The 144179-nt window shown below is 35.4% G+C and overlaps 6 protein-coding genes and 1 pseudogene across 11 annotated transcripts; 5 read left to right on the top strand and 2 right to left on the bottom strand.

Annotated features, from left to right (window-relative positions):
- Window positions 1–4367: 4367 nt before the first annotated feature.
- LOC107846597 (craniofacial development protein 2-like) lies at window positions 4368–4754 on the top strand. The gene has a single exon (XM_016690948.1). It carries the CDS (start codon window positions 4368–4370, stop codon window positions 4752–4754), a length of 387 nt encoding a protein of 128 aa, XP_016546434.1.
- Window positions 4755–82649: 77895 nt separating this feature from the next.
- On the top strand, window positions 82650–87878 carry LOC107848070 (binding partner of ACD11 1). Of its 3 annotated transcripts, XM_016692736.2 has the most exons (6): window positions 82765–82872; window positions 83249–83409; window positions 84767–84898; window positions 85786–85861; window positions 86969–87082; window positions 87171–87878. In XM_016692736.2, the coding sequence occupies exons 3-6, from the start codon at window positions 84783–84785 to the stop codon at window positions 87600–87602; spliced, it is 738 nt and encodes a 245-aa protein (XP_016548222.2). In that variant the 5' UTR covers window positions 82765–82872; window positions 83249–83409; window positions 84767–84782; the 3' UTR covers window positions 87603–87878. The 3 variants fall into 3 exon arrangements, with proteins under 3 accessions (XP_016548221.2, XP_016548222.2, XP_016548224.2); XM_016692735.2 differs by lacking the exon at window positions 83249–83409 and having other exon boundaries at window positions 82650–82872; XM_016692738.2 differs by lacking the exon at window positions 83249–83409 and having other exon boundaries at window positions 82783–82872; window positions 84764–84898.
- Window positions 87879–90683: 2805 nt separating this feature from the next.
- Window positions 90684–111693, bottom strand: LOC107847394 (60S ribosomal protein L24). Its single transcript, XM_016691601.2, has 8 exons — window positions 111529–111693; window positions 101408–101494; window positions 99326–99423; window positions 97294–98455; window positions 96553–96625; window positions 91693–91985; window positions 91266–91405; window positions 90684–91105 (listed from the first exon to the last, which is right to left on the bottom strand). Exons 6-8 carry the CDS (start codon window positions 91879–91881, stop codon window positions 90952–90954), a joined length of 483 nt encoding a protein of 160 aa, XP_016547087.1. The 5' UTR covers window positions 91882–91985; window positions 96553–96625; window positions 97294–98455; window positions 99326–99423; window positions 101408–101494; window positions 111529–111693; the 3' UTR covers window positions 90684–90951.
- LOC124888810 lies at window positions 92196–93391 on the top strand (annotated as a pseudogene).
- Window positions 94539–95987, top strand: LOC107847393. Its single transcript, XM_047398680.1, has 4 exons — window positions 94539–94707; window positions 95096–95139; window positions 95242–95305; window positions 95827–95987. The coding sequence occupies exons 1-4, from the start codon at window positions 94686–94688 to the stop codon at window positions 95934–95936; spliced, it is 240 nt and encodes a 79-aa protein (XP_047254636.1). The 5' UTR covers window positions 94539–94685; the 3' UTR covers window positions 95937–95987.
- Window positions 111694–117051: 5358 nt separating the features above from the next.
- LOC107847391 (sucrose transport protein SUC3) lies at window positions 117052–130023 on the top strand. 4 transcript variants are annotated; one of them, XM_047398678.1, is made up of 15 exons: window positions 117057–117589; window positions 122855–122920; window positions 123376–123474; window positions 123557–123621; window positions 123702–123786; window positions 123868–123901; window positions 124005–124104; window positions 124394–124469; window positions 126257–126313; window positions 127317–127676; window positions 127824–127967; window positions 128133–128366; window positions 128505–128568; window positions 128743–128786; window positions 129670–130023. In XM_047398678.1, exons 1-15 carry the CDS (start codon window positions 117296–117298, stop codon window positions 129838–129840), a joined length of 1893 nt encoding a protein of 630 aa, XP_047254634.1. In that variant the 5' UTR covers window positions 117057–117295; the 3' UTR covers window positions 129841–130023. The 4 variants fall into 4 exon arrangements, with proteins under 4 accessions (XP_016547084.1, XP_047254634.1, XP_047254635.1 ...); XM_016691598.2 differs by lacking the exon at window positions 126257–126313 and having other exon boundaries at window positions 117052–117589; XM_047398679.1 differs by lacking the exon at window positions 117057–117589 and having other exon boundaries at window positions 122851–122920; window positions 123582–123621.
- A 7736-nt stretch (window positions 130024–137759) lies between these two features.
- LOC107847920 (homeobox-leucine zipper protein ATHB-13) lies at window positions 137760–140704 on the bottom strand. The gene is made up of 3 exons (XM_016692526.2): window positions 140229–140704; window positions 139488–139873; window positions 137760–138433 (listed from the first exon to the last, which is right to left on the bottom strand). Exons 1-3 carry the CDS (start codon window positions 140362–140364, stop codon window positions 138020–138022), a joined length of 936 nt encoding a protein of 311 aa, XP_016548012.1. The 5' UTR covers window positions 140365–140704; the 3' UTR covers window positions 137760–138019.
- Window positions 140705–144179: the final 3475 nt, after the last annotated feature.

Genomic DNA, 144179 nt, shown 5'->3' with positions numbered 1-144179 from the left:
GAATGTACTGAGTATACGAGTGAGGTAGGCTAAATGCAAAGGATTATATACATGAACAATGCTGACTAATATGAACATGAGAATACATACATGCATACATAACTGTAACTGAACTCGTGGAGATACTGACTACTGAGTCTAAATACTGATAACATGAGTGTACTGATACTGAGATACTAAATAGATGAACGACTATTTTTGATAGTTTGAATTATGAAAAACTGGTTTGATTGACTATGTCTGACAGTCCTAAAGTTGAATACTGGTATTATAAATTCTAATAACTGATATGACTGATACTTGAGTTCAGAAAACTGATATAACTAATATAACTGTGATGATCGGCCTAATCGATGTAACTAATACTGAGCAACTGTATCTGACAGTCTAAATTTTGATGGAACTATCTGAGTTCTATTCTACTTAGAGTAACTAAATTTGAGATCACTCCTATCTAGCAGGTGATCATGAGTATACTGATAATAAGGATAATTTGACTTAGTCTGAGATCAGTCCTATCTAGCGGGTGATCTTTAAATCTAATGATTCTGATATTGATTAATCATAGTTGAAATCAATCCTAGCTAATGGGTGATCTTGAAGTCTATTTACAATGATAAGAATTGACTGTTTCTAACAGTACTGAATTTGTACTACTAAGCTGAGTTGACTATGTCTAAAAGCCTTGATTCTATAACTGAAACTGTGGGATGTGTTCATCTAACTGACATGCCCCAAGCTAAGCTAACTGGAGTTAAATCTCTACCATGACTAGAAGGGTGTCAGTACCGCACCACCAGTAAAGACATCTGTTATGGAGTCAGTCCTAATCTAGCGGGTGACTCTTGGGATCTGTCCTATACATATAAATGTGAAAATGGGTGAACCCTGAGTATATCAGTTCTATCTAACGGGTGACATCTCATACCTACGATGGCAATATAGTTCTGGAACTTAGAGATTGCTTCTAGAGATCTCAGTCCTATTCTGGCGGGTGAGCCCTCATCCCTAGGTTCGCTTGATGTTGAATCCTACTCCCATCTGAAAGGCAGTGAACTGGATAACTGGGATAAACCAAATAACTTAACTGAACTGATTTGCTAAATTGATACTGATTAACTAAACTAAAAATAGTGGTATTATTTAGCGGAGCTAAAATTGAGTTTACTGGATTCTGACGACGGATGGAATATAATGAGTTCTGAGGACTGATTAAGAGTACTGAAGTTACTAAGATTTACTGTGATTACTGAGGTTACTGAGCACTGAGATTACTGAGAATACTGAACTACTAAGATTACGAAGTTTTCCTGAATCATATGACTGACTGATTTCTATAGATCATGGCTTAACTGAGAGTATCGTGATAACATGACATGGTTCTAGGCACACAACTATATTTTTTGGGTACAAGTACCCCCAGGACTCGATGGAAGGAAACTGACATACATGACTAACTTGATCATAAGAGTAGAGTCTATAATCCACAATATCATAAATAAGGGATTTCATACTAAGCATGGTTCTCAACAATCTATTTCATAGAAGGGAATTTCATAACACGTGTATATACTTGCATAGCTTTCGATATCCTGCTCATTACATATTACAACCACAATCCATAATATCATAACTTAGGGAATTTCATGAATTACATGGGTATTCTACATCTTGTACATGAGTGGGTTTTACAAGTAATAATAGCATAATTCCATAAGACTAGTTCATGAGTAATCCAATAGTGTTCACAAGACACATTATCAACATGGATGACATTGAATCATAGAGGCCTATCATGAATCTTCCCTTAGTCACAATTTAGCTATAATGCATGATTTCTTGTCTCTTAGGTATTTTATCAAACACCTTACATGCATAACTTAGGCATAGGTGTTAATCATATAATTACTCATAAAAAATAATCAAACTTACATGTTTTGTACTCATATTATGTCATAGATTCATAATAACACATAAAGATTCTATCTTGGTATCATTCAACACATAATCATGATCAACAATCCATTCATAACATGAAAACCATAATATATAGTTTTAGAAAAGAGTTCTTGAACTTCATGGATGAAAGGAGTCCATGAATGAACACACGCATACCTTAGAAAGGAAACCTTGATGACTTGCTGGAGAGTTCTTGGATTGCGAAACTTAATTCTTGATTATCTTGGAAAAAATCTTGAATCTTGCTTTTGAGAGATGAGTTTGATGGAAACCCTAATCTTGTAGTTGAGAGTGTAAGAGAGGGTTTTCGAGATGGTTGATTGAAGAAAAATGGGAAAAAATTATGCCTCTTTAGGGTTATAAGTCGTGGGAGGTGAAGGAACTGACCAAATAACCCTTGAGAAAATGCCCTTGAATTTCTAGAAAAATATACTTGACGCCATCCGTGATAGGCTGTCAGGTCCATGATAGGCCGTCACGAATGGTCATCACAAAAGGGGTCCAAATTCTTGATTTTCTACCCAGGGCTGATGATGTCGTTAGAAATATCATCAAAATATGATGAAGTCATCAAAAAGGTCTTCAGAAATGTGATAGTCCGTCAAAAACATCGTCACCATTTTCCAGCTTGACATGCTGGAATAAAATGGGGATAACTCTTTGCTCTGATATCGGATTTAGGAGAAATTGGTATTGTTGGACAGATAATTCAATTATATATCTTTTTATAGGTGATTATATCAAAAATTCCAAGTATAATGAGAGATATTCTTATTTGAAGTTGTCTATACCAATATCCTTCTCAAGAATTCTATCGGTAAGGAATATTTTGATTCGTCTGAGAGCTGGGAGTTATTTGAAGCCTCAATATACATATAACTTACTCATAAAACTATAAAAGAACCATTATTTACTATTCATGAGCTTGGTACATGACTCTAATATTGGTTTGGATTTTTTTGGGGTATTACACAACTCCATGCCCGTAGGCCTAGACATGCTTTCTCCCATTAGTTCTAAATTATGAAACTATGAAATAACATTATATTATACTCATTAAACCTAGATTACCTAGACACCAAACTTTTGAATTAAGTAAGCCATAATAAGAATGTTGTTTCTTTTCCTTTATGCCTTGGAATAATCAACCATCTAAAAATCAAACAATAATAAGAGTAATAAAATAATTAATCTTCAAAAAAATATCTTGGGGATTCAAAATCACTATTTATATCCTTAATTAAAGGTCTATATCATTCCCCAATGTCATTTAGCCATTAATTAGCTCTTTCAAGCTTAACTCATCACCATTACTGGGGTTTTTATGCTAAAGGTCTTATCTTTACGGACTTCAAGGTTCCTAACCATAAAAATTCATAATCTAATTTATGAAATTTATGTTAGGAACTCTCTCCCCCTAAATCTCCCCATCCCCGTCTCTACTTTCTTCTTTCTTCTTTCCCTCCCTGCCTCCTAAACACGGCTATTGCCGGCGACTTTAGGGTTCCACCGACTCAACTTATTTTTGAAGAAGGGTAAGAGTGGAAGTATTGGTAGAGCCAGTTGGTAAGCAGATGAGCCAGCACCCAGTTTCGGCAAGGTCACTCCAGCGACGCATTGGCGGGCTTGTTTCGGTGACCCCTTTACCAGTAACCTAACCAATAGCACATGGGACTATATTGATGACATTTAAACCACTGATTTCTTTTAGTTACTTCATTTAGTTATGTTGTATTGTTTTTGTCTTGTTCCTTCTACCTTTACTGCTTATTTCATCTCTTTGCATCTATTGAATTCTCTTGAATTTTTAATTTATGGGATTGACTTTTTTTTCCTTATCCCATCTGCTTTGTGCGTGCCTTGTTTCCTGTCGTTGCTTTATATTTTCTTTCTGGTGTTTTGTACTTTTTCTACTTTCAATGACTTAATTTCTGTGCATTATCCTGCTCGTCTACTTTCCCTGATTATTTTATCTCCTGAACGCTTTTAATTTGTGGGATTGATTGTTGCTTGTTCATTACATCTATGTCACGTGTGCCTTGTTTTTCCTGTTATTGCTTTCTATTCTCTGTTTTTATTATTACTATTGTGGTTGTTATTTTCTTCGTGTAGTGGTTGTGGTTGTTGATAGTAGAATAGGGTCATGCCCGAAGGGATCGAGGTTAGGGTAGAGGACAGTGTTGAGGGTGGGGGATGAGAGTAGCATAGGTGGGGGAGTAGGTTCTAGGTCTGGCATTAAGGGTGGTAGAGGAGGGCGTGTCGCTAGAGTTAATAGGCTGAGGTTTGGGTCTTGGAATATAGGGACTCTTTAGGGAAAGTCCATAGAGCTGGTAAAGATTCTTAGAAAGAGAAAGATCAATATATCATGTGTCTAGGAGACTAAGTGGGTAGGGTCTAAGGCTAGGGATATGGATGGTTACAAACTTTGGTACTCTGTAAGTGAGAGACATAGGAATGGAGTTGGCATCTTAGTAAATGAAGAGTTTAGAGGGCGAGTAGTGAAGGTGAAGAGGATTAGTGATAGGCTGACGTCCATTAAGTTAGTTTTTGAGGGGTTTACCCTGAACATGTATAGTGTGTATACACCGCAGGTGGGCTTGGGCGGGGAGGAAAAGATACAGTTTTGGGAGGACTTGGATAAGGTTGTTAGAGGCGTGCCTGACTCTGAGAAGATTATGGTAGCAGGGGATTTTAATGGACATATCGAGGCATTTTTGGGAGGCTTTGGCGATGTGCATAGTGGTTTTAGTTTTGGGGAGGGAAATAAAAAGGGAGCTGCTCTGTTGGAATTTTGAGGTTTTTTGGGCTGGTATGATGAATTTTAGTTTTCAAAAGAAGGACAATCACCTTTTGAAGTGCGACAGCCAAGACCTAAATTGACTTTTTGCTTCTTAGGAAAGGGGATAGGGGGTTGTCTAAGGATTTTAAGTTTATTATGAGTAAGAATCTTTCGGCTTAGCATAGGCTCTTGGTGATGGACTTGGGAATAAAGATGGGTAAGAAGAGTAGGGGTGAGAAGTGCTGACCGAGAATTAGGTAGGAAGTCTTAACACTGGTGAATGTATGAGAGACAAGGGAGAAGTTAACTGGTATGGAGGTGTGGGAGCGTAAGGGAGACATAGATGGTAGGTGGGATTTGGTGGCTAGGTGTATCAAGGAGACTGCTAGTAAGGTTTTGGGTGTGTCTAGGGGCCAAGCCGAACACCATAGGGGGGATTGGTGGTGGAATAATGAAGTGAAGAAGAAAGTGGAGACTAATAAGGGGGCGTATGCAAAGTTGGTTAAGAGTTAGAATAATGAAGAGAAATAGGTTTTTAAGGAGGAGTACAAGCTAGCAAGGAAGGAGGATAAGCTTGCCATTACGGCAGCTAAGATGACAATGTTTGAGAGCCTGTATGCGGGGTTAGAAGAGAAAGAAGGGGAAAAATAGCTATTTAGAATGGCTAAGGCTGGGGATAGAAAGGGTCATGACCAAGACTAAGTGAAGTACATTAAGGAAGAGAATGGTAGAATTTTGGTGGAGGATGGTCATATTAAGAAAAGATGGAAGTCGTATTTTCATAGGTTTTTGAATGATGGAGGGGAGGGAGTTATTGAGTTGGGTGAGCTGGAGCATTCGGAGGAGTGTCATGATTTTAGTTATTGTAGATGTTTTAAAGTGGAGGAGGTTAGAGAGACAGTTCGCAGGATGCGAAGGGGTAGGGCGATGGGGCCTGATGAGATCCCCGTTGATTTTTGGAAGTTTTCTAGCGAGGATGGTTTGAGGTGGTTGATGGATTTGTTCAATGACATTTTCAAGTTGGCAAAAATTCCTAAGGCCTGGAGATGGAGTATTATGATCCCTCTGTATAAGAATAAGGGTGCCATTCAGAATTACAACAACTATAGAGATATTAAGTTTTTGTGCCACACGATGAAGATTTGGGAGAGAGTGGTCGAGTGGAGGTTGAGGAGGATTGTATCTATTTCGGAGAAATAGTTTGGATTTATGCTTGGGTGATCAATGATGGAGGTAATTCACCTAGTATGGAGACTACTGGAAAAGTACAGGGAAAGAAAAAAGGACCTGCACATGGTGTTTATCGATTTGGAGAAGGCATATGACAAAGTCCCTAAGGAAGTCCTTTGGAGATGCTTGGAGGTGAGTGGGGTCCCGATGGCATATACTAGAGCGATTAAGAATATATATGATGGAGCAAAGACCCAGGTGAGGACGGCGAGAGGAGATTTAGAACATTTCCCGGTCTTGATAGGGTTGCATCAGGGATCTACTCTTAGCCCATTTTTGGTTTCTTTGGTTATGGATGTGTTGACGCAGCGTATCCAAGGCGAGGTACCCTAGTGTATGCTTTTTGTAGATAATTTAGTTTTGATTGATGTGACTCGGGGGGTGTGAATGATAAATTAAAGGTGTGGAGACAGAACCTTGAGTCTAAAGGGTTCAGGTTAAGTAGGAGCAAGACCAAATATTTAGAATGTAAGTTTAATGTCTCGAGAGAGGTGGATGAGGTGGTAGTAAGGTTGGATTCTCAAGTGGTGTGTAAGAGGGATATTTTTAAGTACTTAGGTGCCACGATTCAAGGGAATGGTTAGGTTGATGAGGATGTCTCTCACCAGATCAGGGCGGGATGGATGAAGTGGAAGCTAGCCTCAGGGGTGTTATGTGAAAAGAAGGTGCCGCCCAATATTAAAGGCAAATTTTATAGGGTGGTAGTCCATACGGCCATGTTGTATGGAGCGAAGTGTTAGTCTATCAAGAACTCTCACATTCAAAAACTAAAGGTGGTGAAAATACAGATGTTGAGCTGGATGTGTGGGTTTACTAGGGGGATAGGGTTCAGAATGAGACTATTCTAGATAAGATTGGTGTGGCTTCGGTGGAGGACAAAATGCGGGAGGTCTATTTGAGATGGTTCGGACATATGATGAGGAAGGGCACAGATGCTCCGGTTCGTAGGTGTGAGAGGCTTGCTTTGGATGGTTTCGGCGGGGTAGGGGTAGGCTGAAGAAATACTGGAGAGATGTGATTAGGCAGACATAGATCAGTTACAGCTTACTGAGGATATGACCCTAAATAGGAAGATCTGGAGGACGTGTATTAGGATAGAAGGCTAGTGACTTTTTGGGTAGGTAGGATAGGGCTTTACTTGGCCGGTGCAGTATTCTTGTTATGCTGCATTACGATTGCTTACTATTCTTTGTTTACTACTCCTTATAGGTGGCGTATTTATGTCATTTTTACATGCTTGTGTATGTTTCTGATGACTTATCTTATCTTGAAGCGGGGGTCTATCAGAAATAGCCTTGCTACTTCGCCGGAGGTAGTGGTATGGACTGCGTACATCTTACCCTCCCCAGACCTCACTGTATGGGAATACACTGGAGTTGTTGTTGTTGTTGTTGTTGTTGAAATTTATGTTAGGAATCTTTAATTTGTAGTATAGAATCAGATCTAGGACATATTAAAACTACCATGGGTATTTCTCAAAAGGATTTTACTATTGAAGGTCTTTCTAAGGATTGTAAGATGTTAAAGGATTAAAAGACGAAGAAAATAATGAAAAAAAACTTACCTCAATGAAGAAATCTCACCTTAAGATTTGGGAAATCACCTCTTAGGGTTGGGGAATGAAATTTGGGGTTTTTTAGGCCTCAAAAACGGCTGAAGTTGATTTAAATACAATCAGAATTTTTGCTACAGCGAAATCCCATTTCAGCCTGGACAGTCCTCAGTAAAATAGTCATAACTTTTTACTCCAAATACGTATTGAGGAACGGATTATTTCATTGGAAAGAGGACTCATAGATATTTGATTTGATAGGTAATGGACTTCGTAACTCCTTATATTCTAAGAGATATGATTGTTTAAATTTAGCCCTAATAGAAACTCATATCAAAACTGTATCGAAAAGAAAGTTTTATACTTAACTTTGTGTTTAGGATATTGTATGACCTTAATTAATAGCTAAAGAATTTCAAACTAAATTATTGATTTTAGAACTCATAAATAATTAAATTCATCGGCTTGAGTCTATCTAGACACATTCGAAGGATAAAATCTTCGTGGAAAAGTTTAAGGTGATACAATAAATAAAATACTGGCTAATTTGGACCCAAATTAATATTGATGAATGAATTTATTACGAATAATTTAGTAACGGCAAAATGGGTCGTTACATCTTTTTCTTTGAGTTACACAATGGGTCGTTGAGGCCCATCCTACAGAAGACTTTGAAAATTAATTACATAGTGCATCAATGCAAGGAGATGAAAGGAGAAGAATGGGTCAAAATCCTATTTTTTTTAAGCAGCTAAGGGAATTTATTCCCCTCAAGTACCTTGAGTTTATGGAATGTTTCCTCCCATGCTAAAATGATTCTTTTTCAAAAAATAGTGGTACCTCAAATTTTCTAAAATGTCAAACTCACTCAACGATTTGATAATCACACAAAAATATTTAGAAGAAGAATGAAATACCCCAGGTTTTGACCCTAATGATTTTTTGGTTTTTGGCTTCTGGATATCATACGAGTTAGAGAACTTTTCGTATGCTGGGGTATGACTTGGATAATTTGGTCGTATGTTGTCTAGTGTTGGGTGGTGTGGGTTTGTTGGATTCTGTCCAAGGTACGGTTGGAACATACAGGTCATATGTTAGGGTATGAATGGTATGATAGTTAGTCGTATGTTGCCCTAAGTTTGCCTAGGTGATTTTATTCTGTCTAGGGTATGATTTCATGGTACTACTCGTATGGTTGGGTATGATTTCTACTTGGAGGTCATATATTGGATAGTGTTGGGGTCCAAGGTGAGGCCTAGGGTACGAGTAAGGTTATCATTCATACCTTAGGGTACGGTTGAGGTAGGGTGGTCGTACCCTTTTGTAGTAGTTATATATAGTTTAAGCTGGGGGTAATAAAGACATTTCCCCTTTTAACCTCTTAAGGACCCACAACTTATAACTCTTTTGGGACATCATTTACCCTAATATTCTAATCTTAAACACTTATAAACTCTCTTAAGCACTCTCTAATTCTATCAATGCTCTTAGGCTAAAGAAGGCTGGGGTTTCTTCAATAGGATCAATTTGGGGCTTGTAAAGGGTGAATTCTCTCCATTATCTTCTTAATCTAAGGTAAGATACTTCTCCCTCATTGTTAGTTCCAACTAAAGTCATGATTTATGAATTGTTTTTCTTAGCATAAATATTGTATGGTTTTGGTTTTCAATTATGTGTTGGGGGTTGTGGTTATAATGGTTGGTTAGGGTTTTCCCATGTCTTTTACTTATAGTTTTCAAATTATAATGGTGGTTTGAACAATTGATTGCATGAGAATGGTTAATTTGGTAATTGGTTTTGGCTTTGGAAACTATATGCCTTCAATATGTTTATAGGAATGTTTTTGGTTAAATTGTTAGACTTTCATTAAATTATTTATGGTATAACTTGGTAATGGAACCCTAAAGGGTATAAATGGTTTGGAATAGTTAAATGGTAAGGTTTTGGTGGTTATGGTTCGTATAATTGAAAGCCTTGTGGGGTACAAGGGAGTCCCCCAAGCAAACTTAATAATGGAACACTTGTGGAGCACATGGGATTCCCCCAAGTCAACTTGATAATGTAATCTATGGGTGCATGAGAATCTCTTTACATAAAAAGGTTTGTCTAAGGACATTGCTTGCAAGCTGTAGTCGATATGACGATACCACTACTTACAGTCTTGGTTAGTAATAAATGTATTAGTGGTTTGGTTATGTGGTAATGGCTTTAATTGTACAATAATAGCGGGGTATGATAGCTAAATGTGAAGGTGTGAGTCCAATGGACTAACACTAGAAACTCATATTTACTGACATGAGGATTGGTTATGAAGACCATATATGATACTTATAGGGTATACTGGAATCCCCTAAGTACACTTGTACATATGTATAATAGATAGCAAAGGGTACTCGAGAATCACCTACTCCTATGATATCTCAGGTTCGTGCGGCTACACGTATTGGGGCCTGTTCAGGGGGTTACATTAGACCCATATAGCCCGTAGGTTGTTCTAGAATGTTTAAGCTACACATACCTAGGTTAATTATTTTAAAGAAATACAAAACTCAGTTTTCTTTCCCGGCATGGATTGTATATATATATATATATACAGATATATATATGTATATATGTATGTATGTATGATTGTGAATGCATATGGTTGGTTTACTTGGTTTTAAAGGTTGGCATTATTTTATCCTTATCCTGAGTGCTTACTAGTGTTCATCCGCTAACTCATCCTCAGGTGGTTGTATCCCCATGCGATGTAGGAATCGGCCATTCTACTCCTCCTGCTTAGTGATTGGATTTGGGATTAGATCGGTTGGATTAAAGTGGTGAGCTTCTATATTCGGGAAGACTCCATTTCATATCATGGATATCTTTACATACTTTGGTTATTTTATGGTTATTATTTTTGGCTATAGTTAGGGGCATATCCCAATTGGATATTGTTTTACTTTAGATTATAGGCTTTGTGGGACTACTATGGGTTGGTATGGGCTATGCAGTAGTGGTGTCAGCCTTAGTATTTGTATTGGGGCTGACATCATTAGTCTATATTGTTAATTGTTCAATCCTTTTATGTTATGGACTCGTACTTGGTTATTGATTTTGGTTTTAGTTTATAGTATAATTATTGGTTGGGTTTTAGATAGTTGGACTCATTTGGGTCGATCACGGTTATGGACCTATCCCAGAGTCTAGAATTAGACTATTACTCTATCTTGTTATATGCTCAGAATTCAGCTAACACAAAGTATATGGTCGGCGCTTGGGTTGGGTATCAGGGGTGGTCTCTAGTACTGGTTAGACTTGGGATACCCATTACAACAAGGCCCTGGTTCTGGTCATGTCAAGTTGGTATCAGATCTTTAGGTTCATGGTCAATTGGGGAGTCCACAAAGCTGTGTCGAGTAAAGGTGCACCACACTCATAAGAGAGAGGCTACAAGGCATTTAAGAAATAGTTGTATTCTTTGTGTTCTATTTTCAAGCTTGGAGTCTAAGGTCTTAGATTTTTTTGATTTCTATTTACTTGTCTTTTAGATCATGCCTCGACGATCTGAAGCTCACGAAAACTCTTCTATCCCAATTGGGGACAATATTGATAGGACACGCTTTACTCAAGGGATCCATAGTTAGTATAGGGGTTCATTCCTTGATATTTCTAGAGTTTCACCGGTTTTTTCTAGTCCTTCTCAAGGTGATATGATGAATGCAGAGTTTCATTAGTTAATTCATATGATTGCTCAGTTGGTAGTTTCTCAGGATGAGCGTGGTGTATCCAGTATTCTATCTTCGAAGGCCATAAGAGTTTCCAATTCATGAGGTTGAATCCTCCAACTTTTACTAGTGTTAAGGTATAGGAGGATCCTCTGGGTTTTCTAGATAAGATGGAAAAGATCATTAGGGTAATGCTGGACACGAATATTGAAGGGGTACATTTTATTATTTATCAGCTAAAGGGTATGAAGTACCAATAGTACGAGAAATGGGATCTGGTAAAGTGTGATGTGGATGAGTATTCTATATAGGAGACGTTCTCTAATGCTTTTCTAGACCGCTTCTTTTCTTAGGAGTTGAGAGAAGCAAAAGTGGACAAATTTATTAATCTGAAATAGGGGAAGATGTTGGTCAAGAAGTATGCCTTAAAATTCCACCAGTTGTCTAGGTCTACTCCAGAATTGGTTTCTGATATGAGGGTTAGGATGAGAAAGTTTGCTTCAAGACTATCTCAGAATTTGATCCTTAAAAGAAAAACCTCCTTGCTAAACAAGGTCATGGATATCTCTAGGTTGGTGGTTCATATACAACAGGTGGAAGAGGAAAAGAGAAAGTAGGCTAAGGTAAGGGAAAGGTAGGGTAACAAGTTCTGGTTCTCTGAGCAGGTTGGACAACCACAAAGTGGTCAGGATTATGGTGAGTGGCTAAAGAAGAAGTGGGGGAGTTTTAGTTCCTTCACCACAGCTAGAGCTCCCTACCTAAAGCCTTTGGGTGACGAGCGTCAGCAAGGTGGAGATAAATTCCGGGCACAGGGTGCCCAATCTTAGGCTAGTTAGGCTTATTCAACCTCATCGTGTCCTCCTTATAGGTTTTGTAGTCGGTTACATCAAGGTTTTTATGATGGTAGAAGGGACTGGTGTTTCAAATGTGATCAGCTAGGCTATATGCTTAGAAATTGTCTGGTTGGTAAGGTTGCTTCAAGGGCGAATAAATTTTTGGTTGCTTAGTCATCTACTTCTGCACCAAAGGGTGATGTTTTTACATTTATTTCTGCTTCTGGTACCGACATAGTCTGGAATCAATTATATACTCTCACTACCCGACAGGAGTTTGAGGTATCACCTGATGTCGTGATTTGTATGTAAACACTCTTTTCTTAGGATGTTTATTGTTTACTTGATCCGGGGTCTTCTCTCTCTTATGTGACCCTATTTGTAGGTTTGTATTTTGGTTTTAATCCAGAGGTTATTTTGGATCCCTTTTTATTTCTACCTCAGTAGGTGACTTTATGGTTGCTAAAAGAGTCTATAGGGGGTGTGTGGTATCTAGTGGTTGTAAGGAGACTTTGGTTGATTTATTTGAATTAGATATGTTAGATTTTGATGTTATTCTGGGATGGATTAGTTACACTCGTGTTACTCGTCCTTAGATTGTCGAACCTGTAAGGTTATCGTTAGGTTCCCTGGTGAATCGGTTATTGAATGGGAGAGTGGTTCCCAAGTTCCTACGGGGAGATTTATATCATATCTTAGATCTCAGAGATTAATCTCCAATGGATGGCTCTATCATTTGGTATGGGTTAGATATTCTAATTTGGAAGGTCCTTCTTTGCATTTGGTTTCGGTGATGAATGAGTTTTTTGAGGCCTTTTTCGATGATCTTCCTAGTGTTTCTTTGGATAAGGAGATTGAGTTTGGGATTGATTTAGTTCCGGACACTCGTCCAATATTTATTTCTCTTTATAAAATGTCTCTGGCTGAGTTGAGGAAACTCAAGGAGCAACTTAAGGATCTTTTGAATAAGGGTTTTATTTATCCTAGTATATCACAGTGGGGTGCACCAATGTTATTCAAGCGTAAGATAAGTGGTACTCTTTGGATATGCATTGACTATCAGCAGTTCACTAAGGTGACAGTTAAGAACAAGTATCCTCTTCTATGAATAGATAACTTATTTGATCAGTTGCAAGGTGCCAAATTTTTTTCTAAGATTTATCTTCGGTCTGGGTATCATCAGCTTAATATTAGGGAGGTAGATATTCCTAAGACATCTTTTCATACTTGGTATAGGCATTTTGAGTTCTTGGTTAAGTCATTTGGTTTGACTAATGCCCCAGCAGTATTCATGGATTTGATGAATAGGGTCTTCCATCAGTTTTTGGATCTTGTTGTCATTGTGTTCATTGATGGCATTTTGGTGTACTCTAAGAGTGAGGTAGATTATCCCAATCATCTCTGTATGATGTTGCAGATCTTGAAAAAGCAACAGTTGTATGCCAAATTCTCAAAATATGAATTGTGGTTGAGTGCCATCACTTTTTTGGGTCATATTATTTCTAGCGAGGGGATCAAACTGGATCCACTAAAAGTGGTGGTGGTTAGGAAGTGGCCTAGACCTATGACTCCAACCGATATTCGAAGCTTCTTGGTTTTGGTTGGGCAGTATAGGAGATTTATGGAAGTCTTTTCGACTATAGCTTCCTTATTGACTAAGTTGACTCAAAAGAAGGTAAAATTCTCTTGGTCGGATACGTGTGAGGGTAGTTTTGAGAAGCTGAAGGATAATCTAACTTCGCCTTTAATTTTGACTTTTTCTTAAGGCAATGAGGGGTTTGTGGTTTACTGTGATGCATCCAGGGTGGGACTTGGTTTTGTTCTGATGTAGCATGGTAAGGTAATTTCCTATGCTTCTAGGTAGTTGAAGGTACATGAGAAAAACTATCCTACTCATGATTTGGAGCTTTTAGCGGTGGTATTTTCAATGAAAATCTAATGGCATTATCTTTATGGAGTGCATGTGGACATTTTTTCTAATCATAAGAGTCTAGAGTATGTGTTCACTCAGAAAGAGCTTAACGTCAGGCAGAGAAAATGGTTTGAGCTTCTCAAGGACTATGATATGAGCCTTCATTACCATCTAGGTAAGGCTAATGTTATTGTTGATGCTCTTAGCAGGTTGTCAATGGGGAGTTTAGTTCATGTGGATAAAGGATATTCACCTCTTGGCTAATCTTGGAGTTTGCCTTTTGGACTTTCAAAATGGTGATGTGTTGGTTCAGGAAATGGTTCGGTCGTCTCTCAGTGTAGAGATCAAGGAAAAGCAAATGCTAGATCATATCTTAATGAAAATCAAGGGTGATATTGGTGGGCAAAAGGTGAAGGTATTTAAGATCAGTGGTGATGGTAACTTGAGGTACCAAGGGAGGTTATGTGTTTTTGACATCGATGGTTTGCCGGAAAGGATATTGGATGAGGCATATGAATTGCGCTATGTTGTGCATCTCGGTTTGACAAAAATATATCATGACCTCAAGGATATATATTGGTGGAATGGCATGAATAGAGATGTGACTGATTTTATGGCCAAGTGTTTAGTGTATTAACAAGTGAAAGTTGAGCACATGAGGCTAGGGGGTTTGTATCAGGAGATTGAATTGCCTGAATAGAAATGGGATGTGGTCAACATTGATTTCCTTATCATTCTACCTCAGTCTCTAAATTAATTTTAGTTGGTTTGGGTCATCATGGATAGGATGACAAAGTTGGCTCACTTTTTGATAGTGAGGACTAACTTTTTTATGGAGGATTATAAGCGGTTGTATCTTCATAAGAATGTGAAGCTGCATGGGGTACCTATTTTAATTATCTCTGATCATGGTACACAATTTTCATCTCACTTCTGGTGGTCATTTTAGAAGGGCTGGGGACTAAGGTTAGTTAAGCACTATTTTCTACTCGAAGATGGATGGACAAGCAAAAACGACTAGTCAGACCTTGAAGGATATGCTTCGTGCATGTGTGATTGACTATGGTGGTAATTCGGTTGAGCATCCATCTCTTTTAGAGTTTGCTTTCAACAATAGCTACCATTCTAGTATTGGCATGGCCCCTTTTGAAGCATTGTGTGGTAGGAGGTATAGATATCCTATTAGGTGGTTTGATCTTGGTGAGGCAGATATGTTTGGCCTGGATTTGGTTTATCAATCTATGGAAAAGGTAAAGGTGATTCGGGATAGGCTTAAGGCTGCCCAAAGTCTCCAAAATTCCTTTGTGGATATAAGGTGTAAGGACTTAGAATTTGAGTTTGGGGATTGGGTGTTACTAAAGATGTCTCCCATGAGTGGAGTAATATAGTTTGGTAAAAAAAAAAAGCTTGGTCCCTAGTATATTGGTCCTTATGTGGTTTTGAGAAGAGTTGGTAATGTGGCAGATGAATTGAAGTTGCCTTCCAGTTTGAGCTCCATTCATCCGGTATTTTATGTCTTTATGTTGATAAAGTGTATAGGTGATCCTTCATCGGTTATTTCTTTGGAAGGATTGGGTATCTTAAATTCATTGTCTTATAAAGAGATCCCGATTGATAGGTTGGATCGGTAGGTTCTTCGCTTACGAACCAAGGATGTGGCCTTAGTTAAGGTTTTATGGAAGAACGATAAGGGGGACACATAGGAGCGGAAGAGGACACGAAGTACAAGTATCCCAATTTGTTTTGGGCTTTGGCTGTTCGTGCGGAAGATATATGTTCTTGATCACATCTTTATTTTTTGAGTTTGTTAAAGGAAGGATTGATTTCTTGGTACTCTATTTTCTGTCTTAAAGGTAAGAGTAGAGACATTTGGAGGTTCAAATCATACTAGTACTTCCTTATCCGACATTCGGGGATGAATGATCCTACTGGGGAGACTGAAATGCCCTGGGTTTTGACCATCAAAAAAAATTCTTGATTTTTCGCTTCTGGACATCATATGAATTAGGATACTTCTAGTATGCTGGGATACAAATCGAATGATTTGGTCGTATGTTGTCAGCGTTGGGTGGTGTGGGTTGATTGGTTTATGTCCAAGGTATAGTTGGAAAATATAGGTCATATGTTAGGGTATGAATGGAATGATAGTTAGTCGTATGTTGCTCTAAGTTTTGCCTAGGTGATTTTATTCTGCCTAGGGTACGATTTCATGGTACTACTCACATGGTTGGGTATGGTTTGGCCTTGGTGTTTGTATGCTGGATGGTGTTGGGGTCCAAGGTTAGGCCTAGGGTACAAGTAAAGGTACCACTCATACCCTAGGGTAGGTTGGGGTGGGGTGGTCGTACTCTCCTGCGGGAATTATATGCAGTTTATGTTGGGGGTAATTTGGATATTTCCCCTCTTAATCTCTTAAGGCCCCATGAATTATAACTCTTTTGGGACATCATTTACCCTAATATTCTAATTTTAAACACTTAGAAACTCTCTTAAGCACTCTCTAATTCTCTCAAGGCTCTTGGGCTAAGGAAGGCTAGGGTTTCTTCAATAGTATCAATTTGGGTCTTGTAAAGGGTGAATTCTCTCCATCATCTTCTTAATACAAGGCAAGATTCTTCTCCCTAGTTATTAGTTCCAACTAAAGGTATATTTTATGAATTGTTTTTCATGGCATAAATATTATATGGTTTTGGGTTTTCAATTATGTGTTGGGGGTTGTGGTTATAATGGTTGGTTATGGTTTTCCATTGTATTTTACATATGGTTTTTATATTATAATGGTGGTTTGAACAATTGATCGCATGGGAATGGTTAATTTGGTAATTGGTTTTGGCTTTGAAAACTATATGACCTCAATATGTTTATAAGAATGTTTTTGGTTAAATTGTTGGACTTTCATTAAACTATTTATGGTATAACTTGGTAATGGAACCCTAAAGGGTATAAATGTTTTGGAATAGTTAAATGGTAAGGTATTGGTAGTTATGGCTGGTCTAATTGAAAGCCTTGTGGGGTACAAGGGATTCCCCCAAGCAATCTTAATAATAGAAAACTTGTGGAGCACATGGGATTCCCCTAAGTCAACTTGATAATGTAATCTATGGGTACATGAGAATCCCTTTACTTAAAAAGGTTTTTCTACGGACATTACTTGCAAACCGTAGTCGATATGACGATACCACTACTTTTAGCCTTGGTTAATAATCAATGGAATGGTGGTTTGGTTGTGTGGTAATGGTTTTAATTGTACAATAATGGCGGGCTGTGATAGCTAAATATAAAGGTGTGAGTCCAATGGACGAACACTGGAAACTCATATTACCAATATGAGGATTGGTCATGAAGCCCATATATGAAACTTATGGGGTACACTAGAATCCCCTAAGTACACTTGTACATATGTATAATAGAGAGCGAAGGGTACTCAAGGATCCCCTACTCCTATGATATCTCGAGTTCATGCATTAACATGCATTGGGGCTCGTTCAGGGGGTTACACTGGACCCATATAGCCCGTGGGTGGTTCTAGGATGGTTAAGATACACATACCTAGGTTAATATTTTTAAAGGCATTCTAAACCTGATTCCCTTTTTCGGCATGGATCATATATATATGTATGGTTATGAATGTATATGTTAGTTTACTTAGTTTTAATAACTGACATTATTTTATTCTTATCCTGAGTACGTGCTAGCATTCACCCGCTTACCCATCCTCGGGCGGCTGTATCCCCATGCGATGCAGGAACCGACCATTCTTGTAATACCCTGTATTAGACTTAGCACAGTTCAGCACATAGTGCATGCATAAGAGGCTTAGAACCTAAAAATTTAGCTGTGTTGGGGACTTATTTTTATATTTGGCCTCTTAACTTTGATGATTGATAAAGTGACCTTCTCGACCCAGATACGTAAGTTTTTGAGTTAATTCATATTCAGGGGCGTAAGTAGCATGATTTGGGAAAGTTTTGGAATTTTTGAATGAGGTTTGAGCTGTGTTTGGATTTCAATTCCAGCAGTCAATGCGATTGCACCGCATCGCGGTGAAATAGCGATGGCACCATTGGCGCATCATGGTGATGGCCTAATTGGCGTCCTAGTTACGAATTTAGATTGCAAAAGGGCAGTCTGGTCTTTTCCCATCGCCCCAATCCATATTAACACGGGATTTGGTTTCAGTTAAGGCATATTATGCCCAAAATTCCCAATTTTACTCTCAAATAAACCCTAAGCTCTTCCCTAGTTTATCAAATTAAACTCTTTTCCTTTCAAGATAAATCAAGAAAACAAGTTCCCAAATTCAAGAATCTCTAAGGATACTTAAGAAATTGTGTTTATTTTCAAGGATTTAAGCTTTTAAGGTAGGTTAGATGTTCATTCATGGGTAGTTTTCACCCATGAAGTCCAAGAACCCATTTTCAAGATTAAAGTTATGATTTTTAATTGTTATCGTGAGTTATTTTCATGAAGCTATTATGAACTTGGATTTCAAATTATGTTTATCATATGTTTTCATTCTAAATAGCCTTGACACGTTTGAAATGGTGCTTATTTGCTTGTTAAATCTTAATCCATGATTTTAGTATTGTAATTATGTTATTATTACATGTTTAAACTTTTCCCATGTTTAAGCCCATGAATTCCAAGTGTTTGATGAAATGCCCAAATGATTGAGTTTGAACAATGACTACTTATTGTGGTTTTCGAAGCTTAGTATGTCCTATTTTTATTGAGTCTTGGAGGGTTATGAACACCCATTACTTAGCAACTTGCATAGTTTTCAGTATCTACAGAATGATTTTAGATAAACCATGAGCCTTATCATTCAGTTAGTATCATGTTTAGTCGTTGGCTTAATTAAGCTCAGTTTAGTCCAGCAGTTAGTATCATTAAGTTTGGAGTAGGATTCAGCATAGAGCGAACCCATGGATGGGACCATTTCTTCCAGGTTAGGGTTTGACCCTTAGTACTAATCCCTAAGTTACAAAACTACATAACCAGCGTAGATTGAGATGTCTTCCTACCAGTTTAAGGTTGACACATATCTCATGAGTACTCCTGCCAGATTAGGGTGACTTTTTAGTCCTTCGGGACACCAGCTTAGTGGATCCAAACAGCCATTGTCAGTACCCGTGGCATGGTACTGACACCCTTCCAACTGGGATCACAGATTGAACCCCAATTAACTCATATTGGGGTATGTTGGTTAGATGATACCTCCCACAGTCTCAGTCCAGTATTTAGTATGATTCAATTTAGGTTTTCAATGACCATGACATACAGCTATCAGTTACCAGGTTCCAGTATTTAAATTTACAGACTATTTTAGAATCATATTATATGCTTGGTCATGTGTTCTTAGATTTTACAACATTCACGCACTCATATCAGTAATTCAGTTACCTTATGATAATCATTTATTCAACTATTACTCATGCACATAACCCATGCATATTAGCCTAAGCTCATCTAGCATGCCAGTACATTCAAAGTACTGACTGCATACTCGTTTTTTGAGCTATGATGTCTTATATCATTGGTTTGGATGCTCAAGTTCCCGACCGTACTTAGATACTCCAATGCATCAGCAGCAGTAGCAGGGGTTAGTCCTCCTACATTGAGGACCGTTTTAGTCTCCTTTAGTATTTCAGTTCAGTAATCAGTTAGAGTTAGTTGGGGCCTGTCCGATCAGCTTTTTTTCAGTCAATTTTAGAGGCTTTCAACTATTTCAGATAGTTAGTTGGTTATCTGATTTTATTATCAATCTTTTCAATACTACTTTCAGACATTTTCAGGATTATGATTTAAATTTCATGTTTCAGTATTTAAAATATTATGGCATTTTTCAGTTAAATTTTGCACATGTTCTTTTGTTATCAGTTTTATTCAGCGCTCATAGCAGGTACCAGTATCATGGGTTAGCTTGTGGTCACTTATGATTGTAAGCACCGTGTGACGTCCAAGGTGTACCTCTGAGGTGTTAAAAACTTGGTATCAGAGCCTAAGATTTTAAAGTATCCTAGGAAGTCTGAAAGCTGCGTTGAGTAGAGTATTGTGCATGGTGTAAAGTGCGCCACACTTATGGACAAGAAGCTACTAGACGTTTTAGGAAAAAGTTTCCCTTCTTTTAATATTCATGTCGTGCGAATGAGCATGACCTCAACTTAAAATCTTTTTCTAATCTAATATTCTTTTCGTTTATAGAACATGTCTCCCAAAAAGAATAACCGAAGAAGAAACAAGAATCAGCTTGCACCTCAGCCAATTCAGGATGATCCCCTAAATAAAAAAATTTCTCATGTTGAGTTTCTAGCTGTATTCACTATGTTAGTTCACTTAGTAGCGGCTCAGAATAATTAGCAGGCTGCTATCCCAGCCAATCTAGTGGCTAATACCACCGCAGCTAGGATTTGGAACTTCACCCAAATGAACCCTCATTTGTTTTGGGGATCCAAGTCTGATGATGATCCACATAATTTTCTTGATATGGTCTAGAAGGTGACTGACATTATGGGTGTCACGTCTAGTAAGAGTGCATACTTGGATACTTACTAGTTGTAGGATATAGCTCATACTTGGTATAAGAAGTGGAAGGGGGATAAAGGCGCAAATGCAGGGCCTATAGAGTGGGAAAAGTTTGCTACAGCCTTTTCAGATAGATTATTTCCCTTAGAGTTGGGTGAAGCTAAGAACCTGAAGTTTATTAATTTGAAGTAGGGCAATGTGAGTGTGAAAGAGTATTCACTTAAGTTTACCTAGCTGCGAGGTATGCTCCCATATGGTGTCTGATAACAGGTCTAGGATGAGTAAGTTTTTCTCTTGTGTAGCTAATTGTGTGGTCAAGGAGTGTAGGGCCGCAATGTTGATTAAGGAGATGGATTTATCTAGGCTTATTGTCCAATCTCAACAGATTGAGAAAGAGAAGGTTAAGGATAAAGAAAGAACAAAAAAGCTAAAATAGGTAGTTTTAAATTTGCTCAGCCAAGGTCGGAGGGTGATAATCATTCTTAGTTCTGCCTAAAATATTCAGCTCCAGCTCCATCTTCAGCTAGGGCACCTGTACCAAAGTTTAGAAATGATAATTGGCATAGGGCGCCAGGCTCTAAATCCCAGGGCAGTATAAATAGTGGTCGTGTGAATCCTTTTTGCTAGAAATATAATGGAGATCAAATAGATGTGTGTAAGAATGTAAATGATGTATGTTTTGGGTGTGGCAAGCTAGGCCACCGAATCAGGTAATATCCTAAGGTGGGTCTGCAAAGTCAGCACAGGCATCCTTCAGCTCCAGCCGATCGCCCGACTCAATAGGGTGCCATATCTAGTGCAACTAATAGAAAGCGTCCAAACTAATTGTATGCACTCCAGTCCCGATAGGATCAGAAAAGTTCTCCTTCTGTGTTTACGGGTACATTACAGGTCTTTCATTTACATATTTATGCTTTGTTAGATCCTAGGGCTTCACTTTCTTTTGTAACCACCTATATAGCTGTTAATTTCAATATAAGTCCTGAGTCTTTAGCAAAACCTTTCACAGTGTCTACCCTAGTAGGTGTCTCTATTATTGCCAGGTAGGTATAATAGAACGTTCCGGTCACAGTATCCCAAAAAATCACTTCAGTAGACCTTGTGAAGTTAGAGATGACTGATATTGATGTCATTCTCGGCATGTATTGGCTCCTCTCATGCTATGCTTTAGTTGATTGTAGAAACAGTGTTGTTCATTTTTAGTTTCTGAATGATCCAGTCCTTGAATAGAGAGGTAGTACTTCAGCGCTTAGGGGTCAGCTTTTTTCATACATTAGAGCGAGAAAAATGATATCCAAGGGGTGTGTTTACCATTTTGTTTGAGTTAAAGACTCTAGTTCAAAGACTCCCAGTCTTGATTCTGTTTCAATAGTGAGGGAATTTCCAGATATATTCCCTGAAGATCTTCATGGAGTTCCTCCCGTTAGGGAAATTGACTTCCGAATAGATCTTCTTCCAGATACCCAGCCTATCTCTATTCTACCCTATAAAATAGCTCCAACTGAGCTTAGGGAGTTGAAAAAGAAGTTGAAAGATCTCTTAGATAAGGGTTTCAGCAGACCCAGTGTTTCCCCATGGAGTGCTCCAGTCTTTTTTATGTGTAACAAAGACGATTCTCTTAGAATGTGCATCGATTACCATCAGTTGAACAAAGTCACAGTCAAGAATAAGTACCCACTCCCTAGAATTAATGACTTTTTCGATCAAATTTAGGGTGCCAATTATTTCTCAAAGATAGACCTCAAATCTGGCTATCACCAGCTCAGAGTTAGAGAATGTGATATTCCAAAAATAGCTTTCAGAACCTGGTATGGTCACTTTAATTTCTTAGTTATGTTCTTTGGTCTAACGAATTCCCCAGTAGCCTAAATGGACTTGATGAACAGTGTTCAAGCAGTACTTGGACATGTTCGTCATAGTCTTCAATGATGATATTCTTGTCTATTCCCGTAGTAAAAATAATCATGTAGACCACCTCAGAATCATATTGCAAACCCTTAGAGCCCATTAATTGTTTGCCAAATTCAGTAAGTGAGAATTTTAGTTAAGATCAGTAGCTTTTCTTGTCCATATAGTTTCCTATAATGGTATTAGAGCTTACCCTCAAAAGACCAAAGCAGTGATAAAATAGACTATACCCATCTCTCTATCAGACATCAGAAGTTTCTTGGGTTTAGTTGGCTATTACCAGTAGTTTATTAAAGGTTTTTTGTCTATTATGTCCCCCATGTCTAGATTGACTCAAAATAAAGTTAAGTTTCAGTGGTCAGACCCTTGTGAGAAGAGTTTTCAAGAGTTGAAGACTCGACTCACTTCAGCCCCAGTTTTAACGCTACCAGATGGTTTAGATAGGTTTGGTTTTTACTGTGGTGCAACTAGAGTTGGTTTGGGTTGTGTTTTGATGTCAAGAGGTAAGTTCATATCCTACGCCTCTAGACAGATTAAACCCTATGAAAAGAATTACCCTACCCATGATCTTGAGTTGGCAGCTATTGTTTTTTACTTGAAAATTTTGAGGCACTATTTGTATGGGGTTCTTTTTGATGTGTTCATGGATCACAAAAGTTTACACTATATATTATCACAGAAGGATTTAAATCTCCATTGGAGAAGGTGGTTGGAATTGTTGAAAGATTAGGATATGAGCTTTTTGTATCATTCGGGCAAGGCCAATATAGTGGCAGTTGCCCTTATTAGATTGTCTATTGGTAGTGTCACTCATGTAGAGGATGATAAGAAGCATTTATTCAGGGAGGTTCATCAGCTTGGTAGATTAGATGTACGATTGGTGGATTCAGCTGAGGGCAGTGTATGGGTTAAGAATAGTTCAAAATCTTCTTTGGTTGCCGAAGTGAAGAAAAAAAGATAAGGATCCCAGCCTAGTTAAGTTGAAGGAGTCAGTCAGAGATCAGAGAGCAGAGATTTTCTCCCAAGAGGGAGATAGTGTGTTGCGATATTAGGGAAGGTTATATGTAACGTACGTTGATGGGTTAAGGCAGCAAATCTTTGCAAGAAGTGCATGGTGTGCACTATTCTATTCGCCCAGTAGCCACTAAGATATACCATGATTTGTGGGAAATCTATTGATGGAGTTGCATGAATAGGGATACTGCTGAATTTGTAGCTAAGTATTCTAATTATCACCTGGTTAAGGTTGAGCACCAAAGGCCTAGTGGCATAATGCAGGAGTTTAGCATTCCCACTTAGAAGTGGGAAGAGGTTAACATGGACTTTGTGACAGGGTTTCCCTATTCATGTCGTGAGCATGATTCGATATGGGTTATTATAGACAAGATGACCAAATCAGCCTATTTCTTGCTATTTCATACTTTCTATACAACCAAGGACTATACCAAGCTCTATATTAGTGAGTTAGTCAAATTGCATGGAGTTTCTTGGTCCATCATTTTAGATAGAGATACGCAGCTTACCTATCACTTTTAGAAAGCTTTTCAGAAGGGTCTTGGTACCCAAGTTCGTCTCAATATAGTCTTTTACCCTCAGATGGATGGTCAGGTAGATAGGACGATTCAGACCCTAGAGGACATATTATGGGCATATGTTATTGACTTTAAGGGTAGTTGAGATGATCACTTTCCTTTGATTGAGTTTGCCTACCAAAATAGTTATCATTCCAGTATTCATATGGCTCTATTTAAGGCTCTTTATGAGAGAAGATGTAGTTATCCTATTGGTTAGTTTGAGGTAGGTAAAACTCCATTGTCTGGGATAGATTCAGTATTTGATGCGATGGAAAAGGTTCAGTCAATCAAGGAGAGTATTAAGACATCCTAAAGTCATTAGAAATCCTACTATGTCCTATTATTATAGTTAACGAGTCTTGGAGGGTTATGGACACTCGTTACTTAGCTGTTTACATAGTTTTTAGTAGTTACAGAATGATTTCATATAAACCATAAGCCTTATCATTCAATGAGTATCATGTTCAGTCGTTGGCTCAGTTCTCCAGTAGTTAGTATCATTCATTTAGGGGTAGGATTCAACATCGAGCGAACCCAGGGATGGGGGCATTCCTGCAAGGTTAGGATTTGACCCTTAGTAGTAATCCCTGAGTTACAGAAATACGTAGCCAGCGTAGGTTGTGATGTTTTCCTTCCAGTTTAGGGTTAACACATATCTCATGAGTACTCCTACCAGATTAGGATGACTCTTTAGTCTTTTGGGACACCAGTTTAGTGGATCCATACAGCCATTGTTAGTACCCATGGTACTGTACTGACACCCTTCCAACTGGGATCACTAGTTGGACCCCAATTAGCTCAAATTGGGGCATGATAGTTAGTTGATACCTCCTACTATCTCACTTCAGTATTTAGTATGATTCAGTTCATGTTTGCATTGATCATAGCTTACAGTTATCAGTTAATTAAATTACCAGGTTCCAGTATTTCGGTTTACAAACTATTTCAAAATCATGTTATATGCTTGGTCATGCGTTCTCAGATTTTACAATATTTATGTATTCATATCACTAATTCAGTTACCTCATGCTATTCATTCAGTCAGTTATTACTCATGCACATAACCCATGCATATTAGCCTAACCTTATCTAGCATGCCAGTACATTACAGTATTGACTGCATACTCGTTTCTTGCACTATGATACCTTATATCATAGGTTTGGACGCTCAGGTTCCCAACCTACTTACATACTTTAGTGCATTAGCAGCAGGAGAAGCAGGGGTGAGTCCTCATACATCAAGGACTATTTCGGTCTCTTTCAGTATTTCAGTTTAGTATTACGTTAGAGTTAGTTAGGGCCTATCCCTTCAACTCTTTTTCAGTCAGTTTGAGAGGCCTTTCAAACTATTTTAAACAATTTGTCAGTTATTAGATATTTTTATTAGTCTTTTCAATACTATTTTTAGAGCTATTATTTAAATTGCATGTTTTTGTATTTAAAACCTTATGGAATTTATTAGTTAAATTCTGCACATGTTCTTTTGTTATCTATTTTATTCAACGCTCATAGAAGGTAGAAGTATCATAGGTTAGATTATGGTCACTAGTGATCGTAAGCACCATGTGACGTCCAGGTGTACTTTTTGGGCGTTTTAATTTACTTCTCCTGCTTAGTGATCGAATTTGGGATCAGCTTGGTTAGATTAAAGTGGTGAGCTTCCATATTCTGGAAGTCTCCATTGTATATCATGGATGTCTTTACATAATTTAGTTATTTTATGGACATTGGTTTTGGCTATGGTTGGGGACATATCCCAATCAAATATTTTTGTACTTTCGATTAGAGGCTTTGTAGGACTATTATGGGTTAGTATAGGCGATGTCAGTAGTGGAGTCAGCTTTAGTATTGGCATTGGTATTGGTATTAGGGTTGACATCATTGCACTATATTATTTATTATTCCATACTTTTATGCTATGAAGATATACTTGGTTATTGATTTTGCTTTTGGCTTATGGTATGGTTATTGGTTGGGTTTTGGATGGTTGGACTCGTTTGGGTCGGTCACGGTTATGGACCTATCCCAGAGTCTGGAATTAGACTATTATGTTATCTTGTTATATGCTCAAAATTCAGCCAAGACAAGGTATGCACTTGGCGGTTGGGTTAGGTATCAAGGGTGGTCCCCAGTCTTAGTTGTACTTGGGATGCCCATTACGATAAGGCTCTGTTTTAGGCTATGTTAAGTTGGTATCAAAGATTTAGGTTCATGATAAATTAGGGAGTCCTCAAAGCCATGTCGAGTAGAGTCTCTTATAAGGGTGTGTAGCGTGCCACACTCATAAGAGAGAGGCTATAAGGCATTTAGGAAATATTTATCTTCTTTGTGTTTAATTTTCAAGATTGGAGTCTAAGGTTTTGGATTCCTTTGAGTTCAATTTGCTTGTTTTTTAGATCATGCCTTGATGATCTGAAGCTCACGAAAACTCTTATGTACCAATTGGGGACAATGTTTATAGGACACGCTTTACTCAGGGGATCCATACTCGGTCTAGGGGTCTAGTCCCTGATATTTCTGGAGTTCTACCTATTCCTTCTAGTCCCCATCAAGGTGATGTGACAAATGCAGAGTTTCGTCAGTTGATTCATATGATTGCTCAGTTGGTAGATCTTAGCCTGAACGTGGAGTAATTGGTATTCCATCTTCAAAGGCTATAAGGGTTGGCTAGTTCATGATTCTGAATCCTATAACTTTTACTAGTGTTAAGGTGGAGGAGGATCCTTGGGGTTTTCTAAATAAGATGGAAAAAGTCTTTAAGGTGATGCAGGCCATGAATGTGGAAGAGGTGAATTTTGTTACTTACCATCAAAAGGGTATGGCATACCAATGGTACATGGAATGAGATCAAGTACAGGGTGATGTGGATGAGTCTTCTCTATGGGAGACTTTCTCTAACTCTTTTCTAAACTGCTTCTTTCCTCGGTAGTTAAGGGAAGCAAAAACGGAGGAATTTGTTAATATAAAATAGGGGAAGGTGTCGGTCAAAAAGTATGCCTTGAAATTCCACTAGTGTCTAGGTATGCTCCAGAATTAGTGTCTGATATGAGGGTCAGCATGAGAAAGTTTGCTTCACGACTATCTCAGGATTTTATCCTTTAAAGTAAGACTGCCTTATAGAATAAGGTCATGGATATCTCTAGGTTGGTGGTTCATATGCAATAGGCGAAGGAGAAAAAAAGAAAATAGCCTGAGGTAGGGGAAAGGCAGTGTAAGAAGTTCAGGTTCTCTGAGAAGGGTAGGCAATAGCTAAGTAGGCAAGAGCAAAGTGGTTGAGATAGTGGTAAGTGGCCAAAGAAGAAGTGGGGGATTTTTGGTTCCTTCTCTACAGCTAGTGCTCTCTACCCAAAGCCTTCGAGTGACGGGTATTAACAGAGTGGCAATAACTTTCGGGCATAGGGTGCCTAATCTCAGGCTAGTAGGGCTTATTCGACCTCATCATGTCCTCCTTGTAGGTTTTATGGTCGGTTACATCGGGATTTTTGTGATGAGGGAAGGGACAAGTGTTTCAAATATGGTCAGCCAGGCCATATGCTTAAAAACTATCCAATTCATAAGGTTGCTTCAGGGGCGATTAAGATTCCAGTTGTTTTTTCATCTACTTTTGTACCAAAGAGTGCTACTTTTTCATTTGTTTCTTCTTATGGTATTGATACAGTCCAGAATCGGTTATATCCTCTCATTATTTGATAGGAGTTTGAGGCATCACCTTATGTCGTGACTGGTATATTGGAACTCTTTTCTTGGGATTTTTATAGTTTACTTGATCTGGGTATTCTCTCCCTTATATAACCTAATTTGTGGGTGTGTATTTTGGTTTTGATCTCAAGGTTATTTCAGATCTTTTTCTGTTTCTACTCCAGCAAGAGACATTGTGGTTTATAAAAGAGTCTATAGGGGATGTGTGGTATCTGTTGGTAGTAAGAAGACTTTAGTGGATTTATTTGTATTAGATATGGTGGATTTTTATGTTATTCTGGGGATGGATTGGTTATACTCGTGCTATGCGTCCTTAGATTGTTGGACCCATAAGGTTATCTTTAGGTTCCTTGGTGAACCGGTTATTGAATGGGAGAGAGGTTCCCTAGCTCTTAAGAGAAGGTTTCTTTTATATCTTAGAGCTCGTAGATTAATCTCCAAAGGGTGTCTCTATTATTGGTCCAGGTTAGAGATTCTAACTCAGAAGGTCCTTCTTTCTATTCGATTCCAGTGGTGAACGAGTTTTATGAGGTCTTTTTGGATGATCTTCTTGGTGTTTCTTCGGATAAATATATTGAGTTTGGGAATGATTTAGTTTCGGATACTCGTCCAATATATATTCCTCCTTATAGAATATCTCTGGATGAGTTGAGAGAACTCAAGGAGAAACTTAAGGATGTTTTGAATAAGGGTTTTATTCATGTTAGTCTATCACCATGATGTGCACTTATGTTTTTCATGAGTAAGATAAATGGTACCCTTAGAAAGTACATTGACTATCGGCAATTCACTAAGGTGACAGTTAAGAACTAGTATTCTCTTCTAACTTGTTTGATCAGTTGCAAGGTACCAAATTCTTTTCTAAGATTGATCTTTGTTCTGGGTATCATCGGTTTAATATTAAGGAGGTAGATATCCCTAAGATAGTTTTTTGTACTCATTATGGGCACTTTGAGTTCTTGGTTATGTCATATGGTTTGACTAATGCCCCGGCGGCATTCGTCGAATTAATGAATAGGGTCTTTTATCAGTTTTTGGATCTTTTTGTCATTATGTTCATTGATGACATTTTGGTGTACTTTAGAGTGAGGTGTACCATGCCAATACCTCCGTGTGGTATTGTAGACCTTGAAAGGGTAGCAGTTGTATGCTAAATTCTCAAAATGAGAATTTTGTTTGAACGCCATAACTTTTTTGGGCCATATTATTTCTAGCAAGGGGATCATGGTGGATCCACAAAAGGTGGTGGTGGTTAGGAATTGGTCTAGACCCTTGACTCCAACCAATATTTAGAGCTTCCTGGGTTTAGCTGGGTATTATAGGAGGTTTGTGGAAAGCTTTTCAACTATAGCTGCCCTATTGACCAGGTTTTCTGGAAAAAAAGAGTAAAGTTCTCTTGGTCGAATGCGTGTGAGGGTAGTTTTGAGAATTTAAAGGATAAGCTAACTTCGGCTCTGATTTTGACATTACCTAAAGGCAATGACGAGTTTGTGGTTTAATGCGATGCATCCAGGGTGGGACTTGGTTGTGTTCTGATGTAGCATGGTAAGATAATTGCCCATGATTCTAGGCAGTTGAAGTTACATAAGAGAAACTATCCTACTCATGATTTGGAGCTTTTAGTTGTGGTGTTTGTGTTGAAAATCTGGCGGCATTATCTTTATAGAGTGCATGTGGACATCTTTTCTGATCATAAAAGTCTACAGTATATGTTCACTCAGAAAGAGCTTGACCTCGGGTAGAGGAGATGGCTTAAGCTTCTTAAGTACTGTGATATAAGCCTTCATTACCATCCAAGAAAGGCTAATATTATTGTTGATGCTCTTAGCAGGTTGCTCATAAGGAGTACAGATCATGTGGATAAGGAAAATCAAGAATTGGTGAAAGATATTCACCACTTGGCTAATCTTAGATTTTGCCTTTTGGATACTGGGTCTTGTCTTGATATAAATCAAGGTGATGTTGGCGAGCAAAAATTGATGGTATTTGATATCAATGGTGATGGTACCTTGAGGTACCAAGGGAGGTTATGAGTTCCCGACATCGATGGTTTGTGGGAAAGGATATTAGCTGAGGCGCATGAATTATGCTATGTTGTGCATCCCAATTTGATAAAAATATATCATGATCTCAAGGAGATGTATTAGTTGAATGGTGTAAAAGGGGTAGTGACTGTTTTATGGCCAAATATTTAGTGTGTCAACAAGTGAAAGTTGAGCACATAAGGCCTGGGGTTTGTATTAAGAGATGGAATTGCCTGAATTGAAATGGGAATGACTATTTTATAAAAGATTTATGGGAAAGTGTATGATTTTCAAGCAAACACTAATTGCATGTGGATAAGTAGGTTTTCTTTTGAACTTTCCATAGTGAACTTAGATCGGATGCACTCGGTCAATCTATAGATGTGATATCTTTGAACCGTCGATCTATAATATACACCTAGATAATACAAGTCACACAACCATCCATTTATTATTTATGGTTCTCACGGTTTTTTCTTTTCGGTCATGAACACGTCCTAGTTTTATGATAGTTTAGATATAGGTCTTTACTATTGAAACATCCTAGTTTCTGGACCTTACAAAATTTCCTAGAATTCCATTCTCTGGACCCAATATGACTCAAGGGTATGATTAGTATGTTGGGATACGAATGGTATGAACCTGCTGTATGCTGACCAGTGTTGATTGGTGGGATATATTTGGTCACTGGAATGGGTACGACTTAGGTGGTACGAGTCGTATGGTTGGATACGGACCGAATGGTTTTGGTTTCTCCTTTACTTAACCTTAGATTTAGTAACTTAAGTTAGAGCTGAGTACAAGTGGCTCACCTTGAGCCGTATAACGGGATATGAGTCATATCGGGGACTCATATAGGGGCCAGTGTTCAATCTTCTTGGTATTCTATTCTTCCAGGGGTACTGGTGGAAGGTACAGATCGTATGTTGTGGATATGACTTGGTTGGATGATTCATATGTCGGACAGTGTTGGGTCCAAAGGTTGACGCTTTGGATATGAGTGGAGGGAACTAATTGTATTGAAGGGTACGACTAGTATGGACCAGTCGTATCCCCGTGAAGGGATTTTGTGCAACTTAAGTAGGGGTATTCTGGATATTTCCCCACTCACCCTAATAGGACCCCACAACTTCTAACCTACTTGGGAGAGTATTTACCCTATTATTCTATTCATAAACACTCTATAATCCTGTCAAGAGCTTTTAGGGCAGAAGATAGGGTTTCATATTAAGTGCTAATTTGGGGATCTTGTTGGTGAATTCTCTTCGTCTACTTTGTCAATTAAGGAATATTCTCTTCCCTTATTGTTAGTTCTAAATAAAGGCATGGTTTTTATTATTGGTTTTCATGTTTTTATTATTATATGCTTTTGATTTTAAAATATGATTTGGAGGTTTTATTTATAAATATTTGGTTATGGTTTCCCATTGTTTTAATTATGCTTTTATATGCACTAATGGTGGTTTTGGATAATTGGATTACATGGTAATGGTTATTGGTAATTGGAATTGGTTTGGATATATATATATTGCCCCCAATGTGTTTGACAAAATGCTTATATAGATATGTTCATTACTTTGATTACTTTTAAATGGAACTCTTGCTTGTTTTAAACTTGGAAAAGAAATTATGCATGGTTTAAATGCTTTAAAATGGTAAAATTCTAAATGGTAATACTTGTGGGGTACATGGTGATCCCCAAGTGGTTTGATATGGTAAATAGAAGGGCACCTAATAGTCCCCTTAACCCATAAATGGTTGGCTATGGATACTTGCAAGTTATTGGTTGGTATAACGATATCACTATTAATAGCCTTGGTTAGTAAATGGATAATGGTTTGGTTGTTTGGAAAAATGGTTTTAATTGGACATTAAAGGGGGAGGTGTAGCAAAGCCATGGATGGTGGAGGTCTGGGGGTGACCAAAACTGGAAACTCATATTTGTCAATATGAGGTTGGTCTTGGTGATCGTGTGCATGATGTCACACTTTATATTGAGGGATGTACTAGTCATCCCAGGTTATTTCCTCCAGTCGTGCCACTTCATGCACTAGGTTCCTTTCAACAAGAGGAGCTGAAACCATATAACCCGTGGGTGGTTTAGGATAGTAATTGCTTCACAGCCCAGGTAATGGTTTTAAATGCATGCTAAACCCAGTTTCCTTTTCCGGCATGGTTATATATATGCATACGTATGGTTGTATGCATTATGGATGGTTTTGCTTGGTTTTATAAATGGAATTAGTTTATCCCTTATACTGATATTATGCTAGCGATAACTCGCTAACCCGTCTACTAGCAGTTGTATACCCACGCTATGTAGGAACCATCTATTCTACCCTTCCTATATAGTGATTAACTCAGGGATCAGTATTTGGAATAAAGTGTTGAGCTTCCATCTTTTTGGAAGGCTCCATTTCAAGATATAGATATTTTTAGACACTTTCGTTATGATTTGGATATTGGTTTTGGCCATGGTTGGGGGCATATCCCAATCGGATATTCTTATTCTTTTGGTTAAAGGCTCTGTGGTACTTCTGAGAGTTAGTGTGGGCAGGATCGATAGTGGTGTCAGCCTTAGTATTTGCGTTAGTATTAGGGCTAACATCATTGGATGATATTGTTGGTTGTTCCATCATATTATATTTTGGGATTGATTATCATTATATGTTTTGGTATGTCTTTGGTTATGCCCTGGTTTATGGCCTTTGGTTCGGTATGGTTGGTATGATTTGGTACGGTTGGACTCAGTTGGGTTGGTCATGGTCGTGATCCTATCCCAGAGTCTTCATGACAGAAATTACACTATCTTTGTATATGCTCAAAATTCAGCCAACTCAAGGCAAACGGTTGGAGGTTGTGTTGGGTAACGGGAGTTGTCTCCGTGTCTCGGTCAAACTTAGAAAGGCCATTACATCTAGGCCATGGTTCAAGTCGTGAAAAGTTGGTATCAGAGCTTTAGGATCATGGCCAATTGGGAGTACACCAAGTTGTGTCAAGTAGAGTCTCTTTTGGGGGGGTGTAGCGTGCCACACTTATAAGAGAAATGCTATAAGGCATTTAGGAATAATTCACTTTCTTGGTATTCTATTTTCAAGCTTGGAGTCTAAAGTCCTGGAATCTTTTCTAATCCTTGTTTGTTCGTCTTTCAGATCATGACTCATAGATCTGAAACACAAGGAAATTCTTCTATCCCATTTGGGGATAATGCTGAGGGGGTACATCCTTCGTCTGGAGTTCATCTTTGATCTCAGGGACCCATTTATGATGGTGTTGGAGTTCCTCCTAATCCCACCAGTTCTCCTCAGATCCCTCGGGTCAATGTCATGAATATGGAATTTCATTAATTTATTCATGTTACTGCTCAGTTAGTTGCTTCTCAGGCTGACCAGAATATATCTGGTGGGTTGTCTACTGATGCCACAAGGGTTGGCTAATTTATGAAGATAGTTTTTTCTACTTTTACTGGAGTGAAGGTAGAGAAGGATCTACAAGGCTTTTTGGATAAAATAGAAAAGAAATTTTAGGTAATACAGGCTACTAATGTAGAGGGGGTAAACTTTGCAGCTTATCAGCTCAAATATATTGCCTATTAGTGGAATGAGAAATGGGACAGGGATAGGGGTGATATGGAAGAATCAAATTTGTGGGAGGCCTTTTCTAATAGCTTCAGGGATTGTTTCTTTCCTCAGGAGTTGAGGAAACCTAAGATTGAGGAGTTCGTGAATCTTAAGTACAGAAGAATAACTATCATAGAATATGCCTTTAAGTTCCATCAGTTATTGAGGTATGCTCCTGATTTGGTGGCTGACATGAGAGCGAGAATGAGAAGGTTCGTTTTTAGGTTGAATCGAGATTTGATATTGGAGAGCAAGACTACTTTGCTTATTAAGGATATGGACATTTATAGGTTGACTGTTCATATGCAGCAAGTGGAGGATGAGAAGAGTAGGCAGGTGAGGTTTGGGTATTGGTAGGGAAAGAGGAGCAGGTTTTCTGATCAGGGAAGCACCCAGTCCCGGAGTGGTTGGGATACAGACAAGTGGCAGAAAAAAAAGTAAGGTAGTTCAGGTTCCTTCTCTACTGCCAGTGCCGCTTACCTGAAGTAGTCAGGAGATAGGCATCGTCAGGGTTGTGAAAATTTTTTAGCACAAGGTACCCAATCTTAAGCAAGCGAAGGTCAGTTAGTTTCTTCTTGCCATTCTTTTTAGTTCTGTGGTCAGCCTTATCAGGGTTATTATAATGAAGGGAGGGACAAATGTTTCAAGTGTGTCCAGCCAGGTTGGCATCCTGATAGGAATCTAAGGCATCACCTAATGTCGTTACTAGTATGTTATAGCTCTTTTCTCGTGACGTATATTGATGACTCCTTATTTGGATGTATCTTTTAGTTTTGATCCAGAAGTGATTTCAGATCTTTTTTCTGTTTCTACCCAGTAGGTGACTCAATTATTGCTACAAGGGTCTATTAGGGGTGTGTGGTATCTGTTGGTGACAAACAGACCCTGGTAGATCTGATTGAATTACAGATGATGGATTTTGATGTTATCTTTGGTATGGATTGGTTACACTCCTGTTACGCGTCCTTAGACTGTCGGACCCGGGAGGTTATCTTTAAGTTTTCTGTTGAACTGGTTGTAAAATGGGAGGGTGGTTCTTTATCTCCTAGGGGGAGATTTATTTCTTATCTAAGAGATCGAAGGTTAATCTCTAAGGGTTGTCTTTACCACCTGGTTTGGGTTAAATATTCTAGCTCGAAAGGTCCTTCTTTGCAATCAGCTCTAGTGGTTAATAAGTTTCCAGAGGTCTTTCTGGATGATCTTCCTGGTGTTCCTCCGGATAGGGAAATAGAGTTTGGTATTGCTTCACTTCTAGATATTTGTCCAATATCTATTCCTCCTTATATAATGGCTCCGAGTGAGTTAAGGAAACTCAAGAAGCAACTAATGAATCTTATGGACAGGGGCATTATTCATCCTAGTGTTTCTCCATGGGGTGCATCGATGTTGTTTGTGCGCAAGAAGGATAGTTCCCTTCGAATGTGCATTGACTTTAGGCATTTGAATAAGATAACAGTCAAGAAAAGTATCCTCTCCCGAGGATAGATGATCTGTTTGACTAGTTGCAAGGTGCCAAGTTCTTTTCTAAGATAGATCTTCGGTCAGGGTATCTTCAGCTCAACATTAGGGAGGTAGATATTCCTAAGATGGATTTTTGTACTTGGTATGGGAATTTTGAGTTCTTGGTGATGTCATTTGGATTGACCAAAGCCCCGATGGTGTTCATGGATATGATGAACAGAGTTTTTAGGCAGTATTTGGATCTCTTTGTCATTTTGTTTATTGATGACATTCTAGTTTATCCAAAGAGTGAGGTGGATCATGCTAATCACCTCTGTGTGGTGTTGCATAACTTAAAAGAACTGTGATTGTATGCCAAGTTCTCTAAGTGTGAGTTTTGGTTGAACGCTTTGACTTTTTTGGGTTATGTTATTTCTAGCGATGGGATTATGGTGGACCCTCAAAAGGTTGTTATGGTTAAAAGGTGACCTACACCCATGACTCCATCCGACATCCAGAGCTTCTTGGGTTTAGCCAAGTATTATAGGCGATTTGTAGAAAGTTTTTCATTAATAGCTGCTCCTTTGACGAAGTTGACACAGAAGAAGGTTAAGTTTTCCTAGTCGAATGCTTGTGAGGGAGTTTTGAAGGCAATTGAAGGTGCATGAAAGGAACTATCCTACTCATGATTTGGAGTTGTTGGCGATTGTCTTTGTTTTGAATATCTGGCGGCATTATCAATATCTTGTTCATGTGGATATCTTTTATGATCATAAGAGTCTACAGTATGTGTTCACTCAGAATGAGCTTAATCTCACGCAGAGGAGATGGCTTGAGCTTCTCAAGTACTATGATTGTCCATGTGGAGTTTGGCTCATATGGATAAAGGGAAGCGGGAATCGGTGGAAGGATATTCACTACTTGGAAAATCTTAGAGTTCACCTCTTGAACTCCAAGGATGGCGGTGTGATGGTGCAAAGAGTGGGTCGATCATCTCTTGGTGCAGAGATTAAGGAAAAACAAGTGTTGGATCCTGTGTTGATGAAAATCAAGAGTGATGTTGGAGCGCAAAATGTGTTTGATATTAGTAGTGATGGTACTTTACATCTAAGGGAGGTTATGCGTTCCTGCTGTCGATGGTTTGCGGCAAAAGATTTTGGCTGAGATGCATGAGTCACACTATGTTGTTCATCCCGGCTCTACAAAGATGTATCATGATCTCAAGGATATCTATTGGTGGAAAGGTATGAAGAGGTACGTAATTAATTTTATGGCTAAGTGCATGGTGTGTCAAAAAGTTAAGGTTGAGCATATGAGGCTTGGTGGGTTGCATCAAGTAATTGATTTTATAGAATGGAAATGGGAGATGATCAATAGGGATTTATTACCGGTATTCCTCGGTCTCAAAACCAATTTGATTTAATTTGGGTCATCGTTGATAGGATAATAAAGTCCACTCACTTTCTGCTAGTGAGGACTATATTTTCAGTGGCTGATTATGCGAAGCTGCATCTTTAGGATATTGTGAAGCTTCATGGAGTGCCAATTTTAATTATTTCTGATTGTGGAATGCAGTTCACATCTCACTTCTGGCGATCTTTCCAAAGAGGGTTGGGGACTAAAGTTATTCTAAGTACTGCTTTTCATCCACAGTTGGATGGGCAAGCAGAGAAAACTATTCAGACATTGGAGGATATGCTATGGGCATGCGTGGTTGATTATGGAAGCCATTGGGTTGAGCATCTACCTTTTGTGGAGTCCGCGTATAATAATAGTTATCATTCTAATATTGGTATGGCCTCTTTTGTGGCATTGTACGGTAGGAGGTCTCCTATTAGTTGGTTTGAGCTTGGTGAGGCAAATATGTTTGGTCTGAATTTAGTTTATCAAGATATGGAGAATGTAAAGGTGATTCGAGATAGGCATAAGGCTGCTTAAAGTCTCAAAAAGTCTTATATCGATGTTAGTCATAAAGACTTAGAGTCTGAGGTTGGGGATAAGGTGTTCCTAAAGGTGTCTCCCATAAAGGGAGTAGTGCGGTTTGACAAGAAGAGAAAGTTCAGTCCCTGCTTTATTGTCCCATATATAATTTTGCGGAGGGTTGTTAATATTGCTTATGAATTAGAGTTGCCTGCTAGTTTGGTCTTGGTTCATCTGGTCCTTTATATTCCCATATTGAGGAAATGCATTGGTGATCGTTTTTTGGTTGTTCCTTAAAAAGGTTGGGAATCTCAAATTCTCTATCTTATAAAGAGGTCCCCAGTTAAGATATTGGATAAGCAAGTTCATCGGTTCCGAACCAAGGAAGTGGATTCGGTTAAGATTCTGTGGCAGAACCACAAGGTGGAAAAGGCTACATGGAAAGCAGGGAAGGACATGAGGTCCAAGTATCCACTCATGTTTTTTGCTCCTGGGATTCGTGCGGAAGGTATGTGTCCTTGAACACATCGTTACTTTCTAAGTTTGTTAAAGGAAAGATTAATATCTTTGCCTCTTTGTTTTCAAACTTTGATAGAGATCGGGAATATGTTTGATAATGCAAATAACTTGTGTTGGTATCTACCCTACCTTATCCATCATTCGGGGATGAATGTTCCTAGTGGGGCAGAATGAAACATTCTGTCTTTTTGACCTTTAAAAATTTTCGAGAATTCCGTTCTTTAGACCTAATATGACTCAGGGGTGTGATTCGTACGTTGGGGTATTAATGTTATGTACCTATCGTATGTGGACTAGTGTTGATTAGTCGGATGGATTTGGTCACCGAAATGGGTACGACTTAGGTGGTACTAATCGTATGGTTGGATACGGATCGTATGGTTTGGGTTTTTCCTTTACTTAACCTTAGATTTGGTAACTTAAGTTGGGGTTGAATATGAGTGGCTCACTTTGAGTCGTATAATGGGGTACGAGTCATATCGGGGACTCGTATAGGTGACAATGTTCAATCCTCTTAGTATTCTATTCTGCTAGGGGTACGGGTTGAGGGTACGAATTATATGCTATGGATAGGACTTGGTTGGATGAGTCATATGTAGGACAGTGTTGGATCCAAAAGTTGAGGCTTTAGATATGAGTAGAGGGTACCAATCGTATCGGAGGGTACGACACATATGAGCCAGTTGTATCCCCGTGGTGGAATTTTGTACAACTTAAGTGGTGGAATTTTATGCAACTTAAGTAGGGGTATTTTGGATATTTCCCTACTCATACTAATAGGACCCCACAACTTCTAACCTACTTGGGTGAGTATTTACCCTATTATTCTATTCATTAACACTTAGAAACTATTCCTAAACACTATATAATCTTCTTGAGAGCTTTTGGGACAAAAGCTAGGGTTTCATCTTAAGAGCTTATTTGGGGATCTTGTTCGTGATTTCTCTCTATCTACTTTGGAAATTAAGGTGTGTTCTCTTCCCTCATTGTTAGTTCCAACTAAAGGCATGGTTTTCATTATTGGTTTTCATGATTTCAATATTGTATGCTTTTGGTTTTCAAATATGATTTAGGAGTTTTGTTTATAAATACTTGGTTATGGTTTCTATGGTTTTAATTATGCTTTTATATGTATTAATGGAGGTTTTGGATAATTGGATTACATGGGAATGGTTATTGGTAATTGGAATTGGTTTGGATATATATTGCCCCTAATGTGTTTCACAAAATGCTTATAAAGATATGTTCATTGCATTGATTACTTTTAAATGGAACTCTTGCTTGTTTTAAACTTGGAAAAGGAATTATGCATGGTTTAAATGCTTTGAAAAGGTAAAAGGCTAAATAGTAATGATTGTGGGGTACATGGTTTTCCCCAAGTGGTTTGATATTGTAAATGGAAAGGCACTTCAAATTCCCCTTAACAGCTTTGAACACTTGCAAGTTATTGGTTGGTATGATGATACCACTGTTAATGGATTTGGTTAGTAAATGGATAATGGTTTGGTTGTTTAGAAAAATGGTTTTAATTGGACATTAAGGGGGGGTGTAGCAAAGTTGTGGAAGGTCGAGGTCCCGAGGGGACCAAAACTAAAAACTCATATTTATCGATATAATGTTGGTCTTGGTGACGGTGTGAATAATGTCACACTTTATATTGGGGGATGTACTAGTTATCTAAGTTTATTTCCTCCGATTGTGCCGCTTCACGCACTAAGGCCCTTTCAGCAGGGGGAGTTGAACCCATATAGCTTTTGGGTGGTTTAGGATGGTAACTGTTGTAACCCAGGTAAAGGTTTTAAATACATGCTAAACCCGGTTCCCTTTTTTGGTATGGTTATATATATATATGTATATATATGGTTGTATGCATTATGGATGGTTTTACTTGGTTTTATAAATGGCATTACTTTATCCCTTATCCTGAGTTTATGCTAGAGATCACTAGCTAACCTATCTACTAGCGGTTGTATACCCATGCTATGTAGAAACCGGTTGTTCTATTCTTCCTACATAGCGATTAACTCGGGGATCAGCACTTGGATCAAAGTGGTGAATTTCCATCTTTCTGGAAAGATCTATTTCAAGTTATGGATATTTTTAGACACTTTGGTTATGATTTGGATATTGGTTTTGGCCATAGTTGGGGGCATATTTCAATCGAATATTCCAATTCTTTTGATTAGAGGCTTTGTGGTACTTTCGAGGGTTGGTATGGGCAGGATCGGTATTGGTGTCAGCCTTAGTATTGGCATTAGTATTGGGGATGACATCATGGGATGATATTGTTCATTGTTCCATCATATTATATTTTAGAATTGATTATCATTATATGTTTTGCTATCTCTTTAGTGATGCCCTGGTTTATGGCCTTTGGTTTGGTACAGTTTGTATGATTTGGTATGGTTGTATTCGATTAGGGTTGTCACGGTTGTGATCCTATCACAGTCTTCATGAGAGAAATTTAAGTATCTTTTTATATGCTCAAAATTCAGCCAACTCAGGGCAAATGGCTGGAGGTTGGGTTGGGTAACAGAAGTGGTCTTCGTGTCTCGATCGAACTTGGGATGCCCATTATGTCTAGGCCCTGATTCTGGTCATGAAAATTTGGTATCAAAGCCTTAGGTTTATGGTCAATTGGGAGTCCACAAAGTCATGTCATGTCGAGTAGAATCTATTTTACCGGTGTGTAGCGCGCCACACTCATAAGAGAGATGCTACAAGGCATTTCGAAATGTTTCACTCTCTTGGTATTCTATTCTCAAGCTTGTAGTCTAAAGTCCTAGAATCTTCTCTAATCCTTTTTTGTTCGTCTTTTAGATAATGCGTCGTAGATCTGGAACACAAAGGAATTCTTCTGTCCCATATGGGGATAATGCTGAGGGGGTACGTCCTTCGTCTGGAGTTCATCTTCGATCTCAGGGACCCATTTTTTATGGTATTAGAGTTCATCCTAATCCTACCAGTTCTCCTCAGGTCCCTCAGGTCAATGTAATTAATGCAGAATTTCATCAATCTATTCATATTATTGCTCAGTTAGTTGCTGCTCAGGCTGAGCGGAATGTATTTGGTGGGTTGTCTACTGATGCCACAAGGGTTAGCCAATTTATGAAGATAGGTCCTCCTACTTTTACTAGAGTGAAGGTAGCGAATAATCTACACGGATTCTTGGATGAAATTAAAAATATATTTCGGGTAATGCAGGCTACGAATGTGGAGTGGGTAAACTTTGCAGCTTATCAGCTCAAAGATATTGCTTATCAGTGGTATGAGAAGTGGGACAGGGATAGGGGTGATGTGGAAAAATCAGATTTGTGGGAGGCCTTTTCTAATGCCTTCTTGGATTGTTTCTTTCCCCAGGAGCTCAGGAAAGCTAAGATGGAAGAGTTTGTGAATCTTAAGTAGAAGAGAGTGACTGTCACGGAATATGCCTTTAAGTTTCATCAGTTATCAAGGTGTGCTCCTTATTTGGTGGATGACATAATAGTGAGAATGAGGAGGTTCGCTTCTAGGTTGAATCGGGACTTGATCTTGGAGATCAAGACTACTTTACTCATTAAGGATATGGCCATTTCTAGGTTGACTGTTCATATGCAGCAAGTGGAGGATGAGAAGAGTAGGCAGGTGAGGTTTGGGGATTGGTAGGGAAAGAGGAGCAGGTTTTCTGATCAGGAAAGCATGCAATCCCGGAGTGGTTGGAATGGCGGCAAATGGCAAAAAAAAGTTGGGCAGTTTGGGTTCCTTCTCTACAGCCAGTGCCCCTTACACGAAGCAGTCGGGAGACAGGCATCATCAGGGTTGTGAAAATTTTTGGGCATAGGGTACCCAATCTCAAGCGAGCAAAGGCCAGTCAGTTTCTTTATGCCCATCTTGTCGGTTCTATAGTCGACCTCATCGGGGTTATTATGATTAAGGTAGGGACAACTCCTTCAAGTGTGGCTAGCTAGGTTATCGAATCAGATATTGTCCAGTTAATAAGATTACTACGGGGATGAATAAGGTTCATGCGGCGTTATCTTCAGCTTGTATACCTGGTGGTGTTTCATCATCTTATGTTATCATTCCTGGTTCTAGTGCTGGTAGAAATTAGTTGTATGCTTTTGCATCTTGACGGGAATCTGAGGCATCACCTGATGTCGTTACTGGTATGTTACAACTCTTTTGTCGTGATGTTTATTATTTGCTTGATCCAGGGTCTACCCTTTATAATATGACTCATTATATGGCTGTATCTTTTGGTTTTGATCCCAAAGTGATTTTGGATTTTTTTCTGTTTCTACCCCAGTAGGTGACGTAGTTATTGCTAAGAAGGTCTATAGGGGTGTGTGGTATCTATTGGTGACAAGAAGACCCTAGTGGATCTGATTGAATTAGGGATGGTGATTTTGATGTTATCTTGGGTATGAATTGGTTACACTCTTTGACGCATCCTTAGACTGTCAGACTCGAAAGGTTATCTTAAAGTTTCCTAGTAAACTGATTATAAAATGGGAGGGTGGTTCTCTGGCTACTAGGGGGAGATTTACTTATTAGCTTAGATATCGGAGGTTAATCTCCAAGGGGTTTCTTTACCACCTGATCCGGGTTAAATATTCTATCTTGGAAGGTCCTTCTTTGTAGTCAGTTTTAGTGGTTAATGAGTTTCTAGAGGTCTTTCTAGATGATCTTCCTGGTGTTCCTCCGGATAGGGAAATAGAGTTTGGTATTGCTTTGCTTTTGGAATTTATCCAATATCTATACCTCCTTATAGAATGGCTCCGGCTGAGTTAAGGGAACTCAAGAAGCAACTAAAGGATCTTCTAGACAATGGTGTTATTCGTCCTTGCATTTTTGGGATGCATTGGTGTTGTTTGTGCACAAGAAGGATGGTTCCCTTTGAATGTGCATTGAATACAGGTAGTTGAATAAGGTATAGATGATTTATTTGACTAGTTCCAAGGTTCCAAGTTCTTTTCTAATATAGATCTTTGGTCGGGGTATCATCAGCTTAACATTAGGGAGGTAGATATCCCTAAGACGGATCTTCATACTCAGTATGGGCATTTTGAGTTCTTGGTGATGTCATTTGGATTGACCAATGCCCCGATAGTGTTCATGGATCTGATGAACAGAGTTTTCAGGCAGTATTTTGAACTCTCTGTCATTGTGTTTATTGATGACATTTTGGTTTATTCAAAGAGTGAGGTGGATTACTCTAATCACCATTGTGTGGTGTTTCATACCTTAAAGGAACGGTGGTTGTATGCCAATTTCTCTAAGTATGATTTTTGGTTGAGTACTTTGACTTTCTTGGGTCATGTAATTTCTAGCAATGGGATTATAGTGGATCCTCAAAAGGTTGTTGTAGTTAAAAGGTGGCCTAGACCCACGACTCCTTCCAACATCCAAAGCTTCTTGGGTTTAGCAGACTATTATAGGCAGTTTATAGAAAGCTTTTCATCGATAGCTGCTCCTTTGACGAAGTTGACTCAGAAAAAGGTCAAGTTTTCCTGGTCAGATGCTTGTGAGGGGATTTTTGAGAAGTTGAAGGATAGGTTAACTTTAGCTCCAATTTTAACCATGTCAAAAGGCAATGATATATTTTTGGTTTATTTTTATGCATCTCAGTAGGTCTTGGTTGTGTTTTAATGCATCATGGGATGGTGATTTCCTATGCTTCAATGTAATTAAAGGTGCATGAGAGAAACTATCCTACTCATGATTTGGAGTGGTTGGCGGCTGTGTTTGCTTTGAAAATTTGGTGGCATTATCTGTATGGAGTTCATGTGGATATCTTTTCTGATCATAAAGTGTACAGTATGTGTTTACTCAGAAGGAGCTTAATCTCAAGTAGAGGAGATAGCTTGAGCTTCTCAAGGACTATGATATGAGTCTTCACTATAGTTGATGATGCTCTTAACAGATTGTCCATAGAGAGTTTGGCTCATGTGGAGAAAGGAAAGTGGGAATTGGTGAAGGATTTTCATCGCTAGGCAAATCTTGCAGTTCACCTCTTAGACTCTAAGAATGGTGGTCTGATGGTGAAAGAAGTGGTTCGATCATCTCTTGGGGTAGAGATTTAAGGAAAAGCAAGTCTTGGATCCTATCTTAATGAAAATCAAGAGTTATATTCGTGCGAAAAAAGTAGTGGTGTTTGAGATTAGTAGTGATGGCACTTTACGGTCAAGGGAAGTTGTGTGTTCCTGATCTCGACGGTTTGTGGCAAAGGATTTTGGCTAAGGAACATGAGTCGCTCTATGTTTTTCATCCCATCTCGACAAAGATACATCATGATCTCAAGAAGATATATTGGTAGAAAGGTGTTAAGAGAGATGTGGTTGATTTTGTAGCCAAGTGGATGGTGTCTCAACAAGTTAAGGTTGAGCACATAAGGCCTGGTGGGTTACGTCAAGTAATTGATTTTCCAAAATGGAAATGGGAGAATATCAATACGGATTTCATTACCGGTCTTTCTCAGTCTCAAAACTAATTTGATTCAATTTGGGTCATCTTTGATAGGATAATGAAGTCCGCTCACTTTCTGCCAATGAGGACTATATTTTTTATGGATGATTATGCAAAGTTGTATCTTTAGGAGATTGTGAAGCTTCATGGGGTGCCTGTTTCAATTCTTTCGGATCGTGGTATGTAATTTACATCTCACTTCTAGCAATCTTTCCAAAGAGGGTTAGCGACTAAGGTTAGTCTAAGTATTGTTTTTCATCCATAGTCATATGGGCAAGAAGAGAGAACTATTCAGACATTGGAGGATATGCTACGGGCATGCGTTGCTGATTATGGTGGCCATTGGGTTGAGTATCTACCTTTGGTGGAGTTTGCATACAATAATAGATATTATTCTGATATTGGTATGGCCCCTTTTGAGGCATGGTATGGTAGGACGTATAGATCTCCTATTGGATGGTTTAAGCTTGGTGAGGCAGATATATTTGATTCGTATTTAGTTTATAAATCTATGGAGAAAGTGAAGGTGATTCGGGATAGGCATAAGGCTGCAAGTCACCAAAAGTCTTATGTTGATGTTAGGCATTGAAACTTAGAGTTTGAGGTTGGGGATAAGGTGTTCCTAAAGGTGTCTTCCATGAGGGAAGTAGTGCGGTTTGTCAAGAAGGGGAAGCTCAGTCCCTGGTTTATAATCCCTTATGTAATTTTGTGGAGAATTGTTAATAACGCTTATGAATTAGAGTTGACTGCTAGTTTGGGCTTGGTTTATCTGGTCTTTCATGTTTCCATGTTGAAAAATGGATTGGTAATCCTTTTTCGGTTGTTCCTTTAGAAGGATTGGGTATCTTGGATTCTCTATCTTATAAAGAGATCCCGTTTGAGATATTAGATAAGCAAATTCATTGATTGTGGACCAAGGATGTGGATTCGATTAAGATTATGTGGTGGAACTACAAGTTGGAAGAGGCTACATGGGAAGTGGATGAGGACATAAGGTCCAAGTATCCGCTCTTGTTTTCTGCTCCTGGGATTCGTGCAGAAGGTATGTGTCCTGAACACATCATTATTTTTTGAGTTTGTTAAAGAAAAGATTAATATCTTTGCCTCTTTGTTTTCGAACTATGATAAAGATTGGAATATGTTTGATAATGCAAATGACTCATGTTGGCATCTACCCTACCTTATCCGTCATTTAGCGACGAAAGTTCCTAGTGGGGGAGAATGAAACATCTTAGTTTCTGGACCTTAGAAAATTTTCTAGAATTCCATTCTCTGAACCTAATATGACTCAGGGGTGCGAGTCGTATGTTGGGATACAAATGGTATGGATCTATCGTATGTAGACTAGTATTGATTGGTAGGATGGATTTGGTTATCGGAATAGGTACGACTTAGGTAGTACGAGTCTAATGGTTGGATACGGATCGTATGGTTTGGGTTTTTCCTTTACTTAACCTTAGATTTGGTAACTTAAGTTGGGTTTAAATACGAGTAGCTCACCTTGAGCCGTATAATGGGGTACGAATCATATTCGGGACTTGTATAGGGGACAATGTTCAATCCTCTTGGTATTCTATTCTGCTAGGGGTACGGGATGAAGGTACAGATCATATACTGTGTATATGACTTGGATGGACGAGTCGTATTCCGGAAAGTGTTGGGTCCAAAGGTGGAGGATTTGGATATGAGTGGAGGGCACCAATCGTATCGGAGGGAACGACTCGTATGGGACAGTCATATACCCGATAGTCGTATACCCGTGATAGTATTTTATGCAACTTAAGTGGGGGTATTCTAGACATTTTCCACTCACCCTAATAGGACCCCACGACTTCTAACCTACTTGGGTGAGTATTTACCCTATTATTCTATTCATTAACACTTAGAAACTATTCGTAAACACTCTATAATCCTCTTGAGAGCTTTTGGGGAAAAAGCTAGGGTTTCATCTTAAGAGATACTATAGGGATCTTGTTGGTGATTTCTCTCCGTCTACTTTGGAAATTAAGGCATATTCTCTTCCCTCATTTTTAGTTCCAACTAAAGGCATGGTTTTCATTATTGGTTTTCATGATTTCATTGTTGTATGCTTTTGGTTTTCAAATATGATTTGGGGGTTTTGTTTATAAATACTTGGTTATGGTTTTCCATGGTTTTAATTATACTTTTATCTGCATTAATAGTTGTTTTGGATAATTGGGCTACATTGGAATTATTATTGGTAATTGGAATTGGTTTGGATATATATTGCCCCCAATGTGTTTGACAAAATACTTATAAAGATATGTTCATTGCATTGATTACTTTTAAAGGGACCTCCTGCTTGTTTTCAACTTGGAAAAGGAATTCTGCATGGTTTAAATGCTTTGAAAAGGTAATAGGTTAAATGGTAATGATTGTAGGGTACATGGTGATCCCCAAGTGGTTTGATTTTGTAATGGATGGACACTTGAAAGTCCCCTTAACCCAAAAATGGTGTGCTATGGATATTTGCAAGTTATTGGTTGGTATGACGATACCACTATTAATGGCCTTGGTTAGTTAATGGATATTGATTTGGTTGTTTGGAAAAATGATTTTAGTTAGACATTAAAAGGGGAGGTGTAGCAAAGTCGAGGAAGGTGGAGGTCCCGGGGGGACCAAAATTAGAAACCCATAGTTGTCGATATGAGGTTGGTCTTGGTGACCGTGTGCATGATGTCACACTTTCTATTGGGGGATGTACTAGTCATCCTGGATTATTTCCTCCGATAGTGCTGCTTAACGCACTGGGGTCCTTTCAGTAGGGGGAGCTGAACCCATATAGCCCATGGGTGGTATAGGACAGCAATTACTACACAACGCAGGTAAAGGTTTTAAATGCATGTTAAATCAGATTCCCTTTTCCGGCATGGTCATATATATGTATACGTATAGTTGTATGCATTATGGATGGTTTTACTTGGTTTTATAAATGGCATTACTTTATCCCTTATCCTAAGTTCATGCTAGTGATCACTCGTTAACCCGTCTACTGGTGATTTTATACCCACGCTATACAGGAACCTGCCATTCTACTATTCCTACATAGTGATTGACTCGGGGATCAGTATTTAGACTGAAGTGGTGAGCTTCCATCTTTCCGAAAGTCTCCATTTCATGTTATGGATATTTTTAGACACTTTGGTTATGTTTTGGATATTGGTTTTGTCCATAGTTGGGGGCATGTCTCAACCAAATATATTTACTCCTTTAGTTAGAGACTTTGTGGTACTTCTGAGGGTTAGTATGGGCGGGATTGGTATTGGTGTCAGCCTTAGTATTGGCATTGGTATTGGGCTGACATCATTGGACGATATTGTTGGTTGTTTCATTGTATTATATTTTGGGATTGATTATCATTATATGTTTTGGTATCTCTTTGGTTATGGCCTGGTTTATGGCCTTTGGTTTGGTATGTGTCACGACCCAAATGGCCATGAGTGGCACCCACACTAATATTCCTATGGGAGAACCATCTAAACCGAACCATTACTCAAATACTTAATCAATATTAGATGATATTATTATAAAATTCAACATAATAACAAATATTCAGGACTAATTATTATTAATGCAAAAATTCAAACAAACTACTTACTAAAATTTCCAAGACCCGAAAGTCCTCGTACAAGAACTACTAACAAAGATCATATCTAAAGAGATATCCAAAAATAAAGTAAATAAAGAATGTTTCATTGCCCAAAAGATGGACCAGAACAAATAAGATGACTCATGGCAGCCTGGAGATGGAGTGCTCACCCTTGGATCAAGATCTGTTATCAAACTCTAGAGTTGAGGTCATGTCTAAGCCTAGAACACTTTCTACACTCAACAAAAGAAGAGTACAGGGTAGTACCAGTACAAACCACTATGTACTGGTAGGTATCATAGGCCAACTCAATTTAATAGCATGTACACAATATAAATTAAATAACAAGTAGACAAGCATCGTCACACAACAAATATTTAATGAATCAACAGTACAGCAACAACAGGTCAAATAGTGCTCACAAACAAGCCACATAACCATCAAGAGTATCAACCATACTGTAAACAACCACAAAAATAACACAAATTTGTACACACATGCTATGGGACTTATTTTTGCCCAAATTATCATGACCTGCAGGGAACAATCTATATTCATGTACCATACCGGCGTGGTACCCAATCAGACATAAATATAAATGTACCGGCGTGGTACCCGATCCAACATAAATATAAATGTACCGGCGTGGTACCTGATCCAACACAAATATAAATGTACCAGCATGGTACCTAATCCAACACAAATATAAACATACCGGCGTGGTACTCGATCCAACACAAATATAGACGTACCGGTGTGGAACCCGATCCAATATAAATATAAACGTACTAGTGTGGTAATCGATCCAACATAAATATAAACGTACCGGCGTGGTACCCGATCCAAAATAAACATAACCAAGTATTATCAATAGCAATTTACACAACCTCACAGTATGTCACAAATGTACCAAGTTTACAAGCACACTTAAATTCATAAGACAATTTCATCAAATCAATTTTCAATAAATATTTATACACAAATCAACAATTTCAAGCATGTCCGAATATCAATCTACAAGTACCCAATTTTTGAGCATACACACAATAAGTCGAGTCTAAACTCCAATTGAACCATAACCTACCTCAACTAAAGAACTCGAATATCACTAGTCCACAAGTGTCTTGTCCTTCCTCAAATTTTTGGAATGTTCAAAACCTGTCCAAACATATAATCCTCTTAAGAAATGAATTTAATAACACCCGTTTATAGATTCTTACTCTAAAAATTTAAATCGAGAACCTAAATTATCCTAAAGTGCTAACTAATTCCGTAAAAAAAATGATTCAATTTAAAGTACGAAGAACAGTGGATGTGCCACATTCCATTTGCTGAAAGCCAGTGAAACTATGGCCAAATTCCATTTATAAAAACATAATCTAATCAATTCCAATCATTAGAGCATGATTCTATTCTCTTGTCCTATTATATCTATATATATGCATATTTATCTTAAGAAAACATTACACTTACACGATTTTTCAAGCCATTCTAAGGTTTGCTGCCAACTTAAATAAATGAATATACTTATGTCATGTATATACCAACAAAATCTCATATGTAGCCTTCGAGCAGCTTTTTCCACGATGGCACAATTGAAACTGTAATTCTCTTAACCCTCTTCCTCTCCCCTTTTATTCTTTACTGATGTTGTTATATTTATTGTCAAACCTCTACTTAATTTATTCTAGTATTGACCCCATAGGAAAATAATTAAGACTTTGACTCATTAAATCACTAACCAAACTAATTATTTAAAATACTCAAAACTTTAAATAACTCATCAAAATTTATTTGAACCCTCGAGAATGATACTAATCATTTCGTGAGTCATAATTCATGCACACAAACTATGGGAAGAACTGAAATAAGGATGATGAGAAAATTTACAAACGATCGGGAGGGTCGTTACATCAGATACCAATTAAACAACCATTCGCACCCGAACGGGCAAACAAACACAAGAAGGGGAAACAAAAAGTTACCTGAATCAACAAAAAGATGTGAATACTTGTTAAGCATGTATACTTCAGTCTCCCAAGAGGCCTCCTCAATCGGACGATTCTTCCACTGGAACTTCACCGATGCAATCTCCTTAGTCCTTAACTTACGGATAACCAAATAGCTAGTCAAGTCTATGTGTACCCCCACTTCCCCAGACTCGGAAGGTCCAATTAGTATACAACAACACAAGGCATATTATTCATCTATATATATGAAATCGTCCTATACTGACTGATAAATATAGGTGCATACTAGTGATAGGTAATGCACATGCAGGAATGAATTCAAAGTACACAATAAATACCACAACTCATCATAACTATCCTCATCAGGACCATCATCATCGTGATCAACCTCAGGACTTGTCGGATATCAACATATCATCAATAGTATCCTCCGGCCTTATCGAATATCAACATATCATCATAATAATCATTACCGAATAACATACACTAAATTACTCATAAAAAAATAGTCATACCACTATAGATTATCTATCTAGTCAATACTTCCCAACTACTCGTTATTAGCTAACCAACACTAATTATAATAGAATTACTAGCTTGTATAGTCATCACATAACCTCTAGTTATTAGCCTAAACATTATCCTTCACATAATCCTTATTCATGGGATAGCAACTAACCATTATTAATTTAATAGCCAACATCTAACATTTAGTCAAGGTTCATCACTAGACCGAAACCGCCATTTATCCACCATTCATTATTATCAACTAATCATCCTATATCTGTTAATCATTACTAGAAAACACATTATTACTTTTCACCTAACCATCTTTTATTAACTGACTTCATTCATTATCTAACCATCGTTTACCAACTAATCCTTACCTAAATATTCATTAGTTAACCATTTAGCAACAATTCAAAGTTATTCACTAGTCACCTCTTATTAACAACATCTCTTATTATCTAGTCTCATTAACACACAACTCCTCATTTATCAACTAATCAACATCACAAACTTAACCACCAATACTAACTTAGTTATCAATACCAACTAGTCTTCACCTATGCTAGACCCAACCTCACCACAAGTCACACATTAACCATCGCTAGCTACCATGTCTCAACTAAGCAAAATTCATTAACTAATACATTAGATTCCTAGCCATCACTAGTATCTAATCAATAAAGTCGTGAGCAACATACCTCATCTTCCTCCATCCCATACCAGAGAGATGTGTATATAAACATATATATATTCATAAACTATAATTGTATCCTTTATACTGATAAACACTCCTCGGATATTCAATCATTATCATAACATAACCCTTGGCCCACTAATTTATCTGGAATAGTCACAACATCATAATCACGGACTTAGGCCCATATACATATCCAAAACTCATATCGGTAATCATATTTATAAGTGACAGCATATCTCTAATTATCTCACACATAGGATGTATCTCACACATTGGAGGCATAATATAGATAGACATGTAATCGTTTATAGGATCTCTTATATCGATAGGTCATACATCATAACTACAAGGAACATCACCTCTCTAGGCCAATTTGCATATCTAAGAGAAAATAGCATCTATATAGGCCAATCATCAAGTCTAAGAGAAAATAGCATCTCTATATACCACATAATATATCTAGGAGGAATATCACCTCTAAATGTCCAATATCACTTCCACAGGAAGTATCATAACTATAACTTAAAAGCCATAATCCAGGAACATCAATACAAGTTACCAAGTTACGAAGTAAACTTATTCTAAGGTTTACTAGCCTCATCTATGTCTAGCATCTACAACTAATTCCACAAAACTTAATCCTCAATTTCCATAAATAGGCACACTATGCCCCAACCCAGGCTAAGATATCTAGTTCATCTTCTAAATGTCAAGTAAGTCATATTCAAGCCTAAGATAGCAACTTCGACTAGAACCAAGGTACTCAAGTCAAATCTACCCACCTTACGATTTCAAGACTACCACACTAGCCCAATAAGGCTAAATATATAAATCATGCTTCAAATACTAAAACCACATCCCAAACATAGGTTTACATTATATCCATGCTACAACTAATCTAAACTAGGAAGGAAAAGTAATAGGATTCAAAAGGGGTATAAACATGCCATTTTACGGGTCCCTTAGAATTAGAGCCTACAACACATTATCCTCCACAACCTTGTTAATATTCATCTAATCATCATACCTTAACCCCTCAACAAGAAATATCCATGAAGTATCTCTCAAGGAAAGATCAATCATTCCATTTAATAATTTATTTATTCTTCCATTCGGGATCATCCTTAATTATTTTATGAATGTAACTAAGCCATTTGATTTTGCGTTGTCATTATCATGGAAATTACTATCCTCTAAAAGTATCATATATCAGCCAACTTTGTGGGATATGTAAATGTTTAATTCAGCCATAAGGTCAAGTCAATAATAATTCATCTCCTCAAATTGTTCCTAATGCATAAATCCACAGCTATAACTTATGTCCTGACAATCACTAACTCAATATTTTTGAATGACAAATACTTCATGGTCAAGCCAAACCTCTATTATATCACTAACACCAATTTAAGATATACAGAGTTATTCTTATTTCTACCTAACAATATTACGGGCTTTACTTAACTCTTAATCACCTCAAGAGTGGTCCTCACACCACTAGCACATAAGTAAGGCCAAACAGAATAAATCGATTATAGGTCATTGACAGTCTAATCACCAATATCACATTCCAGACAAGTCATCGATCAAATTCTTTAGGTATCAATGACCTCTACTAATTTTTGTCAGTTTTATTTAAAACTCATTATTTTGCCAAGCATTAAGAATTCGTTCACATAAGGAACTCAAAGATAATGTCACTTAACTAGTCCTCACAAGGAACTCATTATAGTTTCAATAATAGAACTACACAAAATTTCTAAATATAGTCTCAATGGTCGGACCACACAAGGATCCCCAAACAATATCAAATAATTGAACTACACAAGGGTCTATCCACAACATCATTAAGAAAAACCTCTTATTACAGAAAATACATATCACCTCAATCTTTTATTCATGTCATTTTTTCACTATCTTTTCTCGACATCACATTCTTATATCATCCTCTTAATTTCCATACCATTAATCTCATCAGTAAAATAGTATCAAAAATAAGTAAGCACCATAGAATTTCTAGTTTCATAATAACAAGAAATCAAATAATCCTATCACATTTATCAACAAAAACAACTTAGTCAATTTTCATCACTTAACAAAAATAATTCACAATAATGATAAAAATCTAGCAACACAAGTTTAGCCAAATATCAAACACAATCAATCAATAAGTTCATACCTTTCACAAATCTTTACCAATTATCAAAAACTTTTAGACCTTATTAACAAATACCAATTAAAATCTCCTAAATTTTTATTCAAAATTATTAAGATACCAATTAGAATTGTCTAGATACTAATTGGATTCAATCTAGTAGTCAAATATTAGGACGGCACGATGGAGAGAAAGAAAGAAAAATGACTTCTACATGCCTCATAGCCTTATGAAGATTGGGTGTGGGGCCCTACACACCAATCTATGGAACTCTACTTGACATTGCTCTTATTAATAGATACCAATTGAAATCATCAGATACCAACTAAAATCTAGTAATATCACGTAAGAAAGAAGAATTTGAATTTTTCTAGTGTCCTATAGACTCTCAAAGAAAAGTACAGATGTCTCCGTACCAATCCGCAAGATTGTACTAGACATGTTCTTGTACGGCGAGATTGATGAACCTAGGGATCTAATACAATCTTTGTCACGACAAAATGGCCATGAGTGGCACCCACACTAATCTTTCTATGGGAGAACCATCAAAACCTAACCATTACCCAAACACTTAGTCAATATCAAATGATATTATTATAAAATTCAACATAATAACAAATATCCTGGACTAATTATTATTAATGCAAAAATTCAAACAAACTACTTATAAAATTTCCAAGACCCGAAATTCATCGTACAAGAACTACTACCAAAGATCATATCTAAAGTGATATCCAAAAATAAAGTAAATAAAGAATGTTTCATTGCCCAAAAGATGGACAAGAACAAATAAGATAACCCATGGCAGCCTGGAGACGGAGTGCTCACCCTTGGATTAAGATCTGCTATCAAACTCTAGAGGTGATGTCATGTCTGAGCCTGGAACACTTTTTGCACTCAACAAAAGAAGAGTACAGGGTAGTATCAGTACAAACCACTATGTACTGGTAGGTATCATAGGCTAACTCAATTTAATAGCATGTACACAACATAATCAAATAACAAGTAGACAAGCATCATCACACAACAAATATTTAATGAATCAACAATACTGCAACAACAAGTCAAACAGTGCTCATAAACAAGCCACATAACCATTAAGAGTATTAACCATACTGTAAATATCCACAGAAATAACACAAATATGTACGTACATGCTATGGGACTTATTTTTGCCTAAATAGTTATGACCTGTAAGGAACAATCTATGTTCATGTACCATATCGGCGTGGTACCCGATCCAACATAAATATAAATGTACCAATGTGGTACTCGATCCAACATAATAATAAACGTACCAGCGTGGTACCTGATCCAACGTAAATATAAACGTACCAGCGTGGTACCCAATCCAACATAAATATAAATATACCGACGTGGTACCGGATCCAACACAAATATAAATGTACCGGCGTGGTACTTGATCTAATACAAATATAAATATACTGGCATGGTACCCGATCCAACATAAATATAAACATACCGGCGCGGTACCCGATCTAACATAAACATAACCAAGTATTATCAATATCAATTTACGCAACCTCACAGCATGCCACACAATGTACCAAGTTAACAAGCACACTTAAAGTCATGAGACAATTCCATAAACTCATGTCACGTATATACCAACTAAATCTCACCTGTAACCTTCGAGCAACTTTTTCCATGATGGCACAATTGAAACTGTAATTCTCGTAACCCTCTTCCTCTCTCCTTTTGTTCGTTACTGATGTTGTTATATTTATTGTCAACCCTATACTAAATTTATTCTAGTATTGACCCTATAGGAAAATAAATTAAGACTTTGACTCATTAAATCACTAACCAAACTAATTATTTAAAATACTCAAAACTTTAAATAACTCATAGAAATTTATTTGAACCCTCCAGAATGATACTAATCATTTCGTGAGTCATAATTCATGTACACAACCTATGGGAAGAACTAAAATAAGGATGATGAAAAAAATTTACAAACGATCGGGAGGGTGGTTACAGTATGGTTGATATGGTTTGGTATGGTTGGACTCAGTTGGGTTGGTCACGGTCGTGATCCTATCCCAAAGTCTTTATGAGATAAATTACACTATCTTATGATATACTCGAAATTCAACCAACTCAGGGCAGACGGGTGGAGGTTGGATTGGGTAACCAGGGTGGTCTCCGAGTCTCGGTTGGACTTGGGATGCCCATTACGTCTAGGACTTGGTTCAAATCGTGACAACTATCATTCTTATTGAATCGGTTTACACTTCACTCTCACATAGGTGATTCCTAAATGTTCAATCCTTTATATCAAACTATTTGATCAAATTTACAAAAAAAACTAGAAACTGTTAAAAAGCTACAAATCATAAGTCTTATCCTTGTTTCTAAAACATTGTCTTTATCATGAGAATAGGTTGAGTATATTGACAATGTTGAATCGTCAGTCTTAACTTTGTTTGATCTTCTTGAACCTCGCTCTTGGGATCTCCATTCAGCTTGGAAGAGTTACCGCCATGATAACTTGTCCTAGGCCATAAACCCATTTCTTTCGATATTATCCCAACTCCCTCTCTAGATAGGCCTTTTGTAAGTGGATCTGACATATTATCCTTTAACTTCATATAGTTAACTGTGAGAATTCTACTAGAGTGTAGTTCTCTAACAATATTATGTTTCTGTCTTATATTACAAGATTTACCGTTGTATATTATGCTCGCTGCCCTACTTATCACTGCTTGAATATCACAGTGTATACATAGTGGTGCCAAAGATTTGGGCCAATAAGGAATATATTCAAAGAAATTTTGTAGCCATTCAGCTTCTTCATCGACTTTATCTAATACGATAAACTCGAATTCCATTGTAGAGAGGGAGATACAAGTCTATTTGAATGATTTTCAAGAGACTACTCCACCACCTAAAGTAAATATATATCCACTCATAGATTTTACTTCATTCAATCCGGTGATCCAATTTGCATCACTATATCCTTTGATTACCGCAAGATATTTATTATAGTAAAAAGCATAGTCTTGAGTATGTTTTAGATACCCTAAAACTCTTTTCATTGCCATCCAATGAGTTTGATTGGGATTACTCGTGCACCGACTCAATTTACTAATAGCACATGTTATATATGGTTGCGTATAATTTATGATATACATCAAATTTTCCAACACTCTTGCATAGTACAACTGTGAGTCACTTTCACCTTTATTCTTTTGAAGTAAAAAGCTCTCGTCTAATGGAGTTTTGGTAGTACCAAAATCCAAATACTTGAACTTATCAAGTACCTTTTCATTGTAATGAGTCTATGACAACGCCAACCCTTATGGAGTTTTACGAATTCTTATCCCTAATATAACATCCGCAAATCCAAGATATTTCACATTAAACTTGCTTGCAAGCATTTATTTTGTAGCATTTAAGTCAAAAATGTCTCTACTGATGTTCAACATATCATCCACATACAAACAAAAATGACTTGTTGATTTGGAGTGTCTTTATTATAAACACATTTATCACATTTGTTTATCTTGAAACCGTTGTCAATATAGTTTGGTCAAACTTTGCATGCTACTATTTGGGTGCTTGTTTTAGTTCATAAAATGTCTTAAAAAGTTTGCACACTTTCTTTTCTTTATCAGGAATGATCAAACCCTCAAGTTGTTCCATGTAAATTTCTTCCTCCAATTCTTCATTTAAGAATGTTGTTTTCATATCCATGTGATAGATTTCAAGACATATACCGCTACTAAGGCAACTAACATCCGAATGGATGTTATCCTTGTTACAAATGAGTATGTATCAAAATAATCAAGGCCTTCTTTTTATCTAAAGCTTTTCACAACAAATCTTTTCTTGTATTTGTCAATAGTACCATTAGCTTTTATTTTTCTTTTAAAGATCAATTTGGAACCTAAAAATTATTTTCTGGAGAAAGATCAAATAACTCAAGATCAAATAACTCCCAAGTGTGGTTTCTCAAAATTGAATCAATCTCATTATTGACTGCCTCTTTTTAAAAGGAAGCATCTGAATATGACATCGCTTTTTAAAATATTTGAGGCTCATTTTAAAGAAGAAATGTTACAAAATTTGATCCAAAGAAAGTTGACGTTCTTTGACGTGTATTGTGCCTTGGATTCTCATCATTAAGTACGTTCTCGTTTGGTTAATCTCAATATCGTTTAGACCCTCCATTCGACTGTTCATGTCCAATTTTACATGGATAAACGTATTCAAAGAACTCAATATTATCTGATTCAGATATCAATTTTATTGATATTTGGCTGTTTGAAATTATGAATCAAACATCGATATGCTTTACTGCTTTTGTCATATCCAATGAACACACAGTCCATAGTCTTAGGTTCTATTTTTACCCTTTTAGATACATGAACTTGGAGTTTCGCTAGACCCCCCACACTTTGAAATATTTAAAGTTGGGTTCCCTTTCTTTCCATCTTTTATATGGAATTGAATCTGTTTTACTATGGGGCACTCTATTGAGTATTCGGTTAGTTGTAAGGATAGCTTCCCCGCAAGTTTTATGGTAAACCTAAACTTATGATTAAGATATTCATCATTTTCTTTAGTGTTCAATTTTTCCTTTCAACAATACCATTTGATTGGGGTGAATACGGGGCAGTTGTCTACACATATCTCTGCAAAAAGAGATTTATATTCTCCATCACTATCACTTCTTATCATTTTGATATTTTTATCTAACTAATTTTCAACTTTTATTTTATATTGTCTAAATGGATTTGTTGCTTCATCCTTACCATTTAGCAAATAAACATAACAGTACCTAGTACAATCGTCGATAGTTATAAAATACTTTTTTCCACCACGAGATATTGTTGATTTTATATCACAAATGTTTGTGTGGATTAAGTCTAAGGGATTGGAATTTCTTTCAACAGATTTATATTGATGCTCCATATACTTTTATTCCACACACGTTTGACTGTTTTATTTATTGCACTCAAAGTTAGGCAACAATTAGTTTTTCAAAGTTTTGTAATTGACATGTCCTAAACTTTCATGCCATAATTCATTTAACTCAAGAAAGTAAGAAGAAATAAAACTTTTATTGATATCAACAGTAAATACAGTGATCTTAAATAGGCCCTCGCTGAGGTAACCTTTTCCTATATACACTTCTACTTTGCTAATTAAAACCTTATCGGAAACAAACATCTAAATCCATATTTGGTCAAAAGGGATATAGAAACTAAGTTCTTAAAGGGATATAGAAACTAAGTTTTTTCTCAACTCCAAAACATGAAGGACGTTGTTGAGTGTCAACACCTTACCTTATGTCATTTTCAAGCAAATTTTTCTCATTCCTTCAGTTTCTGATTTTGCGGAGTCAGCCATATAAATATTCTTCTCATCTTGAGCTGAAACATACGATGCAAATAACTCCTTTATTGGCATATACATAGCGGTTGACACCAGAATCAATCCACCAAACTCGAGGATTACCCACCAAGTTGCATTTTGAAAGTATGTTGCACAGATCATTGACTTTATTTTTGGATTCAGCCATGTTGGCTTGATCCTTCTTCTTTATTTCTTAGGGGGCCGATAATCTATAAATTTATGATTAACCTTGCCACAATTAAAGTAATTTCCTTTGAATTTTCCTTTGAAGGATTGCTTTGTTGTCCAGAAGCTTCTTTCATTTCTTTGAGCTGTTGAGGTCATCCTCCACAATATTTACTCCAGTAATTATGGAATCCCCTTTTGACCTCTTCTCAGCTGCTTTGTCATCTTCTTTAAAATGCAACCTTACAATGAGGTCTTCAACAGACATCTTCTTCCTTTTATGCTTCAAATAGTTTTTGAAGTCCTTCCATAAAGGTGACAACTTCTCTATTATAGCCGCTACTTGAAAAGCCTCAGTCATAATCAAACTTGTAACAAAGGTTATGCGATTATCAAGAACAACTTTAATATGTTCAAGTAAGACATTCACTATGTTTATACCTTCTGCCAGGAGATCATAGATGATTACTTACAATTCTTTCACTTGAGAGACGGTAGTCTTACTGTCTATCATCTTAAATTCAAGAAAATTTGCAATAATAAATTTCTTAGTTCTAGCATCCTCGATTTTATATTTTCATTCCAAATCATCCCACAATTCTTTTGAGGTTTGCATACCATTGTACGCATTGTACTAGTCGTCTTGGAGACCACTCAGTATATAATTCTTACATAAGAAGTTTGAGTGTTTCCATGCCTACATTATCATAAAACATTCCTTGTCCGATGTCTCTTTGGGAAATTCTAGAATATTTTCAGAGATGAACCTTTAAAGACTTGGAGTCGTCAAGTAGAAGAACATATTTTGCGGCGAACATTTGAAATCCACTCCCGAAAACTTTTTGGGCTACTCCGTTGGTGTCATAGTGGGTGTAGTACTTGTACGACTTATCGTAGCAATAGTTGTTGCTGCTACAATTAACATTCCATCATTTTCATGACTTTCAACAAACATTTTTTTTCACAAAGAGGCAACCAACTTAGTATGTCAGAATACTAATTAAAATTTAAAAAAAAAAACTTTAAACACCAACTTGTTTCTAATTTACCGAAGAAGTTTTTATGTTCTTCTAATCGTCAACCGAATGAACTTTAACTCATGATGAAGTTTTTATATCTTCAAATCACTATTAAGTTCAAGTAGAGTAGAAAGCCAAAAGCTTTAATCTCCAAAAACACAAAAGTACAGAGAGTTCAATGAATTGATTAATTTTATACGTTCTTCAAATTGAATTCCCACACTGATTTCTCGGTGAAGTTTTTATATTCTTCCAACCAAAGGAGTAGAAAATCACAAGACTTTAATAGCCACAAAATCAGTCTCAATAAAGATTACAGAAGTACTTTCTTTACAAATGGTGATATATCTTTATTTTCACCAAACAAGCACAAGAAATAAATATTTTTTGATAAATTCCATAAGATTGTTATCCTGGGTACAAAATCTGTACATTTTAGTACGAACTTCAATACTAAATTCAAGAACTACAATGAAGTTACAACTTCAAACACAAGTTCAAATAAATAATCAAATGAAATATTAAAATGAAGTGTTTATCAACTTTAAGAAATAAAGATAAAGATGAAAATGTAGATTCAAGTCCACCGACTTCATGGTGTGTCCTTAAGTAATTTATTCCCCTTAAGTACCCTAGGTTATGAAATCTTTAGTCCTGGGATAAAATGATTCTCTTTCAGAAAATAGTGGTACCTCAAATTTTCTGAAGCGATGAACTCACTCAATGATTTGATGATCACACAAGAGTTATTAGACGAAGAAGAAGAAGAAGAAGAAGAAGAAGAAGAAGAAGAAGAAGAAGAAGAAGAAGAAGAAGATTGTTTTTCAACTCAAAATCATGTCTTTACCAGATAAAAAATTAGGAATTTATAGCTATCAAAGTGTTGCTTCATGAAGAGAAGCAATGGTTCAGAAAGGTGCACCCCTTCATAAAGGTGCAGCTCTTTGGAAAAAGGTGCAATTCTTCAGATAAGTCACAACCCATTGAAAAGGTCATAACCATCCAAATCGAAAAGGTGTCTATTCAAATTGCATCCATTCTCTTGGTGTTTTTTTAAAAAAAACACCTATTAATTTTTCATTCACATCTCTTAAAATCCCAACAACTTGTGGTATTACACTAGATATATTATTGTTGTTATTTCATCCTCACAAGAATTTGGAGAGTGACATGATTGTTGAATCTTTTTCTTATTGCATTTATTATAAAAATCATGGAGTTCTAATGAAGATCATTGAATTATGCTGAAATAAAGTTCAATACTTAATTGAATATTTAGTACATAGTATATTCACACGACCCAAATCGGGGCATTGCCATAATGGGCATCCCAAGTCCAACCAGGACCGGGGACCACCCCCATTACCCAACCCAACCGCCAAATGCATACCCTGAGTCAGATGAATTTTGAGCATACAACAAGATAGCATTTTGGAAAATTTCGGACTCTGAAATAGGTCCATAATTGTGACCAACCCAAGCAAGTCCAACTTTCCAATACCCAACTAATAACCATACCAAAACCAAAACAATAACCAAGAACGAGTCTATAACATAATAGGATGGAACAATCATAAATATAGTCAAACAATATCAACCATAATACCAATATCAATACCAAGGTTGGCACCGCCCATACTAACCCATAGTAGTCCTATAAAGCCTCTAACCGAAAGTAAAACAATATCCGATCGGGGCATGCCCCCTACCATAGCCAAAACCATAGTCTATAAGATTACCAAAGTAAACTAATACATCCATGACATGAAATAGAGCCTTCCAGAATATGAAAGCTCACCACTTTAATCCAACTGAGCTGATCCCAAAATCTAATCACTGAACAGGATGAGTAAAATGGTCGGTTCCTACATCGCATGGGCATACAGCTGCTCAAAGATGGATTAGCGGGTGAATGCTAGAATGCACTCAGGATAAGGATAAAATAATGTCAATCTTTAAAACCAAGCAAACAACCATATGCATATACCACCATACATATGTATAATTTATGTTAGGAAAGGGAACCGGGTTTAGTATGCCTTTAGAACCATTGACCAAGGTATGTGTAGATTAACCATCCTAGAACCACCCCCGATCTATATGGTCCAGTGTAACCCCCTGAATGGGCTCCAATACGTGTAGCCACACGAACCAGAGATACCATAGGAGTAGGGGATTCTCGAGTACCCCTCGCACTCTATGATACATATGTCCAAGTGTAATTAGGGGATTCTCGTGTATCCTATAAGTATCATGTATGGTTTCCATGAAAAATCCTTATATCGACAAACTTGAGTTTCCAGTGTTCGTCTATTAAACTCACACCTTCACGGTTAGCTATCACACCCCGCAATTATTGGCCAAACAAACCACCAATTCTATTTATTATTAACTAAGGCTATATGTAGTGGTATCTTCATAACAACAATAGCTTGCAAGCAATGTCCTTAGCCATCCTTTTTAAGGAATACAAGGGATTCCCATATACCCATTGATTACATTATCAAGCTGGCTTGGGGGTATCCCATGTACCCCATAAGTGATTCTTATTATGTTTGCTTGGGGGATTCCCTTGTACCCCTCAAGGTTTTCTATTAGACCAACCATAACCCCCAAGACCTTACCATTTAACCATTCCAAACCATTTATACCATTTAGGTTCCATTACCAACTTATACCATGCATAGTTAATAAAAGTCCAACAATTTAACCAAAAATATTTTCATAGGTAATTTATCAAAAAAGTTGGGGGCATAGTGTTTCCAAAGCCAAAACCAAGACCGGTTAACCATTCCCATGCAATCAAATGTTCATACGACCATAATAATATGAAAACTATAAGTAAAAGACAAGGAAAACCATAACCAACCATTGTAACCAAAACCCCCAACATATATTTGTAAACTCAACACCATATAATATTTATGCCAAATAAACAATTCATAAAACATGCCTCTAGTTGGAACTAACAATGAGGGAGGAGCACATGCCATCGATTACGAAGATAATGGAGATAAATCACCTTTGTAAGCCCCAAATTTATCCTATTGATGAAACCCTAGCCTTCCTTAACCCAAGAGCCTTGAGAGAATTTGAGAGTGTTTAAGAGAGTTTGATTGATTGCAAATAGGTTAAATGATATCTCAAAAGTATTATAAGTTGTGGGGCCTTAAGAGGTTAAGAGGAGAAATGTCCAGAATACCCCCAACTTAAACTGTTTAAAGTTCCTGCAGGATGGTACGACCACCCCACCCCAACTATACCCTAGGGTACGAGTGGTACCCCTATCTCGTACCCTAGGCCTCCTCTTGGACCCCAATATTGTCCAACATACGACCACCAAGTCCAAACTATACCCAACCATATGACTAGTATCATGAAATCATACCCTAGGCAGAATAGAATCACCAAGGCTTAACTAAAGGCAACATACGATTGACACCTTACCATTGGTACCCTAAGGTACGACTAGTATAATCCAACCATACCTTGGGCAGAAACCAACCAACCCACACTAGTTACCATACGACCAAGACTATCCCAATCGTACCCTATCATATGAGAAGTACTCCAAATCGTATGATGTCCAAAAATTGAGAAAATTTCTAAGGGTCAAAACCCAGGGTGTTTCAGTCTCCCCAACTAGGATCGTTCATCCTCGAATGACGGCCAAGGTAGTATAAGAACGAGTTATACCCCAACATAACCATTCCAACCTTTAACTAAGAAAACAAAGATGTGATCAAGAACACATACCTTCTACATGAATATCCAGAGCAAAAAACAAATGCAGATATTTGGACTTCAAGTCCTCTTCCGTTTCCTAGATAGCCTCTTCCACCTTATGGTTCCTCCATAGACCTTAACCAAGGCCACATCCTTGGTCCGTAATCGACGAACCTACCGATCCAAAATCTCAATCGGGATCTCTTCATAAGATAGATAATTTGAGATACCCAATCCTTCCAAAGGAACAACCGATGAAGGATCACCTAAACACTTTCTCAATACAGAGACAAGAAATATCGGATGAATGGAAATTAACCTAGAAGTCAACTCTAATTCATACGCCACACTACCAACCCTCTTCAAAAATGCATAAGGACCAACATACCGAGGACTGAGCTTCACTTTTTTCTTGAACTGCATCACTTCCTTCAGGGAAGAAACCTTTAGGAATACCCTATCCCTAACCTTAAACCCCAAGTCTCTACACTTTACATTCATATGGGACTTTTGGTGACTTTAGACAGCCTTAAGCCTATCCAAAATCACCTCCACCTTCTCTATAGCCTAGTAAACCAAATTCGGGCCAAACATATCGGCCTTACAAAGCTCGAACCACCCAATAGGAGATTTATACCTCTTATCATAAAATGTCTCAAAAGAGGCCATCTCAATACTAGAATGGTGACTATTATTGTAAGCGAACTCTACAAGAAGTAGATGCCCAACCAAATTACCACCATAGTCAATACACATGAATGAAGTATATCCTCCAACATCTGAATAGACCTTTCTGCTTGCCCATCCACCTGTAGGTGAAAAGTAGTACTCAGACTAACCTTAGTACCCAACCCCTTCTTAAATGACTGCCAAAAGTGAGATAAAAACTACATACCACGATCAGAGACAATTAAAATAGGTACCCATGCAGCTTTACAATCTCATGAAGATACAACTTCACATAATCCTTAGCCAAAATGTTAGTCCTCACTGGCAAGAAGTGAGCCGACATATCATCTTATCCACGATGACCTATACCGAATCAAATTGATGTTGTGGTCGAGGAAAATTGGCAATGAAATCCATGTTGATCACCTCCCATTTCCATTCCGAAAATTTAATTTCTTGATAAAATCCTCCAGGCCTCATGTGCTCAACTTTCACCTGTTGACACACTAAACACTTGGCCATAAAATTTGCTGTATCTTTCTTCATACCATTCCACCAATACATCTCCGTAAGGTTATGATACATTTTCGTCGAACTAAGATGAACAACATAGCTCATGATGCACCTCGATCAATATCCTTTCTCGCAAACCATCGATGTCGGGAATATATAACCTCCATTGGTACCTCAATGTACCACACCATTAATCTCAAGCACCATCACATTTTGCCTGCCAACATCACCCTTGATTTTTGTTAAGACAAGATCTAGCATTTTCTTCTCTTGACCTATGCACCAAGAGACGACCGCACCATTTCCTGTACCAGCACATCACCTTTTTCAGAGTTCAAAAGGTGAACTCCAAGATTATCCAAGCAGTGAATATCCTTCACCAACTCCTGTCTCTTTATATCCATATGAGCTAAACTCTCCATGGAAAACCTACTAAGAGCATCAACAACCACGTTAGCTTTACCTAAGTATTAGTGAAGACTCATATCATAATCCTTGAGAAGCTCAAGCCATATCTTTTGCCTGAGGTAAGCTCTTTCTGAGTGAACACATACTATAGACTCTTATGATCAAAAAAATATCCACATGCACTCCATATAAATAGTGCCACCAGATTTTCAATGCAAACACCACCGCTAAAAGCTCCAAATCATGAGTAGGATAGTTATTCTCATGTACCTTCAACTGCCTAGAAGCATAGGCTATCACCTTCCCATGCTGCATCAAAACACAACCAAGTCCCACCCGAGATACATCACAGTAAACCACAAACCCCTCGTTACCTTTAGGAAAAGTTAAAATCAAAGTCAAAGTTAGCTTATCCTTCAGCTTCTCGATACTACCCTCGCACGCATCCAACCAAAAGAACTTTACATTCTTCTGAGTCAACATAGTCAATGGGAAAGCTATAGTCAAAAAACTTTCCATAAACCTCATATAATACCAAGACAAACCTAAAAAGCTATGAATATCAATTGTAGTCGTGGGTCTAGGCCACTTCTTAACCACCGTCACCTTTTGTAGATCCATATGATCCCCTCACTAGAAATAATATGACCCAAAAAAGTGACAGAGTTCAACCAAAATTTACATTTTGATAATTTAGCATACGACCGTTGTACTTTCAAGGTCTGCAATACCACACGAAGGTAATTGGCATAATCCACCTCACTCTTAAAGTACACTAAAATGTCATAAATGAACATAATGACAAACAGATCCAGAAACCGAAGGAATACCCTATTCATCAAATCCATGAATACCGCTGGGGCATTAGTCAAACCATATGACATAACCAAGAACTCAAAGTACCCATGCCGAGTATGAAATATCGTCTTAGTGATATCTATCTCCCTAATCTTAAGTTGATGATACCCAGATAGAAGATCTATCTTTAAAAAGAATTTGGCACCTTACAACTAGTTAAACAAGTCACCAATTCTAGGAAAAGGATATTTGTTCTTAACCGTTACTTTATTCAACTATTGATAGTCAATGCACATCCGAAGGGAACCATCCTTATTATGCACGATTAACACTGGTACACCCCACGAGGATACACTAGGATGGATGAAACCCTTATCTAAAAGAACTTTAAATTGCTCGTTGAGTTCCTTCAACTCAGTCGAAGCCATTGTATAAGGAGGAATAGATATTGGAAGTGTCCGAAACCAAATCAATCCCAAACTCAATCTCCCTATCCAGGGGAACACCAGGAAGTTCATCAGAAAAGACCTCAGGAAACTCATTCACCACCAAAACCGAATGAAACAAAGGACTTCCGAGTTAGAATTTTTAACCCAAACTAGATGATAGAGACACCCCTTGAAGATTAATCTTCGAGCTCTGAGATATGATATAAACCTTCCGATAGGAGATAGGGAACCACCCTCCCACTCAATAACTGGTTCACCAGGGAACTTAAAGACAACCTTATGGGTCCGACAATCTAAGGATGCGTAGCATGAGTATAACTAATCCATCCCTAGAATAATATCAAAATCTACCATATCTAATTCAAACAAATCCACCAAAGTCTCCTTACTACCAACAGATACCACATAACCCCTATAGACTCTTTTAGAAACTACAGAGTCACCTACCATGTAAAAATAAAAAAAGGATCTGAAATAACCTCAAGATCAAAACTAACATACACAGCCACAAATAGGGTCACATAAGAGAGAGTGGACCCCAAATCAAGTAAATAAGACATATTATTAGAAAAAAGTTATAACGTACTAGTCACGACATCAGGCGATGACTCAAACTCATGTCGAGCCGCAAGAGAATATAACTAATTTTGGCGTATGTTGGTACTAGAAGCAGAAACAAATGCAGAAGTAGCACTCCTGGGTGCAGGAGCAGATGAAGAGGCAACTGGAACCTTGTTCACCTCTGAAGCAACCTTACCAACTGGAAAGTTTCTAAGCATATGTCCTGGATGGCCACATTTGAAACACATGTCCCTTTAATGATATGGAACAAACAAGAGAATACAAAATCACACCCCAAAACAGTCCACAAATCACAACAAATCATGGACCAAATGGAAACCTCTCTCGAATTCACTATCTAGAATAAGAAAGAAGATGATACAAGGTGTTAATACACCAAAACAACCATCCAACAACAAGTTTAGCAACACAAGATGAAGCTCCACAATATTACAATAACAACAAGAACAAACGGATTACATTAACAACATAAGAAGCCGAAATTAAAACAAGATACAAGATAGATAGTTAGACAAGTGTTGATGTAGTCTTAACAACCCAAGAGCATATTCCACTCTTGGACCTTTAACACTTCACACAGCATACACCTAACTCTTACAATTGACACAAGAGAGGCGTCCACCACCCAAGCACCAACGTATCAAGCAAAATGCCACACATAAGAGAATCTACCTTTATGTTATGCCCTAGTTTTGATTGTGGACTCTTTCTCTCTAAGAGGAGTGTTCTTTATTTAACATTCATAAAAACTACCAACTAAAACCCTACAATGTTCAATTTATATTACATTACAAAATAAAAGACAAAAGTCTAAAAGACCCTTTAATGAAAAGGGCTCCAAAAATAGCCCATGGAGTGTGCTTGGGACGGTTTTAGGCTTTCTTCACACTTAGACTTGTGCACTCTTTAGGTGGTATTCAAAATACTCAAAAACTGTTCATGATTATGATCGTACTTGTATCATCCTCTCCATCTTAAGAGAAATTTAACAATAAATTCACGGCTTCACCTTATGCAATTGGCCCTCCAAAAGAAACCACCCAAAATGGTCCGTAAAATATCAAGAAAGTGCACAAAATAATCCACAAAAATAAACAAAGGGAACCTGAGGATACAATGAGAACAAGTCTCGGCTAACATCTTTATTTTGAACCTCGGCTTTCTCTCCATCTTGAGCCTTGTCTTCAATCTCATCCGAAATAAGTCTCCTACCATCATACAAGCATTGTCGTAGACCCCTTATCCGTCATGTTCTTTTCTACCATTCACCTCTATATGGACATGTCGGGTTTGGTGTAATGAAGCTTCGGTTGAAAGGCTTGCTTTGGTTAAGTGGGGTTTTGGTTCTGGAGTTTGGATGGGAGGAAATTGGCTTCCAAGTCCTCCTTGTTGGACCTAATCAACTTGCGGGGGAAGTGGTCTATCTTGTTCTCGATTTTGAGGGCTATTTGGAGCTTGGATTGTGGCATTATGTGGTGGTCTTGGAGGATTAGTCATTGGAAGTAAAGTTTCGGGAGTAAAAGCACGAGAGTTCCTTTGACTCTCTATTCGATCCAATCTCTCACTCATAGTTACCACATCCGAGTCAATTTTTCAAGACCCACATTTGCCCTAGAAATGTCTCAGGACAAAGCATCAAGAAGGGCCAAAATGGTTTCCATTATGGCCAAAAGTTACCTACAAAACAACAAACAAGTTAGTTGTACAAGAATGGTCCTCACACTCCCTCTCTATTGTTTTGTCTCTCGGATTTTTCACACTTTGATCTCACAAGTGTTGTAACCTTGCTTGTAATCCATGAAGAATTGAGAGGTGTACCAAGTAATACAACGAGTCAAAAGAATAAGACACACAAAGGAACGTATACACGAAGAACGGTTTCAAAACTAACTTACATTCTAGTACTAGCTTGTAAGTTAGTAATGGAATCAACAAACGAAACTAAAGAAACAATAAAATGAAACTAAGAAATCTAAAATTTGAGCTTAAAAATTATTGATGAACAGTAAAAATATGATGATGTGGCAACCCTCAATTGGTCATGGTTTTATCAAGTTTTATTGTCCAAGGTTCAAGTCTTGACCAATTTTTGATCTGGATTGGTGGAATTGTTTAAGGAGGGAAAGAATAAGTCTTGGAACTCTTTTTCAACTCAAGTTTCAAGACTTGGACTTTTGTAGTATTTTCCCTTAAAACAAGGCCCTCAAAACATGAAAGTTGGTTGGAAAAGGGTTGTATAGTATTTGAGTGGTTGGAAGTGGTGGTAAAAGTCTTTGATGACTAACAAATACTACATCTCCATCCTTCACCCTCTTAGATCTAACATCCACTTTTTTTCAATAAAAGATGAAGATTGGTAAAGAATACCAAGAACACCAAGAACACAAACTTTTAAATCTTGGAGTCTAAGGTTCAAGTTGGTCTCACACTTCAATCAACACTTTGTTAAGTTCCACCTTTCAACAAGAAGTTCTTAAGCAACCAATTCACAACAATAACTCAAGGCCAAGCTCAAGAACTCAACAACAACAACAACAACACTAACCTTCAACAATAAGGATCAACACATGGCTATTTCAAGTTCACAACAACAATGTCAATATTATAAGCTCAACCTTTAGATCTAGACACTTTTAGTGTTGGTGAGAAAGAACCAACACTAGAAACACACTAGACAAAAAAAAGAACTAAAAGATATAGTCAAGAAAAACAAGAAAATCTCGGCCAAGACAACAACACAACACAATTTTTGGCCAAGAACACAAAAATGGACAGATTGCTATTTTCTGGAATTTTTCAGTTTTTATCAACTTTTTTTTTTTGACTAATCAAACCCAAGATTGGCTTTGTGCGAACAAAACCCAGCCTTTATTTGATACCAAATGATATGGAATAAACAAGGGAACACAAAATCACACCTCAAAACAATCCACAAATCACAACAAATCGTGGACCAAATGGGGACCTCTCTCGGATTCACTATCTAGAACAAGAAAGAAAAGAATAGAAGGTGTTAATACACTAAAATAGCCAGACAACAACAAGTTTAGCTACATAAGATGAAACTCCACAACATTACAATAGCAACAAGAACAAACAGGTTACATTAACAATGCAAGAAGCCGAAACTAAAACAAGATACAAGATAGATAGTTAGACAAGTGTTGATGTAGTCTTAACAACCCAAGAGCATATTCCACTCTTGAACCTTTAATACTTCACACAACAAACACCTAACTCTTACAATTGACACAAGAGAGTCGTCCACCACCCAAGCACCAACCTATCAAGTAAAATGCAACACACAAGAGAATTCACCCTTATGTTATACCCTAGTTTCGGTTGTGGACTCTCTCTCTCTAAAAGGAGTGTTCTTTCTTCAACATTCATAAAAACTACCAACCAAAACCCTACAATGTTCAATTTATATTACATTAAAAAATAAAAGATAAAGGAATAAAAGACCCTTTAATGAAAAGGGCTCCAAAAATAGCCCATGGAGTGTGCTTGGGATGTTTTGGGCCTCCTTCACACTTAGAATTGTGCACTCTTTAGGTGGTCTTCAAAATACTCAAAAAGTGTCCATGATCGTGATCGTACTAGTATCACCTCTCCTCATCACAGAAGCCCCAATGTAACCAACCATAGAACCTATAAAAAGGACATGATGAGGCCGAGTGAGCCCCACTAGCCTAAGATTGGGCACCCTGTGCCCTAAAGCTATTGCCCACCCTATTGATGCCTATCACTCGACTACTTCGGTTAGGGAGCACTAGTTGTAGCAAAAGAACTAGAACTTCCCTACTTCTTCTTTGGCCACTTACCACCATCCCGACCACTTTTTTGTTGTTCATCCTGCTTAAAAAAATTAAACTTCTTACCCTGCATTCCCCTACCTTAGCCTACTTTCTCTTTTCCTCCTCTACCTATTACATATGAACGAATAACCTTGAGACATCCATGTCCTTGATCAACAATGCAGTCTTTCTTTCAAGGATCAAATCCTGAGATAGTCCTGAAGCAAACTTTCTTATATTGTCCCTCATATCAAACACCATTTCTGGAGCATACCTAGACAACTGATGGAATTTCAAGGCATACTCTTTAATCGGCATCTTTCCCTACTCTAGATTAATAAATTCCTTTGTTTTTATTTCCCTCAACTCCTATGAAAAGAAGCAATCCAAAAAAGAATTAAGGAAAGTCTCCCACAAAGATGACTCCTTAAGCTCACCCTTTTTTAGATCCCACTCCTTGTACCATTGGTACCCCACATCCTTTAGCTGATAGGAGTTAAAATTCACCCCTTCTACATTTATGGCCTGCATAACCCTAAAGATTTTTTCCATCTCATCTAGAAAACCTTGAGGATCCTCCTCTACCTTAACACCAATAAAAGTTAAAGGATTCAACCTCATGAACTAGCCAGCCCTTGTGGCCTCAGAAAATGGAATACCAGATGCACCACGCTCAGCCTGAGAATGTACCAATTGAGCAATCACATTAGTTAACTAACAAAATTCTACATTCGTCACGTCTACTTATGGAGCTTGAGAAGGACTAGAAGGAATAGATGAAACTACAGAGAAATTAGGGACTGGACCACTAGACCGAGTATGGATCCCATAAGAAGAGTGTGTCCCATCAACATCATCTCTAGTTGAGACAGAGGAGTTTTCATTCGTATTAGATCTTTGAGGCATGATCTGAAAGGAGAACAAATAAGAATTAGAGAAGATTCCTGGACTTAGACTCCAAGCTTGAAAATAGAACATAAAGAAGAGAAATATTTCCTAAATGCCTTATAGCCTCTCTCTTATGAGTATAGCGCACTACATAACCTTAAAAGAGAATCTACTCGACACGGCTTTGTGGACTCCTAATTGACCATGAACCTAAAGCTCTGATACCAACTTGACACGACTCAAATCGGGGTCTTGTTGTAATGGGCATCCCAAGTACAACCAGAATTGGGGACTACCCCCATTACCCAACCCAACCGCCAAACGCATACCCTGAGTTAGGTAAATTTCGAGCATATAACAAGATAGCATTTTGTACAATTTCAGACTCTGGGATAAATCCATAACCATGACCAACCCAAGAAAGTTCAACCATCCAATACCCAACCAATAACCATACCAAAACACAAACAATAATGAAGTACGAGTCCATAACATAATAAGATGGAACAATCATAAATATAGTCAAATGGTATTAGCCATAATACCAATACCAATGCCAAGGCTGACACCACTACCAACACTGCCCATACCATCCCATAGTAATCCCACAAAGCCTCTAACCAAAAGTAAAATAATATCTGATCGGGACATGTCTTTGACCATAGCCAAAACCATAGTTAATAAGATGACCAAAGAAAGTAAAGACATCCAGGACATGAAATAGATCCTTCCAGAATATGCAAGCTCACCACTTCAATCCAACCGAGTTGATCCCGAATTCCAATCACTAAGCAAGAGAAGTAGAATGGTTGGTTCTTGTATTACGTGGCATTGCAGCTGCCTGAAGATGGGTTAGTGGGTGAATTCTAGCATGCACTCAGGATAAGGATAAAATAATGGCAACCTTTAAAACCTAGTAAACAACCATATGCATACCACCATAAATATATATAATCCATGCCGGGAAAAGAAACCGGGTTTAGCTTGCCTTTAAAATCATTAACCTAGGTATGTGTAGCTTAACCGTCCTAGAAACACCCACGGGCTACATGGGTCCAGTGTAACCCCCTGAATAGGCCCTGATGTGTGTAGCCGTACAAACTAGATACCATAGGAGTAGGGGATTCTCGAGTACCCTTCGCTCTCTATGATACATATGTACAAGCGTACTTAGGGGATTTTCGTGTAACCCGTAAGTATCATATATGGTCTCCATGACCAATCCTCATGTCGGCAAACATAAGTTTCTAGAGTCCGTCCATTGGACTCACACCTTTATGGTTAGCTATCATATTTCATCATTATTACCGAATTAAAACCATTACCACATAACCAAACCACCAATTCCATTTATTATTAACCAATGCTATATGTAGTGGTATCGCCATACCGAATATAGCTTGCAAGCAATGTCCTTAGCCATTCTTTTTAAATAATAGGGTTTCCATGTACCCATAGAATATATTATCAAGTTGACTAGGGGGAATCCCATTTTCCCCACAAGTGATCCTTATTATGTTTGCTTGGGGGATTCCCTTGTACTCCACAAGTCTTTCAATTATACCAATCATAATCCCCAAGAACTTACCATTTAACCATTCCAAACCATTTATACCACTTAGGTTTCCATTACCAAGTTATACCATGTATAGTTTAATGAAAGTCCAACAATTTAACCAAAAACATTCTCATAGCAATTTTATCAAACAAGTTGGGGGCATAGTGTCTCCAAAGCCAATACCAAGTATCAATTAACTATTCTCATGCAACCAAATGTTCAAACCACCATAATAACATGAAAACCATAAGTAAAAGACATGGGAAAACCATAACCAACCATTGTAACTGAAACCCCCAACATATATTTGGAAACCCAACACCATACAATATTTATGCAATGAAAACAATTCATAAAACATATATTTAGTTGGAACTAACAATGAGGGAGGAGTACATGCCTTAGATTACAAAGATGGCAGAGAGAAATCACCCTTGTAAGCCCCAAATTGATCCTATTGATGAAACCCTAGCCTTTCATGACCCAAAATCCTTGAGAGAATTTGAGGGTGTTTAAGAGGGTTTGATTGATTGCAAATTCGTTAAATGCCAAGAGTGTTATAAGTCGTGGGGCCTTAAGAGGTTAAGAGGGGAAATATCTAGATTACCCTAAACTTAAACTGCTTAAAGTTCCCATGGGATGGTACGACCACCCCACCCCAATCGTACACTTGTGTACGAGTGGTACCCCTATCTCGTATCATAGGCCTCTCATTGGATCCCAACACTGTCCAACATATGACCACCAAGGCCAAACTATACCCAACCGTACGACTAGTATCATGAAATTGAACCCTAGACAAAATAGAATCACCTAGGCTTAACTTAGGGAAATATACGATTGAAACCTTACCATTGGTACCCTAAGGTACGGCTAGTATGATCTAACCGTACCTTGGACAGAAACTAACCAACCCACACTAGTTACCATACGACCAAGACCATCTAAACCGTACCCTACCATATGAGAAGTACCCCAAATCGTATGATGTCCAGAAGCCAACAACTGAGAAATTTTCTAAGGTTCAAAACCCAAGGTGCTTCATATATGAACTTGAAAAACAATACCAATTCGCAAAGCTAGAATCAAGTAATTTAGAGTTCATAGGAATATGGTTCTGTTGTCAGAGATAAGCTCTTTATCGGTAGCTCTCAAGAAATGAAAAAGAAAAAAGAAAATAAAGAAGAAGATAATGTTGAGCTATACAAATGACACAAAGTGTTTTCAGCTTCAAATAAGTCCATGAATATGCTGAACCACGTGGACCTATCAGATTAAGACAAGTAGTCTCTTTCTACAGTATTCTAGAATAGGATGGAATAAGGACACTTTTGTAATTAGCTACAGAAATACATTTTATTTTAAGATTTATTTTATTTAGTTTGTTAGAATTCGGTTCCAATAGTAGATTCTAATACTTGTATATATAGGGTAATGATTGTACGTAAATTTACAAGGAGCAATACAAAAAAAAATTCCTCATATCATTTTTTTCCTCTGAAGTTTCACAGGTTCTTACAATTCCATAATGTTTTGCTGCTTAGTGAGGTGAATTGCTCCTAAGTTACTCGAACTCTCCAAAAATGTGATCATATCCATGTCAGGCCCTTCAAAAATGCATTACTTTTGAAGGATTAGACATGCACCTGAGACATTTTCAAAGAGTCCGAACAACACAGAATTGTTTAATGTATGGTGCTGCATTTGAAGTTTTTTCAAGCCATTAAACTGTGAATTTCTATTTGATTCTTATAATTCCACAATACTTGAAACTTGCTTTGATGTTTAATTTTTGTCATTCAAATTTATAGTTTAAAATTTTTGTTCGAAAGCATTTTAAATAATCAACAAATGAGTGAAAGTATTTGATATCATAATAATAAATAGTTTTTTGTTAAATATAAATTTAAGGCATGATGCTCCACAAATGATGTCAAAAAATACACAACAAGACATATTGCAGAACTGCCTCCCTTCAAATTTATGCTAAGCGAGAGAAAAATCAATATTAGAACCCACAAGTTATGTCATTATGTTAAGCGAGACAAAAATTCAGTTTCAGAATACAGACTTATAAAATGTATAATTTAATTTCCGCAAAAGTTTTAATAAGCGAATTCAAAGTTCTCTAAACTTATGTTGAGCGAATTAAGTTATAAAAATACTAAACAAACTTATGTTGTCTAATTTAAGTTTGGCCAAACTTATTTCAAGTCAATTTAATCTATATCTATATTTATATCTATAATATATTAAAAGTGTGAAGACCTTAAAAAAGTGATTTGAACTTTTCGCCCTTCATTAAAATACTCCGCTTTAGACTAAATTGTCTTTTCACCTTTTAGACTAAATTGTCTTTTCACCTTTTTTTTTCAATTAAATATCTCAAAATAAATAATTTCAACTTGACTTTTCCCAGTTTCTTCTCCTATTTGATTTGTGAGACAAATTTTCCATACTATGACTTTCCTTATAACAATAATAGACTGATTATTTAAAGAAAAAATAATTTAAAATAATAATTAAATTTCAATGAAAATTGAACATTAAAGTCCAAAATTTTAAAAAGACTACATCAATTTTTAAAAAAATATATATTTTTTGTATTCTAATAAGTTTCAAAAAGAAGTTTTCCCAAAGTTCTAATGAACTACCATCCTTTAAATTTTTATTAGTTTTTATTTTTGAAAAATTTCATTTATCTACATATACATATACATATACATATACATATACATATACATATACATATACATATACAATATATTAAAACTGTAAACACCTTTTTGTCCTTTATTAAAAGTTTATGCTTTATACAAAATCGTCTTTTTACTATTAAATTCATATAATATTTAAAACTAAAAAAGTCTTAAAATACATAGTAAAAGGAGACTATCTATTAAAAATTAATGAGTCTTAGAATATATAATAAGAGAAGAATATATGGTGAAGAGTTATTAGCATAATTATTAATTAAGGAATCCTAAAAAATGGCAAGTAAAAATTACTTTTTTTTTATCAACTAAAACTCCTATATTTTTTAAAAAAACAAAGAAGTTGTCGTGAAAAGTGAAAACTACCATATATGCTAAACTTGAAAAACAATAACCAAACACATATTTAGGTATGCATATTTTTGAAAAAACAAAGATTGTCGTGAAAACTGAAAAGTGAAAACTATAACAAATAATTTCATTAATTTTTTTACTTTTCGCAATAGAAAAATAAAAAAATCCATATTTAGGTAACCTTTTCTTGAAGGAAAAGATTTTGAATTTTTATAAATTAAGACTTCCTTTTTTGTTTCTACAATAATATAATAACATTCATAACGTAAATTTTAGTGGCAGAGATATTCTTATAACTACTTTTTCGATGAATTCGAAGGAATCGTCTATTATAACAAAAGATTAGGTTTAATAGTATTATTTTGTTGTAGTTTCTGTTTTGTACTTAATTGAGGATTCTTTTTCTCTGCAATAATATAATAACATTAATAATATAAATTTTGGTAACAGAGATATTCTTATAACTATTTTTTTATGAGCTCGGAAGTGTCATCTCTAATCACACAAGGTTAGGTTTAAATGTATAGTTCTAATATGTTGATTATCATATTATTTTGTTGTAGTTTATGTTTTGTTCAAGTTTGTATTGTAGATAATGAATGTTCAATGAAGCATGGGTGTGTGTTGGATTCCTTTTTTGCTTTTCTGCTTGATCGTGATGTAGAGTCGGACGGCCTTTTCACCCAGCTTAATATTCACATTTTGTACAATCAAATTATTTGTTTGTGCACTCTTTATCGTTCTCCATTAGCCTTTTAAAGATCGAGAAAATAAATGTAGAAACAAGCTTCGATTATACATACCGACCATCAAACGAATATTTGATGCAATGTCCCAACCCACCCAATAGCCTTTATGTTATAGAAAAACTCATGACCGGAAATAATCCTTATGATTTGTTTTGATATTAATAGAAATAATAAAAAAGAAAGTTCAGGAATTTTGCTTTATTGGAAATTATTGGTTCTAAGTTTGGATATTTTGAAATTTATGTCCAATTTTTTTTTTCACTCAAAGTTGCTTATATGTGATAGTGAGTGTAGATCTCATGTTTTGATGCTTTCATGTTTGATTTTGAATGGTTTTTTGAAAAAACATTCCAGCCTTTTGAGGTGGAGATTTGTGCATGGTTATATATTTATACAATTAGAAGAAAGTTTAGTCAGGCTTTGAATTTTTATTTTTATTTTAAACTTAGATTTTAACCGTATTGTTCTGACATCTTAATTATTATAATATTTTGTTGTACTTTACAGGTGGTAGATGAATGATCAATTGGGCTTTGAAATTTTTTTGTACAGCTATTAGGTTCAATCATATTGTTTTGTTGTAGTTTCTAATCTATGACTAGCTTTTATTTTTGCTATTATCTGTTACGTGATAGTTCACGTTAGACGATCAAGCTACTGATACTTCAAGCATGTCTGGATACATAAAGTTGTCTATCTTTGATTTTCAAATTAATTGTTATTTTTTAATAAATTATTTTTTTATATATTTTTTATATTAATTGATGACTTGATATGAAGCACACGTGCAACGTCCGTACATTTGACTAGTTTAGTTATAAACAAGAATACTTTAATTCATAACTTTTTATTAATTGAACAACGGGAGCCAAAATTAATACTATTATATTTGAGGAAAAGAAATTAAAAACCATCTTAAAATAGAACAAAATGGGGCCAAAACTTCTTGTTATTTTGGTGTCACCTTTATTTATTTATTTGTTTGTTTGTTTATTGGTCATTTTTGTTGGGGTATAGTAATTGCGTATTTTAGGAGCTCTTGATGTTGTTGAATAAGAAAATGCGGTGTAGTTTGTTTGTATTCTACGTGCAATATTGCTAAATGTGATCTTCTTTTTTCTATTCATATTTATATTTAATTAAATTCGTCTTTTCTTATTTATTTTGTTAAAACAATGGAAAAATAAAAAAAGTTAAATTAGTTATTGCATTAAAAATCAATTAGTTTTCAAAATTTATTTAAAAATCAACACTCTTATAAATTGTTACGTACTGATAATACCCACGAAAATACTTAAACTTTAACCAAATTTTCAGTGGAGCATATTGAACTTTGCGGGGGTCCTATTACTCCCCTATACTTTTTTAAGTGGAATTAATTCCACCCGGACTTTTTTAAAATGGAATTAATCCCCCCCCCCCCCCCCCCCCCCAACCCCAAAAAAAATTATACCCAATTTTTTCGGTGGGAAGTGTGGTGCACGTGTTGTTTCTTTTCCGTTTTATCAGTTTTCAATATTTTTTCACCATTACAACCATATTAAAGATTCACAACTCAAACTCCTCCTACAAATCAAATTCCAAATGATTCCATTGAGTCAATTTCAAATTCCAAGTCCATTCTTATCACTCCAAAAGTTTTCAAATTCAATTATGAAGAAAGTTTCTTCATACTTGAATTTCAAATTTCAAGTTTCAATTACGCCAACTCAATGGAATCTTTCATTGAGTTTCAAATTCCAAGTTTTAATTACGCCAACTTAATGGAATGGAATTTCAATTTCGATTTCAAGTTCAATTTCAATTTCAAGTTCCAAGTTCGAAGTTGCAATTACGCCAAATTTCAATTTCAATTGAATGGAATCTTCCATTAATCTTCAAGAATGAAAACTGAAATGGAATCTTTAAGAATTCAATTTCAATTAACAATGGAGCAACCATTGTTGAAGAAAGGAAAGAAAGAAGAAAGAAGATATAAGAGAGAAGAGAGAAGAGAAAGAACGAAAAAAATATAAAATATAAAATATAAAATTTTAAATAATTAAAAATTTTAGGGGCTGTTTGGCAAAAAAAAAAAGTTTTTAACGTTTTTTGACGCCTTCACGCGCTCAATGCGCGTGACTAGCACGCAATGGGCCAAGTGGAAGATATATGTCATTAAAATACGGAAAAAAAAAAAAAGGTTTGGGGGGTAATAGAACCCCCGCAAAGTTCAGTATGCTCAACTGGTAATCCGGTCAAACTTCAGGTATTTTTATAAGTATTCTTCCTAAATTTTAATATATTATATCAATGTAATGACTTCACAAAAAGTCCCATTTTATATGATAATTAAATTAGTGAGATCACATCATTATCTCTTTTTCCTCCTCATTTCACCTTTACTAGTTATTCATTAACTATATTTATTCTTAATTCTGCCTTTTTTTTTTACTAGTCTACTCCGATTCTATTTTTATTTATTGATTTATCCTTCAAATTGTTAATGTATAAGATCACATAACAATAGAAGACGATATTGTAGACATCTAAAATTTGTGGACTCTTTAATAAGAATCCAAATTTTGTTAGAGTTATAGAAGGCTACTTTACCCTAAATCTTGCCTATTTAAAGGGTAACATGTCCCTAAAATAGGCATATCCCATAAGCTGATGGGTATTCGTAAAAAGATCGGGATCTCAAATATCCCAAATATCCCACAAATTAATGAGATATTCATAAATCTCGAATATCTCAAAGGTCAAAGGGATCAAAACCCTCTCTTCTTGATTAATCAAATAAATCAAGAAGATCGACAAATCCTCCTTTCATGGAGATCAAATTCAAATATTCCTATGTTCGAGAAATACGCCACTAACGGCCCTCGAATTATGGAGAAATTCAAATATAAAAATAAACTTCAACCATAAATAAAAATATGAAGAAACAATAATTTTATCGATAAACGATGTGGGTACAAATCTGTTCCTCCTTTGATTCTTCTCTCTTGATTTTCTCCTTAATTCGAGGGCCGTCAGCAGCGTATTTCTCGAATGTAGGAAGATTTAGATATGAATTTCTCGAATGTAGGATTTGATATGGATTTCTCCGTAATTCGAGGGCCGTTAGTGGCTTATTCTCTCTTGATTTTCTCCGTAATTCTAGGGCCGTTAGTGGCTTATTCTCGAACATAGGATGATCTCTTTATGAATATCCCATGATTTTGTGGGATATTGGAGATCCTGATCTTTTTACGAATACCCATCAGCTTATGGGATATTCAAGATGCCTATTTCAAGGACATGTTATCCTTCAAATAGGCAAGATTTAGGGTAAAGTAGCCTTTTAGAACTCTAACAGAATTTGAATTCTTATTAAAGAGTCCACAAATTTTAGATGTCAATAAATGCCCGCTACTTCAAGGCTTGTCGAAGTGTAGATTTGATGATGAGTCTTGAAGTACCAATAGAGCTTCCATCTTTATGCGGTGGCTACAAATTTGCAGATCTGATTTATGAGAGAAGAGATGAAGTGCAAATTTGGTCCCACTAGGCATGCCAATTTGTTTCCAACAAATTTTTACAGTGACAGAAATAAATTGCAATCACAAATAAAAATATAAAGAAATAAGATTTATTATTGATAAACGATGTGGTTATAAATCTGTTTCTCCATTGATTCCTCTCTCTTGTTTTTCTCTATAATTCGAGGGCTAGTTAGTAGCGTATTTCTCAAACGTAGGATTTGATATGGTTTTCTCCATAATTCGAGGGCCGTTAGTGGCATATTTCTCGAACATAGGTTGATCTCTTTATGAATATCCCATGATTTTGTGGTATATTGGAGATCCCGATCTTTTTACGAATACCCATCAGTTTATGGGATATTCAAGATGCCTCTTTCAGAGAATATGTTACCCTTTAAATAAGAAGCATTTAGGGTAAAGTAACCTCCTAGAACTCTAACAGAATTGAATTCTTCTTGAAGAGTCCCACAAATTTTAGGTGTCTACAAATGCCCCCTACTTCAAGGCTTGTCGAAGTGTAGATTTGATGACGAGTCTTGAAGTACCAATAAAGCTTCCATCTTTATACGGCGGCTACAGATTTGTATATTTGATTTATGAGAGAAGAGATGAAGGGCAGATTTGGTCCCACTGAGCGTGTCAATTTGTTTCCAACATAATTTAAATTCATGAAAAATAAATTTTAACCATAAACAAAATTATGAAGAAACAAGAATTTTTTATTGATAAATGATTGTGGTTACAAATCCGTTCCTCTCTTGATTTTCTCCGTAATTCGAGGGCCGTTAGTGGCTTATTCTCGAACATAGGATGATCTCTTTATGAATATCTCATGATTTTGTGGGATATTGGAGATCTCGATCTTTTTACGAATACCCATCATCTTATGGGATATTCAAGATGCCTATTTCAGAGACATGTTACTCTTTAAATAGGCGAGATTTAGGGTAAAGTAGCCTTCTAGAACTCTAACAGAATTTGAATTCTTATTAAAGAGTCCACAAATTTTAGATGTCTATAGACACAATTTTGGCAAACTTCATATTCAAAGAAACAATATAGTTAGATACAATATAATAAAATACGATGCATTATTTCAGCTTTTAGAAATTTGAGGCGAGATTAAAAAAATAGAAAAAAGGACATAAATAGCATTTCGGATGAAACTATTGACACGAAAATGATCATTGAAATTTTAATTTCATTTTTTAGAAATTCGAGGAGAGATTAAAAAAATATGAGAAAAGGATATAAATAGCGTTGCAGGTGAAACTATTGACACGACAATGACCATTGAATTTTAATTTCATTTTCTAGCCATTTGTTGGCATCTTTATACAATACTGATACAAATTTGATACATCTTTTATATAGATATGTATTCTATATAATAAAGATACAATTTCTATATGCATCTTATACATGCATATATTTTATACAACAATAATACAAATTCTATGTACATCATATTAAAACATGCATATTTTCTATAATAATGATGTAAATTTTTACTCATAAATTCACTGCTATATTTTTTTATGAACTGTATTAATATGATATATGAATGGTACTAATATGATATATGAGCTATATCTGAACTATTTAAACTAAAATGATCAAAATTATGAAATCGCCAGAATATGAAATTTTTTTAAGCCGACTGACCATGAGTTTCTAATGAACCAAGCATGGATTAATTATTTTAAATAGGGTTAGGTCATGTCATTTTCTCATGGTATTGCTGTTTTATTAAAGAGAAAAGACATTTCCTCCCCCCTACTTGTCCTCCAAACTCACTTTAACACTTAAACTTAAATTTCGTTTATTTACTTCCCTTAACATTTTTAAAGTGAATTAATTTCACCCCTTAAGCTAAAGAAGACAAAAAAAAGGAGCGAATGAATTTTTTTTTTAAAAGGCCCACTTTATTATTATTATTATTATTTTATATATATATATATATATATATATATATATATATATATATATAATTTTTTAAAAAAAATCAAAAACTCACTTCATCTTCTTCTTTTACCCGCCCTCATTCCCCCCACCCCAACCCACCATCATCATCAATTATCTTACACCACCACTGATACCGGAGTTAGATTCTCTCTGGCTCAGTCGGGTGCTTTAGTTGCTACTTCTCTACTTGTCTTTGTTGTTGCTCTGATGAGGTACTTAATATAAATACTATCAATTTTATGGAGATTTAGTTTTATAGAGAGATGGAGGTTGAGTGATTGATTTGTTAGAGATTTAGAATATTGGCTATGATTATGTTAATTATGCAGCATTGTGGTAATGATTTGTGCAATTCACTTTTAACAAAAATTAAGAAACCAAATAGCTACTCCCTCTTTAGTAATGGAGAAAATGAAAAAGAAAATAGAGGGAGAGGCATTGCAGGGGTGGAAATTGGAAGGGGAGAAAGAGAGGGGCGGGGAAGGGGTTGGAATAGCGCGGGGAAGGGACTGAAAGGGCGGGGGAGGGAGAAAAGGGTTAGAAGAATGTTGGGGGATGTGATCTGAAGAAGGAGGGGGTGGGATGGGGTAGGGTGGGGTGAGGGGTGTGAAGAAGAAAGGAATTTCTTATATTTAAATACATAAAAATCATGTGTGAGATTTTTTCTTTTTTAAATTTTATTTTCTTACTTGGCAAATGACCTGATACTGATGTGACACTGATTTGATACTAATATGACGTGTATATAGTGCATTCTTTATAGTGAAAGTTGGATTGTGATTTTGAGGGTGTAATTAATACATTTTAAACATGTTAAGAGGTTAAATAAATAAAAATTAAGTTTAAGTGATAAAATGAATTTGAAGGATAAATTTGTGAGGAAAATATATCTTTTTATCTTTATTAAAAAATAGATTGCCCATAAAACGTGGCAGTCACCAAAAATAAGGATACTTCACATATACGCTACCACCAAAACGTTAGCAACTTCATTTTTCAGTTTTCACACCGACTCTTTTCTCTCAAAAATTCTCAACCCTCACAAGGTATGTCTCTGATTTATTCATCTACTTTATCAACTTTGATTGTTCCATATGCAAAAATCGCATCATTAAATACATAATTATGTTGTTTAGATCTATAATTGGAAATTGCAGTTTTGAATTGTTAGTAGTTTGCACATTATATATATATTTGATCGCTATTAAGAAAAACATAACATCTATCTAGGCTTTGATAGTTAGGTTCCTGTCAATTATAGTGTTAATTACAACAACAGCAACAAAATAATTAGTGTAGTCCTACAAAGTGGTCTGAGGAGCTTATAGTATAAGAGGTTGTTTCCAATAGACAATTATTATAGTGTTAAATCTGAAAGAAAATGAAAGTGAACTAATAGACAATTATTTTATCTCAAAAAAGAATTAAAAGTTAGGAGTCACCTGTAAAGTTGCTGCCACGAGGTCATCATGGGTTCATGCCGTGGAAATAGCTTCTGACAGAAATGCAAGGTGTCCGGTCCTTCCTTGGAGCGCGTGTATAGTGGAAGCTTCACTAGACCCCACTTTATGGGGTTCCACTGTGTATGTTGTTCACTTGTTGTTAATCTGTTGTATTTTTTTGTGCTACAACACACCCCAACTTCACAGGAATACTATTACTCCCAACTCAATTTTAGCATATTTTTGTCACACCTTTTGTGCTAACGTGACACTTTTTTTTACATAAAATGTGGGGCCACGTCAAAGGTGACATGTCAACTAAAAAGGTTGACAAAAGGTGTCACGTCAGTTAAAAAGGTTGACAAAAGGTGTCACGTCAACTAAAAAGGTTGACAAAAATACATTAAAATTTAGTTCGGGGGTAATAGAACACCTGTGAAGTTGGAGTGTGTTGTAGATAATTCGGTCATATGCTTTGCTCTTTTTTTGTGTTCGGGATTTTTTGACTGCTCAATCCTCAGTACTTATGTTTTCTCTAGCCGGTTGGATATGTTAAAAGCATTGAAGTTGGAGATTTGGTGTTAATGTACTTAATAGGATATCAAAAATGTTTCTTTCGTCCTTTTTCTGATTTCACTGACTCAGTTTTCGATTAAGATTGGGTGTATGTTCAGTACAAAGGAAAATGTTTGCTTAGAAACCAAGTAGGTTTCTTACTTATTTTCTAGTGTTTGATAAGCAAGAAAATATTATTCTATAAGCATTTATATGTGATTTGGGTGTTACTGTGTGGAGGAAGAAATCGTTAGTTTGTTTTTTGAACCTGTTGTATGTCTTATTTATTGATAGCTAGTTTGAGACTCTTTTTATCAGTTAGTCGAAATATATTGTTGAATTGTGATTAATCTGTTGTATTTTCTCTTTGCATTTTTCTGAATGCTTGACCATCAGTAGTTATGTTTCCTTTGGCCAGTTGGATATGTTTAAAAGCATTGAAGTTGGAGATTCGGTGTTAGTTTCCTTGATAGGATCCTTGATCCCAAAATGTTTCTTTCCTCCTTTTTCGGATTTCTCTGACCCGGATTTTGTAACATAGTGTAGCTTTTGTCTTTACAAAATAAGAGTGTGTTTAGTTTGACTGTTTGATGGGCATTTTGTCACATCTTAATATAAGGCATGTCATGAAATTCATTGGCTCTTTGTGGTCCTATGATGAGTACACTTGTTGTAATTAACAAAAACAACTGTCAAGTGTGATTCTTCTTCTGGATGTTACTAGTTTTGCAAGCTTGTTATAGGAGATGACTATATGCAGAAGTTAAATCATTTTCTGTTTTTTCTTGGTGCTTATGGTTATACTCATGTCATGCATATATCACAAATGAATAATCGGGCCTGATAGTTTGGATTCTGGTATAGCTGATGACCTAAACTGTACAAACTTCCCTTTAATCTGATGTCTAATTTATTTGTTCTTGGTAATTTGTCCATAAAACAGAGTTAAATCAGCGGATATGAATCCAGGGGGTTATACAGCAGAAGTTACAGGTCTTTCTCCTAATGCTACTGAGAAGGATGTTCAGGAGTTCTTTGGTTTCTGTGGGGCAATTGAACATGTTGAGATTGTCAGGTGGGTTTAATATCTGAGATTACATTACAGTTTTATTAATCATACCTTATATTTTTATGTTGGTGATTTTGGACAAAAAAGAAACAAATGGAAGTGTAATTATGAGTACAGCAATATATTTGAAACCTGAGAATTGTATCTATCTCTGTTATTCTTTTTCAATTCTTTTAAGTTCTAACCCACCCCTCGATATTGTTGTACATATAATATTATCATTTGTAATATACTTATGTACTTGAGAGTGATATGTGAACGATGCAGAAATTTGGTTATTATCCCTTTTTCGGTCCTTTTTTTTTTGTGTGTGTGTGTTTGTTGGGAGGTAGGGGATATCTTGAAAGCTTGGATCTCTTCTGAAATGTTTGTATGTTATTGTAGAGCAAGCATGCCATATTTGGGGACATGAATTATTTGATTTTTGGGAAAACTGGAGCTAATAGTTCACATAGTTTATTCTGAGAATCTGTTATCGTCGCAATTCGTCTAGCAAATAAAAAGCTGCAAGAATTTCACTTATGTACTCATTTTACTTTCTTTTTTGCCGTTCAAAATTATGATAATAGCTCTTTACATTTTAGACAGACTTTTCTTTTTCAACACCTATTCAACTGAAACTGAAATAAATCGTAGCGAAGCTCTGAGCTCCACTGAAGTATCTTATAGCATCACAGGAGCTTTTACTCCGCCAAACTGTTTACAAATGATTCTTTCTATCAACATTACTATATCAGTTGTAATTCTAGTGATGACCGGTCATGTAATTGAGGAACTTTCTCCCAAGTTGGTCTTACAACATACATCATATGTTCTATTCCTTCTTTTTTCCATCAGTTACTGCATATAAAATTTGGTTGCTGATTGAGTGATGCCCGTGATTGAGCATGCAGAGCTGGTGAACAGGCAAGTACAGCCTATGTGACATTTAGAAATCCTCATGCACTGGAAACGGCTATCTTACTGAGTGTAAGTTCCTTCAGATTGCTCCAATGTCTAGTGAATTATATAGTAAATAAGGTTTAGGTCTCAGATTTAGCAGCCTACGATTGTATTCTCCCTTCAATTTGACAGTTGCTAATTCATGGACTCTTGGGTCCATGTGGTGTATAACTGAATGCATTCTGTGTCAGTTTCCTAATGTTCTTTCATAGTGTTTGACTGAAAATTGTTTTATCTACTTGATGGAGGTGCTGATACTACATTATTTTAAAAAATGACATAACTTTGGGAACTGCTGTTCGCGATTTATCTAATGCGAGCAAAGGGATAATGAGGGGTGCTACAGCTGCCAATTTAACTGTTATTTAAACTCATCACTTATATATTTCTAGTTCAGAGCATCATCTTTCTGTACCATAAACAATAAGCTTCTTCTAAGGAGATATTACGTGATACAAGAGAAATAATGAATAATTATGAATAGTCTAAATTAACCCGACAAGTTATACTCTTATAAATAACTTTCCAGGAGATCTTGCATGATACAGGAGAATGAAATAATGAATGACTTGGAACAGTCTAAATTAACCTGACAAAATAACTGTCCGGGTGATAACAGTTATATTGTAAATCTATTCTTCACTATCATCATTACTAAGTATGTGCTTTGAGAGTGAGGACGAGACCTCAATATTGATTTGTGAGTTCAGTATAAATATTGTTGGACAAAAAATTTGGCACCCTTCCATCTGTCACAACAATGCAAAACTTTTTCTTTCTCAAGCTGCCTTTCATAGAGCTTGAAGAAGTGTTAGTGTTGCTCGAGGAGGTATTATTATTATTTTCTTAATCTCCGGTTATAGTTTGTCAAAATGCTAATCTTATTTGGCATAACTGGATGTCCTATTCTCTGTTGTCATTTTTCATGGATTTGCCTGATCTAAAAATTCAAGTAATGAACTATATGCAATCTCTTAATGTTAGTTTTGATTCTGATGTTTTCTATATGCACGTAGATTCAGTTACATATAAATATAATTTATTGCTAAGGTGTAAGTTCCATTTCTTGCAACAACTAATTTTTCCTGAAGATGTATATTTTTATTGAATAATTCTCATTAAACTTTCTTTTAGGGAGCTACCATATTGGATCAACGTGTGTGCATAACCAGCTGGGGTCACTATCAAGGTGAATTTGATTATTGGAATCATTCATCATGGAAACCTCAAGAAGAAAGTCATTCAAGTGTATGTTTTTCTCCCTCCTGCTTCCTATTTACTCATTCTCTATGAATGGTGAGTTGTGTATTTCTAATGAGTTGATTTATAATTCCAGCACGACACCCAGGGACACTACTTTGTTTCTTCTGCTGGGGAAGCTGTAACAATGACTCAAGATGTAGTTAAAACCATGCTAGCTCAAGGGTATGTTCTTGGAAAAGGCGCATTGGGAAAAGCCAAAGCTTTTGATGAATCTCATGGCCTGTCAGCAACTGCAGTGTCCAAAGTTGCTGATTTAAGCGAGAGAATTGGCCTCACTGATAAGTTCTGTGCGGGGGTTGAAGCTGCTAGATCCGTCAATCAGAGGTATCACATAACGGATACCACTAGATCAGCCGCGTCAGCTACAGGTAGAACTGCTGTCTCTGCTGCAACTGCTGTTGTCAACAGTAGCTACTTTTCCAAAGGAGCTCTTTGGATGTCTGGTGCACTAGGTAGAGCGGCTCAAGCTGCAGCTGATTTGGGTAGCCGAGGCGTTAACAAATGAGTAGGTTTGCCTTGCAGCTTAGATGCTTCTATATGAGAATGGTACTAGTTGATGTAGTTTCCTAGTGTATATATACTTTTACAAACTGTCAAATGGTATTAAGTCGTCTGGGTTGTGTGGTCTAAAGTCGTGAATTAAATGGATTGGCCTAATGGTGTTGATTCATCTGTAATCAAACCGGTGTTTCGTTTCCATTTTTGTTCGGATATCAGGTTGATGTTGTGAAAGGACGGATAGTACGAGAATACGTGTTGAGTAGAAATTTCCTTCAGTTCATTTCTTGCTTTTGTGTTTCCTTTTACTGGTCTTGCAAATATGCAATTGTGTGCTAAAATGGTCTAAAGAGAACTTGTAAAAATGCCTTGTTTGAAGGTGGCGGAGTCTGGACTTCCACGAAGGACGTTCAAAATTTGAAGAAAATTAATTTTGACATCTATTATATATATATAATATATATAATTTTAATGATGTATAAGTAGTATAATTTTTCGCCGAAGAGGTTCGGTGAATCTCAGTTTTAAAGGCTAGCATATCCCAGTCGCCTATGTGAGTTGAACTCAGTTCCATAGCATGGTTCGGCTTGGGTCGGTTTTTAAAATTTTAAATTAAATAAAATGAAAAATTTAAAAATTTTAAATTAAATAAAATGAAAAATTATCGATTCAGTTTTCTTTGGTTTGGTTTAGTTTTTCGTAACATTATTTTAAAGATTTAGCATTTTAAGTTGCATAATTGTAGAGGTTTTTTCACTTTATATGTCTTACCTTCATAAAAGCAATATATTTCCTTTAATTTGGTCAACCCTAGTCAGAGGAAAAAGCCATTAAAGAGTAGATAGTTGTATTAGCGAAAAAATCTAAAATCTGACAATACATCACATCTATGCGATTAGATAATTAAATTTAGATTGGTGGATTTGAACATATTTTTTAAGAAATGAGATTTAAAAGTGTTGTAATGCAAGTAAAATAAGTAGATTAAAATCAAATTAATGATAAAAATGTTTTAAATATTTATAATTATTTATGAAAAACAAATATTATATATTCAAATAATTATAAAATTTATATATATATTTTATTAGTTTGGTTTGATTATGTTTTAGGTTTTTTCTTAGTAGAATCATAACTAAATCAAATATTATCGATTTTTAAAATTTAAACTCAGACCAAATCAAATTAAATGTTGATTTTTTTGTTCGATTTGATTCCGTTTTTAACCAAATCATGAGCATTCCTAATGTTGTGTATGTCTTGTTTTAGTTTGAGTAAGTGTTCGTTCGGTCACAGGAATTTTTTATTTTCGTTCAGAATTTTTTATTTTATTTTATTTCAAAAATGGTATTTGGTCATAAGAATTTCAAATAAAATTAAAATTATATTTAGAAAAGTAAAAACAAGTAAAACTTATTTTTACTCCAATATTCTCACAAAAATTTAAAGTTAATTCTAATTTATATTCTGAGATAAACACAACTCCTACTTTTAACTCCCAACTTAAAAAAATGTGATTTTCATGTGTATTAAGAATTTGCATGAAAAATCCACACTACATTATAAGAAAAATAAAAGATCTATGTAATTCATTAGGTCTCTGGACAATATTTGGGTTTACTTTTTTTTGGACAATATTTGAGTTTACTTTTTTTTCCTCCCAGGAAAATGTATTTGAAGTTGAATATTTTTTTTTTTGAAGGAAGTCAATGTAATTTTCCATACAAATGCTCCTTGTATTATTTATAATATTCGCGCATCTTGACTACTAATATAAATTATACAATTGAAGACTATATTATTGAATTGTCTTCTTGGAATGTAGCTATATAAAAAAAATAATAGTAGCTAAATTTAGAGCTCAAAAATATCATTCATAAAGCCAGTTCAAAAATGTATCACTTTTTTCCTTAATTAGAATGACATAATTTTCTAATTAGTAAAAATTTAACTTTAAAATATTTAGTTTACTCTTAATGAAATAATTTATAATCTTACAAACATCTTAGACTTGTGTTAAACCATAAATTTCAAAAGTCATTATTAAAAAAAAAAAAACACGCATATCAAGTCAAACTAACTTACATAAACTAAATCGGCAAAACATTTAATTAAAGATTTTTGAAGCATATGTCAGAATCTAACATGGACTAAGAGGTGTTTGGTCAAAATGGCTTTTAAGTCATTTTTTGCTTTTGAAAGTATTTGACAATTTTTAAAATTGCTTACAAAAAATTAATTTTGACTTTTTAAAAGCAAGAAGTAACCATTCTCTTGCTTTTTTTTTTTTTGGATGGGGGCTCATTAAAGTTGACCAAGTAAATAACATTGTATCCCTTATAATTGTCCCTTATTCCAAGTTTACCCTCTTGTAGCCTTAATTCTCTTTCACTACACATCACAATCTTTTTGCTCTAAAAAATAAGGCTTTGTTCTCTCTCAAATTGTTGCATTTCCTTCAAGATTCTGTGGTAAGTTATCTCAATCTTTACGTTTTTTTCTTTATTTTTTATTTTTCATCTCCTTTTTTTCATAGACAAACTTGTGATGTTGACTTTAGAAGCTTTGATGCCATATAATAGAGAGAATCCGTGTAAGTTAGTTTCCTTTAGTTGTCTTTACTTGTTTCTGCCAAGAAATTTCACTGAAAAGTAAACACCAAACAAGTTAGTTGTTTGTGCTTCTATCTAAACATGGAACTGTCTAGTTGTACAATTGATTTCAACACATAAAAACGTTTATCAACTACTCTCAATTAGTTGAGCCAATTGGGTTCTTGATTCACTTCTTGTCAACTTCGGCAATCCTAATGAATTACTTTATTGAGGACACAAAGCTACTCATTAAATTGAAATAATTTAACTTGTGAAAAGTACTTACAATTTTCAAGCGATTTAATCCTTCCAAATCTGCTTAAAACAAGAAAGAGAAAAGCTCAAAAAGACAAAAGAAAATCCATGCCTGTGATAAAGCCCTTGTGATCCCTTGATCAGTACTTGTTTTCAATCTTTGATATGCTAGTATTAGTGTATTACTAATTGAGTTGGGAGTGTAATATATACTTCCTTTTTAGGATTGAGCATTTGGCTGAAGCAAAAATGATCTCTTTTGACCCAATTGTGAACTACAAAACTAACATTTACAATCCTTCAATCCCTCTGTTATGTTGTATCTATCTTTTTTTCCTCATAATGGAACAAGATTATAATTATCATAACGAAACAAAAATACAACAATCTGCATATTTAAAAACAAGACCAAAATTCAGAAATATGTTGTTTCAGAGCGCGCTAAACGTTGGTAGATCAGAATAGCTACACTCTAAGTACTACTTAGAAAACAACATGAACATTAGCTTAACGTTTTCCACCATCGCCACCAAGCTTAGGGCCTTTCGATCCTGCCTTTTGCAGGTTACCCTTACCTCCAGCTTTCTGTGACTTAACCATCACTTCTGCCTTCTTCGTCTTCTTTTCATCCTTGGTCTTCTTGATTCTTTCCTTGATTTCACTGTAGAAACCAAATCAAACACACGAATCAGTCTATCGTCAACAGATGCAACTACTATGGTCCAGAATCCCATGTCAAAGAATGCACAAAGCCCACATTTGGCTGAGTGCTTTTACAAAGATACGGATGGTAAAAATACAAGAACTTGATTAATACGCACCGAAGAGCAGCATCACGAACTTCTGGCCTCTCAGCTATCTTCTTCTGGATTACCTCCAAGGTTGCACCCACAATGGACCTAGAGTAAGGCTTCTTTGTGGCGCGTCTCCCCTTCTTAACTAAGGCTTCTTTGTGGCACGTCTCCTCTTCTTAACTAAGGCTTCTTTGTGGCGCGTCTCCTCTTTTGAACAGCTTCTTGAGCAATATCCTAATGTTATCAAGCACATAAAAAAAATTTAATTTGGCAAAAGGTAAAGGCAGGTCATCTGTTAATACAAATTTTCTTAATAGAGTTCGTATTCTGAAAACAAAGTGCATTATAGGGTACAACTTCACATCACAAAGTTATATCCTTTAAAACTTCAAACTGGAAAGAAGATCAATAAGTTCAGAAAATGTAGCTTGTCAATGCATTATTCGAGACTCACCTTCTTGTGTTGCTTCCTGTACATGGCTGTCCATGTAAGCTTCGAAGGCTTCAGGCGGTTGTGGAAGTAGTGTTTGCATTTTGAGTTGGCATACAAGAACACCTGAGAATCTGCACGAATAAATCTGATGCCCCTCACTGAGTATATCTTGGCACCACAGAAATGGCAGAGTTCTGTCTTTAGAACCATGGTTTATTATTGTTGTTTGTTGTTGTTGTTGCTAACGAGCTGCCCCAAATAATCTGTTGTCGCTATCATTTTATCTACCTGCATCTTTGACAGTAGAAAATGACCTGTCCAACACCATATATACCCAATTTAACTTCAGTCCTATACAGTGTTTCATGTATTTCTACACAACCATAAAAGTGGGATTAGTGACTTGAAAAATAAGGCAAATTACATGTTACAACAGGTTAAAGTACACTTATCGTGTAAGCATTCTTTTTATAAAAAAAAATTCAGCATAAGTAAGATAATCTGACTGCCTTCTTCAAGTCCCTTGCAGGAATAACTAATCTTACACCCGTCTTTGTTCTCATATGATGTATAGATATTGAACAGAAGGTCATAAATTTGTTCAATGCTAATTTGTTTCTTATTTTTATAATATTTTTTTTCCTATGTTTTTATTATATGTTTTGTTGTTACTGCTCATCTTATTCACTCACATCTTCAGATCATTTATATTCCATCATGTCAAAAACTAATTTGGTAAGAAGTAACGCTAAGTGAGACGATGATGCTCATATTTCTTTTATAGAGGAGTGTGAAACAGAAATTAGAAAAGAAAATAGACCGAACTCTCATTTGAATAAAGAAGAATGAAAAAATATGGTTGATGAATTCAATAGTAAGACTGGAAGAAACTATACTAGACAACAATTGAAAAATAGGTGGGATAACATGAAACAGGACTGGACATTTTTTAAATAAATGATGAGAGAGAATACAGGTTTAGATTGGGATGCCACAAAAAATACAATCATTGCAGATGACAATTGGTGGGAGCAAAAAATTAAGGTACATCTCTCGCATTATTTTATATTTCTTTGTTATTTCTCTCATTATTTAATTTACTTAGGTAGTTTTGTTTTGTTTTGTTTTGTTTTTTGTTTCAGATGGATCATCGATATAGGAGATTTAGGAATATGGATATTTCTCTCATATGTTATTGCTATGATGCATTATTTTCGGATATTGTTGCTACGGGGGAAAGAGCACGTGCCACCAATAAAGAATAAATTTCTGAAATTGAAGTAGATTTGGACAAAGAAAAAACAAATGATGTTGATGATTTTGACAAAGAACACTTTATTAATCTCAATGATGAAGGAAGTGATGACCCATATAACCATCATTAAAAAGACAACTTTTAACTAATGATATAAAAACTAGCAGTCGAGTAAAAAAGAGTAAGACAAAATCTGCTAGAGAGGAACTACACTCTATAGTTGAGTTAATGTCAAGCAAAAGTACTGCTACATCTCATTCAATAGAGGATTCCACCATTGATAAGTGTGTGAATTTTTTGGCAAGTATTACTAAAATTGTTATCCTGTCTGAAATCTACAACTATGAATTGAACTTGATTCTAAAGAAAGACGTCCGTCAAATATTTCTTAAGATGACTACTGATGAAACTCGAAAGTCTTGGTAGGCATATAACTATGAATTATACCTTCTTAAGAAAATGTGAAGGATGTATGTGTTTGATTTTAGTATTTTTGTAATTTGATGTTTGTTAATATGGTTGTACGCGTAAACTTTATATGTTGTGATTGTATGGTTAAAACCATCTTAAAATTGAGTTGAATTTATATGTATTATTGAATGTGTGTATTTTATACATATGTATCTTCTGTTGATTTTCACTTACTAGATGAAGAGTATGCAATGAGATATGAATTACATAGATTAATAGTGCATCTTATAAATTAAAATATGTTGATGTACTACTAATATTAGCGCAAATTAGTGCATCTTATAAATTAAAATATTAGTGCATCTACTAATATGAGGATTATGGGATTTTTACACTCCCATACTCTATTGATGTGAGGCATTTTTTATTTTCAGTTAAATGGAGAGTCTGGATATTAGCATATCTCCTGATTTAAGTGACTTATTAGATGAACAACAACAACAACAACAACAAACCCAGTGTATTCCCACTTAGTGGGGTCTGGGGGGGGGTAAGATGTACGCAGTCCATACCTCTACCTCTGATGAAGTAGAAAGGCTGTTTCCGAAAGACCCCCGGCTCAAGTCACGAGATATCACACAAACACATAGTACAGCACAGAAGCAGATGACATAGCATAGATACGGCACCCATAAGGAATATAAAACAGAGTAAAGCAGGAATGCAGGAATATACAGCGGAGGAAAGCACACATATTCGTAATAAACATGGAACACGGAACACGGAACATTGAATACGGAATCATAACAGGAATACACCCCCACCAATTTATTCCCTACACTAGCGACCCGAACTGGCCCTAATCCTCTGCCGTAATTCGCATCTTCCATACCTTCCTATCTAGGGTCATGTCCTCGGTGAGCTGTAACTGTTCCATGTCCCGCCTAATCACCTCACCCCAGTACTTCTTCGGTCTACCCCTACCCCGTCTAAAACCATCCAACGCTAGCCTCTCACACCTACGGACCGGGGCATCCGTGCCCCTCCTCTTCACGTGTCCGAACCATCTCAATCGTGCTTCCCGCATCTTACACTCCACTGAAGTCACACCAACCTTCTCCCGGATAGTCTCATTCCGAACTTTATCCCCTCGGGTCAGTCCACACATCCAGCGCAACATCCGCATTTCTGCCACCTTCATTCTTTGGATGTGGGAGTTCTTAACTGGCCAACACTCCGCTCCATACAGCAAGGCCGGACGGACTACCACCCTATAGAATTTGCCTTTAAGCTTGGGCGGCACCTTCTTATCACACAGCACCCCCGCAGAGAGCAAGAAAAGGAATGGATGACTTTGTGTCAACTAACAGGTAAATATGTTTTGACATATTGCGAAAAGTACTTATGTAAGGAACCTTATCGTACATCAAAGTGCTCCGAACATATATTTAGTCAAGAGATATTACAAGGAAATGAAACCCGTTATGAAAAATTTTCGATTGAAAAAAGTGGTGTTTATTGATTTATCCAATGACTTAACCGAAAAATATGAACTTAAACCCACTCGTGGAATTTCTACACACGAAATGTTAGGCATGTTTTTGATGATTTGTGCACATGGAGCGGGAAATTAAATGATACTAGAAATCTTTCAATATTCTGGAGAGATGGTTCATAGACACCTTCATAGTGTTTTAAATGTTTTTTTTAAGCTTGCAAGAGATGTCATTAGACCACATTTAAATTATAATGGTGCAGGAGCTCACAAGCCATATAACAAGCGATATTTACTTTTCTTTAAAGTAAGTTGCACTTTCTCCAAATATATAATTTATTATACTTAATATTTAATTTCTCTCATGATTATTTTCTTAACTTAAATTTATATATGTATATACTTGTAGGATTGCATTGGGGCACTTGATGGAACACCGCAAGGTCAAGAAATTCTGTTTATTAATCATAAATGTTATCTGACTCAAAATATTCTTGTCGTTGTAGATTTTAACATGTGTTTTACATTTGCATTGGCTGGGTGGGAAGGATCGGCTCATATCAGTCGTATATTTTGTGAGTCTCTTCGTAGACAAGAACTTAACTTTCCACATCCATTGAAAAATAAATATTATCTAGTTGATTCTGGACATTCGCACATATGGCTCCTTACAGAGGAGATAATGTGAGGTATAACTTTTCTAACTTTAAATGTGGTACAACACGACAATTGCGGGAGCCAAGGGGACGCATTAAAAAATTCAATTATTTGCATTCTTCTTGTAAAAATATAGTAGAGGGCACATTTGATGTTTGAAAAGTGAGGTGGTCTATTTTGCAAGACATACTTTACTATAATATTAACACCCAACGGGATATCATAATTGTTACTACTATGGCCATTCATAATTACATTAGAAAGAAGTGCAATGTGGATAATGCATTTCAAATGGCTGAGAATGAAAAATATATTTCATCGGTTGATTTTGATGTAGGCACAACTTCAAAGGCTAACAATATAGATGGCGAAAATGTGAGAGAGAAAAATTATGTGCATTGGGTGGAACTTCGTGATATGATTGCTAATGATATTTGTAATGCTTAATGCTTGTATTAATTGGACATTTTCACTTTTTGTTTCTACGGCGAACTTAACTCTAGCTATATTAGTACCTCTTTTGTACGAAATTTCTGATTTATGAAATATGATTTTTATGTATTATTCTCCTTCTATAATATATTCTTTTAAATTTGGACAACTATTATTATATAACTTATGAATTTCTTTAAGAAAAAACAACTCACCAATCAAACACTACAAAAAATAGGTCAAATTGCGGGGGTTAATTTTATGATTTGCGGGGGATTTAGACCCCCGCAAATTGCGATTCCAACGGTTTCCAAAACCCCCACAATACGAGCCGTCACAAATAATTTGCGGCAGTTTTTTTCCAACCGCCATACTTAATTTGCGGCGGTCGACCTCCGTTACTCTAAATTTAATTCTTTTTATAATAAATTTTTATTTAACAATTGCGGCGGTTTATAACCTCCGCAATTTTTTTTATTTTAAAAAAAATTAGAATGAAGTATGTCATAGTAATCCACCATACAAAATAAAGCTATATAGCTAGTTCAAACTGTGATCAATAAAGAGTTTGTTATGGCAATAATACTAAATGGTTAATCTGAAAAATGTAATATAGAGTTTAATAGCTTACTGAAGGAATCTCATTAAATTAGGAGGACCCATAGAAAAGAGTATCACATTGAACAATCTCTCATGAAACATACCTGTACAGTGATGGAAAAATAGCACAATAAACTCTTAAAAATCAGCACAAACACATTAAACAAAACCAACATTGAGATGATAAGCATCAGTAGAGATTTAAGAGCAACAAGAAGCAGTAGCCGGTGTCTGTACATGCCTATCCATAAGAACCATCCCAGATGGATTTTGTGTCGGCTGAAGCCGAGGTAGTCTCATTGCTGTTAAGTGAATAAACAGTTTTAAGAAATATTTCGGTTGATAAAAGGCTAGCTTGGCAGTTAAATGAAGTAAATTAATATAAGAGGAGATCATTATTCTCAAAAATGATAGAATTTAAGCGTGATATTGCAATCAAACGTGTTTATGACATATTTGCTCAACTGCCAGGATGTCAGAACGAACTTGCGCCCCTCAACCAATCTACCACGTACCCAATACCTTCACCAACACGGGTGTTGGGTATGGAGGCAGTAATCCTACAGATCTATATTGAATAAATAAGCTTCTTATTTCTTAATCTCTATATATCCAATAGGATCGCAGCATATGATACAATCACAATAGTAAATAGCACAAATAAGACAATGGAATTAAGTGAGCCCTACGAAATTAACTCATGTTAGGTTGTCGAAGATAAAATAAAAATTTAAAGAACAAAAGGAAGAATACACCATCGATATAGAAGTACCTTCATATCAGCAGTTCCAGGAAAAAACTTATCCCCATACTTGTGGAAACTAGCGGTCATAACCCGACAAAAAGATCTAATATTAGAAACTTGAGATTCCAGCGACTTTGTAACATTTTAGATGCACTAATTTTGGTAGATATGTATTCGGGTTAAAACACGTCAAGAAAAAAACTGCAGTTTCTGCACCAAAAAAAATTGAATAAGGCTAACCTTAAACAAGCACCTAACAGAGCTATAATGCACTTACTAAATGCTAATGAATATATAGCATTTGAATAATAATGTCAAAGCAATAGAACATAGTAACAGCAAAAACCATAGAAAAGAGCAACCCGGTGCATTAAAGTTCCCGCTATGTGCGAGGTCTGGAAAAGGGTCAGATCACAAGGGTGTATTGTGGAAGCAAAAATCATACCAAACAAAAGTGTTCAAACTGTGCAGTAAACAAACAAATCAACTGTTTGGAAGCCATAATGTTAAAAGGATTCAACTGGTGCCCAGGTTGAAGCTTCATACTTGCAGCTACTGAATAACAAGCAATTTTATATCAAGCAAAAATGTGTAGCTTTAGTTTATTCCTATGTGTGACACAAAGGTTATATGAAGGTAAGACAAAGATGCTCCTGACAGACCCCATCTACAGTATTATAAAAGAACTTCAACCCGGATTGTTTTGACAAGGAAAAAAAATCCCTAGTGAAGTTCTTATATAATCCCTGGTGATAGAAGATAAACGTCAAAGTAAATAAACTGCGAGAGCGTTTTAGATCACCACCTATTTATTTAAAAGAAACGTAGTTTATGTAAATATTAACCTTGTATTATGTTATGCTTTTATACCAACCCCACCACAACAACAGAAAGGTAAAACAGAATGTTACCACCTTGAGGACACTAGAAAGCAAAGTTTTGTTCGTGAGATGATTGACCTAGCTGATTGTGAAACAGCAGCAGCTATCTGCCGATGAATTAAAACAAATTTCAGGATAAATTCCAAATCAGCTAATTAACCTTCCCATCAAAGACATATGACCAGGTGTTGATTAATTGCAAATGATTCAAATGAAACTGGCACACACAGGTCCCTTAGAAAGCCCAAGGTGCACTTCCACACCATGATGCATGTCAACTGGACGAAAGCTCTCAGAATCCTTAGGATCTGCAAGAAGTAGATAAGAAACACGTACAAAGTTAAACACCTCAAGAATATACATTTATACAGACATAATTAAAACATAAGTCAAGTCAACCAACTTATGGCATCCAATTGCACCACCTTCCTCACCTACATCTCAAATATGTCTCTGAAAATTACACACAGCTGGATAGAAGCAGAACTTACTGCCAGTAGTCAAATGGCATAAGAAATATGCGGAAACCCAAAACTAAGGCTATCAACTTAGACGATATTAGAGGGAAACTAGTATTCTTATACACTTAAGAACTAGTGAAAACCATGGAAATTTTAAGTTTAGCATCAATAAGTTCTAGCAAGTGGGAGCAAATATATGACACAATTTGATAGATTATTTTCAACCGAATCAGCTCTCATCCAATCTGATGTCAAATAATTTGAATTAAGCAGTATCAGGTCTAATCACGCTGAACAGATTGTCTACTTTCTACTTCTATAGAAGCAACTCTTACCTTGGATTAGTCCGAAGAATAACAAGAACATTTCTTCGTGTATTTACAAAGACGAACATAGATGAGAAATGCGACTCCATATGTTATATTTTGTATGACACTCTTTTTCCTTTTGGTCTATTCAAACTTGCTGGCATTAAGGTGAAATAGCTTTACTACATAAGAAACACCAACTCCAATATCTTGTGAGCTAATAGCAACCAAACAAAAGCTTTCATGGAAAAACATGGTCAACATGCAGTAACAACTACTACTATTACTACAATTTGGTCCCAAAAAAGTAGCGGTATTATGAGGATTCATCATAAATTGGCAGGTTATTACGTTGGCAGCAGACTAAAAGTAATTTTAATCAGATAGTATGTCGTAAGGATTTCAATACCATTCAGGTAGTCCTCAAAAGCAAAGTCCTCCAACCCTTCGGTTAGGGATTCTAACCCAACCATTGAAGATGGTATTGCCGCTAGTGGCCTTTGAAATCTGCAAATTTTAGAAGGGAAAAGAAATTCAGAAAAATGGAGACCCACAGCTTCTGGATCAAATAGACATGCTCCTGCAGATGTACTAATGTTCAAAACCCAAAAAGAAAGTAAAGTTTCAACAGCTACACCAAAAAAGAGAAAGAAACAATTTCTAGAAGGAATTTTACATAGAGAATCTGCTAATGAGCTTTTCGTATCTAGTCTAAAAGAAATCTTAACGGACTTAGAAGATGAAAGTAAAGGACTTTGTCAACTGGTATTTTACTAGTTGAGTTAGTAGCCTCTACCAGTTTGGCAGCCAAATTGACCTCCTATTTAATTTGAGCATACTTGAAACCTCCCTCATTCCCTCTCTTACTGCATAAATGATGAATACAATTTGACCAAATTCCCTCATTCTCAATCAAGAACAACCAAATACTCTGGGCGAAAGATATTGAAATAGACAAGAATGCAAGAAATAATTGTGTGAAGGAAAGATTGTAGGGTAGAAGGGTAAGGCAGGCTGGGAATTAAGCATGCTAGAAAAAACTATGTAAAAAGAAAGATTGAAGGATAGAGGAGCAAGTGAAGGAGGCTGGGAACTAATTGTAATGCCCATGCGTGTATCTTATGGGTCAGATTAGAACACCTACAACCTATTCCTTTTTTCCATACAATTGTATATGTAAATTATGCAAGTGTAAGTTGAAAACCAAATTGAGTTTTTAGCTAACGTAACAACCATTTAAGTACGACAGTAATGGAGGTAAATAGCGAAGGAAATTCTATTAATACTGTTATACGAATACAGTATGTTGCGATGACCCAACGAGTGTTTGGTGTTAGGTCCGTGTATGATAACAGGTGAAACTCAAAGGTTATTTCCAACTATGTTGCTCGGACTCTCAAAAATGTCACTACACCTGTATCGATTTCTCAAAAACCATTAATCTTTTGACGGATCTGACATACACCCAACAACATGTTTGAGAATCCGAACAACATAAGCTTCTGGGCACAAAAATCACCTTGATTGAATCACAAAGTAAATAACAATGTCGAATAAGGCAGTACAAGTAGATGCCAGCAATCTCTTTTATGGATAGCATTCCAAATTAACTTCTTGAAGCCATTCTTCAGCTACCAAAGGTTCACTGCAGGCAAATCTAATCATTTTCTCAACATCAAGATACCGAGAGGGTAGTGTATACGAGGCCTTACCCTTCAACAAGATACTGAGAGGGTAGTGTGCACGAGACCTTACCCCTACCTTGTGAGGTAGAGAGGTTGTTTCCGATAGACCCTCGGCTCAAATCTAACTACTGGTTCAAACAACTATTTTCCTAATATAGAGCAAACAAAGCAAACATACTACTTTCTGAAAGGTTTTAGGTCAGACTTCATTCGGCAAACTGTAATGGTTTTATAGCAAATCATCACAATTGTTAAATCAACAACGAGCTTTCATATTTGGTCATATTTGGTCAGGTATTCGTACTCAATAAAAAATAACCTGAGATGCTAGAACTAGAGTACATATCATTCTTATTCGCACCATCCTTTCAGGTTAAATAAAAAGAGAACAGCATAAACTGAGAAAGTGTGGTGACATTGTTCATTGTGAGATTTCACTGAGTCACACTACTTTTGTCCAACTACCGACAAATGTCATTGTCACGACCAAAAAACGAGGGTCATGATGGCACTTGTCGCGGCATACCTAGACAAGTAAGCCTATCACCAAAACTAATATAAAAAGGGGAAAGACAGAAATATCCCAAGGTAAGGCTTATAGAATGAATTCGAACCATATAAGTAATCATAACAATGTAGAAAAAACTTATCCGAAATACCAATCATGCCCAAAACCAGGTGTCAATAGTGTAAGAACTACTAATACAATCCAAGAGTCAAATACATCAGAAAAATAACCATAAAGGAATAATAACTATCTTCGAATACTAACAAAGACATAACCACTATAGAAAGATAGAGGTGACCTTCGGACGCATGAATGTCCAACCGCTACCTTGAAAGCTCCAACAATCGCCCGAGTCAAGCAAGTTGAGGCGCACTCGAGCTAGGACCTGCACCGAAAGGGCGCAGCAGGCATGAGTACGATCCACTTGTACTCAGTAGGTATCATAGGCCGACCAAGCAGAGTAGTAAATAAAGCATACAAAATACACAATAAGGGCACGTCACCGGCAATCAGAAAATATCCCACAACGGTAGCCCACACCGCTTGCACTAATAGTTCTAATATATCTCACATATATTGCAACATCATACCAAGATAGAACAAAAGTACGTATTATATCACACATAAGAAGAACAAGGGGAACATGCATATACAAGATCATCAAAGACAAGTAAAAGAAGATACGACAAATACATAGATGACAAATCAATATGCCAAAACAACACAACATAACACAATAAAGTGCAATGTATATAATGATGATGATGCACGAGGTCGTCACACAACCTCTGGAATCGTCACACAATCCCCGTATACACCTACGGAGCTAAAGGCTCCTGACGTAGGACCCATGAGGGGTTCGTCAATTCATATACAATCCACATATCTCATATCTCCTTTCTGACACATACCTCTGAAAGGGTTTTATAAGGTGTTACAATATATCTTAAAAAGGTGTTGTCAGTATTTTTCAGATGTTGCCACGGTGGTACCAATGTTTCATGAATGAGTATGATATGAAGATGTAATGCTCATAACCAAAGTGACTATTTCCATAAACAACCACGTGATATATTTCCACAACCAACCACAATGATACTTTTCCACAACTACATGAGCCAATATCTACTCATTATTTTCGTATCATCCATGAATTTTCACATGACATTTGCCAATAAAGTATGAATATAATCACAATACACCGATGGTATCACATTAAGCATTTTAATAACACAATATAATTATTCATATGTATTCAAGGCTATTAATATCACATAGGACCCACACGGGCACACATATCACATAATATATCAATTTCGATAATTACGTCACATATAAGCCCCAACACGGGCACAACACATAGATAGATATTTTTCATGATTAGTTTTCACCCTTAGCATGCATTTTGTACCATCATTTACAACTCAGTCCAGTCTGAAAGAGTTGAGTCATAACCTACCTCGAAAGCCGAAACCGATCCGCTACACTTGAATCCGTGACCTTACTTTTCACGAACAATCTCGAACTTCACTAAAAAAAAAATTAAATATGAAATCTACGCGTCAAAACAAAACCAACACCCATATTGACTACTTTTGGTTAGGGGTCAAAACGGATCCCCAAAATGGATTTTCGAAAAAGAAGGACAAAATCAGAACATTACTTCAAAAACACGTTCCCCATATTTTTAGGAACCTACAGCTGAAAACCCAAGTTAAATAGAATAAAAAACGGGGTTCAAATCGAAGAAAAACCATTTTTGAGCTTTATCGGGTAAAATCTTTGAAATCCGGGTTAAAATCAATAATTGAAATTGTTTTGAAGGTTAAATTGATGAAAAACTAATAATTATAAGATAAAAACATTATTCAAGTGAAAAGAAGTGAAATTTGGGTTTAAAATCATGTCCTAAGATTTTTGGGGTTTTGAGAAATTAATCAAGAAATTACTAAGAAAAGGGTGAATTCTTATCTTTAATCCATAATAAAACCAAGAAAACGGTCTTAATGTGCCTGTCTAAGCTCTCACAAAGTTTATTTTTAAGCTCCCGCACTATTTTAGGGTTTAACTCCCAAGAGCCAAGATTAAAAATGAGCAAAATAGGTCAAAAAAAAAAAAGAAGTTATTTCTTATTGCAGATTTTTCTACACAGTTGTTTTTTTAAAGTCAATCCGGACTTCAACGGGGTGCTCGAGATTCGTTCAGAATTCGATATACACAAACGAGCTACGCAACCATACTAAATTTGACGTTCCTGACGCGATAGAGATATCATATTTTCAAAAAAACACCATTTTCACAAAGTTAACCCCCGAAACCTGAAATCACAATTTTCCAAATCAAGGGTCGAAATGAGATTTAAAAGCCGTCAAATCATACCAAACATGCTAACACCCTAAAATCAACATTCCGGATCTGCTGGCGAAGTCGGATTTTCCATCCAAGGTCGTTTCGATCAAATGTGGCTCCCACACCCATATTTTCAATTTTTCAACTTTTCGATCGATAGGTCAAAATGAGCCCGAGTGCACCGGGACCCGAACCAAAGGTCTACCTAGAATAAAATTGATATTCCGAAGCTGCTGGTGCAATCTGTTTGGCCATCCGTCGCACGTATCAAAAGATATCCACATAAGTCCAAAATAAGGTTCTCGAAGCCATCAAAAAGCACAATATTGCATAAATGATACCAAAACGCATCGAAAATCATACCAATCACTCCCACGCCCCAGAAATACCATAATGCAACTATGCGGAGGGGTAAAACAATTAAATCACACAATCACAAATTTCACATATTTCATCAAATTTTTAGGTCGTTACATCATCCACCACTAAAAATCTAGTTCGTTCTCGAACTAAGGCAAAGAAATACCTGAATCAATGAAGAGTTGAGGATAAAAACTATGCATATCAGACTCAACCTCCTAAGTAGCCTCATCTACAGGTCAATATCGCCACTGGACCTTAACCACAGGGATCACTCTAGAGCGCAACTGCCTAACATCCCTAGCCAAAATGAAAACTGGCTCCTCAACAAAGGACATCCGCTCATCTAACTGAACCAACTCTCAACGAACGATATGAGACTTATCAGGAATATAGCGAAGAAACATAGAAACATGAAAAACTAGATGAACAGCTGATAGATAAGGAGGCAAAGCCAACTCATAAGCCACATCACCAACAGTCCGAAGAATCTCAAATGGACCAATATACCTAAGGCTAAGCTTTCCCTTCTTCCCAAACCTTATCACACCCTTCATGGGTGAAACTCGAAGGACAACATGATCACCAACACCAAATATCAAGGCACGAAATCTACGATCAGCATAGCACTTCTACATACTCTGAGCCGCTCTAAGTCTATCTTGAAAGACCCGGAATCTATCCAAAAACTCACGAAGCAAGTACGTACCTCGAGGTCTCACCTCTGAAACATCGAACCAACCTATTGGGGAGTGACAACGCCTACCATACAACGCTTCAAAAGGAGTCATATCAATACTGGAATAGTAGCTACTACTATATACAAACTCTACTAAACCCAAATATTGCTCTCACTGGCCACCAAAATCCATCGCACACACGTGAAACATATCCTCCAAAACCTGGATAGTCCGCTCTGTCAGTCTGGGGTGAAATGCTATGGTAAGATCAACCTGAGTACCCAACTCATCCTGAAAAGTTCCAAAAGTGAGATGTGAACAGAAAACCCCAATTTGAAATAATGGACATCGACGCACCATGCAGACTCATAATCTCACGAATAAAGATATGGGCTAACCTTTCAGCACTGAATGAGATCTGAACCAGAATAAAATGAGCTGACTTGGTCAATTGATCCACAATAACCCAAACACTGTCAGAACCATGAAATGTACGAGGCAACCCAGTCACGAAGTCCACAGTGATTCATTCCCACTTTCACTCGGGAATGGGTAACCTCTGAAGCAAACCACCGGGTCTCATATGCTCGACCTTCACCTGCTGACAATATAGGCAACGAGCCACAAAATCCAATATATCTCGCCTCATACCACCCCACCAGTAGGGTTGTCTAAAATTACGATACATCTTAGTCACACCTGGATGAATAAAATATCTGGAACAATGGGCCTCCTCCAAGATCAACCTAATCCAATCACCAGTCTTGGCACACAAACTCAGCCCCCAATCCTTAAAACTCCATGAATCAAGTGAGGCTTCCTTAGCCTCCCCAATCAACATCTTATTGCGAATCAACCTCAATCTAACATCGTCAAACTGATGAGCTTGAATATGCTCCATCAAAGAAGATCTAGCCTCCACAAATGCCAAAACACGCCTCGATGTCGAAATATCAAGCCTAACCATCTGGTTAGCTAAAAACTGAATCTCTTAGGCCAAAAGCTTCTCCTAGGTCAAAAGATACAACAAACTACCCATGCTAATCGACTTCCGGCTCAAGGCATCCGCAACCACATTAACCTTGCCCAAATTGTAGAGAATAGTCAAGTCATAATCCTTAAGCAACTCAAGCCAACGGAGCTGCCTCATATTAAGATCTCGCTGTGTGAAGAAGTACTGAAGGCTACAATGATTTAAGAAGTTCTCAACACGGACTCCATTCAAGTAGTGCCTCCACAACTTCAAGGAATATACAACTGCGCACAACTCCAAATCATGGGTAGGCTAATTCCTCTCATGAGGCTTTAACTAACGAGACGGATATGCAATCACCTTGTTCTCCTGCATCAACACAATACCTAACCCAACACCTGAAGTATTAGAAAAGACGGTAAAACTCATGCCCTCCTTTGACAAAGTTAAGATAGGAGCTGAAATCAACAAATCCTTGAGCTTTTGAAAGCTCGTTTCACAAGCATTGGACCACTAAAAAGAAATCTTTTCATAGGTCAACTTGATCAATGGAGCTACAATAGATGAAAAACCCTCAACAAAACACCGATAATAACCCGCCAAGCCAACAAAACTCTGAATCTCGATGGAGGAAGTAAGTCTAGCCCAATCACAAACTATTGCAACCTTGGCTGGATCAACCATAATACCTTCCTTAGTCACCACATGACCCAAGAAAGAAACAGACTCCAACCAAAACTCGCACTTTAAAAACTTGGCATACAACTTCTCATCTCTCAATCTCTGAAGCATAATCTGCAAATGCTCCCCATGCTCAACCTCACTCTTGGAATACACCAAGATATCATCTATAAATACGATAACAAAGGAGTCCAGATACGATCGAAACACCGAGTTCATCAACTCTTTGAATGTGGCAGGGGCATTGGTCAACCCAAAGGACATGACCAAGAACTCATAACGACTATACCGAGTCCGAAAAGCTATATTCAGAATATTCGAAGCTCTAATCCTCAACTGGTGATAACCGAACTTCAAATTAATCCTCGCAAATACTACAACACCCGAAGTTGATTAAACAAATCATCAATGCGAAGAAGAGGACACTTATTCTTAAGTGTCACCTTATTCAACTACTGATAATCAATACGCATCCGTATAGACCTATCTTTTTTCTTCACAAACAAGACAGGCGCACTCTAACTGAAACACTAGGTCGAATAAATCCCTTATCCAACAACTCCTGCAACTGATCCTTCAGTTTCTTTAACTCTGCTGGGGCCATCCTGAGGAATAGAAATGGGCTTAGTGCCCCACTCAACATCAATAAAAAAATCAATATCTCGATCCGAAGGCATACTAGGCAAGTTCGTAGGAAACACATCCATAAACTCACGGACAACACAGACAGAATCCAAGAAAGGAGGCGAAACAACATTGGGGTCACGAATATGGGCAAAGTAAGATAAGCATCTCCTCTCAACCAATTTACGAGCCCGAATATAAGATATGACCCTCTAAGGATCCGAATGAAGTATACCCTTTCAAGCTATCCTTAGCACACCTGACGAAGCTAAAGTCACAGTATTGGCATAACAATTTAGGATGGCATGAGAAGGAGCCAACCATTTCATACCCAAAATAACATCAAAACCGACCATGTCTAATACAAGCAAGTCTACCAAAGTCTCACGCCCGACAAAAATCAGAACACAAGATCGGTACGCCCGATCCACCACTAAAGAATCACCTATCGAGGTAGATACACGAATAGGCATGGCAAGAAGCTCGCTAACAAAATCAAAACCCGAAGTAAAATACACAAACACATAGGAGAAAGTCGATCTGGGATCAAATAATACAGATATAGGTCTAAAACAAATGAGGAAGGTACCTATAATCACAACATCAGAAGCCTCTGCCTCAGGTCTGGCTGGTATAGCATAACAGTATCCACGACTACAAACTGGTTGAGTAACCCCACAACCACCACCACGGGCTCTACCATTTCTACCTCTCGTACCTTTGGTAGAGCCCCTATCCCTCAAAGATAAAATAGGAGTATCTCTAAACATACGGCGAGAACAGTTCTTGGCCACATGGCCAATCTCATCACACACATAGCAACCTCAAAAACCAGTCTCAACAGGAGAAGGTACAACTGGGCCCGAACGGCCACCCTGAACTGCTGAACTAAAAGATCCACCAACTGAACTCTATTAAGTCACCTGCACTGGCCTACCATGATATCTACGAAAACCTCTAAAATCTCTGCCTCGAGAGGTCCGACTCCTGAACTTACCAAAATGATGCACCCTCTTGGCGCCTCCCAGAGATGCACTAATAATACCCCCTGCCATCTTACCATGATCCACAATGCTCTAAAGAGGATCTCCAAGCATAATCATCTGAGATGTAGCCAACTAAAGAGAAATATCCAAACCCTTCACGAACTTTCGAACCTGCCCAGACTTGACGGAAATGCTATCATATTAATATCTGGACAAGGCATGGAAGCATGCCTTATACTCAAAAACTATCATAGAGCCCGCTCCAAATGATCAAACTCGTCCCGCATATGATCTCTCAAACTGAAAGGCACAAATCTCTCCAGAAAGGCATCAACAAACTGATCCCATGACAACTCAGAAGTATCAACAAGCCTACAACCGACAAATGATATCCACTAATTTCTCACATTATCTCTTAACTGATAGTAGTGTAAGACACACCATCCACGCAGAAAGAGTGAAACACAACTCAAAACACAAGATATAAAAGAATTCGCACGATAAGGAATAAAATGAGGGAGGTTTCCTAAAGACATCCTATAGCCTCTCGAAGATAGATACACATATCTACGTATCGATCCGCGAGACTCTATTAGACATTCCGTTCTTACACCATTGAGACCAATGAAACCTGGCTGCTTTGATACCAATTTGTCAGGACCCAAAAACCCAAAAACGAGGGTCATGATGGCACTTGTCGCGGCGTACCTTGACAAGTAAGCCTATCACCCAAACTGATATGAAAAGAGAAAAAAATATAAATATCCCAAGGTAAGGCTTCTAGAACGAACCCGAACCATATAAGTAATCATAACAGTGTGGAAAGAACTTATCCAAAATACTAATCATGCCCAAAACCAGGTGTCAATAGTGTAAGAACTACTAATACAATCCAAGAGTCAAATACATCAGAAAAATAACCACAAAGAAATAATAACTGTCTCCGAATACTAATAAAGATAGAACCACTATAGAAAGATAGAGGTGACCTTCGAACGCATGAATGTCCAACCGCTACTTTGAAAGCTCCAACAATCGCCCGAGTCAATCAAGTTGAGGCGCACTCAAGCTAGGACCTGCACCGAAAGGGCGCAGTAGGCATAAGTACGATCCACTTGTACTCGGTAGGTATCATAGTCCGACCAAGCAAAGTAGTAAATAAAGCATACAAAATACACAATAAGGGCACATCACCTGCAATCAGAAAATGTCCCACAACGGTAGTCCACACAGCTTGCACTAACAGTTCTAATATATCTCACATATATTGCAACATCACACCAAGATAGAACAAAAGTACATATTATATCACATATAAGAAGAACAAGGGGGAACATGCATATACAAGATCATCAAATACAAGTAAACGAAGATACGACAAATACATAGATGACAAGTCAATATGCCAATACAACACAACATAACACAATAAAGTAAGTGCAATGTATATGATGGTGACGATGCACGAAGTCGTCGCACAACCTATGGAATCGCCGCACTATCCCCGCAACCTACGGAGCTAAAACTTCCCGACGTAGGACCCATGGAGGGTTCGTTAACCCATATATAATCCACATATCTCATATCTCCTTTTCGTCACATCCCTCAGAAAAGGTTTTAAAAGGTGTTACAATATCTCTTAAAAAGATACTGCGAGTATTTCTCAGCTGTTGCCACGGTGGTACCAATATTTCATGAATGAGTATGATATGAAGATGTAATGCTCACAATCAATCACAGTGATTATTTCCACAAACAAACGCATGATATATTTCCACAATCAACTACAATGATACTTTTCCACAACCACATGATCCAATATCCACTCATTATTTTCGTATCATCCATGAATTTTCACATGTCTCATTTGCCAATAAAGTATGAATATAATCACAATATACCAATGGTACCACATTAAGCATTTTAACAACACAATACAATTATTCATATGTATTCAAAGTTATCAATATCACATAGGACCCCACACGGTCACACATATCACATAATATCTCAATTTTGATAATTACATCGCATATAAGCCCCACACTGGCACAATACATAGATAGCCATTTTTCATGATTAGTTCACACCCTTAGCATGTATTTTGTACCATCATTTACTACCCAGACCAGTCTGAAAAAGTTAAGTCATAACCTACCTCGAAAGCCGAAACCGGGTCCACTACACTTGAACCCATGATCTTATTTTTTACGAACAATCCCGAACTTCACTAAAAACATCAAATATGAAATCTACGCATCAAAACAAAATCAACAACATCCATATTGACTACTTCTGGTTCGGAGTCAAAACGGACCCTCAAAACGGGTTTTCGAAAAAAAAGGACAAAATCAGAACTTTACTTTAAAAACATGTTCCCCATATTTTTAGGATCTACAGTTGAAAACCCAAGTTAAATCGAGTCAAAATGAGGTTCAAATCAAAGAAAAAACATTTTTGAGCTTTACTGGGTAAAATCTTTGAACTCCGGGTTAAAATCAAGAATCGGAGTTGTTTTGGAGGTTAAATTGATGAAAACTAGTAATTATAAGATAAAAACATTATTCAAGTGAAAAGGAGTGAAATTTAGATTTAAAATCATGCCCTAAGATTTTTGAGGTTTTGAGACATTAATTAAGAAATTACTAAAAAAAAGGGTGAATTCTTATCTTTAATCCGTAATAAAACCAAGAAAATGGTGTTAATCTAGCTTTTCAAGCTCTCACAAACTTTACTTTTAAGCTCTCACACTATTTTAGGGTTTAACTCCTAAGATAAAAATGAGCAAAATAGGTAAAAAAAAACTATTTCTTATTGCAGATTTTTCTGCACAGCTGTTGTTAAAACTTAAAAAGTTGTTTTTTTTAAAGTCAATCCGGACTTCAACGGGGTGCCCGAGATTCATTTGGAGTTTGATATACACAATGGAACTATGCAACCATACTAAATTCGACGTTTCGAAAGCAATGGCGATATCAGATTTTCAAAAAAACATCATTTTCATAAAGTTGACCCCGAAACTCGAAATCAAAATTTTCCAAATCAAAGATCGAACTGAAATTTAAAAGCCGTAAAATCATACCAAACATGCTAACACCCTAAAATCACATCCCGGATTTGCCGGCAAAGTTGGATTTTTCATCCGAGGTCATTTCGATCAAATGTGGGTCCCACACCCATATTTTCAATTTTTCAACTTTCCGACTAATAGGTCGAAATGAGCTCGGGGTGCATCGGGACCCGAACCAAAGGTCTACCTAGCTTAAAATCAATATTCCGAAGTTGTTGGCGCAGTCCGTTTGGCCTTCCGTCGCACGGATCAAAAAATATCCATATAAGTCCAAAATAACTCTCCAAACCATAAAAAACCACAATATTGCATAAATGATATCAAAATGCATTGAAAATTATGTCAATCACTCCTACGCTCCAGAAATACCACAATGCAACTACGGAGAATGGTAAAATAGTCAAATCACATAAAATCACAAATTTCATCAAATTTTTAGGTCGTTACAGCCGTGGATACAGCGGCGTGGAGGTGTTTGCGCTAACAGAGGCGCCGGAGATTGACTGGAAAGTGGTGGTTTCCTCTGACTGAACTTTGGAGGACCCAAATCTTCGTTATAGGATCGGGTCGAATGTAGTAAAATGCATGACCTGGGAACTTCAAGTGGTCGGATATATCACTGGAAAATTCTTCTGGCGACGACTTTCCATGGCGGCACCGCTACTGAAACAAACACTAAGATTTAAAAATAATTACCTGGGAGCTAGGAAGGCAATGTCCTGTCGGATACTTGTGTAGCAATGACCGGAGTTCCTAAGGTTGAATGCCTCCCACTGTGTAATCAATTGACGATGGAGAGTACCTCCCATAGAGAAATGTTTTTTTGGGGAAAAAAGAGAAATATTCTTTCATTTGGCGCTATTGTTTTGGACGGATATTGGGGGGTTAAAACCCGTAAATATATACTAGTAATTTTTAGCTGTATATTTTTAACTCCCGTATTTAATATAACTAGTTTAGATGTATGCGTCTCGCACGTATACTTTATTTTAATGAATTTAATTTTATAAAATCATTCAAGATATAAAAAGCATGATGATTTTTTAAAATGTATATTGCATTTTTTGTTTGTTAGCATCTTCACATTACGGCTACTTTCAGCTATTATTCAATTCTATGAAAAAATAGAAATTAGTCAATCGAGAAGCAAGTATCTTAATTTAAACACAAAAAAATTTACAAATGAAAGTATATTCTCTTTAGTCGTCCCTTTAGTCTTTCTCCTTAGCTCTTATCTCTTTCTTTAATCCTCTCAATCTCTCTTTTCAGCTTCTTTAGTTTCATATCAACACAATTATTATTTCGTTTGAATTCTTTAGGCTTGTTAGCTTCTTCAGGAGATTCCTCAACTAATCTGTTCAACCCAATTAATTTCTCAACTTCATTGACTAATGTATGATATTCAATACGTTGGGAAGATTCTTCGAAAAATATTTTTATCAACTAACATTTATATTTAGGATTTTATTATAGTAGATAGATAGATTAACTCAATTTACAACGAATAATGTACTTGATCCGCTTTCAAACTTAATTAATAAGCCCAAAATTGAAAGAGTCAGCTATAATCCTAAATTTATATGTTCACCATTCAAACAAAAGTTATGCATATCAAGATTGAACACTTATTATAAGTTTATATTTAGAACTCAACCAGTAAGTTTAATTAATAATTCAAATATAATACCAACGAAATAGTTAAATAACATAATCAAAATAAAGTCACAATTAAATAAAGGGAGGGAAAAAAAAAGGAAAGAGATAAACCTTTGATATTTTTGACCACTTTACTTGGCGGCGACATGCTTATTTCTTTCAATTTTCGATTAAAAATTTTCTATTGAAAGAGAAACACGAGAAATTATCAAAAGAGAAAATCTTATTATCAGTTGTGGATGATTTAATCATAATTTATATAATATAATCTTTAAAGTTATTAACTAAAAAGAATAAAGAAAGATCGAGAAGATGATAATTAATGAGGATTACACACAAAAACAAAAAGACAACTTGAATTAATAACGAAATAAGGAGAAAAAAAATAAAAGTAGAGCTATGTTTCTTGTAAATTTGATTCAAAATATATTAATTAAACAGATTATAGTTTTTTTTTTATTTAAGGTAAAATTCTAAGTATTTTAGAAGTGTTAAATATTACGAATTCTTACTTAAATTAAATAACCAAATCAAAAGAAGTTATAACTAAAATAAATTGAAAACAAAACATTTAGCCAAAAGGATTCTTACGTGAAGAAAATAAAAAGTCAAAACAGTACTCACCAATTAATTAAAGTTTTTAAAGATTTATTTAAGATACAATTTTTAATTAATTTAAAATTTCTAAATTTTAGCTAAAAAGGAAAAAGACAACTTGAATTAATAACGAAATAAGGAGAAAAAAAATAGAAGTAGAGCTATGTTCTTGTAAATTTGATACAAAATATATTAATTAAATAGAATTGTAGATTTTTTTTTATAGAAGGTAAAATTCTAAGTGATTTAGAAATGTTAAATATTATGAATTCTTACTTAAATTAAATAACCAAAACCAAAATAAGGTATACCTAAAATAAATTGGGAACAAATCTTTTAGCAAAAAGGATTCTTACGTGAAGAAAAAAGAGTCAAAATAGTACTCACCAATTAATTAAAGTTTTTAAAGATTTATTTAAGAAACCACTTTTAATTGATTTAAAATTCCTAAATTTTAGCTATGTAATTCTAATAAGGAAAGGTTTAAAACTAAAGTTTAATGAATTTTTAAGTTTAAATTTTTTTAAAAAATGTAAAAAGATGTTTTTGTCTGTTGCACGGTTTTTTAATGAAGACAATAAGTTCAAATCACTTTTCTAAGCTCTTCACACTTTTAATATATTATAGATTTTTCAGGGGTTATAATAACCCCACAAATAAACTTTGCAATTAGACTCATTTTTTGTAGTAAAAATATATGGAGAACACTCATTGAAGATATACAACTCCATAAATGATTAATGAACAATCCATGTATATTTAACGACGCAACATTCGTATTTATGTTGAAGGATCATAGCTAATTACAAGATTCAGAAAGCAAGGTAACACTTCTAAAGAAACTAAAATTAGCTCCTTATGTACATTTATATTTCTGCCAAAATTGTTAAATTCAATTGCCACCACAGACCATTTTTACCGCATTTACAATTTGTGGCCGGAAGATGGTGTATATTCGCATAGGAAGTTCATGCACAAATGGTTTTTGACAAGGGACTCAACATTTTGTTAGCTGAATTTGCAAACTTGCATTCTCCCATGATTGTGATAGAAACAAACCTGAAATGTTCAAGTGTATCCTTGGCTTGATTAGTAACAAACATATAGTAGCCGTTTGGCCATAAAACTACAATTTTCCGAAGTTGGAGTTTAAATTGAAGTTGAAGTTGTGTTTGACCATGTTTTTTTTGAAATTTTTGTTTTGACTTTTGAAAATACTTTTTTAAATATGATTTTATGCCTTAACTTTTACAAACTATCAAAATCACTCAACTAAAATTTACCTACTAATGAAAAAAGAACACAATTAGCCACTATTATAAAAATAATTACATATACATGGTCATATTTAATGAATTTCAATTATGGCATATATAATATTTACATTAATAGTCGTTTTCTCATATTTGAAAATTTTAAACATGGATGTTATATTAACAAATCACTGCTTCTTATTTTTTAGGTAACAAATATTATATTTCAAACAATTTTCTTTTTTAGGAATTTATTTAATTTATTTCCTTCATTTTCCGTTCCTAAAAAATAGGAAATGATGAGCTGTTATTAAATTTTAGGGTGCCGCTAATTTATTTCTTTAATTTTCTTATAAATGAAATTTTTTACTGTGTGTGAATAAATTATTTCTATGTAAAACATGTTTTGCATATTTATGATATATTATATCATATACCATAAATATATAAATATGCTTAGTATATTTCTTTATACTTTGTATTTTTATATATGTGTGTATATGGTATATACATAGTATAAACTTCATATATAACATACTTTGTATATTTATATTATAAATAAGCTTAGTATGTTTCTTAATACTTTGTATATTTATATATGTGTGTATATGGTATATACATGGTATAAACTTTATATATAAAATACTTTGTATATTTCTATTATAAATATAATACTTTATATATTTATGGGTATAAATATAATACTTCATATATTTATGGTTATAAATATAATACTTTATATATCTATGGGTATAAATATAAATTAGTAGTGAAATAATGTCTTAAATAGGAAAGAAAATTAAATAAGAGATAAAAATAATGATGAGAGAGAAAAGGAGCTATATATTAATTAGGATAACATTAAGTTTGAAATTATATTTATCTTATTCTTTAAAACTGTTATACACGTAATATTGAAAAAGTAATGTTATAAGGAGAGTTTTATGTAAATATTCAAAAGATTGGGGGTTATATGTAATAATAATAAAAGTTGGAATTAGAGTTGAAAAATTGTGAAAACAACAAAAACCTGTTTTCCCTTTTCAGAAAAAATTTTCGAAATTATTTTTCGAATTTTCATGGCCAAATACCACAATTTTCAACTCTGATTTTTTTTTTTCGGAAAAAAGAGAAAAATTTTCATGGCCAAATGGGCCCATAGTATCATTTGTGACCAACTATTTATCTATTAATGTAATTATAATGATTCATAACATATATATTTTGCTTGATGATTTAAACTCTTTTAACCAAGAAAAAAGTTTTTTAGCGTACAAATTTAATAGTCATTCATGAATATATATATATATATATACTGAAACCGAATTAAAAATCTATATTAATTTTAATTTGAATTATTTTAGAAATAAAAATTAATAATAATCAACTCTACATATTGTTAACAACTTTAAGAGTATTTCAGATATTTTGACCAAGAAAAATGCTTAACAATACTTGTTTACCAAACACATCAACAATTTTTTTTTCAGTTTCAACACTTTTAGCCAAATACGTAACTGTTAATTTTTAAAATAAGTTTCAACACTTTTAAAAAACTATTAAAAAGGTTATTTTTTTTGGCCTATCCAAACGGGCTCTAAATAATATGAAAAAGACGAAAAAGACAGTTTGATGCATTAAAGCTCCCTGCATGCGTAAAGTTTGAAAAAGAACCCCATCACAAATGTACATTGTACGCAGTCTTACTTGCATTTTGAGCAAAAGTTATTTTCAGGACTTGAATTCATAATCTTCTGATCAGATGACAATAACTTTATTAACTACTCCAAAACGAGAACAATGAGTTGAAAGACCCTCCTAAGTCTTTAATTAAAAAAATGGTTAAGTGGGTATCTAAATATTATTAAGTTAAAAGATAAAGTAGTTTAAACAATTGGGACAGTTGTTTGACAACTACATTGTCTCAACAACTATTAAAGTTGTCGAACAACTTTGAATAATTGTTGAACAACTTTACAAAGTTGTTCAAGTAAAAATGTTTAAAAAAATACTGGAAAAAAAATTGTTCCCTTTGATTAATTTTAAAATTTAAAGGACCTCACTTAATTGAAAAATTTGATTGTGCTTTTTAATTGAAGGTCCCAAATCCTCCAAAATTCTCCTTAATATATGAAAGAGACGGAGAATAGGAAAATCACATATGATGGTTCTATTTTATTGTCATTTAATATTGCAAATATTTAACTTTATGTGTACTTGTTAATGTTGCATGTCGCAACGGACCCCCGTGTCATGCCAGAATAGCAAAATGACATAACAAGGAAAGTGAAATTCTTAGTAGACTCAACATCGCCGTCGGTGCCCTTACGTCTCCTATATTTTTTCGCTTTGTGACAAAGTCAAGCCCCCCAACTTTGAATCTAACACAAAGCCTAATTTATTAATATTATTTTTATATTTTAAATTTAATTATTATTATTTTATATAATGATTTAATAATACTAGTATGAATAGCTAAAGATAAAAAACTCTATTGTTATAATAAATAATTAAAATAAAGTATCTATTTTTGATATAAATGAAATAAAATGAGAGGGACTAACTATGCACTCTGTTCCAAAATATATCTTCTATTTATTTTTATTTATCACTTATTTCTAAAATAGTTTTTTAGTTATACTTATTATTTTTATATAAAAAAGACTTATTTTTTAATATTTTAATGACACGCATAGCTAATTACATGCATTCCTTTTTTTTTTTTTTTTTGACATTCTTAACAGTGAAATATTTCACGCCCATCACGGTTCATTCCGCCGAGCTACACCGAAATCAGCCATATGTAGAGAGAGAAAAGAAAGGCTTCAGTTTTGATCTGTTAGCTGAATCATTTCCATTTCCAGATCGAATGTAAATAATACTTAACTCTATTTGCACCTAAACCAGATCCCAAATCCATTCTCTTCCCCCCCCTCCCCCCAAAAAATAAAAATAAAATGGATGGGGTGTCAATAAGAGTGGCATACAAAAATCTGAAGCAAGAAGTAGAATTAAGTAACATTGATGATTCATCGTCTGGTTTTACACAATTAGAGATCCGTAGTGACTGTGATTCTTCACCTAGGGTTTCGAATGGTGGAGAAAAGAGTGATTCGCAATCGAGTAATAATTATAGTCCTCCTCAGCCGACACGTAATAGTTTGGTTACTTTGATTCTTAGTTGTGCCGTTGCTGCTGGTGTTCAGTTTGGTTGGGCTTTACAACTTTCTCTTCTCACTCCTTACATTCAGGTCCACCACTCATATACCCTTCAATTTTACCTACTCATTGTAGAGTTAACTTGAGTGATATTTGGAGCTAGAATGGAATTATTGTTTACTTTTACTTGTCATGTTGACTGATATTTGGAGGTAGAATGAATTATTCTTTACTTTCACTTGTCATGTAATTGGGTTAATTTGAGTGATATTTGGAGCTAGAATGGAATTATTGTTTACTTTGACTTGTCATGTTGAGTGATATTTGGAGGTAGAATGAATTATTCTTTACTTTCACTTGTCATGTAATTGGGTTAATTTGAGTGATATTTGGAGCTAGAATGAATTATTGTTTACTTTTAGTTGTCATTGTTTCGTTTTACCAGAGTCAATTTCAGTGATATTTGAAGGTAGAATGAATTATTGTTTACTTTTACTTGACATGTTTCGTTTTACGAGAGTTAACTTGTGGAAGACACAAATTAGGTTAGAGGGCTAGTGCGGGTGGGTGGGGCGTAGCGAGTAGATAAAGAGTGCTTTGGGGTAGCCTTGATAGTAGTCGTAGGAGGATTGGGGTGAGGGGTGTGCGCCCGGTTTGATAGTGTAGAGTACTACCTTGTGGGTGTTATTTTATGTTATTCCATGCTTGTTTCATGTTTTATTTCAACGTTATTTACCGTCTTTGGTCTTGATCCGGGGGTCAATCGGAAACAACCCCTCTACTTCTTCGGAAGTAGTGGTATGGACTGCATACATTTTACCCTCCCCGGACCCCACTATGTGGGAATACACTGGGTATGTTGTAGTAGTTGTAGTTGTAGTAGTAATTTGAGTGATATTTGGAGCTAGAATGGATTATCGTTTACTTTTACTTGTCATGTTTCGTTTTACGAGAGTTAATTTGAGGATATATGGTGGTAGAATGGAATTATTGTTTACTTTTACTTGTCATGTTTTGTTTTACGAGAGTTAATTTGAGTGATATTTGGAGGTAGAATAGAATTATTGTTTATCCCTTTTTTGATGAAGTAAGTAGATTCATTCAAGGGCATCAAGAAGATGGAAAGAAGATGGAAATATTACAAGGATAGGTCAATTAAGATCCCAAAAATAAGGATTTGTAGTTTCTTTCTAAGCTGTAGAGCTAACAAAATCCAGGAAGAGTTCTAAATTATTTATGCATTATTGTTAAATTTTACTTGTCATGCCATATTTCATTTCATGAGAGTCAAATTTTGTTGTTCAAAATGGGCTTTACAACTCTCTCTCCTCACTCCTTAATCCTTATATTCAGGTGCAATGATGACTGTCTCTTCATTCTCTTTTACTTGTCATATTTCATTTTACCAGAGCTGATTTGACTGATTTTCGGAGCTAGATTAATTAGATTAGCGTACTCTCTCCATTTTTTATTTGTTGGTTATGTTTGGATGCTGTTTGCAACTTTCTCTCCTTACTCCGTACATTCAGGTGCACCAATTATAAGCCTAACTACTGGCTGCCTTTGGTCACTTTTACTTGTCATGTTTCGTTTTATGTGAGTTGATTTGACCACATATAGGATCTAGATGGAGTAAGATTAATTTAATATTTAAAATTTAGATGGTTGAAAACTGTATGACAAATAGTATAAGTTGCAATCTTTCCTTTGCATATTAATATGATGGGAAAATACATCTTAAAATGTTGGTTAAAGTCGATGTAGTTTGATTCTCGCTTCTAAAGAAGCGAAATATGACTAGTAAAAGTGAAAGTAGTAAGATAGTGTTTGACTGTAGTTTGAGATATTAATTTTATTTGTTTACTGTTCCGTTGCCTTTGTTCAGTTGTACCCATGATGAGCCTAACTACTAGCTGCCTTTGTTCATTTTACTTGTCATGTTTCGTTTTACTAGAGTTAATTTGGCTAATCTTTTGGAAAGGTAGATTGAATTAGATTAATATACTCCCTCTGTTTTAAATTTTTTTGTTCTATTTTGACTTGACAGAGATTAAGAAAAGAATAATTTGAGTGTTGTGATTTTAAATTAAAGATATGTTAAATGTATTAAAATGTCATGTGGTCTTAAATATGTCATGTGGAACGTGGGAACTGAAGAGTTGCTAAAAAGGGAAAGAGCCATTTCCAATGAAATGGATTAAAAAAGAAAGTAGTAAAAACAAATTGAAACGGAGGGAGTAATACTTTGAATTTTAAATGTAGATCTTAGAAAATTATACGGAAAATAGTTTAAGTTGCAATCTTTTATCATATTTACATCTTAAAATGTTGGTTATAGTTCATGCAGTTTGATTCTTGAGAAGTGAAACATGACAAGTAAAATTGGATGGAGGGAATATAATAGTGTTTGACTGAAGTTTAATATGTTATTTTCACTCACTTAGGCTCTGTTTTTTTGAATTGTGTGACCGGATATGGAGTTAGAGAATAATGTATGTATTTATACTAGCGGTAACAACAACAACAACCAAAAACCAGTTTAGTTCCCGAAGTGGGTTCTAGGGAGGGTAGAGTTTACACACATTGCAAGTGTTTGACTGAAGTTTAGGATGTTAATTTTTTCTTGTTAACCATTATGTTTTGATTTGTTTGACTTGATATAGAGGGTAGAGTGTATGAAGGCGTTATCCTTAACTTGTGGACGTAGAGAGGTTGTTTCCGAAAGACCCTTGGCTTGAATAACACACACCAAAGTAGTTAAAAAGGAAAATATAAAAGTAAAGAGTTAGAGGGCATAGCAAATAATAAGAAAAACATACAAAACATAGCATCCAGAAAATAGAAGCAATAACAATAACCAAATAATGTTATAACCGAAGGACAGTAAATAACGAGGAGTAACAAACATACTAAGAAAGGTAACTACGAGAAAGATGCTACTACTATTACTACTGATATGAACGGGGAAATAGATTCATCATACATCTATGCGAGTGGTAGTGAAAGAAAATATTGGACTGATGATTGGAATGTTCCTTTCGTTGAGGTTATATTATATCAAAGCTAAAAATTTAGATTAGTGAATTTAAATTGAAGAGTTGAAGGTTGTATAGAAGTGGAAAAGAGTGTCATCAATATTGGATACCCGCAACTGAGTTTGAGTGACATAGCTGGCAGCAAGGCAGCGCTGCAAGCAGCAAGACGGGTAGTCTTATCACGGCAGTGCGAAGTTTCTGCCTAAAATCTTGCCACTCAGCTAAGGGCCTCTTAAATGGAAACAAATTACTGTTGCAGCGATAGAATTAGTTTGAAAATTTCCAACACAAATTCTCTGGAGAACTTGCACAAATTTTCTGGAGAACTTACTTGGTTGCTGCTCCCGTGCACATTTTCTTTATACCATAAGTAATTTTTTCATGTGGCAAAACTCCATCTCCTGTTATACAAGCCATATTGGTTGGTGTATGGTATATTTGTTTTGTTTCTGTACAAATATGGATTTATGGCAATTGTATCCATGCTGTACACCAGCATTTCCATGATCCGAGTGGTTTATCATATAAACTTCCTTTCTCCTTTCGGTAAAAAGTTGTACACCAGATGACTGTTTCTTTCTGTGCCAAAATTTCATCTTTATAAGGGAATAATTTTAGTTGGTAAAAATTCGTACAAAATGCTTCGGCAAATAACATTAGTTAATAGTGTAATTGCTTCTATATACAGCTTATAGTTGATATCTTCCCCTTGAATAGTTAATACTTAGTTCTTATTTTAAGAAAATAAGAGATAATGCATGTTCATGTCGTTACGGCTTGCTCATGACAAAATTCTTAGAAGGTTCAAATATTCTACCATAATCTGTTAATTGCAGCTAATGATCCAAAGATGTGCGTAAATGGTTTTTAAAATCTATAGCTGTTTTCTGGTAGCCTCAAATGACGAGTTCTTTTCTTTTTCTTTGCTAAGGTAAATAATTTTATTAACAATTGGGGAGAACCCTTTATACAAGTCTGCCAAACGAAGAGAATCTTCACCAAAATATGGTCTCAACAAAAGAGATCCAATCCCCTATGCAAATGGGGACCTCGTAAGTACACCAAAAAGAAACTAGAGACAAACACTACTCTGCATTTTTACAAAATTAAGCTCCAACCCTTCAAATGCCCTCCTATTCCTTTCTTTCCAAATGACCCACATGATTGCCAAGGGGTCAGTATTCCATGCCTGCGGGCTTTTCCTTCCCCTTTCTTTGAATCCAACTTGCAAAGTCTTCACTTTATCCAGCATGATCCAATGCATCCCAAACAAATTGAGGGTCACCCTCCATAACCGCCTAGCCACTTTACAATGCAAAAGAAGATGATCAACACTTTCACCTGCACTTTACACATAAAAGAACAACTAACAAAGTTGATTCTCCTCCCTCTTAGATTCTCTGCTGTTAAGATCACACCTCTTGCCGCTAACCATACAAAGAAACTTACCTTCCTTGGCGCTCTAGGATCAAATGCAGTCATGGGGAACAGTACCTTCCTCACTAGCAACCTCTTATAATAAGAGTTAACAGTGAATAAGCTGTCTCCGGTCTCCCGCCAGCTCCACACATCCGGCAGATTGTTTGGTGTGTCTAGCCCATACAAAAACTCTAGCAAATTGTGACATTCTTCCATCTCCCAATCATTAAGGTTCCTTAATCTTAAGTCCGAGTGAATAACACCCTCATGAGCTAAGTTGCTCGGACTCGGGTATGGGTGTCCGATACGGGTACTCCGATACGGGTACGGATATAGAGGTCGAATCCTTCGCAGTCTCAATTTAAAGATTCGGGGATATGGATCTAGGGATGGATATGGGTGCGGGGATTCGGCAAAAAATAATTTAAATATCTAAAAATAGAGTTATAAAACATAAATTATGAGATATTTTTTTATTTTTTTTTGAGAAGGTAACATTTAAATTATGAGATGTTATATGAAAAACTTGTGGAAAAAATGTTGTTCAAGAAGAAAATCTTGGAAGGAGATAAAAAGAAAAGCAATAACATAGAAATTTCTATATACTAGGTATTCCATTTTTTTCAATTTCACCTTAGCTTTTGTTTTGATTACAAAATTTCTTAAAATTTTCCGGACATTTCCAGTCGATTTTGGTCAAAGTACCCAAAATCGGTTGACCAGATCGGGTACGGATCCCACACCCACACCCATGTCGTGTCGACACGGGTGCGGCACCAAAAGTGAAGAGTCCAAGTAACTTAGCTCATGAGACTATCTTTTCAGTGGCTTCAGGTTTTATGTTTGTCTATTGCTAGTTAAGTTTCTTCTTTGCCTATAATTTTTCTTTTCTATGTTTTGCAGACACTTGGCATAGAGCATGCCTTTTCTTCTTTTATTTGGCTCTGCGGTCCTATTACTGGCCTTGTGGTACGTGCTGCAACTAACTTCATCTTGAATATCATGGATTTTATTGCAGACTACTTGGTAAAATGTCGTATAAAATTATAACCGAGAGGTGTGAAAACAGCTCTACTGAGATAAATTGCTAAATGTATAAGACGGGGATAAACTCTGTACATGCAGAGCTCATTACGTAAAAGCTACAACTTGTTGAAATACTGTGGAGTCATTAAGCAAAAACTGTTGACTTCAGTCCCTGTACTTAGCGTTGCAGAAATGGTTTGCTGAAGTATAAATTTTTTTTTTTTTGGTGCTCAGCCAAATTTGTTAGTTATTCCTTGCATCAGAACTTTCTATCTTTTAACCTGTAAAATGAAGTCGCCAGATGTATGCTACACACAAAAAGACACATTGGAGAAGTTCTTGCAGGAGCTCCATTGATTAGTCAACTAAGAAACTTGTATTCATGGATATTCTTTCAGGTACAACCTTGTGTAGGTATATGGAGTGATAAATGTCATTCAAAATATGGCAGAAGAAGGCCTTTCATTTTTCTTGGAGCTGTCATGATCTCTATTGCTGTAAGCATTTAGCCGTTATGTTTATCATATATTGATTTATATGGTTCCAGTTAAATTGGCTGAACTAAATCTTGTCATTTAGGTGATAATTATCGGGTTTTCTGCAGACATAGGATACCTATTGGGGGATACTAAAGAGCATTGCAGGTTTTTTCTTCCTCTTGTTCCTGTAATTTGGCAATATCTGAATAGGCTGTGAAGTCTTTGATTAATGTGTGAAAATACAGGACTTTCAAAGGCACTCGCTCTAGAGCAGCCATCATCTTCGTCATTGGGTTTTGGATGCTTGATCTTGCTAATAATACCGTGCAGGTTAGCTTCTGAAAGTTTACCACTATTTCTAGCGGTGTATGTGGTTCTAGTACATGTTACTATAATTATTTATCTTGGCAGGGTCCCGCTCGAGCTCTTTTGGCAGATTTGTCAGGTAAAAGTTCTGTGAGATGGAAAGAAGAGTTGTTTTTTCAATTAGTTGATACAGTTCTCCTTTTGTTGCGATTTATTGAGATGTGTTGGTGACTTGGTTGTAGGTCCCGATCAAAGAAATACTGCAAACGCTGTGTTCTGTACCTGGATGGCTGTTGGAAACATTCTTGGATTTTCTGCTGGAGCAAGTGGAGGTTGGCACAGGTTAGTTGCATATTCCGTACTGAGGTGACATGGTGATGTTATGTATATGTGCTTATGTAAAAAGATAGTCCATATCGTGCTTACAATAACACTTGCTCAGCATTCTTCGTGAGTGTCATACCTTTGAATTTTGTTGCCTTTTTTTATAGTAAAAATCTCTCTCTCTCTCTCTCTCTCTCTGTATCTCTTTTTTGAGAAGGGTAACTAGTAAAAATGTCTTCTTAATTAAGATTTGGTTCAAACATTACATGCTCTAGGTAGTCTTTGACAAAAATTTGTATCTGGACAGATGGTTTCCTTTTTTGACAAATAGAGCTTGTTGTGAGCCTTGTGGAAATCTCAAAGCAGCATTTTTAGTTGCAGTGGTGAGTTAATTGTCCTGCATAGAGCCCTTGCATAGATATAGTAATTTCAAATTTTGAATCTTGATTTATGATGTCATCTATTTTAGTTAAACATGTTTTTCCTACCTTGTTTATAGATGTACATTGACAAAAATTGTTGCTAACAAAACATAAAAAGTTTTTGGATCTTCTTATCATATCCTGCATTTGTAGGTTTTCCTCTAGTCAAAACATTAATCACGTCCTCTGATGCATCTTGTTGCTATACCATTTTTTTTAAAACCGACTACTCGCTGGTATACTAATGCTGAAAATTGTCTTTTAAATTAGATAGGTACAAAGACGCCATATCTCAATCCCAAGCTAGTTGGGGTTGGCTAGTGATTCCCACAAGATTCAAGCACATTGATGGAAAAACAAACAACCTGTCTTTTAAACAGACTACTCGCTGATATTCTAATGCTGAAAATTGTCTTTTAAATTAGATAGGTACAAAGACGCCATATATCTCAATCCCAAGCTAGTTGGGGTTGGCTAGTGATTCCCACAAGATTCAAGCACATTGATGGAAAAACCAACAACCTGTAAGAACAACCCATGAAAATGTATAACATTAACATAAAAGGATAAGGAATCCTTGGCCCTTATGAACTAGGGTCAAAACAAAAACAAGCAAAAGATAACTTGAATCTTTGCTAATGCTATCAATTAATCCAAACCAAGATAGATTTTTAAAGAAGAAAGAAATGACATATTCAAATAGAAGAAGCAATTAGCCAACACAAGTATTCTCATATGATCGTTAAAAGGTTGTAATATTGTAATCGAGCAATTGCAGAACATTTATAGAGGAGGTTTACTACTGACAATGTAAAGAACAGAAAAAGTCTACCTCATTTGCAGTGGCCATGTTACGTCCGTAAAACAGTATAGAGATACATCTGTACTAAATGCTAATTACAGACTCAGTGTTGCTTTAAAAAAATTTACCGGTCTTTTCCTTCCAAATGGTTCACAAGTAAAAATACATCACGAGCTAACAAATTAGCATTTCAACTATAAGGATTCATCCACGAAGAAGAAAATTGAACTTATACAAGAACACTTGCTAAGAAGCATCAAGATGAGGTTTAAGAAGAGGTAAAGATCAATTCCACAGAGACGTTCCCTCACAAGAGTTCTTAGAATAACATCATGAACTGAACTCTAAACTAAAATACTTCATATTTATATGCTAAGCTAATGGGCTAGGCCCAAATATAAAATGAGGATCCTAAATAGCTCAGTAGGCCTTGATTTACTCTGATGCAACATTTGCTAGCTACAAAGAGCAAAATTCTTGAAATTTCACGTGTAGATGAAATCTCAATGAGATGGAAGTGAGAAGTGTGGCTGCCTTGTTGTTCTGGAGCCGCTTCACAACCTCAGCCACTGGGAAGTTTTTTAGTTTGGAAGCAACATATCTGGGTTTTTTTCATTGTAAGTCTTGTTACCAGATTTTACCTAGCAATACTATTAGCAAATCTTAAGTTTTTGGTCCTGGTATCAATCTGTAAAACAAAAGCACCATACGAAGTGGCATGCTTCTCCTGGTTGGAGGCCAATAATGCTTGTTTGACTCATGAAAACTTACAAAGAAGGGGTATCTATGTAGCAGGTGTCAATATGTGGGGAGGAAGCTGAAACTATGAATCATTTGTTTATTTGCTGCAGGGAAACAACAATACTTTTGACACATATTTTTTAACTTAGTACTCCTAAAAGGTAATGCCAAGTAATACCACTCAATTTCTTCATTGTTGAAGCAGAGGCAGAAAGAAGAACAAGAGAACATAGTGGTGGAATACTATCCCTACATGCATAAGGTAGATAATGTGGAAAGAAACAAACAGTAGAAATTGCCTCCTTTTGTTCTATTATTGGTATAAAGAGGAAGTTGCTGAAGATAAAGAGTTGGTTTTATAACCTTTGTGAGGGGAACAAGGATCTTTTTTGCTCTTTTTGAGTTAGGTAAAGATGGCTCTCAATGTAGCCTTCACACACACACACACACACACATAAAAGAAAAAAGAAACAATGGATGCTTTGAAGATGAGGCAAACATAGTCCAGCAGATCAAGTTAACGGTTTACTTATGTTTTCCTTTTGGTGTAAGGAGTTAGGTCAACTCTTTGTAGAGCCCTCTAGTCTTAACCCGTGGAAGTTCGTCATGACCTTGCTGTAGTCAGCTAGGCTATATGTTCTCACTATTCATTTCACTTCATCTTGATCTGTTTCATCTGTAATTGGATCAATGCTGTTAAAAGCTGTAGCTTAAAATGTGAAGTGAACTGAAGTAGGGGTTTACTGCTTTATGGGTGAAGCGATGTTCTTTAAGGAAAACCCGTGCCTTAAAAAATGAAACCACAAGTGTTTTCAGCTAAGATGAGGTCAATTTCTTTGATTCTGTCTTTAAAACATAAGGGACGTGGGGAAAAAGAGAGGAGATGTAGGAAATGTGCCCTTATGAGTTTCTCCGTGACATACATATCTCATGATACAGTAATTTCAAAAGAATATATCTCATGGTACATTTCTTGTGAATTCCAGCACCGGGAATCAAATGTAAACTAAATATGTTAAACATGGTTAGTTTCGGAAAAAAAAGAAAGTATGTTGAACATGCTTTCTGTGGCATTTGTCTTTAGTCTCAAATAGTAAACATGCCAAACAAAGTTGAACAGAGGGAGATGTTTTGACTATGAAGAAGTTGATCTATGCACAAGTTTGAACATCGAAAATGGAATCCTCTCTGGTGTTGTTACTGGCGTGATCTTATACCCATTATTCATTCTATGTCATTCAAAGTGCTTTCTGGACTGTGAACAGGTCTTTCTGACTCTATGCACGTTGGTAACTCTCTACTTTGCCAAAGAAATCCCGTTGTCATCCATGCAAACTAATCACTTGTCAGATTCTGCTCCGCTCTTGGATAGTCCTCAGAATGCAAGCTTTGACCTTTCTCAATCAAAAAGGGATTTACATTCTGTAAAGAATGTAACGAATAATGAATCCGGGATGGGTCGTGTGGCAGATGATAGTCCAAAGAGTGAAGACCAGAGACCTGAGCAGGATCAAGTTGATAGCTTCACTGATAGCCCTGGAGCAGTTTTGGTCAATCTGTTGACCAGCTTACGACATTTGCCTCCCGCAATGCATTCTGTTCTCATTGTCATGGCCCTGACTTGGGTGAGTAACTTTCTGAATTTTCTGATTTAAGCTTTTAAGTAGCTGTATAAATTTGCAATTAGCTATATTTTGAACTTTATTCTTTAATCTTTACGTTTCATGGGATCTTTCCCCTGCAGCTAATTATCTTTCTGTTCTTTCAACCAGTTGTCCTGGTTTCCCTTTTTCCTTTTTGACACGGATTGGATGGGGAGAGAAGTCTACCATGGGGACCCGAAAGGAGAAGCAGCTGAAGTAACAGCATATAACCAAGGTGTCAGAGAAGGTGCATTTGGTTTGCTATTGAATTCTGTAAGAACTCAGAATTGAGAATCACTAGTTATTCTTTATTTAGATCCTAATAATAGGTGATTTGCAGTTTAACTAGAATTAATTATCAGTTGAGAGATTATTTACGTCCTCTCATGACTGCCTCACTGACATCTAAGTTATTGCAATGAATCTCCCTGTGAGCAGGTTGTTCTTGGCATTAGCTCCTTTCTTATTGAGCCTATGTGCAAGTGGATTGGTTCTAGACTTGTTTGGGCTGTGAGCAACCTCATTGTATTTGCCTGCATGGCCTGTACCGCTATCATTAGCGTGGTTTCTATCACTGAACATTCTCAAGGAGTCCAACATGTGATTGGTGCTACTCGATCAACTCATATTGCTGCTTTAGTTGTTTTCTCACTTCTTGGCGTTCCTCTTGCTGTAAGTTTTATAATTACTCCTTATATTTTTGTACCTCTTAGCTGCTCATCCAGTAGATGTGGTTTTATATTTCTGTGGATATCGATACTTTTGGATGATAGTTCATCTTTTCATGCATTTTGCTTTACATGCCTGCAGGTAACTTACAGTGTCCCTTTCTCTATCACAGCAGAGTTGACAGCTGATGCTGGTGGTGGTCAAGGTATTTCTTCGGTCCATTATAATTTTTCATGTCTTAGGGTGTGTTCGGTATGGAGGAAATATTTCCCAGAAACCAAGTAATTCTTACTTTTTTTCTTGTGTTCCGCACGCAAGTAAAAAATACTATTCTAAAAGCATTTGTATATATCTATTTGAAACTGGTATGCTTTTGCAGGGTTGGCAATAGGAGTCTTGAATCTTGCAATTGTTGTACCTCAGGTAATCTTGCCTTTATATCTATTTATTGCTTTGTGTCTTCATTGTGTGTGCGCTACAGAGGTGTCAAATAGACCAGTTAGGCTGAATTTGGGCAGTTGAGTTAATAATTTGGCGGGTCATCAACTTGCCCAATGGTTAATTGGGTGGAGATGGGCTGAGTTGAGATGTGCTAAACAATGGATCATTGCCCAAGCCACTGCTCTCACCAAATTTTAGTTTCTTTGGGTTCTTATAATTTGTTTGATTACAACAGCATACTCAGTGTAGTCTCACTAAGTGGGGTCTGGGGAGGATAGATTGTACGCAATCCTTACCCCTACATCGGAGGTAGAGAAGTTGTTTCCAATAGCCGATAACCATCGACTCAAGGAAAAACAATCTAAAGCAGTCCAGAAAAAAGAACGGAAGAGAAAGCATAACCAGGCAAAATATTACAATAATCCGAGTAACAATAGATAATAATAAAAATAGAAGAAGAAGAAACTACAGGAGCAATTCTACGACTGCTAGTATGGATGGGTAGCAAGACAAAATGCTTCTACCTGCTAACCTACTATATCCTAATCTGTGTCCTAAAAAAGTTTGAAAATTTTGACTAGTTTTTTCATGGGTCAATCTTGGATACATAACCTACTATATCCTAATCCGTGTCCTTAGAAGTTTAAAAATTTTGACAAGTTTTTTCATGGGTCAATCTTGGATACATATTCAGTCCAAGTTTTAAATCGGCTGAGTTAACAAATAAATGGGTCATTAACTTGCCTAAACTTGGGCGAAGCATATTTTATTCTGATGCCATGATGCTATTTAGCTTCCTTTCTTTTTTCTTTTTTTTTTTCAGCTGTCGTTTGTATTAAGTTTGACAAAATTTTCATTTTCTTAGATGATTGTTTCGCTTGGTGCCGGTCCATGGGATGCTTTATTTGGTGGAGGGAACATACCGGCGTTTGTCTTAGCATCTTTGGCTGCACTTGCTGCTGGAATTTTTGCAATGCTCAGACTACCAAATTTATCAAGTAATTCTTACAAATCAACTGGCTTCCACTTTGGTTGAGTAAATTCATTCGTTATAGACATTACATCTATTTCATGTTCACGTTACTGAACCAACAAAAAGATAGTATAGTTTAGGTCTATCTGATATTTTCACTCATTCAATTCATTTTTCCCCAATTTTTGACGTTGTTGTATAATGTAAATTGTCATATGTAATGAGGAAGAAATGTTCATTCGTCTATGTGATAAGAGTATGTGAATAGCTACTAGATATCTCTTAATAATTTGTGGCAAATCAGTTTTTGTACTGTTTTAGAGATATCTTAAAGACACATTCAAGTTATTGAAGTCAGATACTCTTATAGCCTTTTTGGCCAAGCTTATTTTTCCCAAAAGTGCTTATTTTAAAAAAATGAGATGTTTGGTTAAACTTTTGAAAGAAAATAAGTGTTTTGGAAGAGTTAAAAAAGCAGTTTTTCGTGAGCTAAAAGAAGTAGCTTCTTCCTAAAAGCACTTAAAAAAGCTTGGCCGAACAATAATTATTGTCCAAAAGTACTTTTTAAATAATTATTTAAAAGTACTTCTTAAATTTATTGGTTAAACACAAACTGTTTTTCATCACAAGCACTTTATTTGGAAAACACTTCTAAAAACGTACTTTTTAATATAAGCTGATTTTATATGCTTGACCAAATTAGTCTTAGATATATGAGTGATGAGCCCCATTTTATTAGCATGGCAAAATAAATTGATTTTATAAATTTGGCCAAACAGTTTATTAGTATTCCAACTCACTTCGCCCCGCTAGGTCACCCATCCATGGAAAAAGAATGGAACATGACTCCACGTACAGTACCAAGTATTGTTAATTTATACTTCTAGCTATTTTGTTATCTTCCCTTTTCATCTTCTTGCGTACAATTTGTGTCATCGTTTCTAATGACTTTTACATTAACATTACCTAACACAAGGATTGCCATTTGTCATTAGCATCTATAAGTTTAGACAAAGGGAAGATTAGAGGTACTAAAATCACAACCTAATCCCACTATATATGTAAATCTAAGCAGAGGGAAACCGCCTTGCACTTGCAATAACAACAGAAATAACATGGTGTATTTCCACAAAATGGAGTCCGGAGAGAGTAAAGTTTATACCGTCCATATCACAACCTTAGAGAAATAGAAAGGTTGTTTTCGATATATTCCCGGCTCAGGACAAATACCGGTATAACAAACAAAAAATATAAAAGCGCACAACAGAACGATACAAGTAACAAGACACCCATAGATTAATACTATAAACCATCTATCCAAAATCATCAACAACACCAAAACACCATGAACAAGCTAAGAAACTACAAGGCACCTGCATAAAACTATGACTACAGGCACAACTACATACAAAACACTCCTCCCTGCTAGTAAGGACACACACCTACCCACTAACCCTTCACCCTAATCCGCGTCCTCCACACCTTTCTATTAAGGGTCATGTCCTTCGTAAGCCTCAACTGCTTCATATCATGTTTAATTACCTCCCTCAAATATTTCTTTACACGCGCACTAAATTATTTTTAAAAAGTTTAACTCGCCTCACTCCACACTGCACCCGCTTGAAATCAAACCTGCCTCGACCTACACCTACCTCACCTGCATATCAGGAATAGCAATGGAACTTGCCATTCCTGATATGTTAAATTAGCAAACTACACATTTTATTTTGTAACAAAACTTTACCTCAAATGCTATACATTCACTCTAAAATAGTTGGTTAAAATTCACAATTTGCTATTTTTCATCTTAATTGAAAAATAGTCACTATTAGAAAATTTTTAATCGCACAAGTAGAAATTTAAAATATTATTATAAAGTTTCACATGTAAAATTCAAAACTTTATGATAATGAGTATTTAAAAAAAAATGATTGAAAACTGGCATTATTTATAACTGTTGAGTGCTGATTGGTTTATTTCTGGCTAAATCCAATCCATTCACCCAATTTTCCTGTATACACAACTGTTTATTGGTTTGTCTGCTACTCAAATATATATACACCCTCTCTCCCAAATTATCCGTCCCAAATTTTTTAATTTAATTTTTTTTTATTAATCAAGAAGAGATTAATTTTTCTTCATGTTTTACCCTTTGAATTAATTATTTTTTTTTAAATTAAAATATAAATATAATTTAATAAGAAATATGTTATTAATTATTTCTTTTAATCAATATGTCATCTCAATTTGAAACAATAATTTGAGATGGAGGGAGTATTCGATCTCTGAATACATACACTGCAGCTTAATGAATTAATTGCAGAAAACGACGTTTGCTGAAATATGTACTAGCAAAAATATAGTACTACTATATGATGCTCAAGTAGAAATATTGGCATATGGCCATTGGAACGTGCAGTTTGGCTATCACTACTTTCCTTTTTCAATTTAAATATTTGATATTTGAAATTATTGTTTTGTCTAATTTAAATTCGGATAATATAAGCTCACTAATAGCTGGGGCAGAACAAAAATGCTCTGTGCAAGTTCACAAAAATTCAATAATATTTGCTCACACATACACGAAAATATATATAATTTCTGCCTCAAATTATTTGTGCACGAAACAGGTCACGATCTAATATAGTACTAATGTCATATGAAAGATAGATTTGACACAAAAGAAGACAGGTAAAAAAGAATACTCCAACATTATTAAAGAACTTCTGCACAGGTATGGTAATAAGGACAGGATAGAAGAATAATAAAATGTTAATACTATATAACGTATGATGAAAGTATGTGGTAGAGGGTAGAAAAAATAAAATTAAAATTCACAGACCTTACAGTGTATCTGTATATATATGATTGGGATCTAGCTAGCTGTTCAGATAAATTTTTGTATATATAGTTGTTTCATATCAATATGAACACTAGATTCGTATACCTAATAATAATAACAGGCAAGCATGTGACAAATCTTCATGGAAAACTGATCTAGTGGATTATCTTTTTATTTTTAATATTTTAAGTTCTACGTGTACTGTAAAAATTATTTACATAATTGATCTTTTACTAGGTAATTGCAGGTAAATTTCTTATTAAGTACACTTTCTATCTCCGTTTTTGTGCAAGGGAGTTTGGCGTACGAGGGTTGAAAGGCATAATTTCGATTATGAATTCCGTTATATATTTGTTAAAATTTTAAAATAAACTTTACATATTTAAAAACTACACTTAAAGCATTAGAAGTCAAGATATTTATTTTAAAAAAATATAATGAAATCAAAATTATTTAACCTCTCACACATGAGTAATACTAAAATGAAAGAGAAGACAATAGTAGTTAGTAATCTAATAAAAGTAGTAACTTTCTAACGTGCTAAAACATATTTAAATTCACTGATTGTATAAAAATATTTTTATACTGTTATTAGTGTAATGTAACTTAAATAATATAGTAATTAATTAGAAGAAAGATTAGATCATGAAGATCAAGTTAGTAATTCGTGAATTCTTTTTATGGGATCATGTGAAAAAAGCATAGATTATCTCTGTCATAGTGGCTGGACAATTTGGCATTTTATTACACTTTCTGAATCTTCCAATACTTTTTTTCTTATTCTTATAAAAAAATGATGTAAGTGGAAATATTTAAGAAATATTTATTTAAGTAAGAGCCTATGAAGTGGTTACATGGTGGATTCTGAAACTGAAAAAACATTATTTATTTCAATAAGTTGTAAATGTTGGATTATATTAAATTATTGGAATAATATCAGAATCTTTAGCCTTGTTGTGGATATGGAGGATTATAATTTTAAGGTAACATGTGCAGGTCATTAACATGGAATTATTGTAATTTATCTAACTCTTAATCTCTGAAATGCTTGCCTTGTGTCAACGGCTTGTTTATTACTAGTAATCCCGTCTCAAATTAGTTGTTATGTTTCACTTTTCTAATAACAAACATATAAAATATAATTTAACAAGTGAAATCTTTCAATCTGAAAAACTAGTTTGTAGGCAGACCTTATCCTACCATAAAAAATATAGTGTTGTTTCTAACAAAAATTCAGCTGAAAAAAATAACAAAGCAATATGAAAAATAAAATATTTCACATCTTAAAAATCAATTTAACTGATTTTCGTAACGAAATTGAATTATTAGAGCAACTATATCTTTAAATATTTAAAATTATATAAAAAGTATTATAAATTATAAATTTTTTACACTAATTTGATTAAAAAATCTATAATCTCAATTAAAATTTAAATAATTCAATATTTGAGAAGTAAAATATAATAATTAACTTGAAAATGAGAAAATACTCTTAAATTAACTGTTTTTTCAGAAGAAAAAAGGAAAAAAAAAAAGTAATTAATTAAGGTGCAGCCTAGAAGTAAGTAAAATATAATACTCCCTTCGTCCCAAATTATCCGTCCTAAATTGAGATGACACATCGATTAAGAAAAATAATTAATAACATGGCTAGTTTACCATAGTACCCCAATTAAATAATGTTTACATTTTAATTTGAAGAAAAAATAATTAATGTTAAGGATAAAATATGAAAAAAAAAATATCTCTTATTGATTAATAAAAAATAATAAATAAAATAAAAAATTAAATTAAGAAATTTGGGACTAATAATTAAAAACCGAGGGAGTACTAATTGGAAATAAAAGGTGATAGAACAGATATTTGGATCTAAGTTCGAGGTTGCTTCTCGAAAGTAGTTACAACACACTTTGGTGAAACTAATCATAGACTTTTTTTTAACATTAGATCCTCAAATTAAAGTTATATTTCCTTGTCTTAATTTATTTATTTGATTTTGACTTGACAGAAGATTTAAAAATAATAAAAAAATTAAGTGTTAATTTTAAATTAAAAATATATAAAATATTTTAAAATAACTTTAATCTTTTGATCTTATATATGTCATGTGAAAAATTAAAAGTATAAAAAAAAGAAAAGAGACAAGTTTTAAAATAGATTGACAAAATAAGACAAGTAAATTAAAGTGAAATAAATATACACTTCTAGAGTTACAATTTAATTTAGTTTATAATAATAATAATAATAATAATAATTTTAATTTATCCTATTACAATAGATCGACCTAATAACAACATTATAATATTGTCTTTAAAAGATAAGAGGTTAAGTAAATATGTTACTATAAAATATTGAAATTAGCCACGTCGCGAAATCGCTAGTAGTGATTTTTTTTTTTCTTTTGGATAATTCGTGCTATTTAACTACAAAATTTATATGTTGTTAATCCCTATTTTCCTTAATTGTGTTCTTTAATGTATATTTGCATGAGTAGTAGATGTCATCTTTTTCACTAAAAAAATAGGAATTAGGTTACTAATCTATAACTAAATATAGGTCACACCTAGCATAACTTTTTGATAATCCATGTTAATAAGATTAGTAACAATTTTTTATTGTTTAGTGGCAATCATTATTATTTCTAGGGCCTTATTCTGATCATTTTCTTTTTCTACCTAAATGATCAATGGACTGAAGATTGGATCTCCAATAATATCAAAAATCTTCTTATAGGGACGATATATATAAAATTTAATCCATCCCATTTTTTTTTTCCTATCAAATGTGTTACCAAACACATGATATAAAAAGAAATGGATCGGAGTCAACACGCTCAAAATTTTCAAGGAAAGTGAAAGAGATATTGAAAGAAAGATGATGATGGGGAAAAAGAGATGTACATGTGATCAAAATTGTAGGGTCAAGTAAGGAATAAATACAGGTACATGAGGTGACTCATATATAATACTTCTCCGTCTTATTTACGTGTCACCCTTTTCATTTTAATTCGTCGTCCCGAGAAAAATATCATTTTACTATAATTAAAAATATTTTATCTTTTTTTTACCCTTAGTGAAATGATTTACAATCACACAAAAATCTAAGGATTATTCTGCATTCAGAACATAAGTTTCAAATTTTTTCTTCTTTTTCTTAAATATAATGCTAAGTTAAATAATATCACATAAAAAGAAAAATATAATGCTAAGTTAAATAATATCACATAAAATAAGATTTAGAAAGTAGTACAATTTTTTTTTCTTTTTTTTTGAAAATTTAAAAGTATTGAGGGAAAAAAAAAGTTTCTGTTGGATGCTAGGGAGTGGGTGACAGTAGGTCACATGTTTTCTTACTTTCTTGACATATATCTGTCCATCAAACACAAAAAGACTATAAAGATAGTGAAATAAATCCTTTCATGGAAAGGAAAAGAAATGAAAGGAAAGGAAAAAGACGTATCCAAAAACTAATGGTGGGTACAAACTACAAACTAAACACACAAGAATCTTAGAGTCATTTGGTTATTGGGATTAGAAAAATAATAATAACAACAATAACATATTTAGCATGATCTCATAATTAGTTCATTTGAGAAAAATAGAATGTATGCAAATTTATCTCTCTGTTTTTTTTTTTGCTATAACAATGTTATTTTCTATAGACCAATAGCTGAAAAGAAAGAGAAGAATGATTGGAAAAATAATTACGATATAAAAATTTGATGTTCTCTTATATTGTGTTTGGCGGACATGATTTCATTTTTGACGTAAGCAATATTGATAACATTTTATACGGATATTTCAATATAATTTTATATCATATTCAATATGGTGTGACTTATACAAAGGTTAGCTTTACATGGATACTTAAAAAGTTAAGAATTATTTTTTTCCATCCAGTATTCAGAATTTGAATTGGAGTTCGATTAGATTATACAGAGTTCTTTTCTTTTGAGAGGAAATGCTTCTAATATAATTTCAAAGCCTCCGATTAAGGATGAAAGAATTTCTAGTCTTTTTCTTTTTTTTAAAGAGATGCTAGTGGACTTGCGAAGTTGTAGCAAAAAAAAAAAGATTTAGAGTGATAGATTCTTCACCTATATATCATGTTAGACTTATTAGAAAACTCAAGTATGAATTCCCTACACTTATATAAACAACCAGCAATATGCATTATCAGTATTATAATTCTTAAATAATTTTGTCCAAGGACCAAACAACCCCTCAAGAATTTCATATTTTTTCATTATGTGTACAACAGCAGCAGCAACATATATACTCAGTATATTTCCGTACAGTGAGGTGTGAGAGGGTATGGTAGTCTATACAGTCCGTACCGTAACTTTAATGGTGAGGTAGAGAGAATATTTTCGATGACCCCTCGTCTCAAAACAAAATACAGTTTAAAAGAAGATGTAATAGAGATACAAAAGATAATAAAAAGTACCGCAACAAATAGTAACGCAATAATACTACAAGCATCTAATATTTTTTCATTATATATACATTTTATTTGTTTGTTTGCTTATTTATTTATTCGTGTATAGTATTTGTGATTGATATTTGGCACCATACCCCTCCTTTCATTGTCACTTGTCAGCACAAGTTTGCTAAAGTCCCCTTCACGAGAATGACCATTTCCAACTTTCCTTGTTTTCTTATACACTTTCATATGTTTGTCTTCTTCCTCCTCCTTGGAGTGTGTGCTTTGATTCTCTCTTTTCTATTTTCACCCCCCTTTTCCCCACATTGGTTAATTTTAGCACAAATTATGAGGGGCAATCATATACAGTTAAAAAATACTTTGGAAATTTATGTGCAATAGTACAAGAATATATCACTCAAAATCTCAAGAAAGTGAATAGGTGAAAGCCAATGGTAATTGATAAGATTACTAAAAGTCGTGATGGAGTGATAAGTATCGACATATTCTTAATCACATATTCCTGGGTTGAGTTATGGAAATGGAATCACTTTTATAAGGAACATTTTATCGTTCAACATGAATTCTATCTGCAAATTTGAATTAATCAAGCTTGAAAGTTGAAACGAATACTGAATACCATATGGAAAAAAAGGACAAGAATATTCAATTTTTCTATTGATATAATCAGAGACGAGCAAATGAAGTGTAATTAATGTAAATGAGGGGGGAAAAGACATGCCTTTATTAATATTTTTCTCCATAAAGATGCTTAAGTACTTGAAATGTACTTGGTTACTTTATACACAGTGCCTAATACACCACAAAACAAATATGAGTAATTTCTTCATCTTTTTCTCCCCCCTCTCTCTCATGAACTCAAAATACATATGGTGATCATATGATATAATTTAATATCCTCCTTCAAACCAACAACTTTTTTAAAATAAACTTTTTTCTTTTGGTCCCCAAAAAAGGTCAGTTAAAATGTTGTTGTTCAAGCCATGGCCAAAAACTTGTTTGATCATCAATGCCACAAAACATGTTGGATAGGCTTTCTTCTTTGATATTAGTACTATTAGTAGTAGTATTTTGGTCCATTAATTTGAGATCTGGTCTTGATGAAGATGAATTGATGTGGAAGAGTTGATGAGGGACCACTACCCCATTATTATTATTATTGTTATTATTTGGCCTTATCATTGAAGGTGGAAAAAAAGGTCTACTAGAAATATTTGGATGATTGGATAATGGGCTGTCAATGGCTGGTGTTCTTGAAATGTCTAGCTTTATTTCTGAGCTGTTTTCACTTCTATTGCTGCATGATCCTTCTGTTTCCTTGTTCAAATTGATTGATTCTGTTGGTTGCTCTCTATTCTTTAGTGCCATTATCTGCCCACATTTGAATAAAAAAAAGAGTTCAAGTTCTAAGCACCGACAATATAATTAATCAGAATTCATATACTCACTTATAAGGTATATATTATATAACGAAATTCATCGTTAATCTATTCCAAACAGTCCATGGCTAACAAGATTTTTTTTTATAAACCATTGTTGAAAAGGGTCCATGTGACATAAGTTGTTCGTAGCTAATTTCTATATTTTATAGAGATGTAAATCTCTATCATAAGTATTTAGTTAGTAATGAGATGAAAAATGGTATCTCTCCTTCTGTAAAAAAGATTAAACTATGTGGTATTATGTAACATAAATCTTTTATTTTAACTTAGATCATTGACCTAATAATTATAAAATAATATAAAGAAAAAAGAAAAAAAAGTTTAATAATGATGTATGTGTGATTGGAGGTACTACTATAGTCCTACTAGCTAGATAGTAGTAATGATGAAGATTTGTCTCCTCTTTTTCAGAGCTTTTTTTGGTGCATTTTCATTTCATCATGATGAGGAGAAGTCAATCAATGTAAAGAAAAGCATAAGAAGAAAATTCTTTGATGAAATTCATGCACCATATGTTTATCATGAAAAGGTCCAATATAATGTTTCACCAAAATAGCATATTCTTCTTGAATTTTAACAACCAAAAAAGGAAAAGAACACCGCTATTCATTCAAGTTCCAAACTTTTCAAATAGGGAATTTCTCCCTACACCTCCAAGAAAACAAACTAGTGCAATTGTTACCGGGCATCGGCTAATGTGAACCCAAAAATTTTTGTGTAGACCATATATTTATATTTAAAAATTTATTAAATGTATAAAATATTTATCTTGAAATCCAGTTTGTCGATCCGTTTATTATATATACTGTATATTAACTTAAAAAGGTTATAGAAATTCATGATAAACTTAAAATTCCGAATCCATGATCTATACCTTTAGCTTGTGGCATACATAAAGTGCAACATTACTTTATTTCCTACATAACAAGAACCAAAAAAAAACTTCAAGATAAGTTTTATTTATTTATTTATTTTTTGCATACCTCTGCATGAAGCTTTTGGTTTTGAGTTTGTAGAGCATCATTTTCAGCTTTGACAGCATCAAATTGTCTCTTAAGAACTTCATAATCTTTCTCTAATTGCTTAGTCTTCCATCTTGCTCTTCTATTTTGAAACCAAATTGCAATTTGCCTTGGTTGTAACCCTAAAGCTCTTGCTAATTGCATTTTCCTCTCAGGTTCAAGTTTGTTTCCTAACTCAAAATTCTTCTCTAGAGTTTTTACTTGTTCCATATTAAGTCTTCTTTTCTTCTCTCCTGCTTGTGATCCATCATCAGACAAATCATCCTCTCCATGATTTTCCTCACAAGTGTTATTTCCTTCCATCCCTGAAAATGACATGGATCTTTTTCCCAAAAATGAAGCAATACCTACACACACAAAAAAGAAAAAAAGATTTAAGACAATATCTTGTTGAAGTTGAAAATAAACAAGTTTCTGAAGTTGAAGTTTTGTTTGAAGTTTGAACAGAAATTTTGTGAGTGAAAGTCATCAATTTTTTACATGAAATATTACTCAAAAAAAAAAAAAAGAAGAAGCTTTTTAACTTCGAATGCTCTATTTCAAGTTGAAGTTGAAGATAATAAAAAGAATTGTAAAACAAACATTGATTTGTGAATACTATTTCAACATTGCAAATATTATGTTCAAACATCTTCTAACTAGAAGAAATTAGAAGTTTATTAGAGAAATAAGAAAGAAAAAGAGAAAAGGGAAGAAACAAACCATGGAAGTCTTGAGGTGAGCATGAGGGAAGAATGGGAGTGAGAGAAGTTGAAGGTTCATGATGTTCATCTTCATGTGGACTTTGTAGCATGAAATTTGTTGGGAAAAAAGCCATTTCATAATTAGTGCAAGTCATAACCTATAAGACTTTTTCCCACAAGTCCAAATATCTATGATTTTGATTCATGCTTGAGAAAGAGATCAGGAGATAAATAATTGAGAAAATGAGAGATCAAATTCTCATCATCATCAATAAATGGCGAAAAATGTACAAGTATGAAATACTACTAAGAGTATATATTATATCTCTTTTAGTATAAGAGAGAAAGAGAAAGATTTGAAAAAATAAATAAGGAGTGTTAGTTTAGAAGGAGATGCATTCTATTCTTGTGATGAAGGGATGGCTTATATACCTTATCAACTTCAAATGAACCTTTTCTTTCTTATTTTATCTTGTTTTGGTATATTGTTATGTATGCATGGTAGAGAGACGGTGTTAGATGTTTCTTAAAGCTAGTACTTTTTTTTCACCTAGGTATTCAATACCTGTATTGAATTCGACTAAATTTGAATTTGTATCGAGAAGTTTTATATTGTGGAGTAAAGTGCTTTCAAACATAACTGCGCGCGAGACTTCATACTCAGAACTCGAATCTAAAATTTTTTATCAAGGAAAAAAAAGAATACTTCACACTCCACCATAATTTTATTGATTTTTTTTTTTTTTTTTGGTCTTTTTACTTTGTTACATTTGCTTGCTCAACTTAACTTTCAAAACTATCAAGTTATTTTTTCTCATTAACCCCTTTTATTATTTTTTAGTATTTTTGGCTTGTTAAGTGACAAAAGTGGGCAGTGTGTATCTTTCTGTAATGACAGTTGTCCTTGATGAATTTAAATCAAGAGGGCAACTGATTCTTTTGCTGAAGGAGAGAAAATGGGTTTCATATTTTATGGTTTTTAGGGGCATAGTGGGTGGCTTAGAGAAAATAATAATAATAATAATATATAATTCTTCTCCATTAGTTATTATTCTAAAACATAGAATTAGTTTCAGATAGAGGGTTTACATGACCTTTAATTAAGTGATTCAAGAAAATGCCCTTGCATGTACTATATTATATGTTGCTTAAGGTAATTAAAAAGGAGTTGGCCACATATTTTGGTAATCTTGAGTTTAAGTTGTGTGCTACTTATAAAGGCATAAAATTTTTACACTATTTGGTTAAATTATTTTTTTATCATAATTAAGGATATATAAATCCACCATTTTATTGATAAAACGATAGAAGCTTTAACTCAAAATTTGTGTTTATATTTGAAAATTTATTTTTATATATATAATGAGAACTCAATGAGAATTCAAACTCCACATCTGATATCAATATATAAATAACCGCATAATACATAAGTATGCCTTTAATTTGGGTTCGATTGATATCTGTGTGCATCGGTCGATTCGGTTCGATTTTATGTTATTGGTTCGGTTTATTGGTTTTCGATTTTTAAACATGTAAAACCAATAACCAACCAATAAAATATTTTCTTATCGGTTTCGGTTTTATCCTTAATGGTTCGGTTTTCGGTTTAACCAATAAGAAAATACTTATAAAATAGAAATAGTAACAACTAACATAAAAAAATGAAATCTTAGTTACCGCCAAAATCCTACACAATGCATTTTAGTTTACAAGAATCTTCAAAATTGAACTGAATGTTAGTTAGAAAGAAAATTAAATCAAAATTGTTAGAAGCTATAAATGTTTCAAGCTTTTCAATACGATAATAGCCGAGCTTTATAATTGCCTTTGTTGCCTTGAATATGTTAATACTTTGTGAATCGTTGAATTGTGAATAAGTAGTGCATATAATATATATACATACACATTGTCTATATCTGTCTATCTGTGTATCTATCTATTATAGATATAAGATAGATAGATAGATAGATAGATAGATAGATAGACAGATAGAGATAGATAGAAAGATAGATAGATAGAGAGAGTGATTTATGTATATAACATAAATAGGGATAAAACAATAATTTAATATATCCTTATTGGGTTATCGGTTTAACCGATAACCTAATAAGCTAAAATCAAAATCGAACTGTTTACCCAATAAATTTTTTGATAAAACCAATAAAAAACTATTAACCCAATAACATTTTTATCAGTTCGGTTTATCGGTCGGTTTGGTTTTTCCACACCCTTATCTATGTCCTCCAACTTTGGATGTGTATAAGTAGACTTTTAAACTTGTATAAAATTGAAAAGTAGACACACATTCTACGTGACAATCTCACATAAATTGTCTCGTAAGACACTTGTGTTCAGTTATTTAACTTTAGACAAATTTAAATATTACTTGTGCACAACCAAAATTTAAGGACATAAATAACATTCAAGACTAAATTAATGACACATTTATATATTATATCAATAAATAACTCTTCATATAATTATGATATGATAATCTAAAAGAAAATAGGGGTACGATAACACCAACTTACTATAGCTCATTAAATTGAAATATGTGCGTTATCGATGTATATAATTTAAATTCTTTCTATCACATATTTAAAAAATTTCTTCTATGCTTTTTGTTTTTGGTTTTGGTTTGTGGGGTTAGGGTTGGGGTGGGGGTTAAAAGAAAGAGAAGGGGGAGGAATCTAGGATGGGTCCTAGAGAAGGGGCAGGGTTTGCCACCTAACCTACCAACACCTATCGTGCATTAGGACTATGCCCTTTCCCATCCATTTATAGTTTTACCTCACTCACCATCAAACTTATATAGCCTATACGAATTAGTCCTCTATATTATTTTTTATTTGAAGTTTGAGAGATATATGAGGAAAAATAAAGTTGGGAGAATGAAGAAATCTACTACTACTATAGAAGAAGAGAATTCTTGTTTCTTGGAAAAGAGTGCACAAAACAAGCAATAACCCACACATTTTTGGGGTTTCGTGCTCGATAATATTCATATTAAAATCTGATTGATTGAAATTCATATCTGGTAGAACCCGTATAAAAATAGCACTTTCCATCAAGAATTATTTTAATCCAGGACTTAAAATCGAGAATTTTGATAAAGAAAAGAGTAGATTCATCCATTACACTACATCATTTTGATAATATAGAATAGGCCACTCTCTTCAATTTATTTCATCGAAATATATAAACCCTACCATAGTTTGTAGTCTTTTTTGTTTTTGTGTCACTCCAAGTGTCCATCTCTATCCTCCTGCGTAAAAGGCTAAAACCCCTCCAAAAAATTTGAAATGACATTATCTTGAAACATGTCCCTTCCCTCTTTCCTCTCTCCTTCCTTTCTCCTACGTGATTAACGGCAATTTCGAGTCAAAATTATAATGCTCAGAATATGAATGTTAAATTTTTAATGAAGGATAAATATATTTTCTTAAATTTGAATCTTTTTATTTACTTTTATAATTGTTTGATATTTGACAATCGTAGATATATTCGTTATAAATTTTAATTTGTGTCATATATAACGCTCATTAGAGGGGGAATCGCTCTATCAGGCATTTTTCTACTTTAAAGTCTCCAACCTTTAGACTTATGGAGGAAGGAATTCCATCCCATAACACATTTGGTGATCTGCTTCCTTTTCTATTTTGTCCATCAATAGGCCAATAAAAAATAAAAAATACATAAATAAACCATCCTAATGTTTGGTTAAAAATTTGAACAAAAAAAAAGGAGAAAATTTTTCGCAAAATTTATTTTCAACCAAATGCCAAGAAAGAATAATGTTTTCAATATAGTTTTCCCATTTTTGAAAATACTAAAAACTACTTTACAAAATAGCTTTTTTGTTTAAAAAAAAATAAAAAATTGATCAATATCCACGAATTCTAAATGCAGTTCTTTGTGGGACTTGCACATTTTCACGGTTCTCCTAGTCTTAATAGATATACACAAGTAT

The sequence above is a fragment of the Capsicum annuum genome, chromosome 11 (assembly GCF_002878395.1).
Source record: "Capsicum annuum cultivar UCD-10X-F1 chromosome 11, UCD10Xv1.1, whole genome shotgun sequence".
In the NCBI taxonomy this organism is placed as follows: Eukaryota; Viridiplantae; Streptophyta; class Magnoliopsida; order Solanales; family Solanaceae; genus Capsicum; species Capsicum annuum.
This window is presented reverse-complemented; position numbering and strand designations above follow the sequence as displayed.

Bases quoted from the DNA above. Each gene is read 5' to 3' on its own strand.
- LOC107846597 (XM_016690948.1), top strand. From the start codon at position 4,368: ATGGATGGTTACAAACTTTGGTACTCTGTAAGTGAGAGACATAGGAAT.
- LOC107848070 (XM_016692735.2), top strand. From the start codon at position 84,783: ATGAATCCAGGGGGTTATACAGCAGAAGTTACAGGTCTTTCTCCTAAT. The intron at 84,899-85,785 runs GTGGGTTTAATA...TTGAGCATGCAG, and splicing joins GAACATGTTGAGATTGTCAG to AGCTGGTGAACAGGCAAGTA. The intron at 87,083-87,170 runs GTATGTTTTTCT...TTATAATTCCAG, and splicing joins AAGAAGAAAGTCATTCAAGT to CACGACACCCAGGGACACTA.
- LOC107847394 (XM_016691601.2), bottom strand. From the start codon at position 91,881: ATGGTTCTAAAGACAGAACTCTGCCATTTCTGTGGTGCCAAGATATAC. The intron at 91,406-91,692 runs GTGAGTCTCGAA...TAAGAAGAGGAG, and splicing joins ACAGGAAGCAACACAAGAAG to ACGTGCCACAAAGAAGCCTT. The intron at 91,106-91,265 runs GTGCGTATTAAT...TGGTTTCTACAG, and splicing joins GTTCGTGATGCTGCTCTTCG to TGAAATCAAGGAAAGAATCA.
- LOC107847393 (XM_047398680.1), top strand. From the start codon at position 94,686: ATGACTTTGTGTCAACTAACAG. The intron at 94,708-95,095 runs GTAAATATGTTT...ATAATGGTGCAG, and splicing joins GACTTTGTGTCAACTAACAG to GAGCTCACAAGCCATATAAC. The intron at 95,306-95,826 runs GTTATCTGACTC...ATTTTGATGTAG, and splicing joins TCTGTTTATTAATCATAAAT to GCACAACTTCAAAGGCTAAC.
- LOC107847391 (XM_047398678.1), top strand. From the start codon at position 117,296: ATGGATGGGGTGTCAATAAGAGTGGCATACAAAAATCTGAAGCAAGAA. The intron at 126,314-127,316 runs GTAGATAATGTG...GACTGTGAACAG, and splicing joins ACTATCCCTACATGCATAAG to GTCTTTCTGACTCTATGCAC. The intron at 127,677-127,823 runs GTGAGTAACTTT...TCTTTCAACCAG, and splicing joins TTGTCATGGCCCTGACTTGG to TTGTCCTGGTTTCCCTTTTT.
- LOC107847920 (XM_016692526.2), bottom strand. From the start codon at position 140,364: ATGACTTGCACTAATTATGAAATGGCTTTTTTCCCAACAAATTTCATG. The intron at 139,874-140,228 runs GTTTGTTTCTTC...TTGTGTGTGTAG, and splicing joins CTCACCTCAAGACTTCCATG to GTATTGCTTCATTTTTGGGA. The intron at 138,434-139,487 runs GTATGCAAAAAA...AAATGTGGGCAG, and splicing joins ACCAAAAGCTTCATGCAGAG to ATAATGGCACTAAAGAATAG.